The sequence below is a fragment of the Vipera ursinii genome, assembly GCF_947247035.1.
Source record: "Vipera ursinii genome assembly, chromosome: Z".
Classification (NCBI taxonomy): domain Eukaryota; kingdom Metazoa; phylum Chordata; class Lepidosauria; order Squamata; family Viperidae; genus Vipera; species Vipera ursinii.
Window position 1 is genome coordinate 55965348 of NC_139517.1, and position 121896 is coordinate 56087243.

At 41.3% G+C, this 121896-nt stretch overlaps 1 protein-coding gene across 4 annotated transcripts; it reads right to left on the bottom strand.

The window, feature by feature from the left end:
- Positions 1–12047: 12047 nt before the first annotated feature.
- Positions 12048–113758, bottom strand: EXOC3 (exocyst complex component 3). 4 transcript variants are annotated; one of them, XM_083377086.1, is made up of 14 exons: positions 113641–113758; positions 96953–97109; positions 76237–76456; positions 75315–75996; positions 56909–57026; positions 52857–52982; positions 52231–52331; positions 51560–51670; positions 34311–34461; positions 30953–31075; positions 29418–29579; positions 16130–16257; positions 12712–12835; positions 12471–12589 (listed from the first exon to the last, which is right to left on the bottom strand). In XM_083377086.1, exons 2-13 carry the CDS (start codon positions 97094–97096, stop codon positions 12751–12753), a joined length of 2151 nt encoding a protein of 716 aa, XP_083233212.1. In that variant the 5' UTR covers positions 97097–97109; positions 113641–113758; the 3' UTR covers positions 12471–12589; positions 12712–12750. The 4 variants fall into 4 exon arrangements, with proteins under 4 accessions (XP_083233210.1, XP_083233211.1, XP_083233213.1 ...); XM_083377084.1 differs by lacking the exon at positions 12712–12835 and having other exon boundaries at positions 12048–12589; XM_083377085.1 differs by having other exon boundaries at positions 12048–12835.
- Between the last annotated feature and the right edge of the window lie 8138 nt (positions 113759–121896).

A 121896-nucleotide genomic window follows, 5' to 3' on the forward strand; every position in this document is an offset into this window, starting at 1 on the left:
GAATATCCTTGTATGAGATTATGTTACCCAAATCAAACAGATTTGGGTAAACTATCGCTTCAAGGGTGGATAGCCAGACCGGTATTTTGGTGTAATTGTGAGATCTATTTTTTTTCCAAGTATTGAGTAGCGCTTGCCTGATCCGGTGTCTTTGAAAATGCGAGAAAAGACCTTGTTTCTCCGTCCATAGGAAAGCATGCCAGCCATATTGCAAATCGTGACCCTCTAAAGTTAATAGTCTTCTATTTCTCAAGATTACCCATTCTCTAATCCAGCTCAGGGCCGCGGCGTGGTAATATAATTCCCAGTCTGGCAATCCAAAACCCCCATTTTCCTTCGTGTCTTGTAAATATTTCAATTTAATTCTTGGTTTTTTCCCCTGCCAAATAAAATTTAGTGATAATTTATCCAAATTTCGAAAAAATTTAGAGTCGAGTTGAATTGGGATATTCTGAAACAGAAACAGGATTTTAGGCAGAATATTCATCTTAATGACAGCGATTCTTCCCAATAATGAGAGTTTTAGGTTTCCCCATCTTTCCAGGTCACCTTTTATTTGATTCACTACACTATCATAATTATCCTTTTTGAGTGAAGTGCATCTAGCCGTAATGTTAATCCCTAAATATTTTATTTTCTTGACTATTTCTATATCCGTGATTTCGGCCAGATTACCTTTTTGTTTATTGGTCATATTTTTAACAATCATCTTGGTCTTATTTCTATTTATTCGCAGTCCGGCAACCTCACCATATTTAGATAATTCTTCCAATAGCTTTGGTCCCGTCTGACATGGATCCTCCATAATAAAAACTAGATCGTCCGCGAAAGCTTGCAATTTAAAGGTTTCCTTTTTAATGGTTAATCCTTTTATCTTTGGGTCGTTTCTTATAGTCCTCGTTAATACTTCAAGAGTCAATATAAACAGCAACGGTGATAAGGGGCAGCCTTGCCGTGTTCCCTTTTGAATTTGAAACTTGCTAGATGCTTCCCCATTAATAATTATTTTTGCTTCCTGATTGTCATAAATTGCCCTAATTATATTTATAAATTTTTCACCCATATTCATAAAGCTAAGCTGTTGGCACAAAAAAGACCATTTAACATTGTCAAATGCCTTTTGGGCGTCTAAGAAAAGTAATGCCATCTGTTGTTCGCTATGTAATTCATAGTACTCCAATGTATCTAATATTATTCTAATGTTGTGCTTAGTGTGTCTCTTAGCGAGAAAACCATTTTGATCTGCGTGTATGAAATCATTCAGAAATCGTTTCAATCGTTCCGCTATAATTGATGTAAATATCTTGTAGTCCGAGTTAAGAAGTGATATGGGTCTGTAATTTTGGATTAATGTATGGTCTGTGTTATCTTTCGGAATAAGGGTTATGTTTGCCTCTAGCCAAGATTTAGGCGTCCTTGCGCCTTCTAATACTGCGTTAAATACCTCCACTAGGGGTTGAGCTAGGATATTTTGTAATTCTTTATAAATCTCTGATGGAAGACCGTCGGGTCCCGATGCTTTATTATTCTTTTGTGCATTAATAGCTTTTATCACCTCAGATAGTCGAATTTCCTCGTTTAACATATTTCTGGTATCTTCTGTGACCTTAGGTAGTTTGGCTCTTTGAAAATATTCCTCCATTTTCTCCACACTTGCCTGGCTATCTTCTTTATATAAACGTTCATAAAATTCCTGGGCTATAATTTTTTTTTTTCCTCCTGGTGGAATATTCTCCCTTCCTCATCTCGTAGTTCGTGAATCCAGTTTTTCCCCTTTTGTTTTCCCAATTTGTATGCGAGCCACCGGCCCGGTTTATTTGCATTTTCAAAAAAATTTTGTTTCGTGTTTCTCAATTGTTGTGCCAATTTCTCTTTGTCTAGAATGTTAAGTTTGTGTTTAATCAGATCCATAGATTGCTTGATATTCTCTTTTTGTGGATCTTGTTGGAGTGTAACTTCTAAGCTCTTATATTCCTCTTCTAATCTTTCCCGTTGTTGTCTTTTCCCCTTATTTTTATATACCATATATGCCCTCGCTACCCCTCTCATCACAGCCTTAGCTGTATCCCAATTGTTTTGTACTGAGGTGTCTATAGCTTTATTTTCCTTAAAGAAAAAACTTAGTTCTCTCTCCATCTTAGATTTGAATTCGTCTTCTTTTAAAATTGCTCTTTGAAGCGTCCATCTGGATATTTTTTGGAACCTTTCCAGATAAGTTTAATAGGATTGTGATCTGCCCAAGTACCTGTCGCTATATGTACCTCATCTATTTCTGAACTAATTTCTTTCGTCATCCACACCATGTCTATTCTAGACCATGAGTTATGTCGGTTGGAGTAATATGTATATTGTCTAGCCTTACGATTTCTTTCCCTCCAGACATCTTGGATATTTAGTTCCTCAGCCAAGTTAAGAAAAGATCTCGGTAGAGTTCTTCTCTTCTTTTTCCTAAGCGTCTTTCCCATATAATCCAAATTTATATCTAGGATAGCATTAAAATCTCCTATTAAACAAATCTCCTCATAATCAATGCTACATATCTTATTGTGAAGTGTTTTGAAAAATTGTTCTTGGTTATGGTTTGGGGCATATATCTCTACCATCATGACCTTCCTGTGATTTATTATAACCTCGACTATCAGTATTCTACCCTCTTTATCGTTATAAATTAGTTTTGCAGTCAATTTTGGGTTTACATATAGTGCCACTCCTCTCTTTTTCTTGTGTCGGTCTAAGGAAACGAATAGGTTCCCTATTCTTGGTTGTACTAACAAATATTTTTGTTGTTCCTTTATATGGACTTCTTGTATTGCCACGATATCCAATTGTTGGTGAATAAGCCTATTAAAAAATTTCCGCCTTTTCACTGGTGAATTCAATCCATTAATATTCACAGACATAATACTACACTCACCTCCCTTCATCTTACTTATTTCTGGTTTTTGTGGATCTCGTGATTCGGGGCTCTCTCTCTTCCTTGTCTCTAGTTCCATGTTTCTCTGTTAACTCACCGGATTTGTTCCTTCTATCCTCTGTAGCTAAGATCTTCCCATCCATTGCCACACGTATTGTATCTCTTTCTCTTACCTCCCTTCCATCTTGATCTTCTAAATCTACTTCCTCTTGGCTATGGAAGTGGCGTTTGTAAAAATCTTCTGCCTTCTCTATCGTGTCCAGTCTATGCCTTCTATCCTGCCACGTAACAAGAATACCCTCTGGAGTTAGCCATCTAAAGTTTACATTTTCTCTTATTAGTTTGGATGTTAAGAATTGATAGCCGCGTCTCAGATCCCTCAGCGCTCAGCCTTTCTTATGGTCCAGCTTTCACTGCCATACATTGCAACTGGGAAGACCATCGCCTTGACTATACGCACTTTTGTTGGCAGGGTGATGTCTCTGCTTTTTAGTGTGCTGTCTAGATTTGCCATGGCTTTCCTCCCAAGGAGCAAGCGTCTTTTAATTTCTTGGCTACAGTCCCCATCTGCAGTGATCTTGGAGCCCAGGAAAATAAAATCTGTCACTACCTCCATTTCTTCCCCATCTATTTGCCAGGAATTGAGAGGGCCGGATGCCATGATCTTGGTTTTCTTAATGTTTAGTTTCAACCCAAGTTTTGCACTCTCCTTCTTCACTCGCAACAAGAGGCTCTTTAGTTCCTCTTCACTTTCTGCCATTAGAGTGGTATCATCTGCATATCTTAGGTTGTTGATGTTTCTTCCGGCAATCTTAATTCCAACTTTTGATTCATCTAGCCCTGCCTTTCTCATGATGTGCTCGGCATATAAGTTAAATAGGCAAGGCGACAGTATACAGCCTTGCCGGACTCCTTTCCCAATTTTGAACCAATCAGTGGTTCCATGTCCAGTTCTCACTGTTGCTTCTTGGCCCGCATATAGGTTTCTCAAGAGACAAATAAGATGGTCTGCTATGCCCATCTCTTTAAGGACTTGCCAGAGTTTGTTATGATCCACACAATCAAAGGCTTTAGCATAGTCAATGAAGCAGAAGTAGATGTTTTTCTGGAACTCTCTAGCTTTCTCCATGATCCAGCGTATGTTAGCAATTTGATCTCTTGTTCCTCTGCCTCTTCGAAATCCTGCCTGTACTTCTGGTAGTTCTCGATCCACATACTGCTGGAGTCTAGCTTGTAGAATTTTAAGCATAACTTTACTAGCATGAGAAATGAGTGCAATGGTGCGATAGTTTGAACATTCTTTAGCACTGCCTTTCTTTGGAATTGGAATGTAAACTGATCTTTTCCAATCCTGTGGCCACTGTTGAGTTTTCCAAATTTGCTGGCAAATTGAGTGTAGCACTTTTACTGCATCGTCTTTTAAGATTTCGAATAGCTCAGCTGGAATACTGTCACCTCCACTAGCTTTGTTGTTGCTCAGCTTTTCTAAGGCACACTTCACTTCACATTCTAGGATGTGTGGCTCGAGGTCAGTGACCACCTCATTGTGATTATGAGGGACGTTAAGCTCATTCTTGTATAGTTCTTCTGTGTAATTTTGCCACCTCTTCTTAATCTCTTCTGCCTCTGTTAGGTCCCTGCCATTTTGGTCCTTTATCATGCCCATTTTTGCATTAAACGTTCCTTTCATCTCTCCAATTTTCTTGAAAAGATCTCTGGTCCTCCCTATTCTATTGTTTTCTTCTATTTCTTTGCATTGTTCATTTAAGAAGACAGTCTCATCTCTTCTAGCTATTCTTTGGAATTCTGCATTTAATTGGGCATATCTTTCTTTTTCTCCCTTGCCTTTCGCTTCCCTCCTTTCCTCAGCTATTTGCAAAGCTTCCTCAGACAGCCATTTTGCTTTCTTGCATTTCTTTTTCTTTGGGATGGTTTTGGTTGCTACCTCTTGTACAATGTTGCGAACCTCTGTCCATAGTTCTTCAGGCACTCTGTCTATCAGATCTAATTCCTTAAATCTATTTGTCACCTCTACTGTATATTCAACAGGGATATGATTTAATTCATACCTGACTGGCCTAGTGCTTTTCCCTACTTTCTTTAATTTAAGCCTAAACTTAGCAACAAGAAGCTCATGGTCTGAGCCACAGTCAGCTCCTGGTCTTGTTTTTACTGACTGTATAGAGCTTCTCCATCTTTGGCTGCAGAGCATATAGTCAATCTGATTTCTGTGTTGACCGTCTGGTGATGTCCATGTGTAAAGCCGTCTCTTGGGTTGTTGGAAAAGAGTGTTGTCTATGACCATCGTATTCTCTTGATAAAATTCTATCAGCCTGTGCCCTGCTTCATTTTGTACTCCAAGGCCAAACTTGCCTGTTATTCCAGTTATCTTTTGGCTTCCTACTTTAGCATTCCAATCCCCCATGATGATAAGGACATCATTTTTGGGTGTTAGTTCTATAAGGTGCTGTAGAGCTTCATAGAACCAGTCAATTTCATCCTCTTCAGCACCGGTGGTTGGGGCATAGACTTGGACTACTGTGATATTGAATGGTTTGCCTTGGATTCGAACTGAGATCATTCTGTCATTTTGAGGATTGTATCCTAGTATTGCTTTTCCTACTTTTTTATTGACTATGAAGGCTACTCCATTTCTTCTGAGGGATTCTTGCCCGCAGTAGTATACCTGATGGTCATCTGAATTAAATTCACCCATTCCCGTCCATTTTAGTTCGCTGATACCTAAGATGTCGATGTCAATTCTTTAGCACTCAGCTTTTCTTATGGTCCAACTTTCACAGCCATACATTGCAACTGGGAAAACCATAGCCTTGACTATATGCACATTTGTTGGCAGGGTGATGTCTCTGCTTTTTAATATGCTGTCTAGATTTGCCATAGCTTTCCTCCCCAGAAGCAAGCATCTTTCAATTTCTTGGCTGAAGTCCCCATCTATTGTGACCTTGGAGCCCAGGAAAATAAAATCTGTCACTACCTCCATTTCTTCCCCATCTATTTGCCAGGAATTGAGAGGGCCGGATGCCATGATCTTGGTTTTCTTAATGTTGAGTTTCAAGCCCACCTTTGTACTATCCTTCACTGCATCAAGAGGCTCTTTAGTTCCTCTTCAGTTTCTCCCATTAGAGTGGTATCATCTGAATATCTTAGGTTGTTGATATTTCTCCCGGCAATCTTAGTTCCAACTTTTGATTCATCTAGCCCTGCCTTTCTCATGATGTACTCTGCATACAGACTTGCTGGACTCCTTTCCCAATTTTGAACCAATCAGTGGTTCCATGTCCTGTTCTCACTGTTGCTTCTTGACCTGCATATACCTCTGGTAGTTCTCAATCCACATACTGCTGAAGTCTAGCTTGTAGGATTTTACTAGCATCTGAAATGAGAGCAATGGTGCAATAGTTTGAACATTCTTTGGCATTGCCTTTCTTTGGAATTGGAATATAAACTGACCTTTTTCAATCCTGTGGCCACTGTTGAGTTTTCCAAATTTACTGGCAAATTGAATATAACACTTTTGCTGCATCGTCTTTAAGATTTTGAATAGCTCAGCTGGAATAGGTCATCTCCACTAGCTTTGTTGTTGCTCAGATTTCCTAGGGCTCATTTCACTTCACATGCTGGATATCTGGCTTGGGGTCAGTGACCATCCAATCATGGTTATCTGGGATGTTAAGTTCATTCTTGTATAGTTCTTCTATGTAGTTCTTAATCTCTTTTGCCTCTGTTAGGTCCCTGCCATTTTGGTCCTTTATCATGCCCATGTTTGCATGAAATGTTCCCTTCATATCTCCAATTTTCTTGAAGAGATCTCTGGTCATCTATTCTATTGTTTTCTTCTATTTCCTTGCATTGTTCATTTAAGAAGGCATTCTTATCTCTTCTAGCTATTCTCTGCAATTCTGCATTCAATTGGGTGTATCTTTCTCTTTCTCCCTTGCCTTTTGCTTCCCTTCTTTCCTCAGCTATTTGCAAAGCATCCTCAGGCAGCCATTTTGCTTTCTTGCATTTCTTTTTCTTTGCATTTCTTTTTCTTTTCTTTCATTTCTTTTAGTTGCTACCTCTTGTACAATGTTCTTCAGGCACTCTGTCTATCAGATCTAATTCCTTAAATCTATTTGTCACCTCTACTGTATATTCATCAGTAATATGATTTAGTTCATATCTGAGTGGCCTAGTGCTTTTTCCTACTTTATTTAATTTAAGCCTAAATTTTGCAATGAGAAGCTCATGATCTGAGCCACAGTCAGCTCCTGGTCTTGTTTTTACTGACTGTATAGAGCTTCTCTATCTTTGGGTGCAGAGCACATAATCAATTTGATTTCTGTGTTGGCCATCTGGTGATGTCCATGTGTAGAACCGTCTCTTAGTTTGTTGGAAGAGTGTTTGCTATGACTATCATATTCTCTTGACAAAATTCTGTCACCCTGTGCCCTTTTTCATTTTGTACTCCAAGGCCAAACTTGCCTGTTATTCCAGTTATCTTTTGGCTTCCTAGTTTAGCATTCCAATCCCCCATGATGATAAGGACATCACTTCTTGGTGTTTATAAGGTGCTGTAGGGCTTCATAGAACCGGTCAATTTCATCCTCTTCACCTCCAGTGGTTGGGGCATAGACTTGGACTACTGTGATATTGAATGGTTTGCCTTGGATTTGCACTGAGATCATTCTGTCATTTTGTGGATTGTATCCTAGTATTGCTTTTCCTACTCTTTTATTGACTATGAAGGCTACTCCATTTCTTCTGAGGGATTCTTGCCCGCAGTAGTATACCTGATGGTCATCTGAATTAAATTCACCCATTCCTGTCCATTTTAGTTTGCTGATTCCTAAGATGTCGATGTTCAGTCTTGTCATCTCTTGTTTGACCATGCCCAGCTTGCCTTGATTCATGGTCTTACATTCCAGGTTCCTATGGAAAAAAAATCTTTACAGCATTGGACTTTCCTTTCACCACCAGTGGCATGCACAGTTGAGTGTCCTTTCGGCTTTGGCCCAGTCACTTCATTCTTTCTGGCGCTACTAGTACTAGCCCTCTGCTCTTCCCCAGTAGCATATTGGACACCTTCCAACTTGACGGACTCATCTTCCAGCATCATATCTTTTTGCCTTTTGGTACAGTTCATGGGGTTTTCATGCCAAAGATACTGGAGTGGGTTGCCATTTCCTTCTCCAGTGGATCACATTTTGTCAGAACTCTCTGCTATGACCTGTCCGTCTTGGGTGGCCCTGAGTTACAATTCGTTTAATTCTCTCAGGTATTATTTTTCTATTTTTTAATCAAGTATCCTAAGTATTTTACCTCTCTTTCTACATATTATCATTTCTTGTTAGATACCCTTTTTCTCCTAGATATTCAAAATCAGTGCGTCTTGCACACATATATAAAGACATAAAAAAGTAAAACAAAAACAGCAACTTCACAAAGAAACAAACATTTCACACTTTTTTTAAATAAGGCCTTTTTGGTTATTATTATTAGAGTCTTACCCCTCTCCCAAGTCTTGGAAATGACACAATGCAGACGCACATATACACTACTTCCACACTCCTCTAACAAAACTGGACTATTTTTTCTTTTCTTTAACTACAAATTTACTGCCTGGGATCCAACAGGTATATAACTTCTATTGTTAATATATATGTTTAATGTTTGACATAACCAATCTTCAAAACTTCCATATTTTGGCCAAAATACACTATAATAGGATTTCTTGGTCCATCCATCCTGCTAGCATTTGTCCCAATGGGCTTTCCAAAGGAATCCGAATATTCACCTCATCAGTCCCCTCATTCAAAGGGTTAATTTTCCTGTTTTCCATGACTGGTCTTTTCCTGTATACAAGACCTCCATTCACTCCCAAGTTAACCAAACCATTTCACTTCGCCCATCTCTGACTGATCTCCTCATGGAGGTACAGAGTTGCAGATCAAGGCTCAGCACTCGTTTCGGATTTGATCCTTAATGCTTCTCACACATCCCATTATCAACCAGATCTGACACACATATCAGTCCTACCCTACCACCCAAGTAATACTTCCCCAATTACTTGTTGGGTTTTCTGCCGGCTGCCGGCGTCAACTTCCCTTCGCCCTGTCCGTTCCCAGAGGGACTCCTCAGGGTGCCACCGGTCAGAGAATGTAGATTGGTGGCCCCCAGGGGGAGATCTTTCTCTGTGGGCGCCCCGGAGCTATGGAACCAGTTACCGGTTGAGCTCCGGACGGCGCCGGATCTTCGCTCCTTTCACCGCGATCTGAAAACATACCTGTTCGAACAAGCCGGCCTGGCCTGAGGGTGGGATTGCTGGGGTTTCTATTACTATTTTATCGGGGGTTTTATTAATGTATTTATTGCTTTTATTTATGGGCATGTATTTAATAACTTTTTAATTTTTGTAACTTCATGTTTTATTCTTGCCCTGTACACCGCCCTGAGTCCCTCGGGAGAAGGGCGGTATAGAAATATTAATAAATTAAATTAAATTAAATTAATTCTTACCTGGGTCCATGCATGAAGTTACCCAATTATGGCTGATCTCAGCCCGTTTTCCTATTTCTTTTCTCCTGACTTTATCTTTCCAACGTATTTCATTTGAGTGGACCTCAGGCCCCCCAGGTGGCTCAGATCTCTTGGCTTCTGAAATCAGCAGGGCATGCCCCCTGAATTCCATCAGAGCCAGCTAGGGGATTCCCGAGTTACTTGAATCCCATATTGGGCACCAATTGTGAGAAACAAGGTTCACAGTCAAATTATTAGAAATATCAAAGTGTTTTATTAGAGCTTTTGCAAAAGCTGGTGGAACTAAGTGTACAAGCAAGAGAGAGATCGAGAGATCACACTGGTTACAGATCTCAGCATATTTTATACATTCCTATTACTGGCCACTTGTCCATCCTTCCCAGACACAGTTGATAGGCCCAGGTCAGACATGTCATCACACAGATCTGTCATCACACCTAAATATTTAAAATGTTAGGACCTTATTGCTAAGCATCCAAACTTGCTAAGCACTCAGCCCTTTCATTTCTCACCTCTTTGGTATTTCCTTATCAGTTCTCAATAATAATAATAATAATAATAATAATAATAATAATAATAATAATAATAATAATAATAATAATAATAATAATAATAATAAGAAGAAGAAGAAGAAGAAGAAGAAGAAGAAGAAGAAGAAGAAGAAGAAGAAGAAGAAGAAGTAGTAGTTGGAAGGGACCTTGGAGGTCATATAGTCCAACCCCCTGCTCAGGCAGGAAACTCTATACCATGTCAGGCAAATGGCTGTCCAGTCTCTTCTTAAAAACTTCCAGTGTTGGAGCATTCACCACTTCTGGAGGCAGGTTGTTCCACTGGTTAATTGTTCTGTCAGGAAGTTTCTCCTTAGTTCTAGGTTGCTTCTCTCCTTGACTAGTTTCCATCCGTTGCTTCTTGTCCTGCTTTCAGGTGCTTTGGAGAATAGCTTGGCTCCCTCTTCTTTGTGGCAGCCCCTGAGATATTGGAACACTGCTATCATGTCACCCCTCACCCTTCTCTTCGTTAAACTACACATACCCAATTCCAGCAACCGTTCCCTATATGTTTTAGCCTCCAGTCCCCCAATCATCTTTGTTGCTCTTCTCTGTACCCTTTCTAGTCTCTCGACATCTTTTTTACATCATGGTAACCAAAACTGGATGCAATATTCCAGGTGTGGCCTTACCAAAGCATTGTAAAGTGGTATTAGTACTTCACTCGATCTTGATTCTATCCCTCTGTTAATGCAGCCTAGCACTGTGTTGGCTTTTTTGGCAGCTGCAGCACACTGCTGGCTCATATTGAAGTGATTGTCTACTAGGACTCCGAGATCCCCCTCACAGTTACTACTATTGAGAAAGGTACCACCTATACTATACCTGTGCATTTGATTTTTCCTGCCTAAATGTAGAACCTTACTTTTTTCACCATTGAATTTCATTTTGTTAGATAGCGCCCAGTGTTCGAGTCTGTCTAGATCCTCCTGTATTTTAAGCCTATCTTCTGGAGTATTGGCTATTCCTGCCAGCTTGGTGTCGTCTGCAAATTTGATGTAATTTTTTTAAATTTTAATTTTTTACCCCATTTATATCCCGCCCTTCTCCGAAGACTCAAGGCGGCTTACAATCTAAAGCACAAATCAATGTGCTTAGCAATAGCCTTCATTCTACGTATATGCCTGCTTATTAGGGCTTCCCCCCCCCAAGCGGCATTATTGTAATAAGATTTGTCTGGCATGATCTGTTTTTGACAAACCCATGTTGACTTTTCGTGATGACTTTGTTTGCATCAAGGTGTTCACTGATTTGTTGTTTGATTATCTTTTCCAGAATCTTCCCAGGTATTGAGGTCACACTGATAGGTCTGTAGTTTCCTGGATCAATGAGAAATTACACACTGATTGTCCAGATTGCTGCTCAATTTTATTATAGAAGTTATAGTATCCCAGTTTCCATACTTTATATGTAATTTGGGGTTTGGCTATCCCTACAATGGGCAGCATTTTGGTAAGATCAGTTTGTCCATTACAAACTGTCTAGTCAGGTATTAAACTTCCCTTTGCTGGATATGTTGAAGCAGAAGCTGAGTGGAATTTTCTTGGGGAAATAATTTGAGTAAGAGTTTGGATTGATATCCTAAATTGTCCTCTCTAATTCTAAACTACAGTACAGTATTTACAATTACAAGTAGTTTTCACTTAGTGATTTGCTTCATTTAATATTTGAGGTTACAGTGTTGCTCAAAAGGCAATTAGGGAGCAGCCCTTGCATTTACTGCTTTTGTGGAATCTCTCTCCCCTTATTTACCCCATACTAACATCTTAAATAGAAAGAACCCCAGTTCAATTGAAGGAAATAGCAAGCAAAGGAAAACTGAAGTAAAAGTACAGTCATGGTCATGTATTTTTCACGTAGCAACTGTTATGCCTAATCACTGAATTCCTGGACCAAATTGTGATTGCTAAACAAGGATTACCAGTAATACAGTTTTCTATTCTTCTGTTAATTTTTCTTTTCTCTACAAAATTTTTTGTAATAAGTAAAAAATGTTTCACAAAAGGGCAGCCAAATAATCTGCACACAATTCAAAAGTTCAACACCAGAGCCAATTCATTTATTAAGCAAACACTTAGCACAAGTCTCTTTTCAAATCTAGTGATAATTTACATAAACCCAAATATTACTGCTTTCATTTTTTATCCAAATCAAGCATAAGTTGACCTCTTTTTTTTCTGAAGTACACACAAAAATGCAAGTGAGAGGGGGATCCGCTAATAATGGTAAAGATGCAATTCCAAAACACTCTTGGACATCATATTATATATTTTCCCAGTGATTGAATTACATCTTGTTACAAGTGTTAACATAGGAGAAAAAAAAGCTTTGTAAGAAATTCATATGTTCTCTATATGCATTGTAAGCTAAAACATTCCAAATTTTGACATAAAAAGTATTACAGAACTATTGTTATTACTTAAGAAGTTTTGGCACAGTTAGTGTTGGAACTATAATTTCTTTAAAAAGTGGCACATAATTTGGATTTGGTTGGCTTGGGCCTTTGTCCAAAGTTTCAATGATAGTCTGCTTCATCTCTCTGCTGGCATCTCCTCTCATTGTCAATAAAGCCGCAATGTGGTCATCTCTGCCAATCAGAATAAAGTAGCGTTATTTGAATTCCTACTTATGGAAAACAGCAGTTGCATTCTTTTCACACCACACATGCTACATTAAATAATTCTTTGTCAGCTTATAAAATGAACTCACCAGTAAATTTCTTCAATCACTTGTAATTAAGAAAGCCTTCTATAAGGCAGATAGTATGATTAGACTTCTATTAATTACCCACCAGTTAATCTGCTTATTTGTATACTTATCTTGTATTTCAGACCTATTGGAATAAGGAAGAATTTCAATTACAGCCACTTAATATTTATTAAATCTTTACAGTTACTCCTCAGTCTATGACCATTTATTCAATGACAATTCAAAGTTATGACAAAGGTGAACAAATAATGGCTACAACTGGTCTTCAGAGTTTTGGATATCAAAGCACTCCTGCTGTCAGTTGCAATGTGGGCATTTGGCAAGCGGTTTGTACTTCATCACCATGACTCCTGTAAAGGAGTTGTACAATCATGTCACTGCTGTTTGCAGCCTTCTCTGCCAGCTTCCCCAGAAAGTCAATGGGGAGGCAGGAAAAGACAGTTTGGTCTAGTCAATGGGGAAGCAGGAAGGGACAGTAGATCTTAGCCATGAAAGCCAGCTGGAAAACTTTGAGCCAGTCACTCTCTCAGTCCACCCCATCTTGTTGTTGGGAAAATAGGAGGAGGAAGATGTGTTCGATTATTTTAATCAGCTTGAGTTACTTGTAAAAATAATAAAGGCAGGACACAAATTAAATAAATAAATAAAATAAACTTCATAAGTTATTGGAATGTCTCCTCCACCTGCATCCTCTTCTTCTCCAGCCCCTCTGTGTTTGGCTGCACTAGCCACTTGCACCCCCTTATACACCTTCCCTGACCTATGCTTCTTATGCACCCTCTGGCAACTTTCCCACCCTTGCCATACTTTTTCCAACTTACATCTCCTGTATACCCTTGGATCTCCCTGAGCTATGCCAGAATGTTCATGCACTCTTTCACATCCTCACATCCCCTCCAAATCCATATCATATCCCTTACTCCTTCCCACATCCAGCAACAGCCACTTACTTGCCTGCCAGTCTGGGACTTGCAACTTTCTACTGGCTTCCCCACTGAAGAAAATTGCTTCAAATAATGATCATGAGATTCAGCAACCAGGATGCAAGGATAGCAACTGGTAAGCAATGTGGTTGCACTTTATGATTGCATCCCTTTCCAAAAGAAATTCTGGTCTTAATTGCCATTATAAGTTGAGGCTTATCTACATTCATGCAATGGATTTGTCTTGTGCATAATTTTAACAAGACATCCAAACAATGGCTCTACTTCTGTAATCCTCCCATGTCTATTACTCCAAAATTTATTTAAATAGCCTTCTTTAAATTTGTCATGCAATGAAAAATTTAAATACCATCTGATTTTGCTTTCTAATCAACCTCCTTTGGCCCAATCTTTCCTGACCCAATTAGCTTTACTTTTATGTGCCCATTTTCAGCAATGGAAGATTAAATGGCAGTGGAGCACATTCCACATAGAAGAATAATCAACCATTATAGGGAATAATCAACCATTCAGTTACCCAGCATACGTTGTTCTAAATAAAAACACTAAAAGACTATATGTGCATTCTATACTTACTTTATGAAAAAATACCAAAATCAGTTTTTTGGATTAAACTAAAAATATTTTTAAAACAAATATTATTTAGTTGTGGTTACATATTACACTATGCAGAAATTGAATTAATGATGAACTCTGCATATTCGGTCCCAACCTCTTTTAGTTAAAAACTTTTATGCAGGAGGGGGAAAAAAATAAAAGCTAAAGATTTTGTTCAAGTTTTTATAAAGTGTTCCTATGACAGTGAAATACAGGTGAAACTCGAAAAATTAGAATATCGTGCAAAAGTTCATTTATTTCAGTAATGCAACTTAAAAGTGGAAACTAATATATGAGATAGACTCATTACATGCAAAGCAAGATAGTTCAAGCCGTGATTTGTCATAAGTGTGATGATTATGGCGTACAGCTCATGAAAACCCCAAATCCACAATCTCAGAAAATTAGAATATTACATGCAATCAATAAAACAAGGAGTGTAGAACAATAGAACAACATCGGACCTCTGAAAAGTATAAGCATGCATATGTACTCAGTACTTGGTTTGGGCCCCTTTTGCAGCAATTACTGCCTCAATGTGGCGTGGCATGGAAGCTATCAGCCTGTGGCACTGCTGAGGTGTTATGGAAGACCAGGATACTTCAATAGCGGCCTTCAGCTCTTCTGCATTGTTCGGTCTCATGTCTCTCATCTTTCTCTTGGCAATGCCCCATAGATTCTCTATGGGGTTCAGGTCAGGTGAGTTTGCTGGCCAATCAAGCACAGTAATCCCACGGTCATTGAACCAGGTTTTGGTGCTTTTGGCAGTGTGGGCAGGTGCCAAGTACTGCTGGAAAATGAAGTCAGCATCCCCATAAAGCTCGTCTGCGGAAGGAAGCATGAAGTGCTCCAAAATCTCCTGGTAGATGGCTGCGTTGACCCTGGACGTAATGAAGCACAGTGGACCAACACCAGCAGATGACATGGCTCCCCAAATCAACGCAGACTGTGGAAACTTCACACTGGACTTCAAGCATCTTGCAGTGTGTGCCTCTCCATTCTTCCTCCGGACCCTGGGTCCTTGGTTTCCAAATAAGATGCAAAAGTTGCTCTCATCAGAAAAGAGGACTTTGGACCACTGAGCAACAGACCAGGTAAGCAAAAACAGACCTGTTTTTCTTTAGCCCAGGTAAGACGCTTCTGACGTTGTTTGTTGTTCAGGAGCAGCTTGACAAGAGGAATATGACATTTGAAGCCCATGTCCAGGATCCGTCTGTGTGTGGTGGCTCTTGATGCACTGACTCCAGCCTCAGTCCACTCCTTGTGAAAGTCCCCAACACTTTTGAATGGCCTTTCCTGACAATCCTCTCCAGGCTGCGGTCATCCCTGCTGCTTGTGCACCTTTTTCTTCCACACTTTTCCCTTCCACATAACTTTCTATTAATGTGCTTTGATTCAGCACTCTGGGAACATCCAACTTCTTTTGCAATTATCTTTTGAGGCTTTCCCTCCTTATGGAGGGTGTCAATGATGGTTTCTGCACAACTGTCAGGTCAGCAATCTTCCCCATGATTGTGATTCCTACTGAACCAGACTGAGAGACCATTTAAAGGCTCAGGAACCCTTTGCAGGTGTTATGGCTTAATTAGCTGGTTAGAGTGGGACACTTTGAGCCTAGAATATTGCACCTTTTCACAATATTCTAATTTACTGAGATTGTGGATTTGGGGTTTTCATGAGCTGTAAGCCATAATCATCACAATTATGACAGATCACGGCTTGAACTATCTTGCTTTGCATGTAATGAGTCTATCTCATATATTAGTTTCCTCTTTTAAGTTGCATTACTGAAATAAATGAACTTTTGCACGATATTCTAATTTTTCAAGTTTCACCTGTAATGCAGACATTTCAATTCTAGAAATGTACAATGTTACCTGATATCAGGATGTTTACTAACTAAAGTTGAGATTTCTAAATAAAGCAGTGAAGGATCAGTTAGCTTGAAAACTTCTGCAATAGCTTCAATGACATCACAAAGCCCCTCTGTGTCTTCTCCAGATCCCTATTAATCAAACAAATTATTGTTTTCAGTTGTTTAATCAAGTCTGCAAAGACTTTATTCCAGAACACAAAATATACTTGATTACTGTATGGCTATCTTAATAACAATGAATGATAGTAAATATTTCTAAGAAAATATGTTTATACTAAATAAGCAATCAAATATCAGTATTAAATCCTGGTTATTTTTCACCACAAAATAAAGGAAGGAAGAAAGAAAGGAAGGAAAGAAGGAAGGGAGGGAGGGAGGGAGGAAGGAAAGGAATCCAGTGAGAGAATAACTCTTTTTCATTTATTTCAATTCATATTATGCACTTTTATTACAAGGTATAAGATACATTCCTCTTTTAAGCTAAACACAACTTTTAAGCTAAAAAGCTTAAAATTACCATACTATAACAACATATTTTGCATAAAGAGCCTTGGTGGAGCAGTGGGCTAATGCCTCCTTAAGTAACACCAGCTGCCTTCAATTAGTGCAGGTTCGAGTCCCACCAGGCTCAAGGTTGACTCAGCCTTCCATCCTTCCGAGGTAGGTAAAATGAGGACCCAGATTGTTGGGGGCAATAAGCTGACTTTGTAATAATGCCGCTTGGGGGGGGGGCAAAAGCCCTAATAAGCAGGCATATACATAGAATGAAGGCTATTGCTAAGCACATTGGTTTGTGCTTAAATTGTAAGCCGCCCTGAGTCTTCGGAGAAGGGCGGGATATAAATGGGATTTAAGTAAAAAAATAAATAAAATATTTTGAGATCCATTATTTGGCAAAGTTACTGTCAACACTGCAAACATTGGATGTTTTTGCTTTGACAATATAGAGGCAGCCTTTTCCTTAAAATTGCTTTGCTCTTAGAATTAGATGATGCTGGGGGGGTGGAGGAAGACCGTTTCTCCTGGTTGTTTTTAATAAGATAAGAAATGGCACAGAATGGAAGGGAAGCTTTGCCCTTTAAACTGATTGGAGAACGTAATTTATGACTGCTAATTGGAGGAGGGAATTGTGCCAGATATTAGGTGCTGAAGGGAGGGGAATTCAGATCTTGGCATCCACCATGCTATGCCGATGCTTTACTTTCACGATTAAAGATTCTTTAGGATAAACAATGCCTGAAAGTTCTTTGAAGTGTTTCGTTAGTCGGAACCATGACATCATGCCAAGATCTACTTTCTTTTCAAACTATCTGGAGTCCTGAACATCAGCTGTTGTCTTTAGGCTTGAGAGAAGCTGGCAAAGATTCAGGGAAAAAAATTATCATGGGAAAAGAGAACCTGCTTGAAGACGGTGACCCAGCAGCTGCTGGTACCCCAGAGGGAGAAGCAACAGAGAGCATGCTGTGGGAAGATGAGTTTTGGCAGGACTCCCAGATGGAGGTGGAACACAAGCAGCTAGGAGATCTGATCTGGCTGTCAGCCCGGGCACAGTCCAGCAGAGATTCCAGAAGCCTCAAAACTGCCTTATCAAAGGCTCCAAAATCAGACTGGGGGAGAGCCACTAGGACGCTTGCCACTGAGGATTCGGGTGAGTGGGAATGCCTGTCTGCAGTTTGTAGCCAGCAAGGGGAGAGATTTGGGGGGCTGAATATGAGAAGCAGAAATCAAGCTGAGCATGCCACAGCTGATGGAGGCCCTTCAACGTCTTAGTGTGGTGCAGAAGCCAGGAGATTAGCAGTTGGTCGGAGGACGAATGCCACTCATCCAGCAACCATTGAGGAGCCTGCAGCAGCAGAGGGTGTCACAACCCCATACTGGCCAACAGCAGGGAATATGACTCCACCTTTCAGAGCAACCTTCGATGGGGACCTAGAAAATCTGATTTTCTTCCTCAACCAAGTGCGCTCTCATTTGAACTGCTGGGCCTATCTCTACTCGGACCCAGGTGCTATGGTCGATGTGATTGCATTCAGCCTAGAGGGAGAAGCATCCGAATGGCTGAACAATTTATATAATGAGCAAGCCCCCGAATTGGAGAACCCCACCTCTTCCTCCTAGGGCTGAGAGAAAGATTTGAGGACCCATCTATTGACCTCAAAGCAGGAGAACAAATCCACAAAATAAACAAGCCGACAGGCTTGCCTTAGAGTACGTACAAGAGTTTCGCAAGATAGCAGGTCGGATGGAGGGGTGGCCTGAACAATACCTAATCCATCACTTCATTGAGGGATTAGACGATCACTTCTCTCAGGCGAGCAATACCTGATCAGCTGCAAGAATGGTACCAGACAGCGGTAAAACTAGACGTTTAGCTTGTCCATTATAAGAAGCTTCCACCACCTGAAGCAGAGCTGAGGCCAGAACAACCCAAACAGCAACCACCACCCTGAGAATCTCCAAATGCTGCAGTTGCTAAAGGACCCATGCCATCTGCAGGCCAATCAATCAAGTGCTTCCAATATGGACAGTAGGGACATTGAGCAGCAAATTGCCCAGTCCCCTACCCGCAACAGCAGAATAGACTGGGACCAGCAGGGAGGAAAAAACCTGCCCAGCAGCCAGAAAGAGAAATCCAACCAGATCACACAGAAACCTGTTGCCCAAGTCACATCCCCTGCACAGGAGGATGCTGGGGCTCAAGCTGATTCCACCCCCGCTCTACCCTCATTCAACAGTGACGATGAAGGGGAGAATGAGCCGATGGTGAGCTGACATGTCCCACCTTTTTCACTTACCTGCCAAACTCATAATCCCTAAGTCAGGGGCGTAGGTAGATTTAAGGGTGCTAGTTGATTCTGGATGCTCCCGATGTGTCATTAGCTTGCCATTTGCCATGAAACTGGGCATACGAGCAAAACTGCTCTCCAAACCTGTAAGTTTCGAGCAAGCCAATGGCTCCCTGATGGGAGAGACTTTAGTCACACAATTAATGGAGCCCCTACACCTAGAAATAGGTGAGCACTGGGAGTTTATTCCCTTCCTGGTGGCCCCCAAAATGACTGAGGCTGTGATCTAGGATTAGCCTGGTTGGACAAATGGAAGCCGTTTATCTGGTGGGAGAAAGGAATGAGAACTGTGAGACTACCTATAGGGCCTAAACCTCCCACTGATTCAACAAATGTGGCAGGACAATTTAGGCCACCAACTGAACAAGAGCACATGGCTGCCTCACCACCACCAGGCGAACCAACCATCCCCAGTGAATACAGGGATCTGGTGGAGGCATTTAGTGAGAAAGAATGCGACACCCTGCCCCCTCATAGACTCAATAATTGATCTATTGAACTGTTGCCAAATGCCAAATTCCTACGACAGAGGCTATACGCCATGTCCCCCCTTGAAATGGAGGAGATAAAATGATATGTGGATAAAAACCTAGCGAGGGGGTTCATTGAACAAGCTAAGTCTACTGTGGGAGCCCCTATGCGCTCCACAAGGGCTCTAAATGGGTCAATTTAGGGAGGCCCAGCCGCGACATGGTATGGTGAGGCGATTCCGGGGGGTGGGTGGACGCAGAGACATCTGCTAGGTGCTGTTTTGCTGGCGCTGAGCCCCCCCTTCGGATAGCGGCATTTCGGATGGCGCTTGCCTACCGGCCTGGAGAACAACGCTGTGCTGCTGCAGGCTTCCTCCTTCTGTTTTCTCGCCGTGGATACCCTCCGCTTGTACGGAGGGGCGGTGGCGATGATCTCATCGATTTTACCGGCTGGAAACTCTATCGGGAGCTGGGTCTGTAGTCATCTGGCAGGCGCCGTTTTTAGCAGTGCGGAGCCCTCCCTCTTCTTCCGGATGGCGGCGGTGGCTGCTAGGCCCGGACATCAGCCTCGGTTTTTGCCCCGCCGCAGTGAACTTATTGAGGAATGCCTGGATTGCTAGATTGCTGCTGGGAATGCCTTTTGCTCGCCTCTGGAGTATCATCTGGACCAGCGGGCGGACACTTGTGAGAGAGGTTGTTTCTGCCCCCTCCTCCAGAATGGCGGCACTGGCCGGCGGCCCGAAGATCGGCCACGGCCTGGCTTACTTCCTGTGCTGGCAGGCAGGTACTATGGCCGTTTTAATGCCTGGCTGGAATCAAGACCTCCCCATTGACAGTCCGGTTTGGCCCTGGAACTTGACCGTGGTGGGAGGATGGTCTTGGATTGGTTATCAACCACCCCACTGGTGTGAGAGACCAGTTGGGGTAGGCTTGTCCCGGGACTCTTTGCTCTCTCCACCCCTGGTTGGACTCCTCAGCTGGAGTGAGAGAACGGCTGGGGCTTCCTTTCTGATCGCCAGGTCAGGTGAGAGCTGAGCTGGACTAGTGGTCTGAGAGACATACCTACAGGACTCAATATTATTCCATCTGAATACCATCATTCCATCGAACCACCCATTGTAATATTTGTAATATCTGCCCTATGTGGACATTTTATCGCTGCATGGTTTGCTTCCATTATTCTGGAGCTGATCTGTATGCCCTCAGGGGGGTTCCTCCAACCTGGGCACGACCAGCCGCCTGTTTCTACACTCCCCTTAATGACGAGCCCAATTGTTGGGACTCCGAGAGGTGGCCGGGCTTAGACAGTGGCCTCGAGTTGAGACATGTTAAGAGGCCCCTGATACATTTTTAGCCGGTTATTTTAAAAGGTTAGGGAGGGGGAGGGATAGTAGGGTGGGGAGGGAATTATTAACCGGCGCTCAGTCTGGGCCTGTTAGGGGTCCCGACGAGACGGGGTTGGGGGAGGTGGTTGCTGGTTCTGTGAATGTTGGGGTGGGGCTTCAAATCCCCACGATAGGGAATGGCAGCAGGTGGTTGCACGGAGGGCCGCATCAACATCTGGGATCGTGCCCCCGCTGTCTGCGTGCGGTGGCACGCTCCGACCCTCCGGTTAGCACCCTTTTGCCCAGGGATGAGGGTGATCAGGCCCCTGAGCTTAGGCTGGCTTATTTTAACGCCAGATCCATCGTTAACAAGGCTCCCCTCATTCAGGATTTGATCGAGGAGGAATGTGCGGATCTGGCGTGCATCACGGAGACTTGGCTGGGCTCGGAGGGAGGGGTTCCTCTGACCGAGTTATGCCCTCCAGGTTTCCGTGTGCTACACCAGCCACAGGCTCAGGGCAGGGGTGGTGGGGTGGCGGTGGTTGTCTGGGAGACTTTATGCCCGCGGGAGACCACCATTGTCCAGATGGCCGGGAGTGAGTCCCTCCTCCTGAGATGTGGCCCTCGGGCTCAGTTGGGCTTCTAGCTCACATACCTGGCGCCCAGCTGTGTGGCAACAGCCCTGCCCGAGCTGCTCGACACCCTCTCAGGGTTGGCGGTGGAGTTCCCCAGGCTTATAGTTCTGGGGGACTTCAACTTGCCTTCACTGGGAGGGTCGTCTGAGTTAGCTCGGGAGTTCATAGCTTCCGTGACGGCCATGGGCCTGTCCCAAGTAATTCAGGGCCTGACTCATGTGGGGGGTCACACCCTCGACCTGGTGTTCCTGTCTGGACAGTGGTTGGATGAACTGGGAGGGGGTTCTCCAACCATTGTTGCCCTGTCATGGTCAGATCATCACCTCCTGCGGCTGGTCTTCCATTATGCCACCCCCTACCGCTGGGCAGCGGAACCGACCAGGTGGTTCCGCCCCAGGTGCCTAATGGACCGGGAACGGTTCCAGATGGCACTTGGTTCTATACCCATCGCCCTCTCCCACAGCCCAGTCGATGCCTTGGTGGATGCCTGGGAAAGGGCGGCCACCAGGGTACTTGACTGTGTTGTACCCTTGCGACCTCTGACCCGGCGCAGATCCCGCTGGGCTCCATGGTTTTCTGTGGAGCTCCGGGAGATGAAGCGTCAGAGACGGGGTCTAGAGAGCGGTTGGAGGTCCAGCCAATCCGAATCTGACCGATTGCAGTTAAGAACCTTTATAAGGTCTTATCTTGCGGCGATGAGGACAGCGAAGTCTAATTACTTCACTGCCCTCATCGCGTCCGCAGATAATTGCCCGGCCGCCCTGTTTAGGGTGACTCGCTCCCTCCTTAACCAGGAGGTGAGGGAGGATCCCTTACAGGGACGGGCCAAGGAGTTTAGTCATCATCTGACGGACAAAATCGCTCAGATCTGGGTCGGCCTGGACTCTGACTGGGTGGAGTCTGATGTGGAGGAATCGGACGGTCTTGAGCATGTTATTTGGACTGAGTTCGATCCTGTTTCCCCTGATGATGTGGACAGGATCATGAGGAGGCTGAGCTCCAGCACCTGTTTGTTGGATCCGTGCCCCTCCTGGCTGGTTTATGCGGCCTGGGAGGAGACACGAGGCTGGTTCCAGGCAGTAATAACTGCTTCTTTGAAGGAGGGTGTCTTCCCCGCCGCCTTGAAGGAGGCGGTGGTGAGACCCCTCCTCAAGAAGCCTGCCCTGGACTCGGCTGTTTTAAATAATTATCATCCAGTCTCCAACCTTCGCTTTTTGGCGAAGGTTGTTGAGAGTGTGGTGGCGCATCAGCTTCCTCTGTTCCTGGAGGAAACTGATTATCTGGACCCGTACCAATCGGGTTTCAGGCCCGGACACAGCACAGAGACAGCATTGGTCGCGCTGGTGAATGATCTCTGGCGGGCTCGGGACAGGGGTTGTTCCTCTGTCCTAGTCCTATTAGATATCTCAGCGGCTTTTGATACCATCGACCATGGTATCCTACTGCGGCGTCTCAGGGGGTTGGAAGTGGGAGGCACCGTTTTACGGTGGTTCTCCTCCTATCTCCTGGGCCGCTCGCAGTCGGTGTTGACAGGAGGGCAGAGATCCACCCCGAGGCCTCTTGTTTGTGAAGTTCCTCAGGGGTCAGTTCTCTCGCCCCTCCAGTTCAACATCTACATGAAGCCGCTGGGTGAGATTATTCGTGGTTTCGGGGTGGGGTATCATCAGTACGCTGATGATACCCAACTTTTTCTTTCCACCCCGAACCAACCCAGCGATGCCCTCACCGTGATGTCCCGTTGCCTGGAGGCGGTCCAGGTCTGGATGGGGAGAAACAGGCTTCGTCTCAATCCTGCCAAGACTGAGTGACTATGCATATCGGCATCTTGGGTTAACCAGACCATTCCACCTTTAACGATGGGGGGTGAGGTGTTACCCCCCATTGATAGGGCTCGCACCTTGGGCGTCCTCCTTGACTCCCGGCTCAATTTTGAAGACCACATAGGAGCCGTGACCAGGGGGCTTTTGCTCAGGTTCACCTGGTGCGCCAGTTGCGACCCTATCTGGACTGAAATGCCCTACGCACAGTCACTCATGCGCTCGTGACCTCCTGTTTAGACTACTGCAACGCTCTCTACATGGGGCTGCCCTTGAGGACCACTCGGAGGCTTCAGCTGGTGCAGAATGCCGCCGCGCGAGTTGTGATGGGGTTTTCCCGATACTCCCATGTAACACTTCTACTTCACGAGCTGCATTGGCTCCCGGTTGCCCTCCAGGTGAGATTCAAGGTGCTGGTGATGACCTATAAAGCCCTAAATGGCTTGGGTCCGGGATGTCTGAGGGAACACCTGCTGCCAGCATCAAGTTCCCTTCGTCCAGTGCGCTCCCACAGGGAGGATCTGCTCAGGGTGCCACCGGTAAAAGATTGCTGGTGGATAATACCCAGGGGGAGAGCCTTCTCAGTGGGTGCGCCTGCCCTCTGGAACCAGCTGCCCGTGGAGCTCAGGAGTGCCCCCGACCTCCGTTCATTCCACTGGGACCTGAAGACCTGGCTCTTCAAGCTCTCTGACCCAGGCTGAGAATTTTAATTTTAATTGTTTTTTTTACTTTTTCAGGGACTGTTGTAATTATTTTTAATTGTTTTTAACTTTTGTATTTCTTGTTTTAAATACCCTGTAAACCACCCTGTGTCCTGCGGGAAATCCAATTAAATAAATAAATAAATAAATAAATAAATAAATAAATAAATAAATAAATAAATGTTTTTCAAAGAAAAAAAAGATGGGTCTCTTCGTCTCTGCATGGACTATAAAGGCCTCAACCCGGTGAGTGTGGAGAGCAAATACCCCCTCCCCATCCTGAAAGACTTGTTAACCCATCTAGCTAAGGGGAGTATTTTCACAGAATTGGACTTGAGAGAGGCATACTACCGGGAGAGAAAAAAAGAGGAAGATGAGTGGAAAACTGTCTTTACTTGTCCCTTGGGAAGCTACCAATTCAAAATCATGCCATTTGGACTACAGGGGGCCCCATCCGTATTCAAGCAGCTGATTAATGAGCTCCTACATGATCACTTATACAAAGGTGTTTTGGTATATCTTGATGACATCTTGATATACAGCACAAATATGACTGATCATATAAAGCTAGTGAGAGAAGTGTTAAAGAAACTAGTGAAGGCCAAGCTTTATGCCAAATGGTTGAAATGTGAATTTCACCAGACCTGATTAGATTATCTTGGAATTTCCAACGAGGGCGTAGAAATGGACCCAGCCAAAGTGAGAACTATAATTGAATGGCAGCCCCCAAAGACTCGCAAACAGCTTCAGAGTTTTAGGTTTTGCCAACTTGTTTTTTCATTCATTCATTCATTCATTCATTCATTCATTCATTCATTCATTCATTGGACTTATATGCCGCCCTATCTCCCATAGGACTCAGGGCGGCTAACAACAATAAAATACAACGATACAAAAGTTAAAAAGAATTAAATTAACAGCCCCAATAAAATAAATTAAAATTGAAGTTAAAAATTAAAAAACATTTTAAAATCCCTGTTGTCAGTCCAGGTCAGCCTGATGGAAAAGAAGTGTTTTAAGGCCGCAGTGAAAGGACCGGAGATCCAGGGCCATCCGGAGCTCAAGGGGAAGTTGGTTCCATAGGGCTGACGCTCCCACATAGAAGGCCCTCCCCCTGGGGGTTGCCAGCTGACATTGTTTAGCCGACGGCACCCTGAGGAGGCCCTCTCTGTGTGAGCGTACTGGGCGATGGGAGATCATTCCCGGCAGCAGACGGTCCTGCAAATATCCCAGGCCTAAGCCATGTATTGCCAATTCTTCCCTTCCTTTGCAGAGATTGCCCTACCCCTCACAGAACTACTCAAAACAGGCAAAAGGGGAGAGAAGCCACGACCAGGCTAACCACTAGCTTGGACAATGAGCTGTCAAACAGCTTTTGAGAATTTAAAAAGACTATTTGCTGCTGAACCAGTCCTAAAGCACGCATACCCAGGGGAGCCCTTTGTAATCCAAGCTGATGCCAGTGAGGTTGCAGTTGGAGCTGTATTACTGCAAAAGAACAAAAGTGGAGTCCTACAACCTTGCGCCTACACCTCCAAAAAAATTCACTGAAGGTGAGAGGAGATGGGCAATCTGGGAGAAGGAGGTCTTTGCCATTAGGTGGAGCCTGTTAAACTGGCGACACTATCTAGAGGGGAGCAAGATGCCATTTGAAGTATGGGCAGATCACAAAAACCTAGAAGCACTGAAGACCCCCTCCCCGCAAACTGTCCCCAAAACAAGTGCAGTGGGCACAGTACTTTAAACATTTCAACTTCACTCTAAAGTACATACCGGGAGGAAAAAACTTCTTAGCTGATGCGCTATCCTGATTGCCCCAATACAAAAGCAAATGTGAAGAGGTCAATGACGCAATTATCCCCAGTTCGCAACCTGCGGCACAACTCACACGTCGCAAACCCCTAATCCTGATGACCATGGAGCAAAGAAGATAAAACTAGAGCTCCTCACCAATCAATGATTCAAAGATAATCAAACCTTCCTAACATGCAGGGATGGTTTGGCATACAAGGGGGGGAAACTGTATTTGCCTGAAGCTCTCCATCTCAATGCTCTCAAACACAGCCATGACGTAAAACAGGCTGGACACTTTGGATAGTAAAACCTCTACACCTCATCCGCTGGCAATTTTGGTTGCCGGGGCTAAAACTTGATGTGGAAAACTATATCAGGAATTGTGCTGTGCCACCATGAAAACAATTCCAGGGCAAATCACCTGGGTTACTGCAGCCGGTCGCAGACCCTTCTCAACCATGGGAAGAAATAGCTATGGACTTTAAAGTAGACCTACCCGAAAGTAGAGAAAATACTGTCATCTGGAATGTGATAGATTTGTTCTTGAAGCAGGCTCATTTTATCGCCTGCAAAGGACTCCCCTCTGCCCAACAACTGACTAAATTGTTCCTGAAACATATCTACCAGCTGCATGGTGCCCCTAAGCAAATAATTTCAGATAGAGGAGTGCAGTTCACAGCAAAATTTTGGTGGAGTTTTCTTAAATTAATTGGATCATCTGCTTTTCATCCGGCTACCAATGGGGCTGCAGAATCTGCTAACAAAATGGTGGAGCAATATCTCAGATGCTATGTTTCCTACCAACAGACAAACTGGACTGATCTCCTCCCTTTCGCCGAGGTGGCTTACAATAATTCTGTTCACAGTAGCACCTACATGCCTGTCAGAGTAGCCACAGGAAAAGAGTTCAGCCCAATACCTGAATACCCTCCACTTCCCAGACACTTGATCAATGGATGAGGGGGTGGGAAGACGTTTGGAGAAACATGAAAACAGCGTTAAAAAAAGAATTCTGAGACCTATAAAAAAGCAGGCTGATAAAAAAGGGCTCCCCAAAGAACATTCCAAGTTGGGGAAAAGGTTTATCTGTCAACTAAATATTTATGCCTCAAATTACCCAGCAAGAAATTAGGACCGAAATTCTTGGGGCCTTTCCCCATTGTAAGGATCGTAAACCCCGTCACAGTAGAATTAAAACTCCCTAGGCTTTTAGGGAGAGTTCACCCTCTCCACTGCAGCCTGCTGAAACCTTTACGGGACTCCACCTTAAGACCTCACCCTAAGAAGGCACCTGGGCCCCTTTGTAATAGCGGGTCAGACTCACTCTGAAGTGAAACGTATTCTTGACTCTAGAATTTTTAAAGGGAAATTGCAGTACCTAGTACAATGGAAGGGGTACTCACTGTCTGAAGCTACTTGGGTGAAATCTAGCGATGTGAAGGCTGACCAACTCATCAAAACGTTTCATGAGAAAAACCCCAACAAATCGAGAGATAATCTGACATATGCTTTTATTTACATTACAAGATCTATCCTTGTAGCCGGATGTCAATGCTGCAAACATTGGATGTTTTTGCTTTGACAATATAAAGAGGCAGCCTTTTCCTTTAAATTGCTATGCTCTTAGAATTAGATGATGTTGGGGGTGGGGGAGGAAGAATGCTTCCCCCGGTTGTTTTTAATAAGGTAAGAAATGGCACAGAATGGAAGAGAAGTTTTGCCCTTCAAACCTGATTTATGACTGCTAATTGGAGGAGGGAATCGTGCCAGATATTAGGTGCTGAAGAGAGGGGAATTCAGATCTTGGCATCCAGCATGCTGTGCTGATGCTTTGTTTTTACGATTAAAGACTCTTTAGGATAAACAATGCCTGAAAGTTCTTTGAAGTGTTTCGTTAGTCAGAACCGTGACAGTTACATTCCAGATTTTAGAAAATGTATTTAATATATGGTTATGTATCATTATTTTAACCTATTTAGAACAAGGTGTTTAACTAGAGAAACAAATGATTAAATGCCATTTATATAACGAATCATTGTGAAATATTGAATACTAAGGCTTAACATGCTTTGAAAATGTTTTCAAAAAAATTCTTATAAGGCAGTTGCAATGTTTTTTTAGATTCATGTACAAGACTGAAAGGATATATATACTTCAAAGAATAACACGTGCTTTACTTATATAAATCCAAAAGCACTTTTTTCAAATCATATTTGAATTGTATACAGCCCTACTTTTTTAATTACATGAAATTGAATTACATAGAAAATAAATAGAAATTGATACATTTCAATTTGTAGTGCATGAATTATCGAGTACTTTTAAAAAAAAAGATATAGATGACCTCACTTAACGACCATTCAGTAATTGTTTGATATTACAATGGTATTGAATGAAGGGATTTATGACTTGTACCTGATGTAAGGGCCATTTCAATCTCCCCCTAAGCTCACAAGATGAAAATTGGGCACTGCAAATGTCCAAACCCACCTCTCTCTCCCCCATGTCACTTACCTACTAGGCTCACTACACTGGAAGCCCTGATCCCCACCCCATAAGAGGCCTTGGGCAGTTACATCATGCATAAATTGCTCCACTAACCTTTGCATTTTTCTGTAGCTGTTGACAAATGCACCCAGCCAGTGCAAGAGACAGCCTTACAGAGGATGGCTTGCTCCATTCTGCAAGGAGGCATATAGGAAGCTTAGAAAGCTAGTGAAGGCAATTCTTTACTTCCAAGAGGCTTTCTAGCCATCTGAACTATTGCAAGAGCTGCTGAGATTCTTGTAGTTGTTTGAAAGGCTCCTTCTCCAAATCTCTTGATTTAGAAAAGGTGCAATCATTTAGAAGGCACCTTTTCCAAATCATGAGATTTGGAGAAGCCTTCCAAACAATTACAAGAATGTCAGCAGCTCTTGCAATAGTTCAGAAAGCTAGAAAAAGCCTCTTGTAGCCTCCCAAAGAATTGTGTTTGCTAGCTTTCTACATTTTTAGACTAGAAAGAATTAAATTAAAGAACTAGTAAAGGCGATTGTTCAGGGAGATGCAAACAGGCTTTCTAGCCTTCTAAACAATCACAAAAATGATGCAAGACAGACTATGTAGGAAATGAGTGCACCTGTCAGCAGGGCAGAAAATGAGTGCACCTGTCAGCAGGGCAGAAAATGAGTGCACCTGTCAACAGGGCAGAAAATGAGTGCACCTGTCAGCAGGGCAGAAAATATAAAAGTAAGTGAAGCAATTTATGTGCACTATTGGATCTGTAACCAGCTGACTTTCTGGGAATGGTGGAGTGGGAAAAATGTCATGGCCTTCTGGCCTGTGATTGGCTTTCATCCATCAGCGGGCCCTGTGGTCTGCACCAGACTCCCAAAACCAGAGGCACCCCTTACGCTCCCCTTAACAAGCTGCACAATTGCTTAGCACAGCAACTGGGAAAGCTGGGTTTGCAGTTGTTAAACAAAGCAGTCTTGTAATGTCCCATTTAATGATGACTTTGCTCAGCAGCTGAAGATTCCAGGCTCAATTTTGGATGTAATCAAGCATTACCTATAATAAATTTATCTGCAGAAATCACAATATTTGTCAACCAATAAAAATAAAATATTGACATATATGTATAATTACTTTAGTGCTGGAGAATATTTTAAAATGCCAATTATATACATTTCCTTTTTTAGCATTCTACTGATGATACTTACTGCTGCAAGTTTTTTAAATAGAAACCTGAACTGTTTGGCTTCTCTGTTCATCCTTTCAGCACCCTCTTTTCTTTCTTCTGCATTTTTAAAAGTAATACGTTTTAACATTATAGCCTTGATATATTCCATAACAACTCTACGATGGCACTCAACAGTCATTTTCTGAAAAGAAAATTCAAAAGACATCTAGTTAGTTAGACGGGATGTTTGTATTAAATAACAGAAGTAACCGAAATAAACAAAAAGTACCAAAACACCCACACTAGGCACATTTGGAGGAAAAATAAAGATAAATTTAACGACATAAATGAGAGATGAAGCTTGCACAAATGAAGGCCCCTAGATAGACCAGAAAAAAATCATTAAAAGTCATCTGAAAGGATGAAATTTAACTAACTTAAAATAGATGGGACAACATTTTAGGTACCACTGCCATTCTTTCATTTCATTTAGCATAAGGCAGGGATGTCAAACTGCCGGCCCACAGGCTGGATGCGTCACGCCAAAACTATGCCCATCCCATTGCCAGCAATGGGAAAAAAGTCACGATACTTTTTTGTAGTTTGACACCCATGGTGGCATAGGGGAATCCAGAAGACTGGAAAAGAGCAGAGGTGGTTCCAATCTACAAAAAGGGGAGAACATGGAACCAGGAAATTATAGGCCAGCTATAATTATAGGCCAACTATAACTACAGCAACACCTGAAAAAATCCTGGAAAAGGTAATCAAGCACTAGGTTTGTGAGTATCTAGAAGCAATTACTAACAACCAGAATGGGTCTGTGAAAATCAGATTCATTCCAGACAAATATTATTACCTTCTTTGTTAAAGTGACTAAATTAGTGGATCAGGAAAATGCTGTGGACATAGTATACTTCAGTAAGGCATTTGACAAAATACAGCACAGTCCATATCTTGATAAGATAGAACAATATGGGATAGACAATACCACAATCAGATGGGATTCGCAGTTGCTGACAACCACACCCAACACATAGTGAAACTACATCAATCTGGAAGGAAACATGCAGTGGGTCATCTCAAGGTTCTGTCTTAGCCCAGTACTCTTTAACTCTTCATCAATAATCATGATGAAGGGACTGAAAGAGGACTCATTAAATTTGCAGATGATACCAAGCTGGGGCTCCGCTCTGCCTGACTCAGCTGGGGCCTCACAGGCATCAAAGGTGGGGGGGGGTAAGATGAAAGGGGAAAAGGATGAAAGAGGGAAAGATGAAAGGGTAATAATGCTTTGTATGTATGTGAAAAGTAATCAGGAGCAGGGGAATGACAGGTGAGAAGGACCAGACCAGCCAGATCCCATTTGTACCAGCATCCCATGGCCAGGTATCCTGAGAAACATGCACATTATCCCCAAACATCTCAGAATTCTCAAAACATCTTGGTGAGCTCTGGTTGGCTGAAAATGGACAGGTCACAGAGGGGAAGAATGGACTGGTGGCAAACCTACAGCTTATTTTGCATCCAGTGAGTGCTAGATATTAAATAATCTACATTAGACTTAATAAATACCTTCTTACAGGGCTTCTTTATTCTTGCAAAATCATTAAAATAATCTTCAACAGTTACACAGATTGTATCCACAGCATTGGATGCACTGAGCCATTTTTTTGTCATCAATTCACTAAGATGGGGCTTAAAAAATAAGAAAACATAAATGACAATCAGAATAATTTTTAACATTATTATTCAGCTTCATGTCATTTTATCCCAAATCAGCAAAGCTGAAATTGTATAATTTAAATTTTGAAAAGAAACTCCATTAAAAACAAAAGTGTTTGTATTTGCACTTGGTATCCTTGTAAAGGACTGCACCAAAATTATGGAGGAAGATCAGTAAGCACTCTTGTAATTGTGTACAAATTATTCCACAAGGTTTTACTCTTGAGTATAATTGCACTCCCCATATTTAGCTTTCAGCACAGGTTATCCACCAAAGCAGTATTTGCACTGTAGCCTGCACAAAACCCAATTAAAATAAGTCCAGATAATCAGCACCTGAAGTTACAAAGTCACTACATTCTTCTTCACCCAACTGAAGAGTAATTTAATATATCTTCAGAATCCAAGCAGAGTTTGCAGGATCCAATCTGAGTTAGTCACAGGGATGAGAGATTTAGTCTTCCAAGTTTTCAGACTCATGCTGGAGCCCATCTTCAGGAAACTTCTCTCTCTTTAGTTCCCTCAGATGGGCTTCAGCTTCGAATCTGAAAACTTGAAAGACTAAACTTCTAGTACCAACGGCCGACTCAGAGTGGATCCTGCAAATATATTGCCTTCATTCATGAAACTTCTGTAACTAAGTGGGAACACATTTCTTACTTAAAGGAGCATTAATCACTCTTAAATAACCATGCTGCCTATCACAACGGGTGATTTAATCAGCTTTGAAGACCAAGGATCAAGCAAACTAGTAATGGTCTTTATCATTCTGCCTACCTCCCTAGGAATGATTTTGAACACCGAGTCCTTAGTGAGGTAAATTTAATGATCTCATCTATAAATTGCAATGAAAATTATTCAACACAAACCTCTAACCATTAAGTTTCTTCTTTCCCAGTTTTCTGAGGGAGGACATGATGTACAGGTTAGAAAAATGTTGTCAGCATGAATGATATATTAAAACATCACTATGTTGGGATGGACACTGGGTGGATCTCTGTTAAATCAAGATATCTATCCCATTAAAGAAAGGCCTAACCCAAAGCTTTAATCTGAAAAGCAGGGGAAGGGGAACCATGTTATGTGATTTAGAAGGAGGAAATACAAGGTAATCCTCGAGTTACAAATGTAATGGAGCCTGCCCATTCCATTTGTAACTTGAGAATCCATGGGGTGAATCTCATACCTTGAATGAGATCACTCACTGCTCATTAACACACACAAAGCTTCTTAAGTGAACATGAGGTATTTCAGGGCGGGGAAGGCCAGGGGGGGAAGCCACAAGGCTTCCCCGACCCACTAAGATACCTGATACTTTCTCCTCTCTTCCTGAAGCACTGGACTCACTTACCTTGAAAAGATCCATCTTCTCTCTGCCGTGGTTTCTGCCTTTGAGGGAGAGTAGAGTAGATGGAAGCTCCTGGGTGCCCGTAATATCACACAAGTTCAGGCACCCATCCTCTTTTGCAGAGAATGGGAGCCTGAACTCTCGCGGTATTTGTGGTGCCTATCTCCTACTCCCTCCCCCAAATCCTTTCCATTATTGCCAGGACAGAGACTTTGAGGAGACTGGAAGCTCCATCTATATGCAAATGTGTACTTAGAAACAGAGCAAAATGCTCCATTTCTCAAGTGCCCCACTGGCAGCCACACGGAACTTTCAGACTCTGTCAGGTCTCTGTCCAGGTAAAAAGAGTTTGAGCACCTATGGGATATTTAGAAATGAAGCATTCGCTTCATTTTCAAATGGCTCATAGGCACTGAAACACTTTTTATCAGAACAGAGACCTAACAGATGACTGCAAGTTCTGTGTGGCTGCCAATGAACGCTTAGAAATGGAGCAGAAGACTCTGTTTCTCAAGCACCCCATTCCAGGCATATGGAGCTTGCAGTCTCTGTCAGGTCTCCATTCGGATAAAGTGTTTCAGCGCCTATGGGGTGCTTCAAAACCTAAACCACTGGCAACGGAAGCCACCTGATCCCCCCTCCTCAGCCAGCCACCGACCCCGCCCAACCTCATCCTTGCCTGACTGGCTGGCTGGCACAAATCCGGACCGCACTTCTCCTTGTTGATCTCCCCTACTCAAGCGGCGGCAATGGTTTGAGTTTCTCACTCTGAGTGGAAAAAAACGGAGGCGCAGAATTGCTCTCAGTAAGGCCAGCGCATACAAGCGAGCAGTGCACACAGATCATTTAGAGAGCAATCCTGCTGCTGCATCTCCACTTTTTTTGTTTTGGACTGAGCCGAGAAACTCAAGCCACTACCACTGCTTGAATGGGAAGGACAACAAGGAAAAGAGGGGTCGGGATTTGTGCGAGCCAGATGGTCAGGCAAGAAGTAGGTCGGGTGGCTGGCTGGCTGGCTGGGGAGGGGGATCATGGCTGCTTAGGTGGCTATTGCCGCTGAAGGCGGCTGCTTGGACACATGTGCAAGGGCCTGACTCTGCGATGCCTCCCTGCTCAGTTGAAGGCTTTGTTTGTGCTCTCAAACTAAGGCTGGTGCACGTGAGCGAGCAGCACACCTGGGCAATGAAAGGCCCATCCAACTCCAATTCCATGCTTTGCCCCACAGGCACGCAAATGAAGCAAACAATCCCCCCCTCCCGAGAATGGAAGCTTCTGGAGGCCATGGTGTCTTTTGCAGAGAATTTGTGTTTGAACTTGCACAATATTATGGTACACAGGAACTTCCACTGTTGGTGCAAAAAGCATTTCCAAGCTGATTCTCCTCTTCCTTAAAGGGAAAAAAAACCATGGCAGAGACAGATTTTGCCAGGTGAATGTATCTGGCACTGCAGAAAGAGAAGGGGAAGCAGTTGTGAGGAGTGGGGAGGATTAGGGCGAACGTTGCAGAGCTTCCGCAGTTGTTCGTAAGAGTGAACAACTGTCGTGGTGCTGTAATATTCATGATTTTCAGATTTGTTTGTAAACATTAGGAGGCGCTTGTCATGTAACTTTGAACGAGTGTTAAGTGAACGGTCGTAACTCGGGGATTGCCTGTAGTTTTAAGATGTTCATATGTGATATGAAGATTGGAAATTGCTTTTTTGAATATTCTTTTTCTCTTTACTTTCGCTTGTTTTTTAAAACATGTCTTTTTCTTAGTTTTTCAGTATTTTTTCATAATTATCTTTTAACTTGTAAAAACATCTTTAATAAAAAAAATTAAAAAGGAAAGTAGGAGGAGTAGAAAAGGAAAAAAATAACCTCTAAATCAATGAAGACTTCATCTAGCAGGCTTGAGCATCCTTCTTTTGCAATATCATCTAAAACAGCATCAATGCATGCATGACTGCTTATCAGCATCTCTTCTATCATAAGAGGCAAATATTTCTTCTTCAAACTGATGATTGACTCCCTTGGATAAGCAAAAAAAAACTTTCAGAATCTTGTTAAATATATATAAAAGTTAAATCAAAGTATTATGTGATATTGCCCAATATTAGCCTCATTAAAATATGAGTGTCATCCTCATGACAAAGCTTCAATATTAATAATATTTCTCAAGGATAAAGCTGATGTTACAAGATGTAAAACATGATTATTCAATTCAGAAGCATATGTGAGGATCTTGTGCTCTTCAAATTGTGTAACAATATATCATTATGCTTGAGGTTTTCAATAAGTCTTCAAGAAAATTAGTAATGATTTTATTGAAATAGAAAATGCAGAGCAAATCTGGTCACCATTCCTAGTGTAAAGGCATAGGACACCATTTCTTTTATTCTATGTTTGGTTGATTTTAATGTTTTTTAACTCTTAATGTTGAAAGTTTTAATGTTTTTAATATTCCTATTGTTTTATATTACATTTTATATTGTTGAAAGCAGCCCAGAGTCATTTCACAATGAGATGGGTAGCATATAAATGTAACGAATACATTTTAAAAACTAAAACAAAATCTAGGAGTTATTGTCACTCAAATATAGCAGGCAGCAGCATATCATGAACTTTGATTTCAAAAAGGTAAGATAGGTCAGACTTGGTTTATATTTGAAAAAAAGACCACTAAGAAATCATAGGACTATAGAAGATACAGGTAGTCCTTGACATACAATCACCATGATGGTTTAAACTCATGATGGCCTTTGGAAAAGTGATTTACAATCTGTCCTCATACTTACAACAGTCATACCACCCCCATGGTCACATGATTAGAATTTAGGTGTTGGCAATAGGCCCAATTTGTAACTGATTACAGTGACCTACAGCCATGTGATCACGATTGTGGCCTACCCAATTGGTTTCTAACAATAAATGTCAATTGGGGAAGCTGGAATCACTTGATCACATGTGATTCATTTAATGACCATGTGATTTGTTTAACCATAGTAAAAAGTCATAAAATTAGGCCCAGTCACATGATGACTTGTTTTACCACCGCACTAGTTTATGATGCAAATTCCGAATCCTGTGGTCATAAGTCAAGAACTATGTGGTTCATTGATTTTCTTCCAGAAGACAGTGGCAAACTATTTCCATATTGTTACCAAGAAAATAACATGAATGTTTACAGGAAATCATAAAAGCCAGACTTGATTCCAGGAAGAGTTTTCTTTACTCTTACCAGGCCTATATTGAAATTCAACAGGCCAGGCCAGTGTCTTAAAAAACCGGGTCTTCAACAGGATCTTATTAAGGAAGCCTTTGTGGATTTTTATTCTAAATTATATGCTAAGGAGAAGATTAATGAAACAGACATTGAGGTATATTTGAAGAACGCTAGCATCCCGGTTCTTACGCAAGAACAAAAGGAGGAGATTAATCAATTGATAACAGAAGAAGAAATTCTTACAGGAATTAAGGAACTGAAGGTGGATAAAGCGCCAGGCACGGATGGTCTGACTGCGGCTTATTACAAAAATCTACAATTGGAGCTGATAAAGCCGTTAAAGGAATTGTTTCAGACAATTCAGAGGGGGTGAAAGGTGCCTCCGTCTTGGAGAACTGCTTTTATTTCTTTGATTCTGAAGGAAGATCAAGATGCTACTCAAGTTAAAAACTATAGACCGATATCAATTTTAAATACAGACTACAAGATATTTGCCAAGGTGTTAGCTAATAGACTGATGAGGGTTCTGCAACAGGTGATTCATGGGGATCAAACCGGGTTTATTAGTGGTAGACAAATGAAAAATAATGTGAGGCATATAGTTGATGTGGTGGAGTTTTTGGAAAGGAACAACCAGATCCCTGCGGCGCTAATTTTTCTAGATGCTGAAAAAGCTTTTGATCAATTGAATTGGCAATTTTTGATGAAAGTTTTAGATAAAATGAATTTTGGGGATAAATTTTTGCAACCAATTAGGGCATTATATCAAAAACAAACTGCCCGAATAATAGTTAACAATAGTTTGACTGAAGTATGCAATATTGAGAAGGGCACAAGACAAGGGTGTCCGTTATCACCTTTATTATTTGTTTTAATATTGGAGATATTATTGGTAAAAATACAGAATTCGGAAAAAATTAAGGGTATTCAAATTAGAGATCAGGATTATAGGCTGAGGGCGTTTGCAGACGATCTGGTTGTTACGGTGACTCAGCCAGAAAACTCTGTTGTGGACCTGATGGAGATAATAACGCAATATGGGAAGGTTTCTGGATTTAAGGTTAATGCACAAAAAACTAAAATTTTGGCCAAAAATATGACAGTTTTGCAAAAGGCCCTTTTAGAAGGATTAACTGAATTTGAGATTGTTAAAAGGGTCAAATATTTGGGGGTGTATTTGTCACCCTCTAATACAAAGTTATATAAAAATAATTATGAAAAGTTATGGGGAAAAATTCAAAAAGAATTGGAGAGCTGGGGAAAACTGCAATTGTCTTTGCTGGGAAGAACTGCAGCAGTGAAAATGAATGTCCTGCCTAAATTTTTATTTTTATTTCAAATGATACCGGTCCTTAAAAAAGATTCTAATTTGGAAGAATGGCAACGGGGTATCAATAAATTTGTCTGGGCAGGGAAAAGGCCACGAGTTAAACTTAAGATTATCCAGGATACTCGTGAAAGAGGTGGTCTTAAAATGCCTAATTTTAAATTATATTATGAAGCTGCTGCGTTATCAGGAATAAGTGATTGGATTAATCTGACACAAGAGAGATTATTAAATCTTGAGGGCCATGACTTGTTATTTGGCTGGCATGCATATTTGTTGTATGATAAGAAGGTAGATAATGTGTTTAAAGTGCATATTTTAAGACAGGCATTGTTGAGAGTTTGGAAGAAGTACAGACATAAGCTAAATTACAAGATGCCGTTGTGGGCAATCCCAAAACACGCAATAGAAAACATAAATGTTGGCTTCAAACATGATGTGACTACGTATAAGGAGATTTTAAGCTTGGAAAGAAATGTCTGGTGTTTGAAGCCGTACAATCTCTTGCGAGATGAGAAGATCGTTCAAACTTGGTTTCAATATATTCAGTTACGGGCCAGGTGAAAAGAAGATCAGAAAATTGATTTTGCAATGACTGATGAAAATTTGATAAAGCAAATTAGAAACCAGGGTCCAGCACATATCAAACGGATATATCTTGCATTGATAGAAATTGATTCAGAAACAGAACTTGTTAAAGATTGTATGATAAAATGGGCTCAGAATATTCAAGAAGTTATTACAATGGACACGTGGGAAAAGATCTGGGTGAGGAACGTAAAATTCACGCAAGCCCAAAACCTAAGAGAGAACTTTTATAAAATGTTTTATAGATGGCATCTAGACCCCAAAAAGCTTGCAAGTATGTATCCGAACTACCAGCCTAAATGTTGGAGGTGTGGATGCGAAGACGCAACGTATTTTCATATATGGTGGACCTGCAAAAAGGTTAAGGCTTTTTGGATAAAAATTTGGTGGAATATGCAGAAGATCTTTAAGAAAAGGATAAAGTTTTGTCCGCAACTGTTTTTGTTGGGCATAATTACAGATGCTACTGTTGTGGACACTAAGCTGATGTTGAACTTAACTACAGCAGCAAGACTCTTAATAGGTCAATATTGGAAAAAGGAGGAATTGCCGACTATAGAAGAATGGACTCTAAAAGTTTCTGACCTGGCGGAAATGGCAAAGATTTCGGCTTACCTGAAAGATCATTCGCAAGAACGTTATATTATGGAGTGGAAAAAGTGGATTGATTATATCCAGAACAAATATGGGACTAAGAAATTTCATTTAGCATTTGAGTAAGTTTTCTTTTTTGTTATCTTTTCTTTTTATATGTAATGTTAATATTGCTTGTAATTATTTTATATGAGCTAGAGGGTGATAGAATTAATAGTTTATTGTTGTTAGCATATGGATGCTTATGATTGTTCTTTGTTCTTATACCCTGTATTTAGCTCTGGGAAGTCGGGGGGGAGGGGGGAATGGGGGGGAGGGATAGGGAGGGTTAGGTAGGGGTGGGGGGAGGGGGAGATGGTTAAAGTTAAAATGTACTGTAAAACTTTTCAATAAAAAAATGGGTCTTTCTATGGGCATGGAATTTCTTATTCTTTTTGGGTTCTGCCATTCTCGTGGGGAGGGGAGGGGGGTGCTTTGTGTGTTTGATGTGTATTTCCTTTGCTTAGTTCCTTGCTCTATCCTCTTTGATCTGCCTTATCTCCGACCTCAGAAGAAACGGCGGAGAGACCTAACAGCCTAGGAAGCAGCGCTTTATCAGTCCATTCCCACTGTGATTTCACACCTGCGGATTGGCCTGTTTGAACCATCCGGATGGACAGTTGGGGTGAGGTTATTTTGGACTCTTTTGACTATTTGATTCATGCAGGAAACCCTCAGATCCTGCCTTCTATTCCTGTTGTCAACATCTCCTAATAAAAGTTCCTTTTGAAATGATGCTGTTTCAAGAGTTCTGCTTCTTTGAGAGGACTGATTGCGGTAGGTCCTTACACTAGGCAGGATCTACAAAATGCTCAACCTGGATGGAGAACCCCTACCACAGGGACTGTGCAAAAGATGTCGAACCATGGCAGTGAGAGAAGAGAAGGCAACCTTGGCAGGGAAGCTCCCCCCAAAGATGGCCTGAGTGAGAGCAGCTCAGATTCCTCTAGCTTGTCCAACAAGGTTGTGACCAGAAAAAGTTGGGAGAAATCGAGATGTTCAATTGGCATTGGGAAAAGGGAAGAGGTGAAAGCCAGGAAGGTGACCCTTAAGTGTGGCAGCAACCAGCCGTGGTGGAGCGAGAGTGAGGAGGATGACGAGAGACCGGCCCAATCTGACCGCTTCCTCAAAAAAGCCATCAACCTGATGTTGGGAGCTTTCAAGTCCCTAAAAGAGGAAGAAGACCTCGATGGTAGCAGGGATGGTGGAAGAGGAATGCTGGGAGGACTAGTTGGCAAACCTGAGTCCCCTACCAGTGCATCAGAGGCTATGGAGGCCATGGCAGTGGCCGCCACCCCAGCATAGGTCAACCCAGCTGGGGGAGACGGGCACCAAGCTAGGCAGAGAACCCACAGACCCAGCCGAAAAGTCCCGCTCTTGAGAGTGAAATCTGGTAGGATACCTCAGCAGCTATTTCCTAGCTACATGGAGGAATACGGCTAAGACATCCCCAGTGACAACGGACAGGTGAGAGTGATGACCATGGCCCTGGAGGGAGTGGCAGCTCGTTGGATGGTGACCTTGCATAATGCCGACGCTCCCGAACTTCGAAACTTCAACCAATTCATGGCTGCCCTAAGGAGGAGGTTTGAGGACCCCTTGGCTGATCGGAAAGCTAGAAAATGCATAAAAACAGTGAGGCAAGATTGTCACCAGATGGCTGAGTATATGGAGGAGTTTAGAGACCTGGCATGCCAACTTAACTGGCCAGAGGATGTTCTAGTGGGCCATTTCAAAGACAGGCTGAACGATGACCTGTACCACGCATGTATCTTTAGGGGAGTTCCGGACTGCCTCCACGATTGGTGTATTGTAGTCGAGGAAGCCAAGATTGACCAAGCTCAAAGGCAGCGGCTCCTGGGGCGACCTGGAGATGCTCTCCCTTGGGGGGAAAATGGGAGAAGACAAAACCCCCTCCACAGCACCATGCTCAATGGCTTGCTTTGAGTGCAGTAAGGAGGGACACCGGGCTGCAGAATGCCATTCTAAGACTTCCTTGCAAAAACCCAACCGAGCCAATAGAGGGAAGCCTGGAAAGACCTTGCAATGACCCAGGAAGACCGCCATGAAGAGCGCTGTCGTCGAGGTCCATTCTCCCGAAACCCTGGGGGAAGGAACTCCAGCTGGAAAACCGCCCGACTCTCCCGACAGCGACTCTGAAGATGAACACCTGGTAAGTTGACCAGAACCACAGAACTGTTTAGTCCAGGGATGCTGAGAAAGGTAACACAGAAGTGGACTCAGGTTGCATCCGTTGCCTCATAAGCCCAACCTTGGTGGGGAAACTAGGAATCCCGGTGAGGAGGTTGAAGAAGGCAATTTCATTTGGCCAATTAGATGGATCCATCACAGGGGAGATCCCAGCTACTCTTGCCACCCAACCAATCCAGCTCACAATGGGGGATCACACAGAGATGTTGACTTTTATAGTAACCCCTGACATGGAGTGGCCCCTAATATTGGAAATGATGTGGTTGACCACAAGACCAAGAGAAGGGGAACCCCAGAGGTGGTAGCAGCAGCAAAAGATTGGGGGTTGGAAACTGCCCAAGGAATAGTTGGATTTAGCTGAGGCGTTCAGCAAAGGCAGTCCAACAAGCTATCCCCTCATTGGCTCACTGACTGCACCATTGAAATTCTATGGGATCCAAGTCCAAAATATACTCGATGACCCCCTGGGAACTAGAAAAATTGCAGAAATTCATAGAGAAAAATTTGGCACGAGGTTTCATACAGTCGGCGAGATCAAAAACAGCGGCTCCGGTTTTGTTCCGAGAAAAAAAAGATGGATCTCTTTGGCTCTGCATAGACTAAAGGTCTTTAAATGCAGTGAGTGAAAACAATATCTATCCCCTGCCACTGATGAAGAATATGTTGCCCCACCTAGCAAAGGGGAAAATATTCTTGAAATTGAACCTACAGGAGGCATATTACCAGGTTAGGATTAAGGAAGGGGACGAATGGAAGATGGCGTTTAACTGCCCCATGGCTTGCTTCCAATTTAGGGTGCTCCCATTACGACTGCAAGGAGCGCCAGCAGTGTTCATGCAACTGATCAATGAGGTCCTCCAGGAGCACCTCTACAAGGGGGTTCTCATATATTTGGATGACATCTTAATTTTTACTGAAACAAGGGAGGAACAAGTAAATTGGTCAGGGAGGTACTAAATAAATTACAGGTCGCCCAACTCTATGCCAAACTGTCAAACTGTGAGTTCCATAAGGAAGGGATTGAGTATTTGGGATATTGCATATCTCAAAATGAGATAGAGATGGACCCAGAAAAAGTCAGGGTAGTGCTGGAATGGGCACTGCCATGCATGAGGAGGCAATTGCAAAGTTTCCTGGGGTTTGCTAATTTCTACCGTCAGTTCATTCCTTCTTTTGCTCAAATCATGCTCCCAATTACCAATATGCTACAAACAAAAGGGGAGGGTAAACCAAGACCTAGCCAATCATTGAAATGGACTATGGAAGCCACGTTTGAGAAATTAAAAAGACTTTTCTCAGCTGAGCCGGTCCTGAAGCACCCAGAAACAGAGAAACCCTTTTTCATACAGGCAGATGCCAGTGATGTAGCAGTAGACGCAGTATTACTCCAAGAAAACCAAGAGGGCCAGCTGCAACCCTGTGCTTACACGTCCAGGAGGCCAGCGACACCGCCAAACAACTGAGGAATTCCCCGGCTCAGCGCCAGACAGCTGTTTGGTGCAGGAAACCCCGGCGGAGGTAGGTGGTAGGGACGATGCCCCGGGAGACGCTGGAGACAATCCTACCTGCTTCATGAAGCCACCAAACAGCTGAGCAGCTGTGCCTCTGACAAACAGCTGATTGGCGCAGAAATGGCACTCGGCAGCAAGAATTGGGAGGAGAGGGGAGTTGGGGGCCTGCTTTGCTGCTTTTCAAGCTGAACACCAGATGGTTGGGGGGGGTGGAGCTGAGGGGAAGGATTGTATGTAAGGCACTGGGAGATGATCACTCCCAGCGCTAACTTTGTTTGCCGTGAATAAATGCTGGTCAGACCGTTCCAATTTTGCCAGCCACCTTGTCTACCACTTGCTTTTTGTGGGAACCAGGGGTTGGTAAGGACGCTGACAGAGGCAGGAGTGGAATTCAGGCAAACTTTGGAAATTGATGAGTGGTTCCTGAACATTTTGAGTTCATAAAAACGCTCCATTTAGTAAAGAGATAGTTTTGGTGGCCATCCTTAAAGAAGGACATTGAAAGCTATTAGCTAGCTGCCCCATTTGTGCAGCGGCAAAGTGAAGACAGGGTAGAACACCGGGGCTATTGCAGGTGGTAGCAAGCCCATCAGCATCTTGGTGAGAAATTTCCATGGATTTTATCGTAGAGTTACCAGAGACGGTAGGGAACACGGTCATTTGGGTGGTGACAGACTTATTCTCCAAACAGGTGCACTTCATTCCATGCACCAAGATTCCCACAGCCAAGGCTTTAGCAAAGATGTTTGTACAACATATCTACCAACTGCATGGGGCTCCATAACACGTAAATGCACATGGGGTACAATTCACTTCAGAGTTCTGGAAAGTCTTTTTGGATCTCCTTGGGACTGCCCAGGGCTTGTCATCTAGTCATCATCCACAAACGAATGGTGGGACAGAATGTTCAAACTCAGTATTGGAACAATACTTAAGATGCTTTATTAATTATTAACAATATAATTGGACTGACCTACTTCCTTCTGCGGAAGTGGTTTACAACAACACTGTTCACTCCAGCACAGGTTACACCCCATTCCATGTTGCAATGGGACAACGCTTCAACCCAATGCCCGGATTGTCAGTAAAAGAACCCACCATCCCCTCCCTGAAAGAGTGGATCACACAACTTCAAAATACATGGCTGATAGTGAGAAAAGCATTAGACAAGACTAGGGAAGCATATAAAGCACAGGCAGATGAGAAGCAGGTAGAACCTAAGCTGTTCAAAGTGGGGAAGAAAGTATACTTTTCCACAAAGTATTTAAAATCTCTGCGGCCATCAAAGAAATTAGGGTCAAAATTTGTGGGACCTGTCACTGCGTGTTTTTTTAGTTTTGCCAGCTTCGCTCATTCCTAAGTGTACATCTCTTTCTGCTCTGCAACTGTGTATTATCTTATCTTGTAACCATAGTGACTCCAGCTATGTCCAGCCAATGTTTTGGTTTTAAACTGTTTTGTGCGCAGGCCTAAAAAAGTTCAGTTTCAGTTTTTCTTTCTTCCTTCTGCCTAACGAGAGAATGCAGTCAGTCTAGGTTTTTGTTTTCTCATTAAAAGTTTTACTATAGAATATGCCTTGGATTTCTTTTCTTTGATATTGACCATGCAAATGAACCACGGTCCATCCACCTCTGGTCGGACTGTTACTTGTTCCGCGACATTTGGTCCCAGAGGATGGTTTATTTTTATTTTCAAGATTTATTGATAGGCAATTAGCCAGGCAGTTAGTCCGGCACTGAGGAGGCTGTGATTCATTGCTGACAATATGCCCAGGAAAAGCAGAAAGAAGAAGGCCGGTTATCCCTCTGCTAAGGAGGAGGCAGCCGTTCCACAGAGAGACCTTCCTTCACGTTTACAGACTCCGTTGGCATCGGCTACACGTCTTGGAGAAGCAGCCTCTGAGCCAAGGTCAGTTTCACCATTTTCTGTTTTTACAGACTCTCAAGCTGATCCCCCAGTTGTAACCTCTGCTCATGGGGATCAGGCTGATTATGAGAGGTTTGGTGCTAGACCTAGGGCTTCACTAGGGAAGGAGGCCATTATCCTCCAAGCCCTGGGCAAACTGTGCATGAGAAGACTTTGCAAAGTTATTATGAACAAATTGAAATTTTAGAGAAGGATCTGCTAAATGCAAAGTTGTGTGCAGCATGGTATGAAAAGCATGGGAGAGCCTCTGCTGGCATTCAGTTTTCAGAATCGGTCATTTTGCCTCCCTCTTCACAAGCAAAGCCACACCCACAAGGGATCGCCATTTTGCCTTCTTCCTCAAAGACAGAGGCACGCCCACAGTGGAATCTTGTGTCAGACGAATGGGAGCCTGACTGTCTTCTGTTTCAAAGAATGCAGAATGCAGTTTCACAGATGTCCCTTCAGCAGGCATCGCTCCAAGCTGCCACACCTCCTCATTCATTGAGAGCTTCAGCTGGAATGTCTATTAATACTGCTACTATTAAAGTTCCTGTCTCAGATGGAGCACAGCAGCCTTCACCCCAAGTGCAGCCTGCACTGGTTCCTCAAATACAAAGGCCAGTACTGACTGCAGGCCAACTTAATGTAGCAGCTCAAGCGCCAGCACCTTCTGCTGGCCAGGGTGGCATTGCAGCTCAAATACACACACCCCCAGCATCAGTACCTGTAGCAGTTTCAGTGCAACTGCCGCAGGCCCTGGCACAGGAACCACTGGTGCCCCCTGCAGGCCAAGTCCCAATTGCACAACCTGCACAGCCAGTACCCCAATTGCATGTTCCTCAACAGGCACCCTCTATTGTACCACTGGCTGGTGATTCAAAACTGAAGCGGTCAGGACAGAATTACAGGGCATGGGTCAGTGAAGTTGGACTTCTGCTTCGTAGAGAAGGTACCCATGTGATGGTGTTTAATCCTCCTGCCCAGCCATGGCCTCCTGACTTATGGGACCTGAATACAAGAGCATGCACAACGTTATTGATGTCCATGGACACTGAATTGCAGCTCACTTTTTCACAAGATGCAACTGCCCAACAAATTTGGGCTCAATTAGAGGCATGTTACCGGCCTACGTCCATTGAGTCTACATGTTTACTTTTGTCTGAGTTCCATGGTTCTAGATTAAAACCTGGTGAGCATATTGGAGAACACTTAACTAAAATGAAAGGAATAAGAAAAGAACTGGGTGAAAAAGGCTATCCTATTGACTTTCAAATGATCAGCATTATCATTACCTCTTTGAATTATGAATGGAAAGATGCTATTTCTAAGATTAATCAAGTGCCTATTGCTCAACGCACAGTGGATCATGTATGCAGAATTTTAACCGAAGAAGAGGCACTTATGCAAGCCGCGCCACATTTAAGGGAACCACCTGCATCGAAAGCTTCAGCGAGGCGTTCCTTCTGTGGAAGGGCCTACGTTCCAAGGATGCCAAGATGCTACATCTGCAATCGTGTGGGACATGCCACCCGGGATTGTCCCCAACGGTTTCTAGCGCCCACCATGTACCAGCCCAGAGGAACAGATTCCAGAGGAGGCAGAGGTAGAGGCGGACGACAAGGTCGTGGTCGTGGTCTCAGGCGTGATCCTCAAGCTCCACTTGCCACATTGGTTGTAACCAACGATCCACAGCCTCAACCAGAGTATGACAGACACCTACTTTGGACTTTGGACAGTGGAGCAGCATTACATGTTACCTACAGAAAAGAGTTTTACACAGAGATGCACGAGCCTGAACCTGAACTTCGTGAACTGTACTCTTTTTCAAATCATCCTGTTCAGGTCATGGGAAAAGGAACTGTCTATATTGAAGAGCTCGGTGCATTCATTCCCAATGTTTACTACGTTCCGTCTGCCAGTAGTAATTTGCTTAGTCAGAGTCACTTGTCTAGGGTGTCAAAATTCCAGGTACACCATCTCGGAAAAGCAAGTTATGTAGTTAAAGATGGAGATATTGTTGCTGAAACCATGTTGATTGGTGGTGTTTATTACTTAACACCAAAGTCTAAGCCGCAAGAGCAGGCAAGTATACAAGCTCCAAAAAGGGAGAGCACAGGCCCAGTGAGAGATGTCCCAGAGAGAGATCCTGTTGCTACTTCAAAGGCTCCTAAAGCTAATAAAAGGACAAATAAGACACAGGTTGCTCATAGCAAGCCTGAGGTTCCTAATAAAAATGCTAATGTTGAGAATTCACTAACAGTAAACCTTTGCATTCCAGGTGTATCCATAAGTGGCATAGAAGATTGGGTCATGTCAGTTTCCATGTTCTGAAGAAGATGCCAGAGTTCGCAAGAGGTTTGGATCTAAAGGGGTATAAGGTGTTTTTGGACTGTGCTGTCTGCAAGAAAGCCAAATCTAAAGCAGCAGCAATTCCAAAACGTGCTACACGCCTGTCAACACGCATTTTTGATTTGGTACACACTGACATAGTGGGTCCTTTTGCACCAACAATTGGTGGTAAAAGATATTTCTTGACAATTGTTGATAATTATTCTAGATATGGATATGTATTTTCTATGAGAGAAAAATCTGAGACCTTTCAGATCTTTAAAGACTTTGCCAATCTTGTCTATACCCAATTCGAAGTCAGCATCGCCAGAATTCAGAGTGATCGTGGTACTGAATTCATGTCTCAGCGTTTCCAGGACTGGATGCATAAGAGTGGGATACTACACCAGACCTCAGCTCCTTACACTCCAGCTCAGAATGAAGTGGCAGAACGCAGAAATGGAGTTCTGCAAACCATGATGCATTGCCTTCTTGAAGATGCTAACCTCAGTCTTCCATACTGGGGTGAAGCTATCAAATATGCTAACCATATCATCAACCGCACTTGGAGTTGTGTGATAAATCAGACCCCTTATTTCATGTTATATGGACACAAGCCTGACCTCTCACGTCTCCATATTTTTGGTTCCTATGCTATGGTCAATATTCCTTTAGTCCAAAGAAAGAAAGGGGGTCCTGCAGCAAAAAGGATGAGATTTATGGGCATTGATAATAATTTAAAATGGAGCAAATACATTGATTCTCATCATGTAATAGTGATTTCACAATCTGCTGTTTTTGAGGAAGATGCTGACTGGTCCAGGATTCATTCTAACGATCCTGGAGTTTATTTTCCTAGAGATGATGCTGCTGATGCCACGCAGCCTGATGGTCAAGATGCACAGGCGAATGTTCCTTCCACGAGTTCTTCTCAACCCACTGTTCCGTCTCCGCAAGCCGCCAATGCTGCTGGCGACGATGTTGAGGACGAGGACGAAACGGAAGAAGAATGGACGGTTGTTCCGAGACGTTCCAAGAGGACCACAAAGGGAATTCCTCCAAAGCGATATTCGTGGCAAGTAACAAAAGCACCGTTACCTTTGATTTGTAATGTTACACTTCCTCCTGAGACGTTCACACAAATCAAACATCTTCCTGAATCAGAGCAAGATAAATGGTTTGAGGCAATGCAGGCTGAAATGGACAGTCTAAAGAAACTTCAGGAGTTTACGCCTGCAAGCCCTCCAGCAAACAAGAAAGTTATTGGCACTCGTTGGGTCTACAGAATTAAAAAGAAGCCAAATGGTGAGTCGTTGTACAAGGCCAGACTTGTAGCCCAGGGTTTCGCTCAACGTTATCCTGAGGACTATACAAATACCTATTCACCCACAGTGCGGACGGAGAGTGTGAAAATCGCCTTAGCCACTGCAACTATCCTTGGCTTCCCTTGAGGACCACCCGGAGGCTCCAACTGGTACAGAATGCAGCCGCGAGAGTTGTGTTGGGAGTCTCCTGATACTCCCGTGTTACACCTCTGCTCCGTGAGCTGCATTGGTTGCCAGTTGTCTTCCGAGTGAGATTTAAGGTGCTAGTAATGGTGTTTAAAGCCCTACATGGCAGGGGTCCGGAGTACCTTAGGGAACACCTGCTGCCGGCGTCTACTTCCCTCCGCCCTGTGCGGTCCCACAGAGAGGGCCTCCTCAGGGTGCCACCGGTCAGAGAATGTCGGCTGGTGGCCCCCAGGGGGAGATCCTTCTCTGTGGGCGCCCCGGAGCTATGGAACCAGTTACCGGTTGAGCTCCGGACGGCGCCCGATCTGCGCTCCTTTCGCCGCGATCTGAAAACATACTTGTTCGAGCAAGCCGGCCTGGCCTGAGGGGGGATTGGTGGGGTTTTTTACTATTTTTATTGGGGTTTTTTTACCATGTATCAACTGTATTTTTAATCGGGCATGTATTTAATTATCTTTTAGTTTTTGTAAATTTCTGTGTTTTATTCTTGCCCTGTACACCGCCCTGAGTCCTTCGGGAGAAGGGCGGTATAGAAATATTAATAAATTAATTAATTAAATTAAGTTTTCGTTTGATGTTGAAACAGCTTATCTACACGCTGATCTTGATGAAGAAATTTATGTCAAAGGTCCTCCAGGTTTCCGACAGCAAGAAGGGGATACTTGGTTTCTGCACAAAAGTCTTTATGGTCTGAAACAGTCTGGTTTAATGTGGTACTTAAGTCTTTCTGACAAACTAAATTCAATGGGCTTTATTAAGTCCGAAACAGATGAATGCGTGTTTACAAAAAGATCTGATAATAGGTATGAGATAATTATTGTTTATATTGATGATATTGTTTATATTGGTCCAAATAAGCAGATGAGTGAATGTTTTGCTAAAACTTTACAACAGTTTTTCACATTGAGGTCTTTAGGACATATTAACACTTATTTAGGTGTTCAAGTTACCAAAACTCAGAAGGGGTTCAGTCTTACACAGGAAGATAAGATTGAACAACTATTGCATCATTGCAACATGAAGGATGCTAAACCTGTGAGTATACCCATGCAAACTGACTTTCACAACTTGACACATGAATCGAGTCCTGAGTTCGAGGATCAAACACTTTATCGCTCAGTCATTGGGTCGCTGCTATATATTAGTAGTTGGACTAGACCTGACATTGCACTTAGTGTTAATCTCCTATCACGACATGTAGGAAAGGCAAAACAGTTTCATTGGACATGTGTTAAGAAATTATTGAGATATCTAAAACACACCAAAGACATGAAGTTATTGTTAGAATCCACACATACTGACTATGCAGAGTTATGTTGTTATGCAGATTCAGATTGGGCAAGTGATAAGAAATCACGTAAAAGCACTTCAGGTTATATGATGTTTTTGAATGGATGTCCTGTTTACTGGCATGTGCGTAAACAGAATTTTGTTTCTTGTTCTTCTACAGAAGCTGAGTATGCTTGTGTTTCAGATGCATGTAATTCTCTAACGTGGTTTAATGCCTTAGTCACAGATATCTGGACACCTCCGATTCAATCAATCACTGTGATGGAGGACAATGAATCTGTGGTTTATATATCTGAGAATCGCTTTACAGGTTCCAGGTCTAGACACATTGACATCCGTTACCAAAATATAAGACAAGCAGTTAAACAAGGTTTTGTCAAATTGCAGTATGTGCCTACACATGACCAAATTGCTGATATGCTGAATAAACCACTTCCTACAGCCCAACACGAGTACCTGCACAAGAAGATGTGCTTTATCTGATTTTCTGCTTCACTGACAAAAGAAGGGGATGTCACTGTGTGTTTTTTTAGTTTTGCCAGCTTCGCTCATTCCTAAGTGTACATCTCTTTCTGCTCTGCAACTGTGTATTATCTTATCTTGTAACCATAGTGACTCCAGCTATGTCCAGCCAATGTTTTGGTTTTAAACTGTTTTGTGCGCAGGCCTAAAAAAGTTCAGTTTCAGTTTTTCTTTCTTCCTTCTGCCTAACGAGAGAATGCAGTCAGTCTAGGTTTTTGTTTTCTCATTAAAAGTTTTACTATAGAATATGCCTTGGATTTCTTTTCTTTGATATTGACCATGCAAATGAACCACGGTCCATCCACCTCTGGTTGGACTGTTACTTGTTCCGCGACAGGACCATTCCCCATAAAAAGAGTCATCAACCCAGTAACTGTAGAATTAGGCCTCCCTAAAACATTAAGACAAGTTCACCCGGTATTTCACTGCAGCCTATTAAAACGTGAACTGAGCTCACCTCTAAGGCCAGCTGCAGTTCCTCCTCCTCCACCTATTATGGTGGAAGGAGAACACCATTTTGAAATCAAGGAGATCCTAGATTCCAGGAAATACCATGGGTCAACACAATACCTAATACCTTGGAAGGATCTTCCCTCTTCTTAGAACGAGTGGGTTCATAAACGACATATCAGGGTTCCTAGGTTCTTAAAAAAGTTTCACTCCCAGGATCCTGATAAACCTGACTAAACTATTTGTACTTTTCTCTCCCTGTTATTATTTTATGTTCTCTCCAGGTGGATCTCTCATTTTTTTAAAGGGGGAGGGGCATGTCAGAATCCAGTCTTTCTATAGGCATAGGATTCCTTATTCTTTCTGGGTTCTGCCATTCTCCTGGGGGGGAGGGGGATGCTTGGGGCACTGATGTATGTTTCCTTTGCTTTGTTCCTTGCTCTATCCTCTGATTTTTCTCTATTGGGGTGAGAATGGAATGTGCCTCTGACCATCACTCCGTTCCCATGGTGCTTTCACACCTGCGGATTGGCCTGTTTGGACCATCCAGATGGACAGCTGGGGTGGGGTTATTTTGGACTCTTTTGACTATATGATTTGCGTGGAAAAGCCTCAGATCCTGCCTTCTATTCCTGCTCTCAATAAAAGTTCCTTTTGAAATGATGCTGTTTCAAGAGTTCTGCTTCCTTGGGAGGACTAATTGAGGCAGGTCATTAAAGGTAAAGGTTCCCCCACACATGCGTGCTAGTCATTTCCAACTCTAGGGGCCGGTGCTCATCTCCGTTTCAAAGCCGAAGAGCCAGCGCTTGTCCGAGGATGTCTCCATGATCATGTGGCAGCATGACTAGACGCTAAAGGCGCACAGAATGCTGTTACCTTCCCACCGTAGTGGTCCCTATTTTTCTACTTGCATTTTTACGTGCTTTCGAACTGCTAGGTTGGCAGAAGCTGGGACGAGTAACAGGTGCTCACTCTGTTATGCAGCACTCGGGATTCGACCCGCCAAACTGCGGACCATCTGATCGAAAAGCTCAGCATCCTAATCCACTGAGCCACTGCATCCTTACATAAAGGCTATTCCAGATGGAGGACTTCACAACAGGAATCATAGGACTTTAAGCAACTAAACAAATACTCTCTTCCTCTTCAAAGCATTTTCATGATTAGAAAAGCTTAAAGATGAGAACAGTCAAGAGTTGAGATGAAGTATTATGAATACTTTGCAAAATTCTATGAAGGAGGAAGGGCAATGGAAGATTCATGCAGAAGCAGTGAACTACATGTCTTAAAATTTGATCCAAAGGGCTCTGCAATGTGTTTTATAGAAGTTTTATAAGGAGTTTATATTACATAATGTTGAAAAGTTGTAGAAGCTGTTATAGGCAAAACAGTAAATATATTGTTCAATATTTAATAAATATTTCAAAAAGTATTATAATAAAGTAACAGCATAACTAAACTTTGAAAGTTTGAACATCACTTGTTTAAATAAATTTTGTATTTGGGAAGATCAAGAATTGCTACTTGCATTCACTTGCTTTCATCCTTCCCTGAATGTGTTTTTCCTTTTGTATAGTCCATTTATATTTGTTTTTGTCAAATTTAAGTACACATGCAAAACTTACTTAAAAGTCTGACAGTTGTTGATTATGGCAACCATGTACTGGACATAGCACGGATGATACTGACGATTTCTTAAATGCTCCTCTTTATATAAATGTGCTTCCTCTCTATACCTGAATAAGGGAAGGGAGAACAAACTCAATGAGAAAAGAAAGTAAAATCATAATCATAATCATAATAAATCATCATCATCATCATCGGAAGGGACCTTGGAGGTCATCTAGTCCAACCCCCTGCTCAGGCAGAGAACCCTATACCATTTCAGAGAAATAGATAGAATAGATAGATTAGGCTTTAGCGATTTCCAGAGGGATACGTTTCTAGTGTATAGTTTCTGTAAAATTATTTTAAAAATTAAAAGTAAGCAAATCCAGTGGGTTCAGTCATAATTCACAGTGAGCTGGCAATCTATAAGGTTGCATTACCATTTGCAGAAAAATCTATACAGATAGTCCTTGACTTTTGACTTGTCTCTTAATGACTATTTAGAGTTATGATGGACTACCTCAGGGGTACTTACAACTCGGTTTTGAAGTTCCAATGGTTACCCCTTTCACCAGGGTTATGTGACTGCATGTCAGATGCTCAACAACCACTGTCTGTAGTGTCTGTGGTCATGTCACTGTGTTTTTACAAAGTTTCTCCCAAAAACTTCTGGTAATAATAATTTTACCTGTTAAGAAAGGAACTCATTTGTTGAAGGCACAAATGCAGCACTTTTATTTTCAAATCTTCACTTATCTGAGTAGCCACCTGAAGATTCTGTTCAAACATCTAAAATTAGAAAACAATTAGCTAACATTTCAATGAGAATTAGGCAAGTTTCCTAGACATAAAGATGAACAATATATTTTTCTCCTGCCATTATAATTTGAGTTACAATATTCTGCTTGTGCTTCATCAGGGGTGTCACACTGCCGGCCCATGGGCCGAACGCATCATCAGGAAACTGTGCCCACCCATTTGCCAGCAATGGAAAAAAAGTGCCGATACATTACATGACATCGTGAGTTTGACATCTCTGTGCTACACGAACACATTATCTACATTTGTTAGTTGAATGTGCTGGGACATGAACAATCGAATAGCAATAGCACTTAGACTTAGATACCTCTTCATAGGCCTTTACAGCCTTCTATATAAAAATCTCCCAAGAATCTTTAGTAAAACAAATTCAAAAGTTCCAATCTATTTTATATTTTATATCCAATCAGAAGGGTATAACTCTTATCAATACTTTGTATTTTTTTAAACTTCTTAAACTTGACTTAAACTATTTACACAAAAATATTGTTATACCTGAAATACAATAGCTGGGAGTGTTGTTTGATAATATCCATCCTGATCTGTTTCTGGTTCATTTTCTTTTAGCCAGTCTTTTTTATCTGTCTCCAGTGCTTTTCGTAGCCAGCCTATAATGTTTGACTAGAGAATCAAGAGAATGTTAAATCAAGAGAAATTTTTTTTTGTTAGTACTGAATTGATGCTAGAAATGAACCACCTGGAAGTGCCTCAGTCCGTATGAAGCACAATTCTAATTTCCCATATCTTCATTGATCTGGTCACCATTTTTACTTTCAGATAGTATTTACCTATTATTGAAAGCTATCCTGTTTAAAGCCCTAATCAAGCCCATTTTTCTGAGATTTCTTTTTTCTGTACAGCCCTAGCTGGAGCCAGTCCACTTTTCAATTTTGTATTTGACTTGCTGGCTTAATCTCAATCTACTCTTTTTCTGTCCATTTTTAGAGAAATATCATGCTGATAAACAGAAGACAAATTCTAATGGGCCTGAAGAAAAACAGGTTTATTTAAAAGGCAAGACAACAGAATAGGGAGCTATATTTCCTGAGCAGAGTTTCTAACTAGGACACTGCCCCCAAAGTCCTGCTCCTGGTCATTTGCAGTACAAGCCAATTTCATTGGACACATCATGAGCAAGTGCTCTAGAGCAGGGCTTTTCAACCTTTTCACCGATTGTACCACTTTTAAAATATGGCTATATTCGAGTACCACCAGTTGCCTAGCAAGGTGTCACAAACTTGATGACCAAAAAAATCCGGAAAAAAGTGATAAACTACAGGTAGTCCTTGATTTACAACAGTTCACTTAGTGACTGTTCAAAGTTACAACAGCACTGAAAAAGTGACTTATGAACATTTTTCACACTTATGACCATTGCAGCATCCCCAGGGTCATGTGATTTACATTCGGATGCTTGGCAACCAATTCATATTATGATGGTCACAGTGTCCCAGGGTCATGTGATCCCCTTTTGCAACCTTCTGACAAGCAAAGTCAATGGGGAAACCAGATTCACTTAACAACCGTTACTAATTTAACAACTGCAGTGATTCATTTAACAACTGCAAGAAAAGTCATAAAATGGGGCAAAACTCATTTAAATTTCTCCCTTTTATATCCTCTCTTCTCTCCTCTCCTCCCCTTTTATATCCCCTCTTCTCTACCCCTTTATCTTCTCTTCTCTCCCCTTTTATATCCTCTCCTCTCCCCCTTTTATATCTTCTTCTCTCCCCCTTTATATCCTTTTCCCCTTTATATCCTCTCCTCTCCTTTTATATCCCCTCTTCTTTACCCCTTTATATCTTACCTTCTCTCTACTTTATATCCTCTTTTCTCCCCTTTTATATCCTCTCTTCTCTCCCCCCTTTATATCCTCTCTTCTTTTCCCTTCTTTTATATTCTCTCCTCTCCCCTCCCTCCGTTCTGTTCTGTGCACCTCTAGCTGATTCCTCTTGCAGTCCCCTTCTCTTTCCCCCATTCTTTTTTCTCTCCCTCTCCTGCCAAAACCTCCTTTTATAACCACTCCTCTCCCCCCCTTCTTTTCTCTTCTGTGTGCACCAGAAGCACCGATTCTGGGGCTTCTGTCTTGCTTCTGCAACCCTGTATAAGTGCGCGCTGATACTAGGCTTCTGCCCAGCCCCCATAATCCTGAAGAAGAGCCTATCAGCTGTAGCTGCTCTTGGCGATCCTGGGCTTTGCTCAGCCCCAACAGCCCTCCTTCGAACTGGGGCATTTCCAACCAAGTTGCCTTTCCAACCAAGTTCCCTTCCTCCCTCCTTCCCTGATTCTTTCCTTCCTACTTCCCTCCCTCTGTCCCCTGCTTTTAAAAAAAAACTGCCAGAGGCTTGAGGCAGAGGTGGCAACAGGCAGGCAGTAGTGGGTAAAGGCTTCCCCTCCCCCCTGTCATTGCCTCTGCGTGGCAACAGCTCACCTCTCCCAGAACCGCACATGTGTTTGTGTGTGTACAAGCGCGCACATGGGGTGAATGTGTGTCTCTCACCCCTTGCAGCCCCACGCCCTCAACAAAGACTTTCTGCAATGGCAGACTGCAAAGTAATTTTTTTGGAATCCTTGCTTCTTTTTCTCAATGTTCCGCTGATCGCCCCTCAGCTCCCGCCAACAAGCCCCTTCCATCTCTGCTCCTCCCCTGGGGGATGCATGAAAAAGACAGTGAGTGCATGAGTGCTGGCATCCCGGGGGAAAGGGAAGCATTCTCCTACCTTTTTCCTTTCTCAGTGGTCAACAGGGATGGTCAGCAGCAATGTTGGGCGTTAGTCTCCTCTTTGTGCACTCAGGGTGGGGCAGGGCAGCCCCTCGCTGGCCGTTTCTCACCAAAGCCACCTCCTTTTATATCCTCTCCTCTCCCGGAAGTGCCGATCAGCTGGAGCCCAGAGCAGATCCTGGCACCTCTGCAGAGCCCTGACAGCCCTGCAGCTCCAGCTGTCTCTTCCTTGGGCTTCTGCGGCGCTGCCACCGCTTCATCTCATTCCTCTCCACCCTGCTACCACTTTGCGTACCACCTGCCTGGTGGCAAAGTACCGCTGGTGGTACACGTACCACCAGTTCAAAAGCCCTGCTCTAGAGCAGGGCTTTTCAACCTTTTGTACCACTTTTAGGACATGACAATATTCGAGTACCACCAGTGCTTAGCAAGATATCAAAAACCTGATGACCAAAAAAAAGGGGGGTGAGATTTTGGACTTTACTGGTTAGATTCATTTATTGTTATAGAATTGGCTAGTTTATAATATTATGGAAAAGTAAAAAGTTGAGGTTCAATGTTAATGCTTCCTTCTACTGCAACAGATCAAGTCAGAAGTCAATGCCTTTTCTTTTTTCCTTCTCCCCCTCACATTTCTCTTTTTCTCTCACCCTTTACTCGCAAAAGCCTCTTGGTCTCTCACTCACTTAGCTTGCAAAAGCCTCTCACTCGCTCATTCACACTTTGCTCATTTACCCTCTGCTTGAGAAAGCCTCGCTTACTCACTCACTCACTCAGCTCTCAAAAGCCTCTCACTCGCTCTCATTCACTGCTCGTAAAAGCCTCTTGCTTGCTCACTCACTCAGCTCGCAAAAGCCTCTCGCTCTCTCACTCATTCACACTTTACTCACAAAGGCCGTACGCTCCCACTCTCTCTCCTCACCACTTTGCTAACAAAACCCCCTTCTCTTCTCTCTCTTTCACCATGTGTTTTTTTCCCTCTTCCTCTCCCACCAAAACCTGCTCCTTTTATAGCTTCTCCTCTCTCCACCCTCCTCTTCCTCCTTTTCTCTTCCAGGTGCTCTGGAAGCTGCAATCAGCATGCAGCTGCTCGCGCAGATTCTGGGGTTTCTGCCAAGCCCTGCAGCTCCAGCTGATCTCTTCCAGGCCTGTGCAGCACCAGTTTAGCTCGTTCCCTTCCCCACTACACATGGCTAGGGTTTGTGTACCATCTACCATGTGCTAAAGTACCACCAGTGGTATGCATACAACCGGTTGAAAAGCCCTGCTCTAAACCTCATCAACACAAAACAATGATCACTCATGATTAGGAAGGATGTCAGAGTCACCCCCCAAAAGTCTTTTTTTTTGTCTAAACTCTAATGATGATCTGTCAGCTCAAAAGGAGCTTCCATCAACACTTGCAGAACCACTGTTAAGTCTGATAAGAAAAAATAATGGACTAGTAGCAGACCAGAATGCTTGGATCTTTTGAGGAATCCAAGTGTTACTAGCAAATGACTGGAGATATATTATCACTTACCAAAGCCAGAGCTTTCCCCCCTATGATTACTATGTAACATTACAATCTGTAATAAATCCTGCCTTCCAATGACAGACAAGAATTAACATATTTGTATTGGTTCACTCCTTTGTAGAATGAGAACAGTATTTAATTTTGGTTTGATGTGAAAAAATGTACTTAAATTTATCTTATACTGGGAAATATTAGTCTTCCAGTCAATTAGGATTTTTTTATTTGTATTTATATACACTGTTTCTCTTTTTGTCTGTAAGTTGCCCAATTGTCAAGATAGATAGCATTGAAATTAGATGAATAAATTACCGTAAGAGTTGACATATATGTGCTGAGAAGTTCATTCACCACATCCTGAGAAAGAAGAGGCTGCAGAAAATTCACCTCCAGTTCTGGTGCCAGTTCCAAATTTCCCATCATTTCTTCACTAAAATAAAGTGTACAGATAAATAACAAGTAAAATTCTAGGATCAATTTTTCTTTAGTTGCAAAAAATGCACCACACACACCACACATGCACAACCAGACAAATAATGGAATATTTTTTAAAAGATTAAAATAGTAAACTCTAAATATGGACAGTCTAACAAAGCAATTTAATAATAGTTTTTTAAGCTGAAGTGTTAAATAGGCAATTGATGCATATTTTAGTATTTGCATTTTTAATTCTGCAAAGTAAAAATAAGTTTTCCTGAACAATTATTTGTGTTTGTGTTTTATTCATGTACTTGGGAGTTAGCTAATTACATAACTAGAAATTCACAGTTAAGATCTCCTTAACTAGACTCCTAGATTTAAGAATTCAAAGCCCAGCTGTGTGCATATTTGCAATAAGATGCATGTTAAATTTGGAAGATTAATTATAATCTTCCAGATGTGGATTGCAAATAATTCATATATTTAGATGAAGGAAGGAATAGGAGATGAGTAGGGATTAAAAGGAGCTAGAAGGAGGTTTAGCGAAAAAGAAAAACAGGAATAGAAGAGACTCAATATAGTTTTATTTCTTTATGTTTATTCTGAAAGTTTGAGTTTTAAATTTTGAACCATAGAAAAAATACAAGAAGCCCAAATCTTTTTTATTTAAGAGATAATCACCAATTCTTTGAATTCTTGTAATATTCTATCCAATGGAAAGAAAAACTAAAGAGTACTTCATCCAGTTTTCAAGATGCTATGCTGCAGCATTTTTTAACATTCTCCAAACCAATATTGCTTCTTAACTCTTTAACACTTGAATAGTTTAAAAAAGTAAACTTCCATTTTTCCCCTTCTTACCAAAAATGTAAATTCCTTGGAAACAGAATAAACTTAACAGGTAATCTTCAACAGTTCATTTACTGAATGTTCAAAGTTACAATGGCACTGAAAAAGGTGACTTTTTACCATTTTTTACATGATCACATGATAGAAATTTGATTGCTTGGCAACTGGCTCATATTTATGACAGATGAAGTATCCTGGGGTTATGTGATCACCTTTTGTGACCTTCTGACAAATAAAGTCAATAGGGAAGTCAGATTCACTTAACAACTAGGTTGTTGTCGTTGTTAGTTGCGAAGTTGTGTCCGACCTATCGTGACCCCATGGACAACGTTCCTCCAGGCATTCCTGTCCTCTACCATCTTCTGCAGTCCGTTTAAGCTCACACCTACTGCTTCAGTGACTCCATCCAGCCACCTCATTCTCTGCCGTCCCTTTCTTCTATTGCCCTCAATCTTTCCCAGCATTAGGCTCTTCTCCAGTGAGTCCTTCTTTCTCATGGCCAAAGTATTTTGAGCAGCCAGGGTTGATCTCCTCTAGGACTGATAGGTTTGAACACCTTGCAGTTCAAGGGACTTGCAGGAGTCTTCTCCAGCACCATAGTTCAAAGGCCTCAATTACTTGGCGCTCAGCCTTTCTTATGGTCCAACTTTCACAGCCATACATTGCAACTGGGAAAACCATGGCCTTGACTATACGCACTTTTATTGGCAGGGTGATATCTCTGCTTTTTAGTATGCTGTCTAGATTTGCCATAGATTTCCTCCCCAGGAGCAAGCGTCTTTTAATTTCTTGGCTGCAGTCCCCATCTGCAGTGATCTTGGAGCCCAGGAAAATAAAATCTGTCACTACCTCCATTTCTTCCCCATCTATTTGCCAGGAGTTGAGAGGGCAAGATGCCATGATCTTGGTTTTTCTGGAACTCCCTAGCTTTCTCCATGATCCTGCGTATGTTGGCAATTTGATCTCTAGTTCTTCTGCCTCTTCAAAATCCTGCCTGTACGTCTGGTAGTTCTCGATCCACATACTGCTGGAGTCTAGCTTGTAGGATTTTAAGCATAACTTTACTAGCATGTGAAATGAGTGCAATGGTGCGATAGTTTGAATATTCTTTGGCACTGCCTTTCTTTGGAATTGGAATGTAAACTGACCTTTTCCAATCTTGTGGCCACTGTTGATTTTTCCAAATTTGCTGGCAAATTGATTGTAGCACTTTTACTGCATCGTCTTTTAAGATTTTGAATAGGTCAGCGGGAATACTGTCACCTCCACTAGCTTTGTTGTTGCTCAGATTTCCTAAGGCCCTTTTCACTTCACATTCTAGGATGTCTGGCTCGAGGTCAGTGACCACCCAATCGTGGTTATCTGGGACGTTAACCTTGGTCTTGTACAGTTCTGTGTAGTTTTGCCACCTCTTCTTAATCTGTTCTGCCTGTTAGGTCCCTGCAATTTTGGTCCTTTATCATGCTCATCTTTGCATGAAACATTCCCTTCATATCTCCAATTTTCCTGAAGAGATCTCTGGTCCTCCCTATTCTATTGTTTTCTTCAACTTCTTTGCACTGTTCATTTAAGAAGGCATTCTTATCTCTTCTAGCTATTCTCCGGAATCCTGCAATAAATTGGGTGTATCTTTCTTTTTCTCCCTTGCCTTTCGCTTCCCTCCTTTCCTCAGCTATTTGTAAAGCTTCCTCAGACAGCCATTTTGCTTTCTTGCACTTCTTTTTCTTTGGGATGGTTTTAGTTGCTACCTCTTGTACAACGTTGCAAACCTCCATCCATAATTCTTCAGGCACTCTGTCTATCAGATCTAATCCCTTAAATCTACTACTCACCTCTATCTTCAGGGATATGATTTAGTTCATATCTGAGTGGCCTAGTGCTTTCCCCTACTTTCTTCAATTTGAGCCTAAATTTTGCAACAAGAAACTCATGATCTGATCCACAGTCAGCTCCTGGTCTTGTTTTTACTGACTGTATAGAGCTTCTCCATCTTTGGGTGCAGAGCACATAGTCAATTTGATTTCTGTTTTGGCTGTCTGGTGATGTCCATGTGTGGAGCCGTCTCTTGGGCTGTTGGAACAGAGTGTTTGCTATGACCATTGTATTCTCTTGACAACATTCTATCAGCCTGTGCCCTGCTTCATTTTGTACTCCAAGGCCAAATTTGCCTGTTATTCCAGTTATCTTTTGGCTTCCTACTTTAGCATTCCAATCCCCCGTGATGATAAGGACATCATTTTTTGGTGTTAGTTCTATAAGGTGCTGTAGGGCTTCATAGAACTGGGCAATTTCATCCTCTTCAGCACTAGTGGTTGGGGCATAGACTTGGACTACTGTGATATTGAATGGTTTGCCTTGGATTTGCACTGACATCATTCTGTCATTTTGGGGACTGTATCCCAGTATTGCTTTTCCTACTCTTTTATTGACTATGAAGGCTACTCCATTTCTTCTGAGGGATTCTTGCCTGCAGTAGTATACCTGATGGTCATCTGAATTAAATTCATCCATTCATGTCCATTTTAGTTTGCTGATTCCTAAGATGTCGATGTTCAGTCTTGTCATCTCTTGTTTCACCACATCCAGCTTGCCTTGATTCATGGATCTTACATTCCAGGTTCCTATGGAGAAAAAATCTTTACAGTATTGGACTTTCCTTTCACCACTAGATACATCCTCAGCTGAGCATCCTTTCGGCTTTGGCCCAGTCGCTTCATTCTTTCTGGTGCTACTAGTACTAGTCCTCCGCTCTTCCCCAGTAGCATATTGGACACCTTCCGACCTGAGGGGCTCATCTTCCAGCGTCTTATATTTTTGCCTTTTGGTACTGTTCAAGGGGTTTTCATGGCAAAGATAATGAAGTGGGTTGCCATTTCCTTCTCCAGTGGATCACATTTTGTCAGAACTCTCTGCTATGACCTGTCTGTCTTGGGTGGCCCTGCACAGCATAGCTCATAGTTTCATTGAGGTACGCAAGCCCCTTTCCTGCGACAAGGCAGTAATCCATAAAGGAGACAACTAGGTTACTAATATAACAACTGCAGTGATTCACTTAACAGCTGTGGCAAAAAAGGTTATAAAATGGGTCCAAGTTCACTTAACAACTACCTTGATTAGCAACAGAAATTTTGGGTTCAATTGTGGTTGTCAGTTGAGGATTACCTGTATAATGTATAAATGTATGTTTATTCTTAATATTCCATAAACAGTAAGGGATAGCCAAATGATTTTCACTGCATGATTTTACGACTGAACTTAAACAAATCTATTTATTATAATTATTTTTCTCTTAAAATGGGTAAAAAAATACTGTTTTCATTTCATATTCATCTAAGATAGGCAAGAAGATTTGTACCTTACAAAGAATACCTTTCTATGGTATAGTGATTGCTTTACATGCCAAACTTCTTAAAATCCTTAACTACTGCTAAGCTTGTAAGCCGCCCTGAGTCTTCGGAGAAGGGCGGGATATAAATGGAATTAAAATAAAAATAAATAAATAAACTAGGCCAAGATGGTAGACAGGCAGCAAAGGCTGTAAATAGCTCCTCCAAAAGTAAAAGATTTATTTTATTTTACTTTATTTTTTTTAAACTTTTTAACCTCTTTTAATGTTGTATTTTTAACCTACCCCTTTTAAATTTATTTTAACCTTTTTAAACCTTTTAAACCTATTTTTTAACCCATTTTAACCTTTTTAAACCTAGTTTTAAACTTATTTTTAAACCTGTTTTAACAAACTTGAATGGGGAAAAGGAGGAAGAGACAGCACTCTGCAGCAGAGTTTATCCAAGCCATTGAAGCAGCAGAAAATGGAAGATTATATTGCAAACAGACCATCTGTTCCAGTAGGTAACACATTTGCAGGCACCTTATCAGATAAATTTAATTTATGTGACTCATTGGATTGGGACTTACAAACCGAACTGGAGAGCAAACAGCATGTAGAACTGTCCTCCTCCCTCTCGGAGAATGGCTCCCCTCCTTGGAACCCAGCAGCAGCCTTTTTTGGACAGGAGGGAGATGTAACAAATTTAAAGGGGGAAAATGTGACAGACTTCCTCTCCAGACAATGTTTGCTTACAGCTCAAACTGTAAACTCAATATATGATCTTTTGTCAATTGTCATAAATAAGGTCGAATGCCAGAAAGAATCTTTCACAAAGTTTATTAGGAGCCACCCAAATACTGTAGAAGGACTTGGGAGGACAACCATGGATAGACATGGGATGGCTAATTCAGAAAATGAAAGTAGACAAGGACCTTGTCTTCCTTCCAAAAATTTGAACACAGAAGATAAAACACTCAATCAGGTAAAGGCCTAAGAGATGATCAATATAACTACTGTTTGCAAACTAACCAGGTTACTTTGCAAATTTATGACAAGAGAGTAAATAGAGGGTATTGGAGTAATAGAGAAGCTGTTAGGCCCATGGTGGCGAACCTATGGCACACGTGCCACAGGTGGCACACACTCTCTGTGGGCACGCATGCTGTCGCCCCACTCCTAGGTCTTCAGCTACGTTTTATAAAACCTTTTTGCTTTAGGCCTTTGCCGCTGTGTGCAAAAAAGAGAGAAAAGGTTCAATCAATCAATTTTAACTTCTCGCAGGAAAGATCTCACAAAGTTGGAATTGATTGATTGAACTTTTTAGTCCCACCGAGTCTGCCATTACCTCCACAGCCATGCCCACTCAATGGGCCACACCCACCCAATGGGCCACACCCACCCGGCACCCAACGATATATAAGTGGGTTTTGGGTTGCAATTTGAGCACTCAGTCTCTAAAACGTTCGCCATCACTGTGTTAGGCTGTCCCTGAGCCAGCTGCTTCGCTGTGAATTCACTCTTGATAGATCTACTACATGCAGAGTGGCTGCCAGCAACAACACAATGTATGAGAATTCTCCTATCGTTCAAGCAGCCCACAATTCCCTCCTTGCTCTTCAGAATGAAGCCCTTTTTGAGCACCTTTTCAATATTTCCAATAAGGGTCTTTTGCTCAGACAAAGTGTGCCCACTCCTGAAACAGCGTCAAGAGGGAACAGTTGCTTTAAATCCAGGCTGCAACAGCCCTTACACTACTAAACCTGAGGCTGCTGCAACTGGACTGACCCTTAGAAGGCAAAGGAGCAATATACAAACCCACAGCTGCAAGAACTGCTGAGGATATGCCAGAAGAAATGCTGATTGACCTATTCAGTGCATTACCGGAACCTGAGCAACTTAATATCATTCAAAGATCAGATGACCTAAAAGAGGCACTAACAACAACTCAATCTACAGCAAAGCCTCTATTTAATTTGGCTCCACTAATCACACACCCTTGTGACAATATATTTAATCAACAATCTGCCTTTACCTCAATAGTAAAAAAAGGTACTGTCACACAGGCTAACAGTGGGGTAACTACACTGACTGACCCAGCCTCTGAGAAACAAGTGAAAGACAAAGGGCTTCATCACACAGTGCCCCCTAAGCTGACAAACACTAAGGATATAATCCAGCTTCCATCCTCATTTGATTTAGAAGTTCCCACAACATCTTTTCACAAGATGAATCCTCAGCTACGCCCCTCCAAAAATGGACATAAATCTACATTTATAGACTTAAGCTGGAGTACCTGCCCATTGGAAAAAAAATCATTCTTGGAACAAGAGCAGAGGCACCCTGGCAACCGAGATATAGGGAAGCAACAAGAAGTTCTGCAACCCACGAGGAGAAATATTGAACCTCACAACTGTATTTATATGGGAAACATAGATGATATCGACCTGGCTCCAATGTCAAGGTGACATCTGGCATTTTTACCATCTGGCCACTCAACCAAGCCAGACCACCTTGCCTCTGAGAACCCCATACAGTTGATGACCTGGAACGTAGCTGGGTGGAAAGGGATGGTTGATAGTGGACTAATGAGCTTTCTGTCTAGATTTGACATAATAGCCTTTCAAGAAACCTGGCTAACCGAAGTGGACAAACCAGTACAACTGCCAGGCTTTCAGGGATGGCCCTCCCCAGCCCAAAAAACAAAGGGAGACCCTCTGGTGGGCTATGCATTTTTATAAAGCAAGAGTTGCAATGGCAGGGTGAGGAATTATATAACAAAGATAAGTATCCGTACTTCCTAGCTGTCAAATTTGAATATGACCAGTTTGAGTTAATATTGGTAAATGTGTATATTCCTCCAAGCACCTCCCAGCACTATAATTCCTAATACTGGATGGGCTCAGAAGTTATCCTAGAAGATATATCTGTACTGTACCCTCAGTCCATAGTGGTATTACTAGGAGATCTGAGCGCTAGGCTGGGTCCCTCTCTTTATGAGCTTGCCTAGAAGAAGGGAATCCCAGGGGAGTTCTTTGCTAACCATCCTCAGTGGCTCTCGAGAGACGGTAAAAGTAATGCCGTTGGCCTGCTCCTAGTCTCCTTAATTTTTAAGGGTAATCTCCAAATTTTGGGAGGTAAGGATGAGAATTACACATACTCTTATACAGGATTTTTTCTAAAAAAAAAAAAGGTGCCGGAACTCTCATCTTGTTATTTATTTATATAATTTTATATATATTTATATATATATTTATTTATATAATTAAACAATTATATATTTAATTCTTAACATACATATAATTTATTGTATTTAAGGCAAATGTTCATAGATAATTCCAAACTTTTCTCCAATTCTCGTCTGGCAAATGTTCTCGACTCATTTCCTCGCTCTCAGTATCTATGGCCGAATGTCGTCCTCTGAGTAACCACAGATCAACGTACTTTGAAGGATTGAAAAGTCTTGGAGGTGGTCTGACAAGTTTGATGAACAAAAGTGCTGAAATTGTCTGAGTCTTTAATGAAGCTCTTGTTGAGGTGGTAATTAGATTCATCTGTGAAAATCCACGTTCACATTCACTTGAAGAAATAGGAATGGTATTCAGAGTCCATATCAAATGCAACAGTTTTTCTGGATATGTCTTTTCGAGAATGTATTCACGGAATCCATGAATCATTTCTCTTTCATTTAGTTGCAGTCTGATTGATAAGTTTCTAATTTCCACTTCTCCAAATGTCAGTTGAGTATTAACATCTTCAGGCCAATGTTTTTGATCAAGTACGCGAGACCAATATGCTAACTCATTGTCTTTGCTATCAAGTAATCTTTTTTCAATTGACTCTTTCAATTTTGTATAAAATATACTTGGGTCAATGGGAGGATCCTTTCTTGAATCTCTTTTGTGAAGTAAAACTCCATGAAAGCGAAGATCACTTACAGCAGCAACAGCACATTTATAATAGGGCCCAAAGTTCTGTCTTCTTTCTTCAAAAACTTGTACCAGTATTTTTATTTTCTTATTTGCCTTATACAAGTCGATGTTGTGGTCCTGTAGATCCAAACTTAAATCTGACAATTCTTGGAGAGCATCACACATCAATCCTAGGTCCAATAAAAATTCTGTAGATGTTATTTTTCTTTTCAAGCCATCATAAGTGCATTTATCATTTTTATCTCTTGTAGGATCATGCATTACTTGTTCAAAATGATACACAAGGGATTCAAAATTATTCCATACAGCCAAAACTGTACGCAAACTAGATGACACCCATCGGGTACTTAAAATTCTTCCAATTTTCAGCAGCTCAGTCCCCAGTAATTCCGCACATGAATTCAACTCTCTACTATTCTTTGGTGAAGCATGGTATATGACATACAGTTTATCAATGAATGATTGGAATCTATTTATTGCTGAAGTTTCCTTGGCAGCATCACCTACTGATAATTCTAGTCTGTGATTAGCACAATGCCAAACTATAATAGAAGGAAAACGTTCTGACAGCAATTTTTTCACTCCACTTTTACATCCCATTATCACAGCGGCGCCGTCGCATGCCAGAGAAAGCAAATATTTTTTCCAAATAATCTTCTGTCATCCCATAAGAGTAAAGACACTGGAGTAAGGAATCAAATATTCCTTCTGCTGTTACTTTTTCAAGTTCTAACAAGTCCAAAAATTTTTTTACTTGGTGCATTCATTCCCATACCTTTGATACAGCATCAAACAAATACTATGAGGGTAGTTTTTTTGCTTATTGTGGTTGATTCATCAATTATCAATGAAATTTTATTATTGGATCGAACAATTTCTTTAACCACAATTTTCCTCATTTCTCCACTTATATGATTAACATTTGTAGAATGAAGAATACGACCCAAATCAATTCCGTTCTGTTCTTGCAGATCAATTTCATTTTCAAAATGATGGAATGATTGATTTTCCTTTGCTACTTTATATCCAGTTCGAAATTTTTTTCCAGTTCTTATTTTTTCACAAGATAATGACGTTAAAAAAACATTCTCAATAGTCATTTTTTCGCTTTCAGCAACTATTTTTAATGCTGCTTTATGTGCAGCAGATTCTCTGTGATCAATTATTTTCCCCGAAGTGAGGTCAACTGTTGCTTCCTATCTGTGCCAGAATAGGTTATCTCATTGTTAATCCATTCTTTGGAAAGTTTCATACCCATTTTTGACTCAACACCAAGAGTTCCAACTTTTTTACAAGGCGTACAGCCAAGTTTCATGTTACAAGCATAGAGCCAGTCATTCTTCAAGCAAAAATCTTTTTTTTGCTCATAGGTCCAGCCATCTGGCCAGTCATTTGCGGTTTGGCTCTGCTTATCAAGATCAGATATATTAACAGGCATTGTCATTTCTGTGTGTTCTGTTATGCCTGTTAATATTCTGGCCTTTTTGTTAGCAGGACAGGTTGTTGAAAAGTAATTGGTGATTTTTTTCATGTTTTAATTTGGTGTCACACTTTTACACTAAAAATAAAAAAGTAAAAAAAAACTAGTTCTACAATTATAGTTTCTTTTAAAGTTTCCTAGTTTTTTAGTAGCGAACATTGAAGTTGAGGGAATGCATGGAAGTTGACATTCATTTCTTTTACACTTAACAAGTTATATTTCCAGTGCCTCTGCCAGGGGTTCCATTGTTTCTTTAAAAATATAATCTTAAAGGGCTTGCCATTGTAATAGAAGATTGCTACCACTGCTCCAGGGTTTGGCTAACTTAAATATGCATAGCATAATTAGATTTATTATTGCTGCTAAACTATGGATTACTGATTCACATTTGCCATGGATTGTCTTCTGTCCATGGGAGGAAAGCTTGGTAGATTCTAAATTTCATAATTTTAGTTATTCCTTTGTGGCAAGATATATATGAGAACAAGCTGCAAAGGTCTTTAAAAACATGTTTCTCACATATTTATATTTTTGAATCATAAATATTAAATCTTTTTTCTTTCCAATGATCCAAACCAATGTTTTAGAAATATAATTTCAAATTAGCTACAGTAAATAAGCAAATTACACTAAAGCTAAATTTAACGTTACTTGTTAAAGATATTTACTATATTTCAGAATTAGTATTCTTTCAGTCACAATCTTATTCCTGATTTGGCTGATTTTAAAATGTGATTTAAAATCATAAGCACATAAAAAGAAAGCAGAAACAGCTGCAAATTAACTCAACAGTTCTATGCTTAGCAACATTTCCATTTAATCAAAGTCCTTACTCTTTCCAAATCTATTTCAGGGTTTACTTTCTATATACACAAACAATGGGAAATGAGTTTCTGGGCTGGTTCAAATTTTTTACACATTCCAAAAATTTCAGGTAATGTATCTGTTCCATATATAAATATAAAAGCATGATAGGCTCTGTATTTGTACGATGGCCGATTATTTCAGTGTGCAGAAACGTGGATAACTACAAACAGAAGTTGCAACCCCTCTCCTTTTCACTGCATGGGAGTTCAGACCTGCGATGAACTGGGCTGATAGATCTAGAATCTCATATAATTATTTAGTGACAGCAGTCTATTTTATAACTCTGTAATAATATCAGACACAGGTATATGATATGCTGTCCAATTCAAAGATTAGTTGTGGATTCAAAGAAATAAGAAATACTGTCAGACTATCTATATGTATTCTTTACTGACCCAGATCTGTGTATTTGCATAGTGTGTTTTATCAGTAACTCTGATCACAAGGAAGGAGATACATGATTCTGCCTCCTGGCCAAGGATTTACTTTATGAAAAGTGAGCATCTGTAAACTCTAGTCTGGCTCTTAAGGCTCCACTCCATGTGGCTTGGATTTCTGTGTTAGATGGCTGCATTTCAGACACCATTCAATAATCTGATTGATACAGGCCATAAAATTAGAAACTGAACACTCCAGAAGGTAGAGGTCAACCAGTAATTTATTGTGATCTAATGTGCTGGGCAGCAGCTCTTTGTGGTCAAGTAACAGGCTGTGTGAGGAAAGGAAGGGTGGGACGATGGAAAGGGATCAACCTGCACTGCTGAGCAAGGCAAGAACTAGTTTGTTTTTCACTGTCTTCTTGACCTTGGAAAGTAGAAATTGGGACCCACATTCTGCGGCTCGCTTGCTGCCGGCTGCTCCAGCCAAGGGACCTCTAGAGGCTCTCTAGTTGCGCCCTCCCTGACCGGGGGGGGAAATGTTCGCGGGCTTCTACACCCTGGAGGTGCCCGCCAGCGGCTGAGCGGTGGGCCATTCCCGCCGCTGCCCTGGACAGCCCAGCCAGAGAAGGTGAAGCGGCCCATGGAACGCCATCATGTCTGGTTGTGCGCGCAGCGGTGGCGGATCGCGCAAGAGCAGCTCTGGCTGCACAACTCAGAGCTCTCCAAGCGGCTGAGCGCTGCTTGGCAGCGTCTCGTGCCGCCCAGAAGCAGCCCTTCATCGATGATACCAAGCAGCTCTGGGTGCACCACATGCTCAATTACCCGGACTACAAATAGCGGCCGGGGCAGAAGAGCTGGGGCAGCCGGGAGCCTGGCGGACACTCCTCTGCTTGCCTGCCAGGGCCATCGGTGCCTCTCGGTTGGATGCCCGCCTGCACTGGCTAGGCCAACACACTCCACGGTACCGCCGGCCAGCCAGGGCTGGCCCCGGGCAGTGGCTGCATGATGGGGGCTGCGGTGGCACCCTGCAGCAGCCTGGTCTACAGCAAGCCAAGCCCCCTGCCTTCCCCACCATGCGAAGGAAGCTGAACACCCGCTGGGGGACTTTCTGGACATTGTGGCTATTTATGGGCTGCAGGGCTGCAAGGTGTCTGACACAGACACCCCGGGCTGCCTCCCTGAGCCCCCTCCCCAGCCCCTGGGGTTCAGCTGCGCTGCCCATTTGGTCCCCCTTTAGCAACAATGCCAGCTGCAGCTCCGTGTCTGGGTTTCATCACACAAGGAAGCCACAGCCGGAAAGACCAACGTGGATATACCGTACTTTTCAGACCATAAGACGCACCCAGTTTTTAGAGCAGGAAAACAAGAAAAAATATTCTGAACCAAATAGTACCATACTAAAACAGGGCTTTTCAACCTTTTCATCCATTGTACCACTTTTAGGACAAGGCAATGTCCGAGTACCACGTTGCCCAGCAAGGTGTCAAAAACTCGACCCCCCCAAAAAAAGGGGAAAAAAATGATAAAGTACAGGTAGTCCTTGACTTACAATGATTCACTTAGTGACTGTTCAAAGTTACGACAGCACTGAAAAAAGTGACTTATGACCATTTTTAACACTTATGACTGTTGCATGTGCACAGGGTCATGTGATTTACATTCGGATACTTGGCAATCGATTCATATTTATGATGGTCACATTGTTCCAGGGTCATGTGATCGCCTTTTGCAACCTTCTGAGAAGCAAAGTTAGTGGGGAAACCAGATTCACTTAACAATTATGTTACTAATTTAATTTCTCTCTCTCATTCTCTTTCTCTCCCTCTCTCCCCCTCCCTCTTTCTCCTCTCTCTCCCTCTTTCTCTCTCTCTCCCTTTCTCTCCATCTCCCTTTCTCTCCCTATTTTTCTCTTTCCCTCTATTTCTCCCTTTCTCTCTCCCTCTATTTCCCTCCCTTTCTTTCTCCTTCTCTCTCCCTCTCTCCCTTTCTTTCTCTCCCTCTCTCTTTCCCTATCCCTCTTTCTCTCCCTCTATTTCTCTCCCTTTCTCCTTCTCTCCCTTTCTCTCCCTCCCTATTTCTTTCTTTCTCTCTCTCCCCCCCTCTCTCTTTCTCCCTCCCTCTCCCATTGTCCCTTCCTTCTTTCCTTCCTTCCTTCCTTCCCTCCCTCTTTGTCCTTCCCTCTCTGCATTAGAGCAATACCCGTGGAGGCGGCCCTGCGGCCTGGCTTTCTCTTGCAGAAAGCAAGCTGAAACGGAGCGAGGGAGATTGCCAGAAATGCGAATCGGCTGATCTCGCGCTCTTGCAATCTCCCTTGCTCGGTTTCAGCTTCCCTTGCTACAAGAGAAAGCAGGCTGAAAGCGAGCGAGGGAGATTGCAGCAGCACGAGCAAGATCGGCCGATTCTCATTTCTGGCAATCTCCCTTGCTCCATTTCAGCCTGCTTTCTCTTGTAGCAAGGGAAGCTGAAACCGAGCGAGGGAGATTGCAGGAGCGCAAGATCAGTGTTTCTCAGCATGTGCCGATTCGTGCTCCTGGCAATCTCCCTTGCTTTCCACTTGCAGAGGTTGGGGCTGGCCATATGGATCACCTTCGGACCATAAGACGCACCCTCGTTTTCCCCACCACTTTTGGGGAAAAGAAGTGCGTCTTATGGTCTGAAAAATACGGTAGTTCGGAGACACACGCTAACTACCCCCCAGGTCCAGCACCGGGTAGGCCACCAGCCTGGCTGACAGGTGAGCATAAGGAAGAAGTGCACATGCACTCTGCAAAACCCACCTCCCACTCCTTGCCCTTTCTTACTTACCCAGTTGAGATGGTGTAGTTGGACACCAGGGAAAGGTGCAAAGTTCCTGACAACTAGCCTTCGCTGCAGACAACTTCTTTGTGCAAAGTTTTCTGGCCGGGTTTTTTGGCGGTGTCAGCAGCAATTGGCTTTCAAAATCCAATAGAGCTCCCTCTATTGGATTTTGAAAGCCAATAGGAATTGCTACACAGCTTGTTGAAAAGGGTTTTTTTCCCCAAAAAAAGGTGCCGGAACGCCGTTCTGAGCATTCTATGAGAAAAAAAGCCCTGCTCTTATACATACCACTCGACCAATTCAAGTAGCGTACTAGATCTCTTTTGTGTGTCTAGAGCAGGGGTGTCAAACTCAATTTCATTGAGGGCCACATCAGCATTGCGGTTGCCCTCAGGGGGCCGGGTGGGTATGGCCTGAGTGGGTGTGGCCTACTGGGTGGGTGTGGCTAGAGTGTGTATGGCCTACTGGGTGGGCATGGCCAACTCTACATCGTTCGCATCAAGGGTACCTATGGGGGCCTGGGCAGGAGTGGGACAGATCTGAGGGTCTCTGGCAGAAGGAGGGTCTCTGGGCCAGGGCCAAGACAGTGGGGGCCGTTCCCTCACTGTTTCCAGGATGGCTTCATGGGCCACATGAAACCACTTTGCGGGATGGATCTAGCCCCCGGGCCTTGTGTTTGACATGTCTGGTCTACAGATAAGGCTGACCTCTTTTTGGAGGTCATAGTACATCTTAGCGACAATAGCGACCATCAGCCTGTAAGCGTGATATTGTGAGGCCGCTCAGATTTAAGACCAGATAACATGGCTGACAGTTGGCTCACCAAAAAGGTAGAGGTGACCCAAAATAAAAGGTTAATTTGGGCCAAAGTTGATACTAAGGCAATATTAGAATGCGTTAAAACAGAGAATGCCACTAAGTGGGCTAGAACAATCCAGTCATCTACTACTGACTGGATGTCCACCTTCAATGCATTCTCCAATCTCTGTAACATACTGAAGAAACACCTAACAGCTAAACCTGCTACAAAAAGAGCCTGAGTGGGTAGACCTCACTGGTTTGATCCTGATTGCCAGCGACTGAAAAAGAAATTGAAGGCAGCCATGAGGCTTGCCCAGAGGAATCCTACTGTCCATATACAAGCTAAGATGCTGCACACAAGAAGGGAATATAAAAAACTATAACATTAAAGAAAAAAGGTTTTGCCATTTCAATCTGGTCAGAACTCGAGTTGGCTGCCAGAAGTCATAACTCAGTATTATTTTGGCACTCTGTAGTAGGTATCCTGAAGGAACAGAGATTTGCGTTTAACATACCAATCTCTGCTGAGGACTGGGAGAATTATTATCAGTGCTTGTTTGCTCCCACCAAACTGGTAAAGAAACTATTTTTAGACAGTGATTTAGTAAACCCTAGAACTGCCCCCCCCCGGCCACCAGTCTCAGAAAAGGAGATACAGTCCATTATTAAAAGCTTAAAGAGCAATAAAGCCCCAGGTGAGGATTTTTTACCAGCAGAATTATTTAAGAAATTTCCCAATTGGTGGGGCCCTGTATTAGCAGGTCTTTTTACACACATAAATGACACCTGCCATATACCAGATGGGTGGAAGATGGCAATATTGTCCCCATATATAAAAAACGGAATGAAAAGGATCCTAGTAATTACAGGCCCATCAGCCTGATTGACATTGTAGCAAAAATAAACAGAACTGAAATCTGGGTAGAGGAAAACAACATCCTCACAGAAGAACAAGCAGGTTTTAGACAAAACAGATCTACTATTGATAACTGCTTTGTCTTGAACCATCTAATTGCCAAATATGCCTATAAGAAGAGACCCCTGTTTGCTGCTTTTATAGACCTTACAGCAGCATTTGATATGGTAAATAGAGACGTACTATGGAGTAAATTGACATCTCTTAAAATAGAACCCAGACTCCTGGCTTTGATTAAAGCCCTTTACACAAGTACCTGTTTGAGGGTGCGGTATGGGGTTAATGGGGCCCTAACAGGATTCACACAAATAAAGGTATAAGGCAAGGGTGTATCATGGCCCCATTATTATTTAATTTATACATCAATGACTTGCCAGGGTTAATGAAGGATACCATGGTACACATGCCGATGATCCTAAATACTTACTGTAACAGCTTGCTTTATGCTGATGATATGATTTTATTATCATACTCACAAGTAGGATTACGTAGGCTATTAAGAAGATTCAGCTCTTATTGCCAGGATAACTCCCTAATCATTAGGAAATCTAAATAAAAAATAATGGTGTTTGGAAGAAACCATCAGAGACATAAGTGGCAATTAGATGGTGAACCAATTGAACAGGTTAACACCTTTTTATATTTGGGCGTTAACTTTTTCCAAGACTGGATCTTGGGCCTGCCATCATCAACGGAGTACATTTAGAGCAAAAGCCCATTTGAATTTACTGCTCAAACTAAAGAACCATAGTTACCCAGCGTCCCTAGCCCCATTAATCAAGGTTTATAAGGCTAAGGTTACCACAATGCTCTTGTATGGAGCAGAAATTTGGGGTCTTTACTCAACCACAGTCCTAGAACAAACACAGTCCCAGCATTTGAGATATATTATGGGTGTAGATCCAAGAACATCTGTTGCAGTTGTTAGAGATGAATTGGGAATTCATACAATTCATGCATTATCTAAAATTAGAGCTTATAACTACTGGTGCAAAGTTAATGAAATGGAGACTGATAGACTCCCCAAGTTATGCCTACTAGAGCAAATAAAACTACAATCACAAATCTCATGGATCACCAAACTTTGTAAGAAGCTGTGGCCTTCCTGTCTCTTGCGTAACAGGAGAACAATCCAAAAAAAAAGAGTTGTCCAAAGAATTAAGGATATAGAAGCACAAACTGATATAGCTATCCTTAGTAAGGTGGGTAACTTGAAATGGCTGAGTAAATACAAGCATACATTTCAAGTAGACAGTTATTTGAAGTTACAACTCCCAAAACATCTTAGGGAGATATTTACACGAGCGAGATTCGAACAGCTTGACACAATGGTCAGATATGGGAGATTTCATGCTATACCCTACAATGAGTATCTCTGCATTTGCGGAGCAGCAGAGGTAGAAGACCTGGCTCACATCCTACTTGACTGTTGCCTGTATAAGAGGGTGAGAGACAGGTGTCTTGGTCTATATACCAAACGAATGACCCATTGGGATCCCCATATCAAAATAACTTACCTTATATCCGGCCAGAACTTGAAAATAACATTTAATGTAGCACAGTACTTAAACAAAATGGTTCGGTTGAGATATGCATACGTGGGACTGATTGGGGTAGATTGCAAGGGTGACTCTGAAATATAATTTTATCATATTTTATCTATATCTTAAATTATTGTACATTATTACAATTTCATTTTAGATTGTATTTTATTACCATTTCATTTTAAACCATATTTTATTCTAATTCCATTTTAAATTGTATTTTATCAAATTCCATTTTAAATTGCTTTTATCAAATTTTAGTAACAATTTGTTGCTGGAACTTTGCACTTTGATATGGCCCAAGGGCTAATCAATAAAGACTTTATTATTTTAAGGAACACCTTAACTAAAGAAATATTTATTTATTTATTAAATTTGTTTGCTACCCATCTAGCTTTAAAGCAACTCTGGGCAGCTCACAATATTAAAATAAAATTATAAAAGAGAACTATGTCTAAAAATAAAATTACAATCCAAATGCAGTTACAGTAAAAGATGGGAGAGATTGATCAGGATGCAAGGGTGGGGGGAGGTAGGATTTTCTCTTAATTCATCAAATTACCTCCAGTATAATAACTGCCCCAAGCCATCTGGTAGAGCCATGTTTTCAGACTCTTACAGAAAGCCATAGGGGGTAGGAACCAATTTCACCTGAGGAGGTAAGATGTTCCAAAGGGCAGGAGTCATGGGCAGAGAAAATTCTTCTCCTGGACCCCATCAGCCAAAATTAGTGCCCCACCTGAAGTGGTGCTGCCAAATGTGAAAATGCCAAAGGAGTACTGCTAGTGAAGTTCATGGAGCGTGATTTGACCATCAGTTAAGAAGTCTACTGTGAAACACTACGAAAACTCAGACAAGCCATCCGTAATAAGCGTTGGGGCATGCTGACTTCTGGTGTGGTGTTGGTTCACAATAATGCTCACCCGCACACCACTAGACATACCCAAGAAGCAGTTCTGTTGGGATGTTTTTGATCACCCCCCATAGCCCAGATTTGGCACTGAGCAACTACTACTACTACTACTACTACTACTACTACTACTGACAGTATTATGACAAGTGCCTCAAATTGAATGATTATATCAAAAAGTAATGTAATGTTGTAGTTTTTTAATGTGTATAATAAATGTTCTGTATCTGCGAGTGTCTATCACTGATAACCAAAGAGAGGTTTATTTCCAAATTGCCCTCATAATTCTCTTTTAATAAACTCAGTATAACCAAAGAACTTTCTTATTTTTTAGAAGATTCTATATTGACCTCAACCTATCATTAAAGACAGCTCTTTGAAAGGCTTGTCATTCTTGCTATCTTTGACCTTGCTGGATATATGGGACTTGACAAAATTTATTAAAATCACATAGTTCCTCCTACTACTAGCCATAAATAATAACATCCTTACCTTTTATAAGTATTTAAAACCCAAGTCAAAAGGCTAACAATTTCATTTGCCTCTAAATCTTCTGAAGCCAGGTCCTGCATACGTAAAGACAATGCCTGGTGATACATACACAGCAATCTCTTGAAAATTTCATAATGCGGAGGAAAACACTGATCCATAAGATTTTTAGCCACCAAAAGATCATCAAGAACATATTTTCGAATTATTTCCAGATGGCGAACAAGCCACATTTTGTCAGACTCTCGAGTGTCAGCTTGAGTCCCTTCAATCCTGGTAATAACAGTTCGATCCAGGACATTAAACATTTTTTCTTTCCACTTCTTAGGTCTCCCAGGGGGGATGAATCCAGTTTGCTTTTTCCGATCTAACATACGCCGATCTATCTTTTCTTCTCTCTCAATTATTCTCACAACTGAAACAAGCAAGGTTGGATCTCTGCGGACAGTGACTAGAGACCTTTGAATGACCATCCAGAGTTGCTTGGCCAGTTCTTCGGAAAGTTTCTGCATATGTCCAAAATAGCTATCAATTAGGTTCATATCATGGGTATTCTTGCTATCCATGCGATATTGTTCATACATAAGATCATCTCGGGAGCACTCCAAATCCATCAACTTTCGATGGGCTTGCAATAATTGTCCTTGCTCAATCAAGTCTTGAGTTTCCCGGACTATCTCTGGGACTGAGAAGAAAAAGAGAAACCATAGATTTAAGTCGTATTATTTCCCACAAACTTAGTTTCGGAACTGTAGCTGCATGACACAGCTGCATGACACAAACTTAGTTTCGGAATTGTAGCTGCATGACACAGCTGCATTACATTAAATTACATTACATTACATTAAATATTAACATATAAATTCATACTAATACTACACAACTCTTTGTACTGTCAGTATATGAGATATTTTAGAAGTCATACCTGAGAATATATTTTTGAGGTTTTCTACAGCAGCTGCCAGTTGACTATGTTGAACTACAGCATCTTTAACATCTTTGAGATTTTCTATGGTGTTGATACTCTGCCGCCAATCTTTATTGACATCAACTAAAGACTGCTGTATGTTCTTGACATCATGCAATGCAGTGTGCAGCTGGCTTAAACCAGTTCGAACTCCATCAAGTTGTGACTGAATTGCAGCCTAAAAAGTCCAAGTTTGACAGTTAATTTACTCCATAATAGCAATAAATACCTAACATGCTCAAAATATTTATTCTTACATAAAAGACAATCTTATTAATAAAACATTGAAGCTTAATAAAATCGAGGTAGGTTCTATGTTTAAATGTAGAAACATGGGGTCCTTGGTACTCTATGAGCTTGATTTTTTGCTTGCAGACATTTTGTTACCCAACTAGATAGTATCCTCAATGCAGTTGAAGTTGGGTAACGAAATGTCTACAAGAAAACAACTAAGCCCAGAGAGCACCATGGATTTCACAGTTCAATCTGAGTTATGTATATATTTTTTCCACTGAAATATAAAATGTCTCAATGTACAACACAAATAGCTTAACCTTTTTAATGGAATATTATTAAAGGAGAAGTTGTTAGAACAATTCATTTGAATTTTCCTTTCTGGGGAAGGTTGTTGAGAAGATGGTTGAAAAGCAGCTCCAGAAGTTCCTAGATGAAATAGATTATCTTTCCAGGCAGAGCTCAGGCCTGGTTATGGAACAGAAACAGCATTAGTGGTGTTTTTTTGATGATCTCTGGCAGGAATGGGTTGGTGCATCCATCCTCACTCTACTTGACCTCTCAGCAGTCTTCAATAACATTGATAATGGTATCCTTCTGGAGACACTTTGGAGGTTGGGAGTGGGGCCTCTGGGTTGTCCTGAGTCACTTTCTTCCTCTATGGTTGCTTTCAGTTGGTGTTGATAGGAAGCGAGAGGTCTGGCTTTCATCCTGCTTTGTGGTATCCTGTGTTGCTCAGTACTTTTTCCACTTCTGTTTAACAGCTACATGAAGCTGCTGGGTGAAATCATCTGCCACCATGGGCTGAGATATCATTAATATACTGATGACACCTAGCTATATGTCTTGACCCATGGGAGTTACATGACACTATGACCTCTCTCTTGCAGTGCTTGGAGGCTAAGGGCTGGATGAGGAGCAACAGGCTGAAATGGAAACCTGGCAAGACGGAATGGCTCTAAATTTGGGTTCTTTGATCCATGGAGAATTGCCATCTCTGGTGTTGAATGGGGTGTAATCTGGGAATTCTCCTGGATTCAAGACTCCAGCTCAAAGCCTTTGCACAAGAACAGGTTGTGCACCAGTTATGCCCTTTCTTGGATCAACAATCCGTTCACTGTCATTCATGCCCTAGTTACCTCCCCTCTTAACTACTCCAATGCACTCTTCATAAGACTGCTCTTGAAAAGTATCTATAAGCTTCAATTGGTTCAAAATACAGTGGTCTTCATGGTTTTGTGCAGGCCTAGATGTGCACATGTGCTATCTCTCCTGCAGGAGCTACAGTGGCTACATTGCTTCCAGGTCCAATTCAAGATGCTGGTTGTCACCTTTAAAATCCTACATGGCTTGAAACTAGGTTATTTGAAGGACCATCTTGTCCTGGTCACATCTATCTGATCCACCAGAGCAGGGAGGCAGGGAATGTTACAGGTCCCCTCTCCTAAGGAGGTACTTCTAGCGAGACTAAAAATGGCCTTCCACATGGTGACTCCCTCCCTATAGAACATCAACCCTACAGAGATAAGATTTGTTATCACTTTGACCACCAGGCCTCTTTCACAAGGTCCCCAAAACCTGGTTTTGCAAATGGGTCTTGGAAACCCAGAGTGGAATAGAGACCATCAAGTATCTTATTTGTTTCACTTATTGTTATTGCCAGGGCCACCTTTTATTATTTTTATATTAGGTTTTTGTCTTTGTAAGCCTCCCGGAGTCACTGAGTTGCCAGCCATATAAATTTTCATTCATTCATTCATTCATTCATTCATTCATTCATTCATTCATTCATTCATTCATAAAATAAAATATCACTTATATTACTGATAGACTAGAATATTTATAGCTCAGGGTTAAACTGTGGCATTGTGGCATGATGGTGTACACGTTTTGTGATTTTCTTGCAGATGTTTCATTACCAAACTACATAGCATCAGTGCTAGAAGGAAGGGGGTTTGCTCTTATGTTTATTTAATAATAGCTTGCTCTGTCGGTATCGGTGGGAGTGCTTTTGATGGCTCCTTGATTCAGGTATTGTTTACTTCTTGATTATTGTTCTAACAATAATCACAATTGGTGATTATTAACAATAATAAGGTTGGTGTTAGCCTCTTCTCATCTGAGTGTTGATTGTTGGTGAAGAGATCTTTTGGTCTTTTTGCTTCCTTTTTTGGCTTTTTGGTTGTCTCTTTTTTTTATTAAAAAAAAGTTTTACAATACATTTTATCTTTAACAAACCAAAAAAAAGAAAGAAACCCCTCCCAACCCCCTCCCCTCCCACCCTCTTCCCCCTCCCCAACCCTCTCCAACCCCTCCCTCCCTTTCCCTTCCCCCCCACTTCCCAGAGCAAAATACAGGGTATAAAAATACAAACAATCATAATCTAACTTACGCAAACAATCCTAAACTATTTAAACTATCGAACTTTAACTCATATAGGTAAACTCCAAACATTATATATATATATATATATATATATATATATATATATATATATATATATATATATATATATATATATATATATATATATATATATATATATATATATATATATGGATCCTTGGTTTTTCGGGTTTTTCCCCGCGTAGAACTAAAGGTGTAGGCGCAACGTTTCGACGAAATCCCATCCGTCATCATCAGGCTAGTGGTTTCTGCTTCCTTCTTCTGGGAGAAGTATGTGGCTGTTTGTTTTTCTTTTTTAAACTGCCAGAGGGGGTGTGTTCTGTGAGTGGAAGTGTGCTGATTGGGTGGGGATTATGTGTGTTCTGATTGGGTGGGAGTGTGTTTTGAATGGTGGGGGTGTTCTGATTGGGTGGGGGTGTGTTTTGAGTGGATGGGCTGGTCTCAGCTGCCAGCCTTAGACCTGAGCTGGTGAGTTGTGCTGTTTTTGTTTGCCTTCGTGTTTGTGGTGGTGCCATGTTTTTATAGTGGGTGTCAGTTTGCTTATTATGTGGTTTGGAGGGGTTTAAAGTGGCTGATGTTGCAGCTGTAGTTAGGTTTCTGTTTTGTGGTTGTGCCTCTTTATCATTGTGGGTTCGGATTTGCTTTTTGAATAGTTGTGTGGTGGTGATGTCATGTGATGTTATCATGAGTTTGGGTCTGGTATCATTCTTGGTGGTTGGGACTCGTCTGTCAATCAAGGCGGGTTTCCAAATAGCTGGTAGGCGAGAGGTATCATCTCGTTTGTTCATGCTGTGGGGGCGTTTTTCTATCTCAATGGCTTCTCTGATTATTCTGTTGTTAAAATGTTCAATTTTGGCGATAGTTTTGGTTTTTTTAAAATCAATTTCATGTCCCGTGGCTTCAAAGTGTTGGACCAGGGATGAAGTTTGTTCTCCCTTTCTGAGTGAGTTTTTGTGCTCTTCAATGCGTGCACTTATTCTTCTGTTGGTCTGTCCGATGTATGTGGTGGGGCAGGTGGTGCATGGGATTTCGTATACTCCTTGGTTTTCTAACCCAATTATGTCCTTGGGGTTTCTTAGGATGGTGGATACTTTTCTGTCTGTGTAGAATGCTGTTTTGATGTTGTGTTTTTGGAGGACTTTGCTGATTCTGTCTGTGGTCCCTTTTAAGTATGGGAGGAGGGCTTTGCCTTTTTCTTGTTCTCTGTCTTGGGTTTTTGTGGGTGTCTCTCTTCGGATTAAGCTGGTAATCATGTTTCTTTGGAATCCATTGGCTGTTAGTACATTAGTGAGGTTGTGTAGTTCGGTTTTTAGGTGTTGTTTGTCAGCTAGTTGTTTTGTTCTGGAGATGAGTGTCTTGGCTACGGAGTTGATCTGTGCTGGGTGGTGGTGTGAGAGTGCATTCAGATAGTGGTTTGTGTGCGTTTTTTTATGGTAGATAGTGTGTCCTAGGGAGCCGTTGGATTTCTTGTAGACTAAAACATCAAGGAAGGGAAGTTGGTTGTTAGCTTCTGTTTCCATGGTGAATTGTATTTTGGGGTGTAGGCTATTGAGGTGTGTGAGGAAGTCATCCAGTTTTTCTTTGCCATGTGGCCAGATTACGAAGGTGTCATCTACGTATCTGAGCCAGAGTTTGGGTTTGTGGTTGGATTTTTCTAGAGCGAGGGTTTCAAAGTGTTCCATGTAGAGGTTTGCGATGACAGGTGAAAGGGGTGATCCCATGGGTGCTCCTTCCATTTGTTTGTATCTTTGTCCATTGTAGATGAAGTATGTGTTAGATAGGCAGTGGTTGGTCAGATCTAGGATGTGTTTTGGGGGGTTGTATTTATTTAGGATAGCTGTCAAGGCTTCTTTGATTGGCACTTGGGTGAAGAGGGATACGACATCGAAGCTCACAAGTAGGTCACAGGGCTGTAAGTTTAGTTTACTTATGATCTCTATGAATTGGAATGAATCTTGTACGTGTGAGGTGATGGAATTTGCGTAAGGCTGTAGTTGTTTGGCAAGAAATTTGGCTAGATTTTGTAGAGGTGAGCCTATGGAGCTGACTATGGGTCTGAGAGGGGTTCCTTCTTTGTGTATCTTGGGCAGACCATAGAGCTTGGGACATCTGGATGATTTTTCTCTGGGAATGATTGTTTTCTGGATCTCTTCACTGATGGGGGTGGCTTTTATTTTGGATTTTGTGGTTTTTTCCAGGTAGGTGGTGGGGTCTGTCTTGAGGAGTTTGTATGTGGAGTCTCGGAGTAGGTTGGATAATTTGGTATGGTAGTCAGATGAGTTCATTACCACCGTGGCGTTGCCTTTGTCTGCTGGCAGAATGATTATGCTGGTGTCTTTTTTTAGGTTAAGTAGTGCTGTCTGTTCCTCTTTGGGTAAGTTGCTTTTGGGTGGTTTGCTGGTGCAGAGGATGTTGGTAACTTCGAGTCTGATTTTGTTGGCGTCATCAGGGTTGATTTTGGTCAGGCTGGATTCGACTCCGCATATAATGGTTTCCGTGGGAATGTGTTTGGGAGCGACTGCAAAATTAAATCCTTTAGACAGGACGTTGGTTTCGGCTTTGGTGAGAATCCTATCTGAGATGTTGTGCACAGTTTGTTTCATGTGTTGCTGTGGGAGAGGAGGGGTACCATCCTAAGAAACCCCAAGGACATAATTGGGTTAGAAAACCAAGGAGTATACGAAATCCCATGCACCACCTGCCCCACCACATACATCGGACAGACCAACAGAAGAATAAGTGCACGCATTGAAGAGCACAAAAACTCACTCAGAAAGGGAGAACAAACTTCATCCCTGGTCCAACACTTTGAAGCCATGGGACATGAAATTGATTTTAAAAAATCCAAAACTATCGCCAAAACTGAACATTTTAACAACAGAATAATCAGAGAAGCCATTGAGATAGAAAAACGCCCCCACAGCATGAACAAACGAGATGATACCTCTCGCCTACCAGCTATTTGGAAACCCGCCTTGATTGACAGATGAGTCCCAACCACCAAGAATGATACCAGACCCAAACTCATGATAACATCACATGACATCACCACCACACAACTATTCAAAAAGCAAATCCGAACCCACAATGATAAAGAGGCACAACCACAAAACAGAAACCTAACTACAGCTGCAACATCAGCCACTTTAAACCCCTCCAAACCACATAATAAGCAAACTGACACCCACTATAAAAACATGGCACCACCACAAACACGAAGGCAAACAAAAACAGCACAACTCACCAGCTCAGGTCTAAGGCTGGCAGCTGAGACCAGCCCATCCACTCAAAACACACCCCCACCCAATCAGAACACCCCCACCATTCAAAACACACTCCCACCCAATCAGAACACACATAATCCCCACCCAATCAGCACACTTCCACTCACAGAACACACCCCCTCTGGCAGTTTAAAAAAGAAAAACAAACAGCCACATACTTCTCCCAGAAGAAGGAAGCAGAAACCACTAGCCTGATGATGACGGATGGGATTTCGTCGAAACGTTGCGCCTACACCTTTAGTTCTACGCGGGGAAAAACCCGAAAAACCAAGGATCCACATACAGGCACCCGCGAAAACCTCAGAAAACAAATATATATATATATATATATATATATATATATATATATATATATATATATATATATGTATATGTATATGTATATGTATATGTATATGTATATGTATATGTATATGTATATGTATATGTATATGTATATGTATATGTATATGTATATGTATATGTATATGTATATGTATATATATATGTATATATATATATATATATATATATATATATATATATATATATATATATATATATATATATATATATATATATATATATCATATCATATCATATCAATAATTATACAAAAACAAAATAATACTTTCCAACCTAACACCAAAACACAGGGTATAAAAAGTACAAACAATCATAATCTAACTTATGCAAACAATCCTAAACTATTTAAACTATCAAACTTTAACTCATACAGGTAAATTCCAAACATACATATATATATCACATCAGTGATTATTCAAATACAAAATAATACTTCAATCTAATACCCAATAAAAACAATCCCAAATAAACCCATTTTATGTCAATTGTCTAAAGTTATTCCTCATTCCAACTAAGCTTTAAATTCATATTATCCTAATGTATTATACAACTTAAAATACCATAGATTACTTTCCAAACTTAAATTTTTTATATATAATCACATCATTCTTATATTCTTATATCCTATTACCTATTCCAATATTACGCATAAAAATATTACAAGTTAGCTTCAATCACAAAGAAAACAATTTATATTCTTGTACCCAACTAAGCTTCAACATACTAAAACCAGGTTTATACAACCTTCCCTTCTCCTAATGTATTATACAACTTAAAATACCATACATTACCTTCCAAGCTTAAAATTTCCCATCCAAATAACAAATCATAACCTACAGAATATCAATAAACACTACTACAAATCTTCCCAATTAACTTTTCATAATCATCTTAAAACTAAAACAACACAAAATATTACATAATTATTTTATAAGGGTAAAAAATATATCCCCAAATATTTAGTCCTTCTAGCAATTCCAATTCCCATAATCCTTATTACATTGTTGTCTCTTACAATTATGTGACTAAGTCTTCAGTCTTGATTCATTCGTCCAGAAGCAGCACGCCTCTTCCCATTTCTGGCCTTCTCCAGTGGTAATAAAATTTGATCCACTCCTGCACCTTTCACATCTGTCTGCGTTAACCCTCCAGCAACTTGCAGGTTCTCTCTGGAACATTGAGACTCTCTCTCACCTTTTTTCTTTGTAGATTCCAAAGATGGTATGGGGACTGCTTTTAAAACATTACTGTAGAAATCACGTGCCTGAATCACCGTGGTAAAGCAATACCTCGTACCTTCATATGTCACCACCATACCCACTGGTATTTGCCATCTAAACTTGATATCACGTCGTCTCAATTCTTGTGTCAAAAAAGCAAATTCCTTCCTTTTTCTTAAAACTTTTGCAGGGATCTCTTTTAAAATCAGAACTTTTTGCTCAGCAATTACAAAATCAATATTGTAGGAGGCCTGGATAACTTCATTTCTAATCATTCTCTTTGTAAAGTAAACCACCACATCTCTGGGTAGTTTTCTTTGTCTTGCGATCCACGAATTAACACGGAAGATTTTATCTATATCTTGCATTATTTCATCTGCTGGTCGCTCCAACACCCCTTCCAAAGCCTCAGAAACCATTTTCTTCAAATTTTCCTTAGGATTTTCTTTCAGACCTCTAATTCTTAAAGCAAATTCCATCTGATAATACTGTGTCGAAATCAAATCATAATCCATTTTCTCTATCACATTTTCAGTTTCTGTTATTTTGGCTTCCAGTCTAATATCATTTTGAGCAAGATCTTCCACTCTGTTATCCAAAATCTCAATGCTTTTAACCATGCCTTGTATTGCAGATGTAATGTCTGCTCTCAATTGTGTTAATTTCTCTGTAAACTTCTCCTCCAACTTTTTCTCCATTATCTCAACAAATTGCTGCATTTGCATTCCCATAGTCTCTTGCAACAGATTCTGCAAATCTTTTGCTGTGAAGGCTGATACAGATTCAGATGCAGAGGACAATGAAGTTTTCACCAAAGACTGCTGCATCAAAGCAGGAACTTTAGAAGATATAGCCGCCATTTTCACCCACTATTGTTAGCTACGCACTTTCACTTACGGATTCAGCAAAGTCCATTGAGTTAAAGATCAACACCTCATCTTCACCAAAATCTCCTGCATCGCTCTGCCTGCGTCCTCGTTCTCAAAGGCTCTTCCTTGCTAGCAGGGATGGTTGCAAACGCCCTGTTCTGCTCCAAAAAACCCGTAGCAGAGATGCCTCGCAGTCCGGAGCATGCCCAGGCTTCGGGGGGGCTCAATCCTTCCGCCGCCAAAACTTTAAGTTCTGGCGGCCCCGGAGAGCTCTACCCCTACCTGGACACTCACCCCCTCCTCTTCTCCCGAGGTGGGGGCTTCCGAGCCGCCAAACAGCTGATCAGCGCTGTTTTCGGCGGCTCTACGGAGCCGCGAGGCTGACAGCCAAGAAATGGCTGCCTCCGGCGACGCATTGCCATCCGGAAGTCCTTTTTGGTTGTCTCTTATGAGACAATTTTTACTCTTATTTATATTTGTAGTGCTACCCCTGAAAGAGCCGCTGGAGTACAGGTTCTCCTGGCCATGTTGGTATCGCTGCCAGTCCACAGTGGTCCCCCACTTAGGTACCTCTGCTTGGCTGGAACACGTGATGAGATGGTGGTCAGTCTCTCTTGGAAGACTGGTCATGTGATTGGGTGGTGGTCAGTCTCTCCCAAGAGGGAAGTCATGGGATGGGGTGATGGTCAATCTCTCTTAGCAGGCAGGTCATGTGCAGGGAAAATATTCAGGTGGCTGGTCTGTTGTTGTTATTCTTCCTCCTCCTCCTCTTCCACCTCTCTCTCTCTCTCTCTCTCTCTCTCTCTCTCTCTCTCTCTTTCTCTCTCTCTCTCTCTCTCTCAGGCTTGCCCCATAGAAACCTCTCCTCTTCCATCTCCTTCTCTCCCTCAGGCTTGCCCTACAGAAGCCTCTTCTATCCTATCCCCTTCATTCCCTCAGGCTTGCCGCACAGAAGCCTCTCCTATCCTATCCCCTTCACTCCCTCAGGCTTGCCCCATAGAAGCCTCTCATATCCTATCCCCTTCTCTCCCTCAGGCTTACCTCATAAAAGGCTCTCCCATTTCTCCCTATTGTCTCCTCTCTCAGGCTTATCCCCCCAACCTGGGCCTCAGCAGAGCTTTCCACTCTTCTCTGCCCTCTTGCTGACTCCTCCCTCAGGCATCTCCCAGCACTGCTTCAGCTCACCCTACCTCTGCTACATTCCCCCCACCCAAAATTCTTTGGTCCCCCAAAGAGTGGGAAGTGCTCACCAAGAATCTGGGGTGTCAGGGGATGGGTCATATGTTAGTCTTCTATGGGATGTATTACCCATGTTGATCTTTGTACCTTGGGTTCAGTTGTAATGAATGAGTCGTCCTCCTGAGACTTCTTGCACCCAAAAGTCTCTGGGGCTGGAGGCCCATTCTCTGGTTCTAGCTGTTGTGAGGCATGTGGAAGGACTGAGATTTTCTCCACAGGTTCCTCCAGCCCAGGAGCCTGTGCCACTCTCTTCAGTTCTGGCAGCTGCTCAGACTGCTCGTCAGCCTTCCACTTGGGTTCTCTAAGAACTTCTTCCCATTCCCAAGCTTTAGTTACAAACTCAGGGACATCTGGCCTGAGCTGCTCAAGCCCCATCTCAGTGCCTGATGTGGGGGGAGTTGTTGCGAAGTTTTCCACTGACCACAACCAGTTCATACAGCCCTCTTCCTCTTCGCTGGAGCAGGTTGTGCTCGAGACACTGATCTCCTTGTCATGCAGGATTCAGTTGCTTTTGGAGCAGATGGCTGAGAGGCTCGTATTACCTCATTTAGAGGCAATAGATGATTTCGGTGCCATGCTTTCATAGGCCCTGTATTCCCTTCCTGTTGAATCCAATACACTGGCAATCCATTTAGCTTCTCACTGACAATGTATGGCTGAGAACTCCTTTGGTTTGCCAGTTTATGCTTCTCAGGAATGCCCAGATTTCTCAATAATACCCAGTCGCCAGGTTGCAAATCTTGAACTCTCACCTTCAGGTCATAATTCCTCCTGTTTCTCTGTTCTTGAAACTCTGAAGTGGCTAGAGCCTTCTCATATGCCATCTTCAGATTCCTCTTCAAACTGTCTACATAATTGTGGTGTGAATTGGCTAAAGTTTTGTCCATTGAGATGCCAAATGCTATATCTACCGGCAGTCGAGCCTCCCTGTCAAATATCAGTTGAAATGGAGAATACCCCGTAGCATAACGGTAGAAATGTGTTGTGTCCAATGTTGCTTCTTTTGTGCAGTCAGAGTCCCTAACCTGTCAAAGAGAGTACAATTGAACCTCTAAAGCTGTGGGTTTCCTTGTGAGTGATGGCCATTGAGCCATTGAGATAGAAAAACGCCCCCACAGCATGAACAAACGAGATGATACCTCTCGCCTACCAGCCATTTGGAAACCCGCCTTGATTGACAGACGAGTCCCAACCACCAAGAATGATACCAGACCCAAACTCATGATAACATCACATGACATCACCACCACACAACCATTCAAAAAGCAAATCCGAACCCACAATGATAACGACGCACAACCACAAAACAGAAACCTAACTACAGCTGCAACATCAGCCACTTTAAACCCCTCCAAACCACACAATAAGCAAACTGACACCCACTATAAAAACATGACACCACCACAAACACGAAGCCGAACAAAAGCAGCACAACTCACCAGCTTAGGTCTAAGGTTGGCAGCTGAGACCAGCCCATCCACTCAAAACACACCCCCACCCAATCAGAACACACCCACCATTCAAAACACACTCCCACCCAATCAGAACACACCTAATCCCCCACCCAATCAGAGCACACCTCCACCCACAGAACACACCCCCTCTGGCAGTTTAAAAAAGAGGAACAAACAGCCACTACCACATGCTTCTCCCAGAAGAAGGAAGCTGAAGCCACCAGCCTGAGGATGACGGATGGGATTCCGTCAAAACGTTGCTCCTACACCTTCAATTCTACGCGGGAAAAAACCCGAATGACCAAAGATCCACATACAAACACCAGCGAAAACCTCAGAAAACAAATATATATATGTTAACTATTTAGATTACCTTGCTAGGCCCCAAACATGGGGCAAATCTTTATTTCCTGTTTTCAGCCTTATTTCAAAGGCCATCGAACAGGCTGTAGTCACACCGGACAGTTCATATATTTGTGTAAATTACTAACAAAGAATTAAGGGAGAGTAAGATGCATTTCTGACTCTTTAGTCTTCATCAGTCAGTCATACCCTTCTGAGATTCGAACCTGGGCTGATTGATACTGAGCCTTGGTGGAGCCTGGGCTGATACTGATACTGAGCCTTGGTGGAGCAGTGGGCTAATGCCTCCTTAAGTAACACCAGCTGCCTGCAATTAGTGCAGGTTCGCATCCCACCAGGCTCAAGGTTGACTCAGCCTTCCATCCTTCCGAGGTAGGTAAAATGAGGACCCAGATTGTTGGGGGCAATAAGCTGACTTTGTAATAATGCAAGGTAATCTAAATAGTTAACATTTGACTCATATCTCCCCTTGCAGAAAGCTAACAGAGAGCGAGAGAGATCCTGTGGCTCAAGAGGTAAAAATACTGCCTAATATGCAATCAGCCCAGGTTCGAATCTCAGAAGGGTATGACTGACTGATGAAGACTAAAGAGTCAGAAATGCATCTTAGTCTCCCTTAATTCTTTGTTAGTAATTTACACACACACACACACACACATATATATATATGTATATGTATATGTATATGTATATGTATATGTATATGTATATGTATATATGTATATATGTATATGTATATATGTATATATGTATATATACTGTATCAATATCAGGCTTGCCCCACAAAGCCTCTCCTATCCTATCCCCTTCACTCCTTTAGGCTTGCCCCACAGAAGCCTCTCCTGTCCTATCCCCTTCACTCTCTTAGGCTTGCTCCACAGAAGCCTCTTCTAACCTGTCCCCATCACTCCCTCAGGCTTGCCCAATAGAAGCCTCTCATATCCTATCCCCTTCTCTCCCTCAAGCTTACCTCACAAAACACTCTCCCATTCCTCCCTATTGTCTCCTTTCTCAGGCTTGTTCCCCCCAACCTGGGCCTCAGCAGTCTTCCACTCCTCTCTGCCCTCTTGCTGACTCCTCCCCTAGGCATCTCCCAGCACTGCCTCTTCAGCTCACTGTACCCCTGCTACATATGTTTATATAGTTTAGTTTAGTTTAGTTTAGTTTTATTAAATTTTTATACCGCCCTTCGCCGTTCACTCAGGGCGGTGAACAGGGCATATGATAAAAATACAAAACTACAAAAGTTAAAATAGAATTAAATTAATGCCCACGATAAAACAATAAAATATAGCAATATTTAAAACCCAAATTAACTCCCCATCAGGCCAGGCCAGCTTGTTCAAATAGGTGGGTCTTTAACCCGCGCCGGAAGGAGCGGAGATCCGGTGCCATCCGGAGCTCCACCGGCAGCTGATTCCACAAAGCCGGGGCGCCCACAGAGAAGGCCCTCCCCCTGGGGGCCACCAGCCGGCATTCTCTGACCGGAGGCACCCTGAGGAGGCCCTCTCTGTGGGAACGCACTGGGCGGAGGGGAGTTGACGCCGGCAGCAGGTGATCCCCGAGGTATTCCGGACCCATGCCATGTAAGGACTTAAAAACCATCACTAAGACCTTGAACCTCACCCGGAAGACAACCGGTAACCAATGCAGCTCACGGAGCAAAGGTGTAACATGGGAGTACCGGGAAACTCCCAAGACAACTCTCGCGGCCGCATTCTGTACCAGTTGGAGCCTCCGAGTGGTCTTCAAGGGAAGCCCCATGTAGAGAGCATTACAGTAGTCAAGGCGAGAGGTAACGAGCGCATGAGTGACCGTACACAGGGCATCCCGGTCCAGATAGGGCCGCAACTGGCGTACCAGGCGAACCTGGGCGAAAGCCCCCCTAGTCACAGCTGCTACATGTTCTTCCAAGGTAAGTCGTGAATCTAGGAGGACTCCCAAGTTGCGAGCCCTATCCACGGGGGGTAACAGCTCACCCCCCATAGAAAGAGATGGAACATTTTGAATGTCCCGGGATGCCGGAATGCACAGCCACTCAGTCTTGTCAGGGTTGAGTTGAAGTCTGTTCCTCCCCATCCAGGCCCGAACCGCCTCCAGGCAACGGGACATCACAGCGAGGGCATCACTGGGGTGGTTTGGGGTCGAAAAGAAAAGTTGGGTATCATCAGCATATTGATGATACCCAACTCCAAAACCACGAATGATCTCACCCAGCGGTTTCATGTAGATGTTGAACAGGAGAGGCGAGAGAACCGACCCCTGAGGAACTCCACAAACGAGAGACCTAGGGGCCGATCTCTGCCCCCCTGCCAACACCGACTGCGAACGTCCCAGGAGATAGGAGGAGAACCACCGAAGAACTGTGCCTCCCACTCCCAATCCCCTGAGACGCCGCAGCAAGATACCATGGTCGATGGTATCGAAAGCCGCTGAGAGGTCTAATAGGACTAGGACAGAGGAACATCCCCTATCCCGAGCCCTCCAGAGATCATTCACCAGCGCGACCAATGCCGCCTCTGTGCTGTACCCGGGCCTGAAACCCGATTGGTACGGATCCAGATAATCCGCTTCATCCAGGACCAGAGGGAGCTGATGCGCCACCACACTCTCAACAACCTTCGCAAGAAAGCGAAGGTTGGAGACTGGACGAAAGTTGTTCAACACAGCTGGGTCCAAGGCAGGCTTCTTGAGGAGGGGTCTCACCACCGCCTCCTTCAAGACGGAGGGGAAATTACCCTCACTCAAGGAAGCAGATATCACCGCCTGGAACCAGCCTCGTGTCCTCTCCCTAGCTGCATAAACCAGCCAGGAAGGGCACGGGTCCAATAAACATGTGGTGGAGCTCAGCCTCCCCATAATCCTGTCCACTTCATCAGGGGTCACAGAATCAAACTCCTCCCAGATAACATTGACAAGACCGCCCGTGTCCTGATCGCCAGACTCTGCCCAGCTGGAGTCCAAACCGGTCCGAATCCGAGCGATTTTATCCGACAGATGCTGACCAAACTCCTCGGCACGACCCTGTAAGGGATCCCCCCTCACCTCCTGATTAAGAAGTGAGCGAGTCACCCTAAACAGGGCGGCCGGGCGATTATCTGCGGACGCGATGAGGGTGGAGAAGTAATTACACCTCGCCACCCTCATCGCAGCGAGATAAGACCTAATATAGGTTCTTAACCGCAACCGGTCGGATTCGGATCGGCTGGACCTCCAGCAGCTCTCTAGGCCCCGTTTCCGGCTCTTTTATAATTCTAATGATAGGCATACTATATTAATACCAAGAGAACGCTAGGAGTAAAAAAACCAATTGATTTCATTTTTAATTTAAGTTTAGAAGAACAGAAGTTTGGCATCTCATAATGAAATGTTTTTAGAACCAAAGTTGCTTTTCAAGACACTTTGAATATAGTATAGAAGTCTACTAATCATGAGAACTTGATTCTTTTTCAAGATGGTTGCTGTAAGAGCCTTTCTCTCTTACTGACAATCTGCTGTTTTTGCTGCCAAAGCTGATTCCCTGGGAATGCTGCTATCTTAATCTGAATGGGGACATTGGACTTCCGCTGGCGGCGCGGCGCCGAAGACAGCCTCCCCTGGCTGCCCGCGGCTCAGCTGTTTGTTTTTTCGCCCGAAACAGCGCCGATCAGCTGTTCGGGCGAAATTGAAGCCCCCTCCTCGGGAGAAGAGGAGGGGGTGAGGCCCCAGGTAGGGGTAGAGTTCTCCGAGGCCGCCTGAGCTTTGAGCTTGGGCGGCTGAAGGATCGAACTCCCCCGAAGCCTGGGTTGCTCCCAGCTGGCCGTCGTCTCTGCTCCGAACTTCCTGGAGCAGAGCCAGGCGTCTGCGAACCATCCCTGCCTGAAGAAAGGACTATGATTTAAAGGAGCAGGCAGAGCGGTACAAGAGGAAAAGGTGAAGAGATGAAGAGGATTATTTTATTTTACTCTCAAGCTTGATGGACTATGCTTAAAACTTAAAGTGAAAGTGCGTCACAATTGTAAGTAAAAGATGGCGGCTAAACCTCCCCCTAGAACTTTTCGGAGTGCTAGAAATTCTCCGGTGCAACAACAATCATTACTGCAGGCGTTGCATTCTCCTGATGTATTGACATCGAAGGATCTTGAAAAACATACCCAGTTAATTTTGGAGTCAATGGGTGTTAAATTTGCACAGATGGAGGAGAAATTGGAGAAATTGGAGCAGAGAATGGAAGAAAGGATGGAGCAGAAACTTAGAGAGATGAAGGTAGACATTTTGTCCTCAGTGCATAAAGTAGCTAAATGTGTGGAGGTGCTGGATGATCAAGTGGAAGACTTGACTCAAAAGAATGCTATATTAGAAGCAAAAGTATTGGAAATTGAAGATTTAAAAGACAAAATGGATAGCGAACAGAGTTTGGCTCAATTTTACCAGATGCAGTTTGCTGTTAGAATTAGAGGCCTAAAAGAGAATATTAAGGAAGATTTAAAGCAGCTGGTTTCTGAGGCTTTTGAGGGGGTATTGAACCATCCAGCATCTGAAATAAAACAAGGCATGGACAAAGTGTTTCGTGTGAATTCCTGGATTGCTAAGCAGAGAAAGTTGCCTAGAGATGTGGTGGTTTATTTTGTAAAAAGGGAAATTAGAGATGAAGTTATACAAGCTGCCTATGATACTAAAGTTGTGATTGCTGGTCAAGAAGTTTTGGTTCTAAAAGAAATTCCTCCAAAGATTTTAAAGAGAAGGAAGGACTTTATATTTCTTGTGCAAGAGCTCAAGCAAAGAGATATAAGGTTCAGATGGGAGATCCCAGCTGGGTTGAGCTTCATGTATGATGGCAAAAGGTACTGTTTGGGTACTGTGAAGCAAGCACATGATTTTTACAACAATGTTTTAAAAGCAACCCCATCAACACTTCTGGAAGCTGCAGAGGGATCTGGAGAAGGAGAACATCAAGAGGATGAAGATGGACAGATAGACGAGAAGGGTACAGGAGGAGATCAAGCTGCAACTCTTTTGGATGATCCTAGAGAACAGAGGGTGACGCGTGCTGCCTTAAAACGCTCAAAAAAGATTAAAAAATAAGACCAGTAGAAATCTATGGAACTTCCACAATATACTTATAGTCAAGTGGTAGTTGTGTTTTTAAGAGTTTTGGGATGATATGTATGGTAACAGAATGTTCAATTTGGAATTAATGGACAATTTACTACAGAGGAAGAGGAAGAAAGTTTTGTGGGTTAATGCGGGTTAATTTGTGTAAGAACTATCTATTATAGCCTATTTTGGCTAGAGAGGTTAATAGGGATAGGTGCTTGTGATGTGTAAGTGAGAATATGTCTAGGTAATAGTGAATTGTGGAAGAACATAGATGGGAATGATGCTAGTTTTCTTTTATTTTAGTTCTTTATACATATTTAGTATTGTTAAGGATTGGTTTACTCTATATAAGCTAGAGAGTGATGGATTTTAGAGTTTATAATTGTTAGTATATGATTGTTTATGATTGCTTTTTAGATATATACCTTGTATTTTGCTCTGGGAAGTCGGGGGGGGAGGGGGGGAGGAGGGGAAGTAGAGGGGTGGGAGGCAGGGGAGGGAGGAGGGAGAGGGGGAGGGGGGAGATAGGGGGGAGGTAGGGAGGGGAGGAGGGAGGGGGAAGGGGGGTTTTTCAAAGGAAAATTGTATTTTAAAACTTTTCAATTAAAAAAAAAAATCTGAATGGGGACATTCAGAAATGACCAAGATGACTTCTGGACAGCCGTGGACCCATTTGGGAAGGGGAATCTTGAAGATTCCAGTTCCTTCTGTAAGCAAGGAAAAGTCACTAGGCGAATCCATCTTTCTGTTAGGAGATTATTTTCCTTAAGTATTTCTATATTTGTAACTTTCACTTTTTGAATTTATTGTTTTTGTTCTTTGATCTTAAAAGTTAACCAGAATGTTGATTTATTTCTATCCCTTCCTGGATTCCAACTCTTTTTTCTTTTCCTTTGATATACATGTTGTTCTGAATAACCTTCGTTCTCTCTGTAAGGAAACACAGTGCCCTTCAGAATGGTGAAGTGCTTCCATTTGATTTACATTAATATTGGACTCTTGCCATGGGACTTTTGTACTTTTTGAATTTGTAAAATATTTGGAGTTTATCTCTTTTGAATTTTTTTAGGTTTAAATATACAGAAAATATATTTCATGTTTCCTTCTGCTTTAGTGTTCTTTGTTCCCAGTTTCAAAGAGTAATAATTTTTCAGATTATAGGCAAACAATGGTGGCTGAAATCTAAGAAAAGATGGTTGTGTAGTATGCAGCTTTTAGCTGAAAGGTTTTTTTTTTAAAAAAGTTTGATGAGATGATAATGGCTATAGAAAATATGCAGAGAAATGTGGTTTTGGATAAAAATTCACAAAAGAACTCTAATCTGAAAGGTGCACAACAAAGAGATATCCCCATAGCTGGAGAACTAACTGAATTGATCCCATGTGTCTCTTTCAAATTCAAACATGCATATCCTTATGATACTAGGAGTCTGACTGAATAGGGAAGAGACTATTTTTTCCTACAAAGACTGAGGGAGAATGATTTATTATATCTAATCAGAAACTATTTCTATTAGGATTTGTTGGGAAGATAAACCTATGTGGAGACTAAGATTGGATTAAGAAACAAATGTGGACATTTGATCCAGGATGAATTACTTTTAACTTTTAGGACTGTTTAGTATAGATAAGATGCCATGGCAAACTTTCTATGAGTGGATTACAATAACAGTTTGTTAACAGAGAAGTTTAAAATCTTAATCTTGTAATAATAATAATAATAATAATAATAATAATAATAATAATAATAATAATAATAATAATAAAGTTGGAAAGGATCTTGAAGGTCATCTAGTCCAACCTCGTGCTCAGACAGGAAACCCTATACCAGGGGTGTCAAACTCAATTTCATTGAGGGCTGCATCAACATTGCGGTTGCCCTGATGGGGCCGGATGGGTATGGCCTGGGTGGGCATGGCCTACTGGGTGGGCATGGCTAGAGTGCATATGGCCTACTGGGTGGGCATGGCCAGCTCTACATCGTTCGCATCAAGGGTGCCTATGGGGGCCTGGGCAGGAGTCGGACAGATCTGAGGGTCTCTGGCAGAAGGAGGGTCTCTGGGCCAGGGCCAAGGCAGTAGGGGCTGTTCCCTCGCTGTTTCCAGGATGGCTTCGCGGGCCACATGAAACCACTTTGCGGGCCGAATCCGGCCCCCGGGCCTTGTGTTTGACATGTCTGCCCTATACCATTTCAGACAAATGGCTGTCTAGTCTCTTCTTAAAAACTAGTGTCAGAGCATTCACAGCTTCTAGAGGCAGATTGTTCCACTGATTAATTGTTCTAACTTCAGGAAATTTCTCCTTAGTTCTAGGTTGCTTCTTTTTTTGGTTAGTTTCCATCTGTTGCTTCTTTTCCTGCCTTCTGGTACTTTGGAGAAAAGCTCTCTCTTCTTTGTGGCAGCCCCTGAGATTTTGGAACACTGCTATCATGTCACGTTCTTCTCTTCATTAAACTAGACATACCCAATTCCAGCAACCATTCCTTATGTATTTTAGCCTCCAGTCCCCTAATCATCTTTGTTGCTCTTCTCTGTACTCTTTTATCAATATCTTTTTTACATCGTGGTGACCACAACTGGATGCAGTATTCCAAGTGTGGCTTTACCAAGGCATTGTAAAGTGGTATTCACATGATCTTGATTCTATTCCTCTGTTAATGCAACCTAACACTGTGTTGGCTTTTTTGGGAACTGCAGCACACTGCTGGCTCATATTTAAGTGATTGTCAACTAGGACTCCAAGATCCCTCTCACAGTTGCTACTATTGAGCAAGGTACCACCTATACTATACCTGTACATTTGGTTTTTCTTGCCTAAATGTAGAACCTTACTTTTTTCACCATTGAATTTCATTTTGTTAGATAGCACCCAATGTTCAAGTCTGTCAAGATCCCTCTGCGTTTTTATTCCTCTTTCTGTTAGCTATTTTTTCATTAATATAATATATAGAAGACAGGTCAATAATTTCCAAATAGATTTACTAGTTTTAAAAAAAATGGGGGTGGGGCTGCTTCCCAAGGGGTGGGAACCAATATTGTAGCAATGTATTAATCAGTATTCAATTAGCAGAATATGTATATGGGTGTTGATGTTTTTTTCTTTTCTTTTTTTTGATTTACTTTTTTAACATCTTGATTGTTTTGTGTTTTCTTTTGCTTATTGTCCTTTTTTGGATTTTAACTTTCTTTTCAATAAAATAAAAAGAATGAAACAAAAGAAGTCTGCTAATCACTAACAAGAAGTCAATGGATATACACGAATAGGAGAAGCTCACTTAAATGGCATTATTTCATTTACTTTATCAAAATTATTTTTCTATATATTTCTTTATATTTAGTAAATATATTTTCAAAATATATTACAATGCTTTAAAAACCCTTTATAGACATTTTCCCATATAAATGTTACTTCACTATAGATTTATTAAATGTACATGCAAGATTTTCTAGCATTCTGCATATTAAATCTGCCACAGAAATTAAATGTAAATTTATATTTTTGTACATTTTGATTTGTATTTAATTTGCACTTCAGTTAATATCTGAATACTTTCCCCCCTAAAATGAAAAGATATATAAGCATAAGAAAGATCAGTGGGAATGCTATGTGATTAGAAAAGGACTTGAAGCAAGATACTATACGGGGAGAGAAGGAAGTGATTAAAGGAGTTTGAAGTTTAAACAAAATCAGCAAGTGCAAAGAGCCTGTTCCTCAATTGCAAAAAGAAATTGAATTTCTAAATAATAATTTATAAATAATATATAAATAATATATAAAATCTTAACTAATATATGGCTTACTGAACTAGAATCCATTCACATCCAGGTATATTTTAAAATTATAATCTTATTCTCATTGATCTAAGCAAAATCTCCTTTAATTTCAATTATTAGATTTTCCCCATGTTATTTATTTAAATAAATCAATTATTTATTAATTAATTAAACAGTTAATTTTACATGAATTTGCAATTTAATTATTTCTTTTATTTTTAATTAATTTTAATTATAACAATTTCTGTCTTAACTTTTGTAATTCTAACTGTGCAATTCTAATTTATTGTGATACATAACATAAAAGGATTATTATGAACGGTACTTTATAGATTAGTGCTGTGGTTAGACAACAGCTACAGCACTATATACACAGAAATTCAACACTATCAAAAATATGATTCTATACCTTCAGTCGTGCTTCTACTGATGCTTTCTTACGGCCTTCTCTTCTACGGTATTGTTCCACTTTATCTAACTGGTCTGGTCGCTGAAGCATCCCAGCTACCCTTTGTACAGCTGTTGCAACTGCTTCCCTGTCAGTCTCCTCCATCTTAAAGCAAAGCCTGAAAATACAGATGCATACATAACTTAAAAATAATGGTGAATGGATTCATAAAATCTTTATAAATTACCCATCAACATAGAGTTAGAATTATTGCATCTATTTACAGGACAAGCCACAATCTTAAAAATTAAAAAATACTACTATATCTACTTAATTATAGCAACAGAAACAATTACTATGCAACATAACAAAAATATCAGTGATAAAGTAAAGGTAATGAGATTTCAGAAGCAAGAATCATAATTTTATTGATTTGCTGGGTCTTAGATTATATTATGGTGCTTGTTTGATATGGTTAAAAGATTGGATAACTTTAAAAAAAATCAAGGCTATTAGACTTTGAAGGTTTTGATTTTAGATTTGGGTGGTACGCCTATTTGTGGTATGACAAAGTAATGTTAACCCTGGTTTTAAGATTCATGCTATTAGGCAATCAATTGCATGTGTATGGTGGAAGTATAAGAGAAGATTAGCTGATAAAGTGCCACTTTGGCTATCACCTCATGAAGCACTATATAAAACAGAGATGATTTCGGAATGTAAATGGATGACATATCGAGAGTTACTGATATTTGAAAAAGAAGGATTTAAGATAAATACAAAAGGGCAACTAGTAAGTTGAAGGATTTGCTTGTTTATTTATTACAGAATTTTTGAAAGATTTAAATTTAAATTTGATAAAAGTTTTGTTTTCACAGGAACTAAATTTGAATTGAATGTTAACTTATACTCTGACCACTTGATTTTTAAAGTGGTTACTTAAAATGTTATTTAAGATGAACCTAGAAGATGAATATGTTAAAGAGTGTATTGTAAAATGGGCAAAATATTTTAAGTATAATATGCTAGATAAAAGGGAGAATGTATGGACAAATGGACTAAAAATTCACATTAAATTATAGTTTGAAAGAAAACTTTCAAACTTTCATTGGTACTTGACCCCAGGTAGACTAGTGAAAATGTATAAAGAGATTGCTAAGTGCTGGAAATGTAATGAAAATCCAGGTTCATTTTATCATATGTGGTAGTCTTGCAAATATGTGAAAACATACTGGATAACAATTAAAATGCAAAAAAATTTTAAGATACAAATACTAATGAAACATGAAGCTTTTATTTTAGGTATAAGCCAATTGAAAAACAATTTGGGGTGCTACTCCTTCATGTGGTGACTGTTGGGAGGATTGTAAATGCCAAACACTGAAAAGAAAAAGAGTTGCCAAATGTTGAAGAATGGATTTTGAAATTGACTGAACTAGCAGAGATGATGAAATTAACTGCTTTGATTAGAGATAATAGACTAGACAGTTTTATAAGAGACTGGAAATCATTTGTAGACCTTCTACGTGCTTAATATAATGGATAGTTAACCATCTGTGATTATATATAGTAAATATACATATACACACATACACACACAAACATACAAAAGGGGAAGACAATTTACTGCTTTTTCTTTTCTTTTCGCACCCAGTCAGGGTGGAATCTACATGTTATATGTTAAATTTAATTGACCATTTTTTCTTCCTTTTTTGTACACTATTTCTTTGCTTTGTTTTGTTAAGATTAAATGTATGCTTTTGTTTTGTTTCATTTTGTTTGTTTTATTATTTTGTATTTTATTCTCTATGATAAAACAATAAATAAATATTTAAAAAATCTTGGCTGGATGTTATGATTTTCCTCAATAGCAATAAATTATAATCTGTTGTATATAATAAATTTTCACATGTACAGTACCTGAATGTTATCTTGCACTATCCTCATCCTAGTCTCTCCAGAGATCACCAACAAGTGCAACCAATAACCAGGCCTGAATCCTGACTGGAAGGAATCCAGATAATCTGTTTCATGCAGAACTCTCTGAAGTTGCCAAGCAACAGGGTGAACTAGAGGCAATAGTACACAAGGGTGGATATAACATGGTTGGCATTACAGAAACCTGGTGGGACAAAACCCATGACTGGAATGCACTGATGGATGGATACAAATTGTTCAAAAGAAATAGATATACAAAAGGAGGAGGAGGAGTTGCATTATATGTAAAAGAACACTACATATCTACAGAAATGCACATGATCAAAGATAAAATCCCTCCAGAATGTATATGGGTCAATATAAAAGGGAAAAAAGTGACATTACTATAGGTGTATATTACAGCCCACACAACCAATCAGAAGAAATAGATGAACTCTTTGCCAACCAATTAACAAACATATGTAGGAAGCATACCACAGTAGTAATGGGAGACTTCAACTATTTAAATATCAACTGGGAAACAAACTCTGTGAGTGGGAGATCAAACAGATTCTTAAACAACCCAGCCGACAACTTTAATCATCCAAAAGGTGGAGGAAGGAACTAGAAGTAAAGCTATACTGGACCTAATTCTTACTAATAGAGAAGAATTGATAGAGGGAGTTGAAGTTGCCGGAACCTTGGGTGAAAGTGACCACCTCAAACTGAAATTCAATATAATGCGAACACAAGCAGTAGAAAATAATTCAACTGGTGCCTTAAACTTCAAAACAGCTGATTTTAACAAACTCAGAGAGAACCTAGGAAAGATTCCATGGATGAAAATCCTAAATGGGAAAACAAGAAGCATGGGAAACTCTGAAAAATATGATCATAAAAGCCCAGTCCAGCACAATACTACTGAAAAAAAGAAGAAATTGAAGAAGAAACCTGCACAAAAGAAGAAACCTGCACAACAAGGCTGCACAAAAATCTCTCTGACAAACTGAAAGACAAAAAGGACAAGTACAAAAATGGAAAGAGAGACACATAAATAAGACTGATTATCAGTAGACAGCCAGAACATGCAAAGATGAAGTCAGGAAAGCAAAGGCTCAGAATGAACAAAGAGTTGCAACAGAAATCAAGGACAATAAAAAAAGTTTCTTTTAACATATTAATAACAAGAAAAAAGTCAAAGAAACTGTAGGTCCACTAAAGAGAATAGATGGCAAGGAAGTAGACAGGCAGTAGGGAGAAAGCAGAGCTGCTTAACTCATTCTTTGCATCAGTCTTCACACAAAAAGAAATTATAGCTCAACATACTAAAAAAACTACTGCAAAAGACAAACTAGAAACAAAAATTAAGCAAGAAAATGGTAAGAGAACACCTATCCAACCTTGATGAATATAAATCACTGGAACCTGACAGATTATGTCCCAGAGTTATGAAGAAGCTGGCAAATGTTATCTCAGAACCATTGCACCATATCTTTCAAAAATCCTGGAGCACCGGGGAAGTACCTGAGGATTGGAAAAGGGCTGATGTGGACTTCTGGTTTTGTGCTGTAGTATGCGGCCGCAGGATAATGAAGCTCTGCTCCCCATAGCCAGTTTCACCCTGCCAGAGGCACCTTAAATGAGTCTGAAGTTGCCATGAACAGGTGCCCATGAAGGAGGGTCACTCCGTTGATCACAAAATGATGGCAGTCATTTCGTTTGATCCAGGGGAAGCCCTCCAACCAGATAGGAGAAAGGATAGCTGTACATCAGCGTCTAGCCCAAGCTACTTGCAGCCAAAGTCCAAGAGCACGAACCAGAACATCAGTGAACAGTGTGCTTGGAACTGGTGAGAGTATCGATCTTCTCTCTTCTATCTTTTAACTGAATCCTTGGAAAAGACCCCCAAAGCAAGAAAACCTCTGAAAGCGAAGGGAGGGGACTATATCTCCACTCCCTCATAGATAGAAGCGGCAAATTAATACTAAGGGGGAAACAAATATATTGAAATGAAATTTAAAATACTACAGTCTGGACAAATCTAGAAACTAAAAAAATTGTTAAGACTATACCCTAAAGGGTTTTGATGAAATTATAAAAAATATATAACAATAATAACTTTTTGTCTGAAAAAACTGGAAAATAAACAACTACTGACACCTAGTGAAGAATCACAGCACAGAACACTAATAACAATGACTCAGAAATTGGCAGGACACCCAGAAACAAAGAATAATCTGTTCCCTTGAATTTTAAATAACCTTCAAGAATACAGCTGCAAACAAAGAAAGAGATGAATGAATAAATGAATGAATGAATGAACCTTTATTGTCAAAGTACAACCATGTATACATTGAGATTGGCTGAGCCTCCCTTCGTGCCCCCCCAACTCACAGTGACAACAAACCCTCCATCTTATTACACCATGTGAGCTAATTACACAACACACTGGCCTCACAAGTCAGTCATACATAAAATTATAAAATTATTTCCTGTTCAACAGCCTAACAGCCCATGGATAAAAGCTGTTCTTCAGCCTATTAGTATGGCTGGCTATACTCCTATATCTCCTACCCGATGGTAGGAGAGTAAAGAGTAAAGAGCCAGCCATAAGATTAAAAAGTGTCTGAAAGAAAAAATACTTGGACTATTGTCTAAATCTAAGAATTGTTTACAGAATAAGAAAAACTTTGGCTCTTGGTTAATTTTTTAGAGAAGAATTTACAGGAAGGACTTAAGTTGGCTAAACATATTGAATTGAAACTTTGACTGATTGCTAATTGACCCATGAATAAAAAAAACTGTTGATATTGTGTTCTTTCTCCCAGAAATGCTCTGTCTTTCATCAAAATCCTGTGCCTTCCACACTGAATCCAATCAATATCTTGTATTATTCCAATTGATTAGAATCCCTTCTGCCACCAGCCATCTAAAATTTACTCCTTTTTCAATCAGCTTGGTAGTCAAAAAATATTGTCTTCGAGTATCCCTTATTCTATTGGGAATCTGCTTCAACACTACTATTTCTTTACCTTTATCTTGTAATGGGTCATCTCTGACTCTTCTCAATATCTCTTCCCTTGTTTTCTTCATAAATATTACATGGACTTCTCTGGGCAATTTTTGAATTCATTCTAAATATTTCATTTACTTCTTGCTGAATCTCCAATCTTTCCATTTTTAGGGCCTCTGTTAATAGATTAATAATCACTTCTACTATATCTTCCTCTTTATCTTCAGGTATGTTCTGGAATCTTAAGTAGTGTACAGCTTTCTCCATTTCCAAGGCAGTAACCACTCCTTCTAAGTTCTGATTTGCTTGTTCTAATCTTTCATTCTCTGCCATTAGTACTTCAATTTTTTCCAGTATCTTCTGATTGGTCTTCCACCTTCTGAATTCTTTGTTCATTTTTAAGAATCAATTAAGAGGGTGGAAAATGCCAGAAACAGACAGAATAAACAATAGTAGAAACAACGACACAAGTGGAAGAAGAAAAAGAGAAGATGAATCAAGACAGTGAGGGAACAGTAAGACAGCAGAGGACTATGAGATCAACAAGACCTACATATTTAAATAAAAATTTAAATAAAAATGGAGAAGGAAAATGGAATCTTTTCAGTGAATATAAATGGAATGATCTCCCCATCAAAAAGAAAAAGAATTTTCAAACAACTACAGAAATTAAACATTGATATAATTTGTCTGCAAGAGACACACCTAAAAATACAACATTATACATTTTTGGAAAATTCAAAAATTGGAAAACTTTATTACATATCAGCTCAACAAAAAAAGAGGAGTAGCTATAAATGTTAAAGAGACAATAGATTTTAAAATGATTTATGCAGATGAAGAAGGATGAATACTAATGGTAAAAAATTTTAAATCAAAAACAGATACTTTTTATTGTAATATATGCACTAAGAAACAAGAGGAATTTTACCAAAACCACAGAAAAATAGTAGAAATGGAATATCAAAATATATGCCTAATTAGGGATTTCAATGCAATAGTAAATGGGACATTAGATTATAAAAGTAGTAAATCAGGGAAATAAACAAGAAAAAGATTACCTAAGACTTTTTTTCAACATGATAGAGGAAATTGATGTACAAGATATTTGGAGAGAAAAGAACCCAGGAAAATTACAATAAACATCTTATACTAATAGTCATAAATCTTGGTCTAGAATTGATATGATTTGGATGACGCCTGAACTAAGGGTTAATATGCAGGAAATTGAAATAAAAATAGGCACTTGGGTAGATCACAATCCTTTAAAAATGATGTGAAAAGGAATGCAGAAAAATTAAGATAGACTTTGAACCAATCTATATTAAAAGAGAAAGAATTTATAGATTAGCAATAAAAGAAATGGAATTTTTCTTCAAAAAATAAAATAAAAAAGAAGATACAACATTACAAAATGTATGGGATACAGCCAAAGCATATTTTTGAGGTGTAGTGATAACAGACATGGCAAAAAAAACCCAAAGAAAAGAGACAACAATGTCAGTTGTTAAGAATTTAAAAAATTAGAATTAGAACTACAAATAAACCCACAAAAGAAAATACCGGTACTGAAGACATATGGAAATAATAAAACATAAATTAAATTTAATAGAACCAGAAAAATTGGCACAGCAAATCAAAAGGGAAAAGCAAAACTTTTTTGAAAATCCAAATAAACCAGGAAGATGGTTAGCTTGTAAATTTAAAAAACAGAAGGAGAAAAAATTGATAAACAATTTAGTAGATGAAAAAGGCTGTTTAGAATTTAAAAATGAAGCAATAAAAAGATAATTAAAGAATACTATGAGAAACTGTATGTTAAAAAAGAAACTCCATGGGAGAAAATGACTCAATATATGGAAGAAAATAATTTACTAAAAATTCCAGAAAATTTCAAGACTATATTAAATGAAAAAATAACAATGATGGAATTGACAGAGGCAATACAAAGACAAAAACATGAAAAAACACTGGGACCAAATAGATTCCTGGCAGAGTTTTATAAATGCTTACAATCTACATTAAGTTTACCATTGAAAGATGTATGTTACAAACTTTTATTGGACGCAAAACTCCCAAATACATGGACAGAAGCAAATGTTACTTTGATACCAAAAGAGGACTCAGACTTGATGCACATTAAAAAACTACAGACCAATATTACTATTAAATGTGGACTACAAAATCAATAATAGCTGAGAGACTGAAAAGATTTTTGATTGAATTTATACACCCAGATCAAAATGGATCTTTGCCAAAGAGACAAATTAAAGGATTGAAAATAAAAGGTGAAACCTATAAATTGCAAGCATTTGCAAATGATTTGGTATTCATTTTAGAGGAATCTTTAGAGACTGTTCCTAAACTGTGGGAAAAGATAGAACAATTTGGAGAGACAGCAGAACTAAAGATAAATAGAAAAAAAACCAAAGTGATACTTAAAATTTTTACAGATAAACAAAAAAGCAACTATCAGAAAAAATAGAATTGCAAATAGTCAAAAAGGACAAATGGGAATATATCTGACAATAAGATGTTCAACAATAAAAGAAGATAACTATATTAAATTGTTAAATCAAATAAACTTGATTTGGAAAAATGGAAAAATCTGAAACTGTCAATATTAGGAAGAACTGCTATGGTGAAAATATACTACCAAAACTACTATTTTGTTCCAAACGATACCTATAAAACTGGAGAAAAAAATATTTGAAGATTTAAACTCTCTAATTCAAAAATTTATCTGGCAAGGAAAGAAAGCTAGAATTAAATTGAAAATGTTACAAGAAGCTAAGGGAAATGAAGGTTTTGGCTTGCCAGAATGGGTTTTATACTATCAAGCATCAGTGCTAACATGGGTAAAAGAATGGATAACTCTTAAAAATCAAAGATTGCTATACTTGGAGGGAGGGACATGACCTACAACTTGGTGGGCATGCTTTATTATGGTATGGAAAAAATAAAATACATAAATACTTCCAAAACCACTATATTAGAAATGCACTATTACTAACATGGGGAAAAATGTAAGATCTATTTGAAAATTCCAGGATGGCTCTCAACAATGGAAGCATTTGTATATCCAAATCTAGTCAGTCTCGATAAAATATGGACATATAAAGATATTCTAAATTCTGAAGGGAACTTAAAATATAGACAAGAGATGGAAAATCAGGGCATCGATTTAACATGATGGTCACATTTACAAATGCAAGTGAGATATGATAAAGATATTAAACAATATGGAGTTTACAAAGGGCAGACTATATTTGACCAGACATTACTAACTTCTGATGAAAAGTTAATTAAAAATGTACAATTTCTTATTAAATCTGAAAATGGAAGATGAACAGGTAAAAGAAACAATGATGGTATGGGCAAAGAATTTTGGATATAGTAGATTTAGAGAAGTGGCAAAGTCTGTGGGAAAGAAACTATAACTTGACAATGTCAGCCTCCTATAAAGAAAACCTATACAGAATGTTTTATAGATGGCACTTGCCACCAACAAGATTAGCAAAAATGTTTAAAAATATGTCAGAGAAATGTTGGAAATGTAAGCATAAGCCAGGTACTTATCATATGTGGTGGACATGTGTGAAAGCAAGGAGATATTGGATAAAAATTCAGACTTGGTTAGAAAAAATGTTAGAGAAACACAGATTATAAACCTGAATTTTTTTAATTAGGTATAATGCCAGAAAAACTTGATAAACAAAGCACATACTTGATTTTACATGTGATAACAGCAGCAAGAATTATATTTGCACAATACTGGAAGAACGAAGAAACAGCGCCAGAAGAAGAAATAATTTAAAAAATATTACACTGTGCGGAAAAGGACAGACTTACTTTAAGGTTGAAAGAAAAAGAAGAAACAGAATATTTTCAAACTTTGGGCCTATTTTATCAATGATTACAGAAAAGGTTTAGGGATTAAGAATTTAATTTGTATTAGTGAATAAGATATTCAGAGAACACATTTTGTTGAATGATTACTATTGAATTCTGTTTTTAAAAAATCAATAAAACTTTATTTAAAACTGTTGAAGAGGGGGAGACAACATGGATATTGTACACCTATCAAAAAATGACAGAACACCACATTCAATATTTACCTCTGAAGCATTTACTGTGGAACATCAAAGACCTCCAGAAGCAATATTTCAAGGCAAGATAAATATTTTTCAAGAGGAAATGTATGCAATGGTACAACAAATCAAATGACAATAGATTTAAACCATGAGGAAATCAAAAGCAACTTTGATGACATAAATAAGCACATTTCTAACTTAAATCTACAATCAAAAGACACCCAGAAAATGACGATGAATGAACAATCAAATCAGAGAACAGAACACAAATTAGAAGAACATGATCAAATCAATGAAGCTACAAATGAAAAGAACTACAATTTAATGCAAACAAGAAAATTTTTACAAGACTTTGATATAACAACAAAAATGGAATGGATTATAAAATTCCCAGGAGAATCATCAGTTTGGGACACAGAATGTATATATTTTACTTATTTTATCTTCTTTATTCCCAACAATACTTACAAAAACACATGAACAGCTGGGTAAGCGGAATATATCAACTTGGAAAACTACTCAGCAAAAGAAGGCTAGAGGTTTCAAGAGATTTGACTCACCCTACCAGATGGAGTATTACATGAGCAAACACTTGTTTGAATATGGTTAAAAGAACAGAGAACTTTGAACATAAAGGGACTCTATAACAAGAGGGATAAGAGATTTAAGTAATATAGTATGTTTTACAAAATATGAAATGAAAAAATATTGGGATGATGTAACTTTTATAAATATAAGTTAAATATAAGCTGATCAGAAATGATGTTATACGCAGATGCTATTTATTTTATTTATTTATTTTAATTCCATTTATATCCCGCCCTTCTCCGAAGACTCAGGGTGGCTTACAAACTTAGCAGTAGCCTTCATTCTATGTATATGCCTGCTTATTAGGGCTTTTGCCCCCCCCCAAGCGGCATTATTACAAAGTCAGCTTATTGCCCCCAACAATTTGGGTCCTCATTTTACCTACCTCGGAAGGATGGAAGGCTGAGTCAACCTTGAGCCTGGTGGGACTCGAACCTGCACTAATTGCAGACAGCTGGTGTTACTTAAGGAGGCATTAGCCCACTGCTCCACCAAGGCTCTGCTATAAGATAGATAAAAAGTACAGCATTTTTATAATGCATGAAATATGAAAAATATCGGGATAGTGTACTTAAATGAAAAAAATTGGATATTTAGATGACTAGCATTGAGAAAATCATGACTTATAAATGGATTGAATATAAGGGGGAAATTAAGCTTAAACAAAAATCATGAAAACAGGATGCATGGTGAACTAATGAGATGATTTTTGTAAGAATAATATAAGCTGATAAAAAATGTTATACATAGATGTTATCATTAACTGTACAAATATGAAAAAATGTATATTTAATCATTTATATATTGAAAATATTAAGTATTATATTTGTTTAAGGTTGAAGGAGGAGAATACAATTGGGTGAAGGGAAGATTAAAGAAATATATTAATATACTAATAATGGAATTATCAAAACCAATTATTATTGACTAATTAATTATTATTGATTTTTTAAAAATATATACATAAACCAAGACAACACACTACACCAGGCACTGGAGATTGTTATTGTAAAAAAAATCAATAAAATATTTTTTTTAAAAAGGAAATGGACTGATGTGGTTCCCATCTTCAAGAATGGGGGGGGAAACAGACCCAGGAAACTACAGACCAATCAGTCTAACATCAATATCTGGGAAGATCCTGTAAAAAATAATTAAAAAACAGATATGCGAGAAACTAGAAGCAAAGAAAATTATAACTAGTAACCAGCACAGGTTTGTTAAAAACAGATCATGCCAAACCAATCTTATATTAGTACACCAGCGAAACACTGTGGACATAGTATGCTTAGATTTCAGTAAGGCATTTGACAAAGTAGACTACAACCTGCTGCTTAGTAATCTGGAAAAAGGTGGAATAATAGGCAACATCACCACCAGATGGCTGACATCCACATGGAGAGAAGTAAGCAGTGGGGTACCACAAGGCTCCATCTTAGGTCTGGTACTCTTTAATATTTTCATTAATGACTTAGATGAGGGAATAGAAGGGGAACTCAAATTTGCAGATGACATTAAACTGGCAGGAATAGCCAACATCCCAGAAGACAAGCTCAGAATCTAAAAAGATTTTGACAAACTTGAACAATGGGCTCTATCCAACAAAATGAATTTTAATGTGGAAAAAAGCAAAGTTTTACATTTAGGCAGGAAAAATCAAAGGTATAAGTACAGATTAGGTGAGACCTGGCTCAAAAACAGTAACTGTGAGAGGGCTATTGGATCACTTGACTATGAGCCAGCAGTGTACAGCAGCAACCAAAAAAGCTAATACAATTCTGGGTTGTAATAAACAGGCATAGAATCAAGATCACGCGAAGTATTAGTACCACTTTATAAAACCCTAGTAAGACGACGCCTGGAATAATGCAACCAATTTTGGTCACCATACTACAAAAAAAACAGTTGAGACTTTGGAAAAAGTTCAGAGAAGAGCAACTAAGATGATCCAAGGCCTGGATTCTAAAACACATGAAGAATGGCTGCAGGACTTGGATTTGGCTAGTCTAAAAAAAAAAGAAACAGGGGTGACATGATAGCAGTATTCCAGTATTTGAGGGGTTGCCACAAAGAAGAGGGGGTCAAATTATTCTCCAAAGCACCAGAGGGCAGGACAAGAAACAATGGTTGGAAACTGACCAAAGAGAGAAGCAATCTGGAATTAAGGAAAAACTTCCTAACAGTGAGGACAATTAACCAGTGGAACAGCTTGCCTTCAGAAATCGTGGGCACTCCTTCAATGGAGGTTTTTAAGAAGAGACTAGACAGTCACTTGTCTGAAATGGTATAGGTTCTCCTGCTTGAGCAGGGGCCTGGACTCCAACGTCCCTTCCAGCTCAATTCTATTTCTATTTCTATTATTTCTAATCTACCTTTTCTATCATCTTCCCTAAAAAGGGAAGATGAAAAATTGGACAGAAATTGTCCAGGCAGGTGGGGTCAAATGATTTTTTTAAGGAGGGGGCAAACCAGGACCTCCTTAAAAGACCCCAGGAACATCATCTCCTACAGTGAAGAATTTATCACTGCCTAAACCTACCTGACAGTCATCATCAAGAAGGCTTTCACCAACCAGGAGGGACAAGGATCTAATTGATTGGTGGTTGCACTGATAGCAGTGAAGACCCTGACCAAAAGAATCAAATTATTTCCAGATAACTGAGCAAGACCTTTCTCCATGCATATCACACAGATCTGCACTATATATGGGTTCCAACTAGGAAAAATCTTAAGACTTTGTCTGTCAAATGCTATATTCCTAAGCATTCTCAAGCAATACAGTCATAAATGTACTACTGTGGTATTCTAAATAGAGGAATTAGCACACATGATATTGATAGAAAAGCCCCAGAACAAATATGTCAATGAAGACTCAGTCATCCAGGCCAAAGGGATCTAAATGTTGAATCATAGCAATAAGACCAAACTTTGGAAAGTCAGAGAGCTGACTTGATATAGCAAGAGTTGGTACATCCCAACGAATCTCTGACTCTCTGCTTAACTAATTTTGCTCTGACTGATGAAGTTGCTTGGATAAGCAGCAAAACATCTCAAATTAACAAAGTTTGTTCCAGTTGCCATGAGTCATTCTTTACATACCTTTGGCCTAGATCAGGGGTCAGCAACCTGAAACAGTGAAAGAGCCACTCGGAACTGGTTCCATCACAAAAGGAAAAACTGGGAGCCGCAAAAATTGTGTGCACATGCACGTACATGCGTGCATGTGCAGAACAGGGTTTGACTGAAGAGTGGAGACAAGGCAAGATATGCACCTACCCTGCATATTTGAATTGATTGGTTGAACTTTTTTAGTCCCACTTTTTTTGGGGGGGGGACTGCACATGGCAGAGGACTGGGAGCCGCAGAAGATGGTTGAAAGAGCCGCATGTGGCTCCAGAGCCACGGGTTGCAGACCTGTGGCCTAGATAATTGAATCTTTATTGACATATTGCCATGCATTCTGGGGAGAAACCCCTAAAGTTGGTGTGGTAAGAGTTGGTACATTGAAGCAACTCTCTGACTCTCTGCTTAACTAATTTTGCTCTGACTGATGAAGTTGCTTAGATGAGCAACAAAAGGTCTCAGATTAATATAGTTTGGACCAGTTGCCATGATTCAACCTTTACACACCAGAACAAATAAACAACTATACAGTATTTGAAAGAAATATATGGAAAAACAGGGTAACGAGAAAAAAAATCACTCAAGTATTCTCATAGTGAAGATTGATGAACCTAACTGGATTCCAGAAGCAACTTGGGAATGTCCCCAAAGATTTGCTGCATAGTTCTACCAACACCTTGGAATCGAAGAGTGGCCAAGGCTCTGGATAAGATTGTGCCTATGTGGCATCTCTTCATCCATCAACCCCAACACTCCCCATAGTTCATAGAGGAACTGTCGCTTCCTAACTGTCGGTAGGTATCAAGAGATACCTACAGTGCTGCTGGACAAAACTTAGGGCCGCTATTAAGGCCTAGTTCATTGTGATAAGAGCAGTGAAATTGCATTATTCCTCCTATTTAAGTAAAAGAACAGGGTCCTCAGTGCTATCAACTACCTGTCAGTTAGACTCTTGTCCCTCTAGCTCATAAAAGCCTCAGAACAATGGCCAGCAGGTGAGTTCAGGCAGTGATAAATTCCTAACTGCAAGAGAGAGCTTCCCAGAACATTTCAAGGAGGCCTGATTTGCACTCCTAAAAAAACTTTCACTCTATACCACTTGCCTGGACAATTTTCATTCAGTTTCCCCATCTCCCCTTTTAGGGGAAGTGATAGATAAGGTGGTTGCTTGGCAGCTTCGGAGGATGTAATTAGTTTCTTAGTCCTCTTTCAGTGAGGTTTTAGGCCAGGCTATGAGACAGAGGCCACAAACTAATGGATGATCTCTGGTGACAGCAGGTTGAAAATAGTGCAATGAACCTGACTCTCCTTGACCTCTCAGCAACCTTCAATACCGTTGACCATGGTATCCTTTTGGGCTGGTTATATATCCACATTTGAGTGACCCGAATGATGCTGTTGCTACCCTCTCACAGTGCCTGGATGATCTAGAGCAGGGGTGTCAAACTGCCAGCCCATGGGCTGGACGCATCAAAGGGAAACCACACCCACCCCATTGCTGGCAAAAAGCTCCGATACATCGCGCGACATCACGTGACATCACGAGTTTGACATGTCGGATCTAGAGGCTTGGATGGGGGACAATGGGCTATGACTAAATCCTGGTAAGACTGAGTGGCTTTGGGTGCTTGGAGCTTCAAAATATGGATATTTGACAATTTTACTTCTGTTGTACTCCCCCGTTCAGAATCAGTTTACAACTTGGGGGTTCTCCTGGACTTATTTCTGCTTGAAAATCAGGTTGCAGTCATGTCTTGGAGAGCCTTTGTATAGCTTTGTTTATCCACCAACTGTGGCCTTTCCTGGATCAGGACCCCTGCACTTGGTCACTCATACCCTACTCATCACTCATTTGGATTACTGCAATGTGCTTTATGTGGGACTACTTTGAAGTGCTTTAACTGGTACAAGGTGCAATAGCATGAGCAATCTTGGGGGCCTATAGAATGACACGTTACACCACTGCTTCATGAGCTGCACTGGCTACTTATGCAGTTTAAGCTATTGGTTATGAACTTTAAAGCCCTTCACGGCATAGGTCCAAACTACTGGATGAACCATCACTAAGACAAGTCTGCCCTCCTCATGCCAGCAAAGAAGCCTACTGAGGATCCTATTGGTCAAGGAATTCTGACTGAGCCTTCTCTATTGTAGCACCAGTCCTCTGCAATATCCTGCTCCACAGGGTGAAGTTTGCCCCCACCTTCCTGTCCTTCGATAAGGACATGAAGACCTGGCTCTGCTGTTTGGACAGGAGAGCCAATGGGGGATGGCATCACTAGAGGTGGCTGCCAGATTAACTAGCTGATCCCACCTTCCCCCTGAACTTTCTGCTTCCTCTCCACTTATTTTTTTAAATTTCATAATTGTACTTCCACTGTTTATTTATATTGTTTTAATTCTTTACTTTATATTTTATCTTTTTTTCCATTTTATTGTTGTAAGCTGCCCAGAGTATCCCCATGACAAGATGAGCAGCAAATAAATTTACCGAACAAAAAACAAACAATGGCAATCAACATAAAATAACATTTAGACATTTTATCAATTTGACATATAGTATTGTACAATATATAAGGGACACGGTGGCTCAGTGGGTTAGGACACTGAGCTTGTCGATCAGAAGTCGACAGTTTGGCGGGTCGAATCCCAAGTGCTGCGTAACAGAGTGAGCGCCTGTTACTCGTTCGAAAGCACGTAAAAATGCAAGTAGAAAAATAGGGACCACTATGGTGGGAAGGTAACAGCATTCAGTGCGCCTTTGGCGTCCAGTCATGCCGGCCACATGACCATGAAGATGTCCTCGGACAAGCACTGGCTCTTCTGCTTTGAAATGGAGATGAGCACCGGCCCCTAGAGTTGGAAACGACTTGCACGCATGTGCGGGGGAACCTTTACCTTACTGTACAATATATAGAGTATCAGCTTTAAAATATATTAAGTTGTAAACTGTAGTAACATGTATTATAAAGGGTGCTTTATTAACAAATTAAATCCTCTTCCTTCTGCAATAATTTTTCAATATTTTTCCTTATTTGGAAATAATAAAATATTACAAAATGAATTATAATAAATGTGAATGGAACAAGCACAAAACAGGCTCCATGTAGGAAAAAGCACTGATCAAATTTAAATTGTTCAGTAAGATGTACAGGAGCACAGAAAAGGAAATGTAATACCTAATAAATTACTGTGTTCCAACAGTATTTGATTACAACCATATATTTCCTGAAATGTTTATTTAATGTTAATTGGGTCCTACAAATAATCTAAATTTGATAATTCTAAATATCAAAACTTGTTGAGAGATCCAGAAAAATTAAAGATGCTGTAAATTTGATTATACTTGGATATTATTTATATTATATTATATTATTATTTTTTTCAAATACTGCACAGCCTATTATCTCGTGGCTTGCATAAATGCTAATGTTACTCAATCTAATTTTCTGGGTTTGCACATAATGAAAAATAAACTTACCATACTGGCAAAACTGCCATAGCATGCTAAGCTAAATGATGGTTGGCTTGTTTATGATTCCATTAACATAGCAACATCCTAAGACCAATAACAACAACAACAACAACAATAATAATAAATAAAATAAAATAATAAAAATCTCCTGTCAACTATACGTGGAATATGCATACAAGTAATTATTGTTTTTGCTGCTGATGGATTCTCCTCACCCATCTTCTAGCCACTGAGCCAACAAGAAAATTCGGGCCACATCCCACACATTTACTTACAACTATTAAAGCAGCAAAGAAACAGCATTGTAAATAAAATAATCGTTTTCTCCCACCTTTCTGTTTTAAAGAAATTTATTTTGTATGCAATAGGCTTCGGCTCTTATCATTGCAATCTGATATAACCTTGAGAAAGCTTCTCTATCAAGATCTCAAACAATCCAGGTTCAGAACTTTCAAAGGCCAAGAGCCATCTCCCTCTCGGTACTATGAGACGCACTTACCTTGTCAAATAAAGAGAGCGAGAATTAAATGAAAGCAACACCCGAAAGCTTGTCTTGGGCTCACGCTGACGACTATTAACACCCGGAACCCTCTGAAAGACAATTGAAGTGCGCTTGCGCCTCAATCCTTCAAAATACTTTTTAAAAAATCACCAACCAGAGGCTCATACGCATGCGTAGGCAAATAGGGAAGTTCAGTACTTAAATACGCCTGCGCAAAGTGTTCAGGCGCTGTCAAAATTTTATAATTCTTATTGGTATTACGGTGGTAATCTTCAGAGCGGACACCCCAATGATGGAAGCAGTGAATGAGTTGGGAGTGCATTGAGGTCGACTTTAGTGGTCACTGCTGAAAGTTTGCAACGGTGCCAAGCATTGTAAGGATGGTGGAAGCATACCTTGCGCGCGTGACTTCCTCTCGGATAGAAATTTACCAAAAGTCTCTTGCATGGCAAGAGATCTCCGGATATCATTCAAGAGAAATAAAATACAAAAGAGGAAGGGATATTTTTTTAGAAAATGAGTGCTTATGTTTTGCATCATTACCTGGAAGATATATAACCTCCCTCTTACATCGCTTTTACTAAGCACTGACATATATAGTACATAGCCCGGGTCCTATTTTCGGGTTGGGAGTGGGGGTGTGAGCAAATCGCAAAAACAGTAACAAATACTAACACAAATTACAAGGCATGAAATATGAAAGGGCAGTATGCCTAAAACTACTGTAGTTTTACTTGTTCATAATTTTTCATCTTTTCAAAAGATTTTTATCTCTTCTATAGGCTAATGCAGATTCCTACATTACCTTTTAAACATGTTTGAAATTTTCCACTGATCTCTTTTTTCAGAATTTCATGGGTCTCATGTAACAGTATGATTTTGAACATCCCACTTCACATCTTCACATGCTAGTTTTGCAATTTGATCCTCTTTCATCTTTGTATCACCTCAGGGTTTCTTATATTACTGATAATTAACTTTTGAACTTTATTCACCATTCATTATCTTTACTGCCTTTCTAGGAATATCCATTTTTAAAATCTGCATACAAAAGAGTTAAGTGATAATAATGAGCAAATATGGATTATAAAAACTTAAAATATTTATTAGTGATCTGCATACATGCATTCCGGTGACTTTGAATAGAGACTGAAAAAGCTAAACTTGGTTTAAAATCACACAACTCTGAATTCTGCTAACAAGGCTTGTTGATCAATCTCTCATTCCAATATTTAAGTGAGATTCCCTAGTTTACCTTCAAAAAACAAATGAGAATCCTTTTAGAAGGATGAATATTGATACTGGGACTGAGTAATGTGAATATTGTCAAGAAAATGACACAGGTTGTTTCTTGCTTTTTGTGCCATAGTTTAATTTGGTCTCCACCCATTTTTCATAATTCTACACTGTTCCAAACAACAACTGTGTCAGAAATAAAATTTATTTCTCTGCACCTTATACAACATATTGAAGGTAGAACCACAAAGCAGAGAGATGAAAGATATTGTATTTCATATACTTTCAGGATTTGGGAGTAGATAGTAGGTGATTTGGTGTATCCTGTGGGAGCTGTGTTCCTGTGTATTGTTAGTCCTTCCATGTGAAGTCAAAGAAATATTGTTAAGCAGTGTTGAAAGAAAAATCTTCAGGTTCCAGTCCAAGTGGGAATAAACAAAAGGAAGACTGCTTTAGAAAGAAGGTTGTAGTTTATTGAAGAGCAGAGCCAGACAGAAATGTGGCTCTGGGAAAGCTGACCACATATAGCTAGGAGTGGTGGGGTTTTATACCTTCTTGGGCTTTTGAGGTTGTTTCCTGTTCCTGCTTGAGGTTTTGTATTTCCTGTGTCATGTGTAAGGACCTGCTTCAAAACTTCATCGCAAGAAAGCAGGACTCTTGCAATATTTCCATTCCAAAAGGAACTTTTACCAGGAGAAGCTCACAGCAGGCATAGAAGACAGGATCTGAGGGTTTCCTGCTCAGATCAATAGGTTAAAAGAACATCAAGCAAACCCCACCCCAACAGTCCATCTGGTCAGTTCAAATGAGCCAATCCCTAGGTGTGGGAATGGAGCTGATAACGGACTCCGTTCCCATACTTGTGAAGATGTTGTTGGAACTTTGCACCTTTCTCTTCTGCAGTGAGAGATAAGCCAGATGGCTGGAGGCACATTCCTTTCTCACCCCAGGTTGACATCAAGGGGAAACAGTTCAAAGAGCAAACGGACAGGACAGGCAGAGAAGATACATTGTAGCTAAGGAAAAAGGAAAAAAAAACAGATGCATTCTCTGGAGCCTCCCCCCAGGAGAATGACAGAATCCACAGAAAGAAAACCAAAAGGAACAGAACCACCAACCCCAACAAAGAAATTGGTTCTGAAACTGAATCTTAGTGTGTCCTTTTGGTATTGATGGGTTAATCCTATTATGTCCCCAAAGATCATGTCTTTTAGAGTTTGGGTACGATATGTAGATTTTAGGGGTCTTTGTCTTCCTAATCTCATTAGTTTCTAGCTTCCTGGCTCCAACCTTCCTGAAAGAATTATCACATCTGCATTTCTAAAAGCTGGTTTCTGCTGAGTTTTCTGGCTGGGGGGATCTTTTTTAAGATCTTCTCCATTATTCCTTTGGAGAAATATATTCTGCCTTTTTAATATTCCCCAAAATCTTTCTTTTCTGGATTCTTTCCACAGAGGAAGGCGGCAGCTCTGCAAGTAGGCCACAGCAGCTTTCCAAACGGGCGGCACCACCGCACATTCCGAGAGGTGCGCGCACACCTCTGCCCGAACGGGTGGCAGTGCCATCCGTTTGCAAACCTGCCGCCACCAGTTTGGAAAGCTGCTGTGGCCCGTTTGCAGACCTGCCACCTTCAGAGGAAGGCAGCAGCTCTGCAAATGGCCGCAGCAGCTTTCCAAACAGGCAGCACCACCGCCCATTCCGAGAGATGCACGCACACCTCTGTCCGAATGGGCGGCGGCGCCACCCATTTACAAATCTGCCGCCACCGGTTTGGAAAGCTGCTGCAGCTAGTTTGCAGAGCTACTGCCTTCGGAGGAAGGTGGCAGCTCTACAAACGGGCCGCAGCAGCCTGGCAGGTATGCAAAGGGGTGGCGCCACCACTTGTTCGGGTGGAGGTGCGCACACACCTCTCCAAAAGTTTGGAGAGCTGTGCGCGCACCTCTCCAAACGTTTGGAGAGTTGCACGTGCACCTCTCGGAACGGGCGGTGGCACCGCCCTTTTGGAAAGCTGCCACGGCCCGTTCCGAGAGGTGCGCATGCACCTCCGCCCATTCCAAGAGGTGCACACGCACCTCTCCAAACGGGCGGCACCACTCTCCATTTGGAGAGCTGCGCGTGCACCTCTCAGAACGGGCAGTGGCGCCGCCCTTTCAGAAAGCTGCTGCGGCCTGTTGCTTTGTAAACGGGCCGCGGCAGCTTTCTAAACGGGCGGTGCCACTGCCCATTCCGAGAGGTGTGCATGCATCTCCGCCCGTTCAGTGGTGGCGCCACTGTTTGGAAAGGTGCACGCTCACCTCCACCTGTTCGGAGACGTGCGCGCGCACCTCTCCCAACGGGCGGCATTACTCTCCGTTTGGAGAGGTGCGTGCGCACCACTGCCCATTTGGAGAGGTGTGCGTGCACCGGGCAACTGGGAGCCGCAGGAGACAGCTTAAAGAGCCGCCGCGGGTTGCCGACCTGTGGCCTAGCTCCATCCCAGAGCCTTAGAAGGACTCAGTATGTGAAGAGATTAGCCAGGCAGAGAAGGCCCCGCTGGAGGGAAATGAGATGGGGCTCAACTTTCAATGTCTGGGTTGCACTTCTCGAGGGAAAGTGGCGGAGAAATTGTAATCATCTAGATGTTTTGCAGGATGTACCACCTGGCATGGCAGATTCTTCAGACATGAACTGGCATCACTCTGTCTCCTCCCAGGTTCCTATGAGAACAATGAAGATGACATGAAAGAAGGAGGGGACTGTTCTGGGGAAGGAAACACCCAACCAGGCAGGGGGGAGGCCTCAAGTATGGAATTAGCTCTGTCAACTTGTGCAGCCAACAAATCCAGAACTGACCTCCTCAAGCTTTCTGTTCCCTGGCTAAGGTTGACAGTCTGGAAAAAAAATCCTATATAATAGGTTTATTCAATTCAATTTCTATACCGCCCTTCTCCCGAGGGACTCGGCAGAATATAATAAAAATAGGGAGCTTAAACCTTACATGCATAGGTCTGGTTACTTATACCTGACAACATTCAAAAACTCTGTCTGTTAACTCTACAATTGAGCATGGCTACAGCCATTTTTCTTCTCATTCTAGGTTGCCACAAAGAATGGAGGGAGAGAGGTTGTCCAGATGTTTTGTTAATCAAAATAATCTTTTGTCCCATGCGAACCAGTCATCACCTGCTCCTGAGACTAGGGACTGGGCGTTGCATAAAAAGCCCACCAAATAATCATATTGGGGAACGTAGTTGCTTGCATAGTTTTAGGGGTGAGACATTTAACTTTGTATTAGGAAATTGTTACTTGTATATTCAGACTTGGTTTCACTCTTGACCGTGCTGATACTTTGTAACTAATAAACGTGGATTTCTGCTTTATCCGTCTCTGTCGGAACGATGACAATAAACCAAGTCTCATAAAACTTTTTTTTCTCAGGGTGCTGGGCTCTGACCACCTACCCGCTTACTTTTGGGAGAGCGGTAAAGACTCAGTGAAGATTTGAAATGGAGAAGAGTGAAGCTGCTGCTAGCCGTAATGGAACTCTGGCTGTCAGAGTGCAAGCTGGCACTCCAACCACTGAGGAGGCATCACTGACAGGGACTTGGCCGAACGCCAGATTAATCCAACCTGGGACGCTGGTACTGCAGGAAGGAGCTACAATCCTGGTGGACCTCTATCAAGTTGAGGCTGCCCCTCAGTGCAGGAGCACTCCTGTAACCACTGGAGAGGAGCTCTTATTGCTGCCGTCCCAGGGTTCTTAGTCTGCAGATTGCAAGAAAGGAAAGGGGTTGATGGGATGGGATGACTGTGGAGAATGGAGGTTCCAGTCTGCAATCCACAGTCCCTCACTCAAACAGCTGAAGGAGAAGTTTGGCAAGCTGGAGATAAAGGATACAATTCCAGTTCCCCACCTCTTCCGCCCCCTTGCTGGAGTCCCAGCCTAAACATTGGAGCCTGTGCCATTTCACCCATTCCCCAGCCAGCTGTGATGTTGAGCCCTGTATCCAGCTTTGTTAGTCAAAATAATTGTCCCGTGGGAACCAAGGTCATCGGCTGCTCCTGAGACTGGGAACTGCATACAAAGTCCACCAAATAATCATATTGGGGTACATAGTTGATTGCATAGTTTTAGGGGTCAGACATTTAATTTTGTATTGGGAAATGGTTAATTGTGTATTCAGACTTGGTTTCACTCTTGACCATGCTGATACTTTGTAGCTAATAGATATGTTCTTTGAAGAATTTGCAAGTCTCAGACTTCTGTTTTATTCATCTCTGTCTGTCAGAACCACACAAAGGAAAAGGCTCTCTATTTGGCAGGTTCTGATAACTGTCTAGAGATCTGACTGGAAGGCAGTGTTGTTTTTCCACATTATTGAACTGGACAGTGAGAAGAGGGTATGGGTAAGGACGTATTTTGTCTATCCTCAGGCCCAGACAAGCTTGGATTTCTGAAGGAGAGATGCCATTATTTTTTCCATGATTCTTCTGTTCCAATCACTTGATTCTTGGCAAGTGGGAGGGGCACTGAGTTGGCTATGCAATCAAGGCATAGTAATGTGAGTATCAGATTTGAGAACTGTGGTGACTGGATTGGAGAGTTCTGCTCAACACCACCAATATGGAAGGTGAGGTAGTTTGAATTTTGTCCTAAATCTTTTGATTACATTATAATTGAAAGTACTTTTAATAAAATTGTACTACTAGCCTTGTCTCTTGAGTTTTGTCCACTCCCTACACAACTATCATGCTTTTCTTCATTTCTGCTTGGGCAGCAGTTTTCCATTGTCCCAGGCAAAGAGGAAACTAGAGAAACAAGGAATTTCCCATTGACTCTACCTGACATGCATTTCCAAACTGTTTGGGGTATTATGCACACCTGGGATAACTCCCTAGCAGAGGAATTTATATTCAGCCCACCTACAATTTTCAAAAGTCCAGCACCCAGGGTGGGGAGGAACTCTCTCAGTATAGTATGGGCATTCCCTTCCTTTCCACATACCAATTTTTAAGTGTCAGGCACTTGGGAGGACTCTCTAACAGTCAGAAACTAGGCTGGCAACTGCCCAGATAGCACATTTCCTTTCTCAACGTGCTTGAGCCTACAGGTATCTGTAAAACTCCTTTGCTTTCCAATATCTCTGGGTCACGGCCTGACACAAGCTTGCAAAGGTTTGGGTGCAACTGAGAATGAGCTGGGATGCAGGTTCCGGGCAATAGTGGGAAAAACACAAGGGAGATATGCACACACATAATAATTAAGCACAAGTCATGAATTTTGTGAGGTATTTACCAACTAGGAGCCTCTGGCTTAAGCAGATGTTTGGTTCAAAGCCAAAACTCCCTTTGTTATCTGTATCGGGGCAGGCAAAGCCCTGGGTAGACTTTCCAGAGAAACAGTCTGGCGCCAGTTAGATGTTTACTCATGCTAGGTCTGCTTGCCAGGTTACTGTCAGAATTCCTTTGTGGTCTCCAAATTGTAAGAAGAAAAATTTTAGTCATTCCAACCTGGGTCATAAATGGGCATGTAGGACAACTGCTTCAAATGGAGGATAGGTTTATTTGACAGCATAACACTGACATACAGTAATCAAAGGTAAACACAATTTGAAATGCCAAAAGCAGTAATATTTACAGGGAAAATGGTTCTTTGTTTAGTGAAATATGTGAAAGTGTCAGCTAGTGTGTCTGCATTAGGGAATGTGCAAAGTCCAAAGGAAGGAAATGTCATTTTTTTACCTTGCAGAATGTGGCAAAGTTTGTCCATCTAGCTGAATTTTGGGTGAAGGGTTGGGTGTTGGGGAATTATATTGTGTGACTAAGAGATTTCCATGTCTTGAGAGGATTTGCTTTAGTTATGATTAAGTTGCTGGTATTTACCAATTTCCTAAGGGGAAGGTACACTTTGCCAGAATACATCAGCTCAGCTGGCTTTCATGGCTAGGGTCATGAATTCATGAATGAATTCATGAATCCATGGTCTCCTGCTTTCTAATGTCATGCCTTCTAATACTGTAGCATTTATATCTATAAAGGAATATAGAGATTACCTTGGAAGAAAGAACTGTTAAAAGCGATTTACTGGTAACCTCTTTTTTCAGGACCCTATGAACACAAGGCTTATATGGCAAAGCATCCAGGCCATTACAGACTATAATGTGGCTCCATCAGGTTGTAAGGGAGACAGACTTTTTAAATGAACTGAACACATTTTTTTGAAAGATTTGAGGCACCAAATAGCACCCCTGTGAGGAAAGCTGTGCCCCATAGACAAGCAAATACTTAGCTTTGATGTTATCTTTTTCCAGAGGACACTGCAGAAAGTTAGCATTCGGAAAGCAGCAGCCCCGGATAATATCCCCTGATGTTATTCTTAGGGAATGTGCAGACAAGTTGGCTTGTGTTCTTATATTTTCAATCTTTCATTGCAGCAGGCAGAAGTCTCACTGTGTTTTAAGACTGCCATTAGTTGTCCAGTGTCCAAAAAGTCTACAGTTATGGATCTTAATGATTACAGTCTGGTTGCACTTACATCCATTATTATAAAATGTTTTGAAAGGCTAATAAAGGATATTGTTGTATCCAGCCTCCCTCTAGAACAGTGATGGCGAACCTTTTAGAGACCGAGTGCCCAAACTGCAACCCAAAACCCACTTATGTATCGTCAAGAGCCAGGTGGGTGTGGCCCATTGTCTGGGTGTGGCCCATTGGGTGGGCGTGGCTGCAGTGGTAATGGCAGACTGGGTGGGACTAAAAGGTTCAATCAGGCAATTCCAACTTTGCGAGATCTTTTTTTTACCCACAAGAAGTTGAAATTGATTGATTGAACCTTTTTTTTTTGCACATGGTGGCAGAGGCCTAAAGCGAAAAGGTTTTATAAAACCCAGCTGAAGGCCTAGGACTAGAGCAACAGTGCGCGTGTCAGAATCCATTTATGTCCCAAGCTGTTCGATGAACAAGTGAAGGACCCTATGTTGACTTGGGCTAAAAATCTGGGACATGGCATTGACCTTGATACATGGCAAACGGTCTGGG

Excerpts from the sequence above, each read along its gene's own strand:
- EXOC3 (XM_083377084.1), bottom strand. The coding sequence starts at position 97,096 with ATGGAGGAGACTGACAGGGAAGCAGTTGCAACAGCTGTACAAAGGGTA. Across the intron at positions 75,997-76,236 it reads CCTCAAAAATATATTCTCAG|TCCCAGAGATAGTCCGGGAA; the intron begins GTATGACTTCTA and ends TTTTCTTCTCAG. Across the intron at positions 31,076-34,310 it reads AAGTCTTCATTGATTTAGAG|CCCCATCTTAGTGAATTGAT; the intron begins GTTATTTTTTTC and ends TTATTTTTTAAG.